General features: G+C 45.9%; 1 protein-coding gene and 1 pseudogene across 11 annotated transcripts; one reads left to right on the top strand and one right to left on the bottom strand.

Annotated features, from left to right (window-relative positions):
- Positions 1–7,694: 7,694 nt before the first annotated feature.
- On the top strand, positions 7,695–65,905 carry LOC146200245 (translation initiation factor eIF2B subunit epsilon-like; annotated as a pseudogene). Its single transcript, XR_014704670.1, has 15 exons — positions 7,695–8,009; positions 12,342–12,466; positions 16,871–17,056; positions 18,305–18,479; positions 25,406–25,560; positions 33,179–33,264; positions 37,649–37,730; positions 43,989–44,124; positions 49,017–49,162; positions 50,818–50,914; positions 52,252–52,462; positions 53,557–53,647; positions 57,627–57,855; positions 62,550–62,705; positions 65,221–65,905. The product of XR_014704670.1 is annotated as a translation initiation factor eIF2B subunit epsilon-like (transcript).
- A 6,564-nt stretch (positions 65,906–72,469) lies between these two features.
- Positions 72,470–99,753, bottom strand: LOC146200244 (uncharacterized). Of its 10 annotated transcripts, none has more exons than XM_084595447.1 (3): positions 99,331–99,753; positions 81,228–81,304; positions 72,470–74,341 (listed from the first exon to the last, which is right to left on the bottom strand). In XM_084595447.1, the coding sequence occupies exons 1-3, from the start codon at positions 99,545–99,547 to the stop codon at positions 73,889–73,891; spliced, it is 747 nt and encodes a 248-aa protein (XP_084451573.1). In that variant the 5' UTR covers positions 99,548–99,753; the 3' UTR covers positions 72,470–73,888. The 10 variants fall into 10 exon arrangements, with proteins under 10 accessions (XP_084451573.1, XP_084451568.1, XP_084451569.1 ...); XM_084595442.1 differs by lacking the exon at positions 99,331–99,753 and adding an exon at positions 81,532–82,353; XM_084595443.1 differs by lacking the exon at positions 99,331–99,753 and adding an exon at positions 81,538–82,352.
- Between the last annotated feature and the right edge of the window lie 27,797 nt (positions 99,754–127,550).

Below are 127,550 nucleotides of genomic sequence, written 5' to 3'. Positions count from 1 at the left end.
CCCCAGATTCTTGGGAGGCAATAAAACACGTAATTGATGCTGTCAGAGCAGCCGAATGCTCAGGACAACCAATCTGTGGTAGTACACCGCCAATTGGCAGTAAAATCTCTACCACAACTTTTGCATACAAGCGCGTCCGACTGAATGCATGAATAAGTACTTTCTTCTGGGCGAGTTGGTTCATATTAGCGAAAGGTAAAAGACTGTCTTGCAAAAGGTAAAAGACTGCGCTCTGTCTTGTTGTCACGTCTCTTTCTTCATCTACTTTTTGCGCAAGTCTTTTACCTACCACCTGAATGGATGAGTAGTTTGTTTTCAAGGGTCTTCCCCATAAAGCTTGTAAAGCAATTCCGATGGATATGAAAGGCCTTAAAATCCCACTCCTTATTGGATGCCTCGGCATCCGAGGCAGGCGACCAAACCAACGAAACGAAATGCAGCCGCGGAGCAACTGACAACTACTACGACGCGGCCGAAACCCGACTACAGAAACCCGACGCATGGCAGAAGTAGGGTGGCTAGCAGAAGCTTACCGCGCCGCTAACAGCAGCGCCACATAGCCTCCTGAGGCGATCTGCTCAATCAAAAGGCGCGATACGGGGGAATGTAGAGTGAGCGCCGATTCTGTGTGTACGCAACTTTTGCTTTCGTTCTTTTCTTCCAGTGGTTAGGTAGGACGAGTCTGCCGAGTCTGCTTCTTCGCAGCGGGCTGCAGAGATTTTGCAATCACGCGCACCCACACACACGCAGTTTTGTAGTGACGGGAAAGAAATATCTCAGGGCGCGTAAACGTTGACGTTTGGAATTAAGCTGTGAAATTTCACAGGATGCTACTTAGCTTATGGACAGATAATTTTCCGTCACTATAATGTTTCACATGACGGGCTTAACTTAAGGTACAAAAGCGGCCTATTGAGCCCTGTGCTTTAACGCGCTGCGAACAGAAGCAGTCAGATCTTTAGTGCTCCCTCTGCTGCCTCTCAAGCCAAAGTAGTACAACCTCACTGCTAGACAAAAAAAGGGAAGAAAGCGTCCATAGAGCTCTGTATTTTACCGAGGGCAGCTCCAAGCCGTCATGGTTTGAGACCGCGCTGTCTACTTTGGATAGCCTGCCCGCCCCTCCATTCATCCTTTCCGCACTGATAAAAGAAAAAAAAAAGAAGAAGAAAGTGTACGTGCAGCTTTGCGCTTCGGTCACAGGACGGGACGCTTCCCCTCCTCCAGCTCGAAGCCGCGCTCCGACAAGCCTATGCAACAAAACTAGCCCACAACAATTGGCAACGCTACTGCGAATCGCTCAAGGGTACATTCGGTGCCTGCAAAATATGGACCATCCTAAGGAACCTAATCGACCCCGTCAAATCCAAATCAGAAGCAAACAGAACGCTTAAACGCATCGCCCACAACTATCCAGGGGACGATGAAGTATTACTCAAAACCCTAATAGACAAATGCGTGGAAACAAGTGGAAATGCTACCCCCCCCCCCCCTCTCCTCTTTTTTTATTGCAAACTCTCAAAATGACAAAAAAAAAAATAAATGTGAGAGAAAGCCCGCACCGAACCAGAGGTTATCGCAGGCAATAAAAATAATTGAAAATAAAAGAAAATGGGAAACTCCCAAGAGAAAATTTAAAGAAAGACAATCAGAAGAAAAAGAAAACTATGGCACAAATGTCGGGCGGCAAAAGTGGTTTTTAGGGCAGAAATACCCCGCTACAAAATGGCTCATTATAGAGACGAAAAAAAACAACACACAAGGCTGGATCCAGCGTGTCGAGAACCTTGCGTTGTGCTCGCAAGTGGCCACGATGAAGGAAGGGGCGGGGAACTGTGGGAAGAGAAGTCAAGAAAAGAAAACGAAGGGAATATAAAAGGGAGAGAAGGGAGAGGGGGCAGTTCATTGAGGGGAGGGGGGGGTAGAGAATGCAGGTCCCAAGAACAAAAAAAAAGTGGGAGAGAGAAAAAAGAACAAGGAGGAGAAACAGGTAGGAACAAGGAAACTGATGCGCAACTATAGTGTGAAAAAAAAACACGAAAGCAGTTCAGCTAGCAGTCATACTAAACAAATGTATTTACTAATAGAGATCAAAATAAACGAGGGCACTCAGGGCAATAAAACAGGAAAGCCATGTGTGCACATGGCAGGGGCAGGGCCGCATCCTGCCAAAATCGGCACCTTGCACTCTACCATATACTGACCGAGCCAACCCTGCATTGGATGCTCCCATAACGGAATCCCAAATCTATGCAGCAGCACGCGCATGCATTAAGAACACCGCTGCCGGCGCTGACAAAATCAACAACGCCATGATTCGAAACCTAGGCAAAGAGCAAATCAAAGAACTCATTCAATATATTAACGATTCCCTATGTCTACTTAGGACAGGTAGTAACCGCAGATCCGTGCCATGAAAAGGAAATAACAAGAATTATAAGATTGGGATGGAGTGCATTTGGCAAGCACTCGCAGAATATGACTAGCAGCTTACCGGTATCGCTCAAGAGGAAAGTATACAACAGTTGCATCTTACCTGTACTCACCTATGGGGCTGAAACGTGGAGGCTAACCAAGAGAGTTCTACTTAAGTTGAGGACAACCTAGAGGGCTATGGAACGAAAAATGGTAGGGGTAACATTAAAAGATAGAAAGCGTACAGAGTGGGTCAGAGAAATAACTCAAGTTACTGGCCTTCTAGTAGAAATTAAGAAGAAGAAATGGACATGGGCAGGACATGTAGTGCGAAGAGAGGATAACCGATGGTCGCTGAGGGTAACAATTTGGATTCCAAGGGAAGGAAAGCATAGCAGGGGGCGGCAGAAAGTTAAGTGGGCGGATGAGATTAAGAAGCTCGCAGGGGTCAAGTGGATGCAGCTAGCACAGAACCGGGTTAAGTGGAAAAATATGGGAGAGGCCTTCGCCCTGCAGTGGGTATAATCAGGATGATGATGATGATGATGATGATGATGATGATGACTGGAAAACACCATGCCACAGAAGTGGAAGCACGCAGAGATCATTGTCATACCAAGCGGGGGAAGCAGCCAATGATCGAAGCACGGCGACCCATCTCTCTAATTTCGTGCCTGGCAAAACTCTACGAACGAGTGGTCGAGACTAGACTCCAAAACTACCCAGAAGACAACGACCTCTTCCACCCATTTATGATTGGTTTCAGAACAGTATTGTCTACACAGGATATGCCTTCCTTCCCCTAAAGGTAGAAGTCCTTACCAACATACCAAGAGGCGGGGAGCACCTTATCATGGCACTAGACCTCAAAGACGCCTTCGACAACGTATCGCATCAAGCAATACTAGAAGGGCTATGCAACATCAGCTGCGGACAACGCACCTACGAATATGTCCAGACGTTCTTGTTCAACCGCACTGCCACCATAGGAAAGGTGGAGACAAGATGTGACCACCAGGCCATGCCAAACAAAGGCACGCCCCTAGGCTCGATCATCTCATCTCTACTCTGTCGCCATTACAAGAGCCACCCTAACATTCTTCACCCTATATGCCGACGACATCACGATTTAGACAAAAAGAGGCTCCCATAGCGGACCAATAAGAACAAATTCTCTTCAACAAGCCACGAACCTGCGTGGAAGACACCGCCAGACAATGCTGCTTATGTGCGCACCGGAAAAATCCGAAGTGATCCGCATCAAAGGGTACAACTACCCCGCTCAAGACCCAATTCAACTTCAAGGAGAACTAATCCGAGAAGTCCCACTGATAAGAATCCTAGAAATCTGGATCCAATCCGACCGCAAGGCAACCCACATCATCAAACTCCTGAACGCAACCACCACCCAAGTATCGCGCATGATACGCCGCGTGTAGCGAGAACGGAATGAGAGAAGAGCATACTGTGCGGCTCGTCCAAGCACTGGTCATCGCCAGAGTCGCATATGGTCTCCCTTAGTTACCACTCCTCAAAGTAGAACGCAGCAGAATAGTTGCTATCATATCAGCCATCAAAAATGGCCTCGGCCTCCCATCATACACCGCCAACAAGCTCGAAGCACTGGGAGTCCACAACACTTTTGAAGAAATTCAAGAGGCCATTCTCATATCCCAAGAGAGTGTCTGCTCAAAACAGAAGCGGGCAGGCAAATCCTACAACGAATCGGCTATCCAGCCGACTTGCAGATCATCCAATCCACAACCAACATCCCACCGGAAAGCAGAGTACGTAGCTCCCATACCCAAGAACTGCACGTACGATACTGGATCAGCAGAAATGGCTTCGATAGCCCTGTCAATATACAGCACAGAAACGCTACCGGCCGATCCCTTCCCGTCGTGACCGACTCACAGGCGGCTTGTCGGCTCCTCCTTGCAGGTAGAATTCATAAAAGATAGCTGCATTCATAAAAGAAAGGCGACCCCACGGGAAACACACATATCAAGCATGAAATAACGTGGACCCCTGCACAATCAGGATTGGAAATAATTGTCGCGTATGGCTTAGCTCGAGGATACACAAACCGAGGGGGCCAATTGACACAATAACACCAACGCATCTTGCGACAGTTGCTACCACCACCCCACAAGCAACTAACAGCACAGGAGGCTAGAGACTGGAGTTAACTCCAGACCAACACTATCCTAACCTCCATAAATACATTATATTCCCACATAGATAACGCCCCACCTGCCGATGGTGCGACGGCCAGCCCACAACTCACCATGTAACATGGGGATGCACCGGGCCTAAACAACCTCATTTACAAATACAGAAAACGAAAGAGCAGTAGGAGGCCTCTCTGTCTAGCTCCGACCTGCAAGACCAACATGGTTCACCAGGCCCGAGCGGCGCGGCGATGGCCACAGGAGCTCTGAAATGAGAGCCCCAACTACGACTAACGACTACACATCTGGCATTTTGTTACTGCTACTACCGGCGGCCAAGCGTCTAATTTCATCCTTCCCACGCACTGGACTTCAGAGCATAGGTCGGCGGACTCACTCATGAGTCGACTCACTCGGGCTCACTCAGACTCACACTCAGATCATGATCTGAGTCGTGAGTGAGCGGACTCACACTCAAATCATGATCTAAGTCGTGAGTGAGTCCGGGCTCATACTCAGATCGTAATCTCAGCCGTGAGTCCGGACTCACACTCAGATCGTGATCTGAACCGTGAGTCCGGACTCACACTCAAATTATAATCTGAGTTTTATTTAGTCGGGACTCAGATTCAGATCATGATCTGAGTCGTGAGTCCGGACTCACATTTAGATCATGATCTGAGTTGTGAGTGAGTCCGGATCGCATTCAGATTATGATCTGAGTACTGCCAAGTCCGACCTAAAAAGTTCCTATGAAATCAAATCAATTCTTGCTCAGAGGTTGGAGAATCATGATCTGAAGTGATCGAGTGACTAATGGGCACAAGTCGTTAATTATATTATAGCAGGCTCAAATTGCCTGGTGTACTGATAATGAATAAGCTTTTTGATGAGCTGATGATGTAGAGATATTTCGTTGTTTTTTGTTACGCAATTATTTTGACTGATGCGATTAATGCAGGTTGATCGAACATTAATTTGTTCACATTGGCGTGTTGTATTGTGGTGGCTATATAGTTCTTTTTTGCTGTTTATTTACTTCGGAATATCGCAAATGATTTCACGGGTTAGCTGCTCATTGGTGCACAACGATGCGAACGAACCAGGCTAGCCGGCCGTGCATAGCTAATGATATCAGGCTAAGTTCGAAGAGACCATTGTGTAACCACATTTTTAATGCTCTTTCTTACTGCGAAAGAAGTCGCAGGCTCACCACCACAGACCAAAAATCTTGTCCGATATTTCTTTTTGTGTGCCATTGCTCTAACTGAATAGGTTGTTTGAGGAGGTCACAAATACGTGGCTACGTACGTGGGTAATTTCAACGCATTCCGGTATAGCTGAAGTTTTGCTTCGGTCGATTTGGTTCAAAACCTGTCCAACATAATTCGCCTACGGCGACCACATTGGTGACCTCCAGGGTCGCCTTATATTTTGCCCACCCGGCCACCGCCGAAATTTGACCTCGACTGATTTGGGCAAAAATCTGTCCAATTTAATATGACTGTGGTGAACAAGATGGTGACCTCCAAATTTGACTGGGCCCGCTCTCAAATATGGCCCCCTCTCCCCAGTACATTGACCTGAGCCGATTTCGGACCAAAATGAACGGACAACATAATTCGATTACGGCGAACACGATGGTGACCTCCAAATTTTGGTTTGTGTCATGCACGGTTTGCCAACCCTCGAAATTTGATTTTGGCCAATTTAGATCAAAAGCGATCAATTCCTAATTGCATTGATCATCCTCGCAGTTACCTGTAAAGTTGAACATGACCATTTCCATAATTTGGCTCAGGCTGCCTTCGAAGTTTCACCTTTAAAATTGTTATCCAACCAGTATTGTCTGTGCCCGACAAGACGGCAACCACCAAATCGGCCATCAAAAATTTGGCCCGTGCTACAGCTAAAACGACCAAGCTTTCGTACTATAATCAGCCTAAAAGAGATAATCCCTACCATATTTTTGCCTTTTCCTCTAACCTTTCAACTCATCCATTACTGAAGAAAACAGCCTAATCATGTGTTGTTACAATTCTTTTTTCTATTTATTTCCCGCGTTTTTCTCTGTGCTGCCTTCCGCCTACCTATACAAGCTTTAGGACCGTCACATCGTCGAGAGTGGAGATGTCGCAAATGGAAATGAGTGAGTCTGTGATGAGTGGATCCCGATGAGTCAAAATGAGTGAGCTCAAATGCGTCGTGAGTTGAAATGAGTGAGTCCAGATAGTCTGGAGTTCAGATGAGTTGTGAGTCGAAGTGAGTGAGCGCAGATGAGTCGTGAGTCAAAATGAGTGAGTCGAGATAAGTAAGTTCAGATGAGTCGTGAGTTCAAATGTGTGAGTCCATGATGAGTCTGAGTTCAGATGAGTCGAAGTGAATGAGTGAGTGCCGATGAGTCGCGAGTCAAAAATGAGTGAATCGAGATGAGTGAGTGAGCCCAGATTAATTATGAGATCTCAGTGAGCCCGAGTGAATCGTCATCATATGCGTGAGTTTGAGTTCATGAGTTTGAGTGAGTCCGGGCCTTGTGAATCTGAGAGTGAGCCCGCAGTCCCAAACTCCTTTGCTCAAATAAAGTTTTATCCATCCATCCCGCAGATGGACCAAATGTTTCTTGCAACCACCTCCTTCCAGTAGAATGTAAGAAAAAAAAATCAGGAACCGCAGGGGGGATCCGATTGGCGAGGCTCGGGAAGATCAATGAATTCAAATGAGTTGCTGCAACAATAATTGAAACAAACTGGAAATCACTGTACCATAGTGTATATATCTCTTTTATTTTTACCTACCCTTTTCTTTCTCCCTATCACTCACCTCATTGATTTCCTCTACCTTCTCCTCGCTATCCCTTTATTTCCGCCGCCCCAGTTCAGGGGCTTCAGATATAAGATAGCAGATACCGGGGCTGGCAAACATCTTTTCTTTCCTTTTGTACATACAATAAATAACCACTACAACAACAAAAACACTGGAGATCACTCTTTCGTTCATATAAAAACTTAAATATTGTAACATGAATATCAGCTGACCTCACTATCAGTTTACAGGTTTACACATATATCACAGATGATATTCAAAACGAGGCCTGACACACTCATCCGCAAGCAGAGGGGAGAACTTTAGTTTTATTTTTTGTTTACTTGCTGACTGCATTAAAGTTTGCGCGTCGCTAAAAATGCACGAAAGTTGACTGCACGTCTGCGCTATCTGCACTGTCTGCACTCTCTACCGAAACAGGAACACGTTGCTCCCTGCTCACATCCGCATCGATTGCCATTGACACCAAATAGCAAAATGGTGGCTTCCACAGGCAAGAAACTTGGCAAAAGTGATTTAAAACAGGAAGAAATACTTCAGGCAGTGGTAGCCGCCGACAATTTCAATGACAGGTTCGCTCCTATCACCAAGGGCCACCCATGGGTAAAGTGTAATTCCTGCATCCACTGATTATCCGCCTACACCTTACTGAGTTGTGGCGTCTTTCACCACTCGCACTGTTTCGTCCTGCCTCAACAAAGGCACTGGAGATTGAGCGAACCGAATTGATTAATTTGGGTAGTAATGACATGGCAACGTCCCGGTTCTAAAACGTTACGGCTTTTCCTCTATCCCAAATCGTGAGAAGTTTGTCGCTAAGTCACGGTATGCTTGCCGCGATCCGGCACGGCCAAATGTTGTCGTATGAGCACGATCTTGGCGAAGCCCGAAGCGCAAAAAAGAAATAAAAGGGAAAAAAAGGGGGAGGAGGGGGGGCGGGGGGGGGGGGGGGGGGGGCAGTAGGACAAAGTGCTTTATCCTGTGCCTCACTCATGTCCCTGTCCTGTTTGCACTTCAGGCTTCGAAAACTGTATCAACTAGCAAAAGAAGCAGCCGCGCTGAATACGTTCATTTCAGCTGCTTTGCTGTTCATTTCATTCATTTATCCCTTAAAAGCCCGATGGCATTACTTAAGGAGGCATGCATTCAAGTTGGGATAGCGGTAGAACAAAGGAAAGAAACAACACCGTATACAGGCAACTAAAAGTAAAGAAATAGAAACAAACATTTAAGTTCAAGAAACAGTATAGGTGACATTGCAGCATAGAAGTAAAGTTATCAAAATTCAAAGTCAAGTAACGCGCAGCGCCTAGAAACCGGTTAGTGAAACTATGAAAAGTGGCTAGCTAGTTTGCCACGGAAATCTTGACGATCAGAGCAGGTGATTATATTATCGGGTAGGTTATTCCAAAGGGGGGGAGTTAACTGTTTATGGCGAAGGTTCGGGCGCTAATGCGTGTGATGAGATGGCTGTCGTTTCTGTGGTTTCAGCGGGATGAAATTTTCGGGTCTCTTAAAAAAGGAATGTCTCAAACGATAAATGAAGGAATGCTAAAGGCATGAACGTGAGATTAGGTGGTGGTTTAAAGTAAAGCTAGTATTTCTTAAGTACTGAGAGGGGACAAAATGGCCTGCTCGGTTTTGAATTGCTTCTAGGTCAGAGGTGAGGTATGCTTGCAAAGGATGCCACAAAGGTGACGCGTATTACCACTTCAGACAAACGAACATTGTGTAGGCCAGTTTTTTTACTTCTAGTGATGAATATTTTAGATTGTGTCGGAGGTAACCAAGTGTGCGGGATCCCTTGGAGCAAATGGTTTGGATGTGTGTAGTCCATGATAATGATGACTTAATATGCACTCCTGAGTATTTGTAAGATTGTGTTGTGCTAACGGCAACAGTCTTGATGTAGGGAATGTTGTCGATTAGCATGCATTTGCGAGGATGCCTCAACATTTACCTAGGTTAAGGGGCATGTACTATTGATCGCACCACAATGCAATAGAGTTTAAGTTCCTTTGAAAGGCGACAGAATTGGTAAAACTCAGGAGGGGGCTGTAAAAGGTGCATTCATCTGGAGATAATCGTATTGTAGAGTTGATGTTGTTAGATAGGTCATTGATGTAGATGAGAAATAATAGGGGTGGTAAGCATACTCCTTGTGGAACACCAGAGGTTACATCACTAAGAGGTGAGCGGCAGTTATTGATGTGGGTAAACTGCTTGCGCTGTTTAAAGAAGTGATAAAGCCAGGTGAGCAAGTGTGGAATTTCAGGAGATGAGAGTTTTAGGAGAAGATTATGGGAAACACGGTCGAATGCTTTAGCAAAGTCTAAAAAGATAGCTTCAGTGTCAGCAAGATCATCCAAATGCTGTAAATTATCATGAGTGGGTTGTACAAACTGGGTCTTGCATGATAGTTGCTTCAGGAAGTGTTGGCTTGGATGGAAATAATGTATTTTAGGGGAGCCATTAGATTAGAGAGAAACGTATCACAGTTTGAAAAAACATACCTGTCACCTGTACTATCTCTGGAACTTAAATGCTTGTTTCTATTTCTTTGCTTTTGGTTGTTTGTTTACGGCATTGTTTTAGTTCTTTCCTTTGTTCTGCCACTACCCCAACTTGTACGCATGCCCCCACACCTCCATCCTGTAATGCTTTCAGGTCTCTAAGGGGGAAATAGATGAACTACAAAACAGCCTGTCACAAGCTGCCTCACCTATTATACAGCGGAAGATGCGGGAGCTTATGGCTGGAATATAGAGCGAAATTCACGGGACTCCGTCGCTCCTCTGGACAAGATTCGACAAGCCGATGGGGCAGCGACCGCCTGTCCTTGACGCGGCTGCTGCATAGTCGGCCGAGGGTATAAAATAACCGACAGCAGCACGCCCTCACCAGTGCGTTTGGGAAGATTCAAACTTCCGACCACTCCGCGGTGCTCCGAAAGCGTATTGTGTTCTTCGGGCCCGCGATCGACGCATCGTCCTCTGCACCTGTACGGCCGCCGCTACCGAGCAACACAGCCTTCGACGCCTCAGCAAACAAGAAAGACGTGAGAATTTCATTCGCCACGGACTGTTGTTCAATCGAACATTATTTTCGCTTTGTTAACTTTTGACCTGACTTAGTAGTATTTTTCGCTGTGTTCTTATGTAACTTTTGCTCATACTTATAATATCTGAAATACCTGCTTTATTATCTTTATAGTCTTCATATTTTTATCACAGTGTTTTGTTCATTGTCGGGTTATTTTTTTTTTCTCTTATCATTTATTTCTTCGTCTTTATCAATATCTTGTCGTGGCGTTGTATTCTCTTTCATTGTACTTTATTATTATCAGTGTAATTTTGGTCTGCTATTTATAAACCTTCAATTGTTTGTAAAAGAAAGTGACCTATTTGTACTTATTCCTCAATCGCACACCGACACACGTGCTTCACGGGTTGACCGGCCTAACTTTTAAATGTGTTCACAACCCTCATAGAGGAACGACGGGTAATCGTGAAGGGGATCCCGCACCTCTTTTGACCGTAAAGGCGGGGGTTTGTGACACAGCCTAAGTGAACGTGTTCAGCACGCTCATCTGCAACCATATGGCCCAGCCGGTTCACGGCAAGCACATCGCTTGGCAACAACTTCTCACAATTTGCGCCAAAGGAAGAGTCAAAATGTTATAGAGCCGAGACGCTCGCATGAGATTACTACTCAAATTAAAGTCGCGATGTGCTTGCTGCAAACAAACAGGGCCATATCTTTTTGGATTAGCGTGCTGAACACGTTCGTTTCGGCTGCTTTGCAGTTCCAACAAACCGAACTTAACATTGTGAGCTCCAATTCAGTGCTGCCATGCTGTGCACTTGTCTCCGACTCACTGCAGCATACTTCGCAGCCTGCACTGTTCTCTGCAAAGATCCTTTTTAATGCGAAAGCATTACTTCACTATGTTCACAGATTTCTGTCCACAGACCGCGTTCGCAGGCCGCGTTTGCATACCGCATCATTAAAATCGTGTCCGCAGCAGTTGTGAGTAATTGAGAAGCAGTAGAGGTCAATGAGTGGTCTCAATCGATAGAGCGTGATGTAATGTTGTTGCCGAAAAAATAATTAGGCCAATAAGTTAATTAGGTAATTAATTCCAGGCAAAAATATAAAAGTTGTCTGCAGCAATTGTGAGTAATTGAGAAGTGGTAGAGGTTAATTAGTGGTGTCAATCGATAGAGGGTGGCATAATGTGTCCAATAATAATTAGGTCAATAAGTTAATTAGGTAATTAAATACAGGCAAAAAACTCAAATTGATGTCCGCAGCAGTTGTAATTGAGAAGTGGTAGAGGTTAATGAGTGGTGTCAATCAATAGAAGGTGACGTAATGTGTTCGAAAAAATAATTAGGCCAATTGTAAAGAAGACAGTATAATTAGGTAATTAATTAGAGGCAAAAAATGCAAAAGTAAAGGTGAAAATGGTCTCATTAGCCAATGGCTTGGCAATATATTTGAATGTTTCAAATACTAAAATAGTTAATTAAATCAGTCAATTAAGGTGACATCAAGGATGTGACGTCACGCAACCTGAAGTCGAGCCAGAAAAGGGCATAGGATGGGATTGGCGCACAATTTGAAAGTACCAAAGACTAAAATTGGTAAACAAGAAGTGAATTAGTGTGACGTAGAGGATGTGACGCCACGCAACCGGAATTAAAGCTGAAAAAGGGCATAGGAAGGGATTGATGTGCAATTTGAAAGTATGAAAGACTAAAATGGGTAAACAAAAAGTGAATTAAGCAACTAGAAGCAACCAGAAGCAACCAACAGCAGGATCCATGCTTTCACATTACTCCAATGCAGATTTTGCAGTGTTCTTTTTTTTTTTTTCAGTTCCTGGTGTCACTCATGATTTCGAGTCTTTTTATTTTTTATCTATATCACCAGGTCCTCATGCCGCTGGTCAACCGTCCACTCATCGACTACACGCTGCAGTACCTCTGCAATGAGGGCGTACAAGAGACATTCATTTTTTGTGGCTCACACACAGACAAGATCAGAGACTACATCAAGTAGGTGCTTCAGTTGTATGTGGGAAACTTCTTTCATACGCGCTAAAGGCTCACTCAAGATGGATAAAAATTATGCTTGATCATCACATCTTGCTGAAAGATATCATTCCCAGCATGGGTTGCCCAGTTGGTGCATAAGTTCAGATCAATGTCGAATACTGGCAATGTTGCAAAGTTGAGACATTGTACCAAATGTATCACTCAAGTTTCATAGTAGTTTTATGTTTGCAGTCATTTCGTATTTTCTTGCATCAAGTACACATGCTACAGTTGGCAAAAACAATGATGCAAAACCTCTGAGGATTACAGCACAGATGAGCTATTGAGTTCCACAGCATCCGTCATTGCAAAGTTAGTATTATTTGGTTACATCACAGTGTTGTCTGTTTCTATGTTAGCCAGTTCAGTCTTGCATGAAAAATTAGTTCTAAATAGGATACAGTTGCACGCTAGAAAACACACACAAGTGCTCACAACTGATTTAGTCTTCTAAGAAGCGTTCATTAGGTGACTTATTGCTAAGACTGCACATGTCATTAAGGTCAAGTAACATTGCTGTAGGCAAACTGATAAATAATTTCCCTTTCTTTTGTGAAGTTGCCCTGACTGAACTTGAAAGTGACGGTTAATTTCAGGCATATAAAACAAAGGTGGCAACTGCACACAGAAGGGCAGGCCACAGCTTATGAACTTTCTGTGTTGATGCATTGGCTGCAACATAATTTAGCCTTTCATGCCAACCAGTAATACCTAAAAAGCTGCTTGAGAATGTGGACTAGTGTGTAATGTTGCTGCGACCATTACGTCGCTCGGCTAGCCCAATAACTTGCCGTAAAATGAAAACTAAATATGGAGTATCACTTATTACTACTTCCCCATAAAGTAAACGGTTGCCTCGACCTAAATAATTTCTCTGCCTTACATATTAATGTCCGGTCTCTGCGTGACAAGTTTGATGACTTCTCATATTTTGTTGACAGTCTGCAGAACAATTTTGATGCAATTCTGCTAACTGTAACGTGGGCCGTATGTGATGCTGACCTCTGCCCGGCTATGATCCTTGTTTCCTGAATCGCCCCTCTCGTGGAAGGGGTGTTGGCATTTACGTAAAGAACAGTGGCCTTCATAGCGAAGTATTACCTGAGTTCTCTATAATGACTCCTGACTGTGAAATGCTTGCGCTGAAGACTGCGGACAAAATGGTTTCTGTCGTTTACAGGCCGCCGTCAGGTGACCCAGATAAGTTCTTAACACATCTCGACAAATTTCTCGATTTTGCCGCTGAAGTCCAATACTCTACTATTATTGGTGGTGAACTCAACATTAATACACTTGAACCTTCTAGTTTAAATCGCCATTTGAATCACACAATTGCTTCCAATTGTTTTACAAATCTTATCACTACACCCACAAGGATATAACACCGAGGTCACTCAGTACAATTGACCATTTTATAGTAGACATTGTCTCCCCCGTCATTTCTGCTGGTACTATTGCTTGTGACCTTAGTGACCACTGTGCCATTTTCGTATCCGTGTCACATGGCTGCTCACCAAGTTACGCACAACCAAATAGTTTTGCTTATCAATGTGTAACTGATGTGACACTTGCCCGATTTTGCGAATCTGTACGCGTTGCAGACTGGAACTGTGTTTTTGCCTGTTCTTCTGTTGATGCATTTTATGAGCTCTTTTTAAGTACTTTGAAAGACATTTACAATAAGTGTTTTCCCTGGGAAAACAAAGAAATCAAACACGAAACTCCGTATACCTTGGGTGACTCCAACACACGTCAAAATGATGACTCATAAGTCTAGGCTCTTCAAACGCTTTATGTCCACTCGGAACCCTGATCACCTTACAGCTTTCAAAAAATACCACAACAAGTTATCTAACAAACTGCGAAGATCTAAATCTGCCTATCAATCGCGTATCCTCACTAGCAGGGAAGGTCCGAAAGCATTTTGGAAACTTTTAAATGAATCGTTTCTAAACAAGAATAAAAATACGCACTTAGGTCAGCCTGTGATCGATGGCTTGCCATATTCCCGCTCTTTGCTGGCAGAAAAATTCAATGACTTCTTCACAAGCTTTAGACCGAGTGGTTTCGCGGTCGAAGCACTTCGGTTTCTCCAAAATACAGGTTTAGAGACTTTTGCTTTTCATTTAACGACCAGCGAGGAAGTTTTTAGCGTTATAATGAACCTAAAAGCTACAAGATGCACCGATTTCGATGGCTTCCAAATTAAACCAGTTAAATTTGTTGCGGATCTCTTTGCACCGTGCTTAAGCTACATCTAACTTGTCGCTCACATCAGGAATATTTCCTGCACGAATGAAATATGCAAACGTAACTGTTATTTTCAAAGGAGGTAATAGAAACAAGATGACAAACTATAGGCCAATTTCTATTCTCCCTGTTTTTTCAAAGGCTCTTGAAAAAGTAATGCTCAAGAGAATCGATGGGTTCTTTTCTAAACGTGCCTTAATAAATGCCAGTCAGTTTGGATTTCGAAAGGATAAGTCCACGGAATCTGCTTTACTCTTGCAAAAGGAAATTATTTTAAATAATATCGAAGCTAAAAGTTCGACCCTTGGTATTTTCATCGACTTTACAAAAGCTTTCGACCTTCTTAATCATGAAATACTACTCTGTAAACTTGAAAGCTATGGTGTCCGTGGTCTTCCCCTCCAACTCTTTCGTTCTTATTTAAACAGGCGCCAGCAGGTCGTTTCGGTCGATAATCACAAGTCTAGCTCCCTTTTCATTGAATGTGGTGTCCCGCAAGGTAGCCTTCTTGGGTCGCTCCTCTTTAATGTCTATGCTAACGACCTTCCGAGCATAGCCTATCATACAAGTTGTATTCAGTACGCTGACGACACAAGTTTTTTTCTTATGGGATCTTCTGCCGATGAACTAATCAATAGTGCAAATTTGGTTCTTTGTGCTTTCCACAAATGGTCCACAGCTAATGGTTTGGTAGTTAACTCTAACAAGACCAAAGCAGTCTTTTTCGTCCCCTTAGCCTGGATATTACAGTAAACAATACTCTGCATCTAGAAAATAACATTTTTGAAATTGTAGACAAGTTCAAATCACTCGGTGTTGTATTTGACTCTCGCATGAGGTGGTCTGACCATATAATATATATTGAAAGCAAGCTCAGTAGATCTGTTGGTTTCCTGTCGAGACTGCGGAGCGAATTTTCCCCAAAGCATAAGCTCCTTATTTATCACGCTATAATTCAATCACACATAAACTACTGTCATCTCGTTTGGGGTACAATCCAAAACAAATCTAAACATCATACTCGGCCTCCAAAAGAAGGCAATTAGAGTGATCGCTGGTGCATGCTACACTGCCCACACAGAAGCATTATCTCGTTTGGGGTACAATCCAAAACAAATCTAAACATCATACTCGGCCTCCAAAAGAAGGCAATTAGAGTGATCGCTGGTGCATGCTACACTGCCCACACAGAAGCATTATTTCCGAAATATAGGATTCATCGTGTGCATACCATGTTTGAGTACCGTCTACTTCACTGTCTTAAATTGTCACCTCAATCCTTAACTGACTTCTTAAAGAATATATCTGGACTGAAGCCTTACGAAAAACCCTTTCACACCAGAAGTAAGCAAATATGGGACGTTCCTCGAACGAGGACGTTATACGATAACCAGAGCCTTCGTTTTACTTTACCATGCATATTAAATCATTATAGAATACACAACCCAAACATCTTCACCGCCTCAATTAAGGACTTTAAGCTATATTTTATCAATTCCGCACTGTCTCTCTGTACTTTCCGTTCCTTGCCTTAAACATTATTACTAGAACAGTCACTTCGTTTTGATTACGTTTTGCCATATTTTGTGCATACTGTTGCATTATTGTGGGCCGTTAATTTACTGTGCTGGTTTTTAACTTGCTGTTTCATTTGTATATATGTGCTCTTTCTGTACTTCATAATTTTCATGTTATATATGTATATCTTCACCTTAATGTCAGACGTCCTGTTGCTCTGCCATTACTGGGCCTCGGGCATCTCTCAAGCTATCGTTGTAGCTTTTCGCCCGAGGCCCATTTCCTGTATATTACTGGAAATAAATTTTTTTGAATTCAATTCAATAACTTCTTCAGGAAAGCCTGCCAGCCAGCATGACAAGCAATAGCCTTGTGATGCGGCTCTGTTGTTTCCCACACTGGTCAGAGGCCACCAACAGTGAGGATAGTAGTGTCTAATCTTGAAAAATTTAAAACACAAGGAATGCTGCAGAGGTTGAGACCATAATGAACAGCAACTGCTGTTGCAATGCGTGAAATTGGTGCCTACATGTTGTAGGGACCGCGTAACTCATTCTTGCGTTTCCACTCCTACTTTTCCTTGCTTCTCCCTAACAGGGAGTCTAAGTGGTCTGACTCCAAAAGCAAGATGAGCGTGATTGTGATCTTCTCAGAGGACGACCTGTCAGTGGGCGACATGATCCGTGACCTGGATGCCAAGGCCCTCATCCGGTCGGACTTTGCGCTTCTTGACGGGGCCACTGTGGCCAACATGCCGCTGCGGCCCATCATCGACGAACACAGGTGCTTGGCGAGTGCTTGACCGTGCTCCTGTAAGGATCAGCCATTGCTCATGAGGTAGCAGTAATGGCTTGTTCCCACACTGACGTAGGGGCTTGCTGGCATATTGAGGCTTGCAGCTAACATTGGGAGGGCATGTTGACAAAACATAAACGAAAAAGAAATTTTTGTGCCCGCAAGTGTGGGATAGAGTGCTGCAGGAATGGCTACACATTTCCTGTCATGACCCATTGTGGCATCACTCCTCAGTCCAAATATCCACAAGTCTCTTTGCCCTGCCAAAATATCCCCACAGTCTGACACTCCTCTGTCCAAACATCCGTATGTTTCAGGCTCATTTTGCAAGCAACATTTTGTTTGGGCAGCTGATGAGTGGAACGGCTTTCACTTACAGCAGATTGCTACAGCACTGTTTACCTCAACATACATGGAGACACGAGTTGCTGGGCTCACTTGGTGCTTCACACTCGTATACGTGGCTCAGGTTGAGTCACAACTATACTGCAGCATACTGCAATGAGCCACCACTTTTATGGTGCTGTTCTGAAGAGACAGTTTTGTTGAGGACAAGACAGCAACAGTTGTGGTGATCTAACAGCTGCAATGTGCCATCCAAAGCAGTGAGTTCGTTTTGTTATTGTTATTGTCAAAGCTCTTCAATAGTTCAGTAATTTATATATACATATGTAAATGTCGTATAGCTGATTTGGCTCAATTGAAGAAATAAAACATTGCCAACACTGCACAAAGATGAACACTTTCCTTGGCCTGCCTTCAATTTCCTGTTTCTCTGCTGCTGTTTATATTTGCTTAACCTGTCTCTGTATGCCAGCTGACACAGGTGTGCACAAATTTAGAGCAGTGCAATGCTTCCCTGGGTTAAAAATCAAATAAATTACTTTGTACTGCTGTAAGAAGATCAAGTATTGACGAACATAACGGTGTTTCCTTACTCTATACCTGATTAGAGGGCCCTGTGACCCTACCTATCTAATGAAGTAACATTCTGCGTGGCCATCTGATGAACACAGGAATTTTCGTTTGTTACAAGAAGCTGCGGTATTGAAGCTATTGACCTTACAGAGTGTCTCCCCATACACAGCTGCTGCTGCTGCGGCTGTAAAATGACGGCATGCATTGACTGAAATTCGTTACAGATTTGACCGTCTTTTCTGAGCACCCTAGTTGGAACATGTTTGGAAGCCAGGTTTTTCTTGACTAGTAAAGTGTGCTTTGTTGTGGTCTCCGCAGGAAGACGGTGGCGAGGGACAAAGGTGCTCTGATGACACTGGTGTATCGGCGGCTGCCCCCGTGGCACCGTCGCCGCTGCCGCGAGGATGACAGTGTGGTCGCCGTCAACCCAGAGACGGGGAAGCTACTGCACCACATCAAGAGCAGCACCACTAGCAAGTGTGACTTCCCTCTGGTCAGTGTTGCACTACAGGACTGTCACAGGGCTAGACTAGTGTTGCATTGCATGTGCGCATGTGATGGGGCGACACTGCATACACAGTGAACAGCAAACAGACTAGATGAGCCATATAGACGTGTGGATACAAGAGAAATGGACAATGGTTCCAGTATGGCAAGATGGATTCTAAAGAGGTGTGCGAAAAGCCACTGGAACGCCAATTACTGACTGAAAAGGCATGCAGCACTGCCCAGCTAGTGGGCTGATATGCGGCCTTTAGCCGCTGTTGCCACAGGCTCCAGTTCTGGAGCCTATTCGAATAAAACGTGCAAGTCCAAGAGTGTCCACATAAACGAGCACCGAACACCATACACTTACATGAATGTTTGTGAGCAGCACCCCAGGTTTCCAGATTTCCAAGTTGAGATGAAATCTGCTGTATTTGGGAGGGAAATTAAGGCCACTGGGCATGAGTGCACAAAATGATTGTTTTTGATGTGAAAAACAACGGGGATGGGGACGCTAGGAATTATTTTGCAGTGAGCACATCTTTGCTTCGTGTTTGGTGATGTAAACATGAACAATATCAATGGAAGGAATGAAGTCTTGGGCCTAACATCTGCGTTATTCGGAATTACGTAGCCATATGCGATTTTCCTTCCATACTGATTTTATTTTTATCCGGTTACAGATAAAGTAAAAATGAATATTGAAATTAACTTTTAAATGCGGTAAAATCTAACCTCAGCGTTCAAAGAACCAGGAAAAAATAAAATGTTCAAATTATTTGAATAGTCAAAAAAAAAATATTGCCGCAATCTGCTCACGGTAACTCTATCTAATGATTGCCTGGAATACGGTCGTCTATGCGTTTGAGATGGAAACTAAGTGACGGTGACAGTTTTTTTGCGGTCTAGGCACGTGGTTTACATTTTCACACACTGTCAGGAATGTCCAAGATTTGTTCCAAAATCTTAAATGCCTCAGTGGCCCATTTCACAGCACAACGCAGTGACAATGACGTTCTTCCACAATTGACCTCATTGCGTTATTAGCATGCCTCACCACAGATACTTCAAGGCAAAGCTCCCTCAGAACAAGATGGGTCAGCACGCTCAAAGAGCAGAAGCAAGTGAATGCAAGAGAGAGAAATATGTGGAGACATTAGAACACCCTGATGCCATCCCAGTATAAAAAGCCGGTGATGCTCAAAACAGCATTGAAGTGGCGGAACTGCTCAATTCGTCTGTCTGGGGCAGAGGCAGTATGGCATGAATTTAAAAGAAGCAAAACAGAAACTGCTGCCAGGCTCTGTTTTGGCATCACTCCAGCCATAGCGCACACGTCTGAGGTGTACAAGCACAGGTAAGCTCTAGGGCGGTGTAGTTCATACAGGTTAACTGATGTCAGCTCACTTATGGCTGAATTAATGACCGTCTGATGCCATATAGACTTAATGAGCGTCTGAAAGCACCACACTTTTAGTCAGTTATCTCAGCGTCCTAATTAACAAGTTTTTTACCTGAAATACTGAGTACTTCACGTAACTGAACAAAATTAGTTTGATCCTTGTGAAGGAATTCCAAACTTTGTGCATGGGCAAACAGGAAGAGGCAAACAGGACTGACAGAGATTCTTCGTGGTAATGTCAAGTTAGCGTCCATAGTATTCAGTACGCTACAGTAGGAGGTAAACTGTTTTGCGACTTATCTCGGCAATGCCTTGGTCTTCCATTACGAGCATTAAAATAATTCAGCAAATAATAATACCTGTGCAAAAAAATTTTGTTACCTGCATTCTCTACCAGTTAGGTATATCAAAATAAAAGTGCCGTCTAGACGTTAAAATACTTAAAGTATGCCTGTAAGTGTAATCTTTGAGTGTAGGGAACCTCTGAGGCTATTCCCACCGAAATCCATGATGGCCGAAAAACACTGGGTCATTTGGCATGGAATGACCCGATTAAACTTGTACCTTTGCGCCTTTGAAATTCGCAGTCACTCAAAATGTGAATTGCTGTGTTACTGAGCTAAGGAGGTATGCGGCTGTGAAAGCTTTGGTGAGGCTCTAGGCATAAGTTCTAAACTACAGCGCAACTCCTATGATTAGGTTTTAATTTGTTGTATTTTTTCAATATTGAATGCTGAAAAGTTTTGCAAATACAGTCGAACCGGGATATATCGAACTCGAAGGGGATCGCGAAATAGTTCGATATATCGATAATTCGATATACAGAAATCGGCTTGGGACGGCACTTACGATGCGAAAAAATGATACCATATTTGCCGCGTAATCAACTCACCAACTCACTCGCATAATGAACCCACCCTCCGCTTTTGCACTCGAGAATTTTGAAAAAAAAAAAAAAAAGCGTTAAGGCCAGCTCGCTCACATGCAAGGATCTCAGCGATGAGCAGGAGTGACAGAGCAAAACATTTCCAACTTGTTGGAACTGCATCCCTGGCAGCTCAAAACGAGGTTTCTGTGTCGTCGAATCCCCAACGTTTTCGCTTGCTTGTTGTACTCAGTTTCGGTCGTCTCATCCACAGCTCATTTCTTGGCAGCGTGCCAAGATGCTGCGCAGCGTGTTTATCTTTTGATAGCTCCTGCAGCGGCGGGGATCGAACTTGGCAGACTGCCCATGATGGCTTGATTGCACAAGCCTGGTTCGGTTTATCACGCCACGCCTGGGGCAGGCGTAGACCACTGCAACAAAATCAATGGAAAGCGTGATACAATTACTGCAAATGCTGTTTTAAGCGAAAAATACTAAAAGCCAGTGTCATGATCGCAGCTGACCGCATGCTTTCGTTGATTCATACATGCAAGAATAAACGACTCTCGCAAAAGCAAAAAAAAAAAGCAGCTTCGTAACGCCATATCTTACGCTACGCCGCGCGTACAACGCAACTATAAAATAGACGACTCTCGCAAAAGAGAAAAAAAAAAAAAAAAGATCTGCCGTTTCTTAACTGACGCCGCCGCGCGCAGAGGGTTCGCAACACACGCTGGAGAAAGCGTCCGACGTTCTGTTTGAAAACGGGCCGAGCTGGCTTGGCGCATGCTACTGCGAACGAAGGCCGGGAAAGAGGAAGGAGAGAGATAGGTAGGCAAAAGAATGGGTACACCTTTGCGCTTCGCTCTATCGCGTTTTTCCCCTCTCGTTTCCACCGGTTCTCTCTGGTTCATTCACGCACATCTTGCAAACGTCACGTGCTGGCGCGCGGGAAACGATAACAACCGCAAATACGCGCGCCTTTGGGGAATGGGCGCGGCGCTGCCCTAGCCGGATTGTCCTCCCTCATTCCTTCCGCGTGTGACTTGAAAATGTCACGCGGCAAACGGCCGAGGGTGATGCGATCGTCCTTGGGAAAGGCACACTTTCCAGTGCGTGGTGCGGAGTTCGATATATCGAACTACCGGTGAAATTGAGTTCGATATATGACGCGGCTTTCCTATACTTTTACATGGGATTTTCAAAGGGATATTCCGTGAGTTCGATATAGCCAAAATTCGATATATCCGGGTTCGATATATCCGGGTTTGACTGTAAACATTTTCTGCTCAATTTGACCTGCAGTGAATTTTGGCTGTTCGATGTCATCCAGCTTAAAAAGGTCAAACACCCTCTGGCTGCACTGCTCTCCTGACCTCACAGTGAAATGCTGTGGTGTGTCTGATCGACACTCATTAACCTAACATGCTTGATATTGCGCTTGTAATAACGGAAAGCACATGCACTTGTACAGTCGAACTGAGATAATTCGGATTTTGGTTATATTGAACTGAAGGAATATCCCCTTGAAAATCCCATGTAAAAGTATAGGAAAGCTTCGTCATATATCGAACTCCAATTTCACCGTTTATTCAATATATCGAACTCCGCACCATGCACTGCAAGGTGCGCCTTCCTCAAAGACGATCGCATCACCCTCAGCCGTTAGCCGCATGACATTTTCAAGCTATATACAAAAAGAACGAGAGAGACAAGCTCGGCGACGACTGCTCTAGAGCCGCACCGCGCCCTTTCTCCAAAGGCGCGCGCATCTGCAGTGATCGATTGCCGCACGCCAGCACATAACATTTGCAAGCCATGTGCATGAAGGAATGAGAAGGAACCGGATTGACAATGGCCGGTACGGAGCAGACTTATCCAATGCAGCCATGGTGTTCGGGAAAGCAGGAACGATAGAGCGAAGCGTAAGAGTGTGCCCATTTTTCTGCCGAGCTTTCTCTCTCCCCATCTCTCTCTTTCCCTGTCTTCATTAGCAATAGCACGCACCATGCATGCGCCGACAAGCCAGCTCAGAACGTTGGATGCTTCCTCCAATGTGTTTTGTGAACCCTCTGTGCATGGCAGGTGGCGACGTGCAATGTGCATCTTGTGCGTCTTGTGTCGTCGTGCTGAAAGTGCGGCGTACCGTAAGCTATGGCAGGTGTGGAGTTTAAGAAGTGGCAGATGTTTCTCTTTTTTTTTCTCTTGTGGGAGTCATTCATCCTTGTCGTCGTGCTGAACATGCGGCGTAGCAAAAGCTATGGCGGCTACGGACGTTAGGAAGCAGCAGAATTTTTTTTTTTGGCAAGAGTCGTCCATCCTTGCATCTATGAGTCAACGAAAGCACGCGGTCAGCTGGGATCATTGCACCAGCTTTTAGCATTGCTCGCTTCAAACAGTATCTGCAACTATCATGCTTTCCAATGATTTTGTGGCAGTGGACTCCGCCGGCCCTAAGCGTGGCATGATAAATCGAACCAGGCTTGTGCAGTTAAGCCATCACGGGCACTCTGTTAAGTTTGCTTCCTGCCACCGCAGGATCTAACATTAAAAGTATAGTCAAAAGATAAACACGCCGTGACATTATTGCTGCGCAGCATCTTGGCGCGCTGCCAATAAATGAGCTGTGCATGCGACGGCCGAAACGGAGGGACGCGCCACCGACTAGCGCTTTTTTTTTTTTTTTTCATTTTTTCAAAAATTCTCGGCGGCAGAAGGCAGGGTGGGTATACAATTGGGTTGATTATGTGACAAACGGTATCATTTTGCGCAATCACAAGTGGTGTCTCAAGCCGATTTTTGTATATCAAATTATAGATATATCAAACTATTTCGCGATCCCCTTCGAGTTCGATATATTCCGGTTTGACAGTATTGCTGGGCCTGACATCTGTTGTTCAGTCCCACCCAAAGAGGAATTGAAGACTGCTATGGCACAGCTTCTTGGTACTTGCAGCTTGTGTGCGAACACATCGGCAGAGGAAGTGAACAGGAGTCAGTCTTCTCGCGGTTGGTTGACAGCAGTCGCTGAGTAGTTAGCCTCTTGGCTACTGGACTGGTGTACTTGGACTTGAATCCAGTTGCAGCAGCTTCTGATAGAGGTGAAACGCATAAGGTAGCCCCGTTAGCCCGAATGGCTTTCGGACATTAAGCTCCCCGCATATGTACCTACCTGTTGTTGCTGTTTTCGGTCACACTTGCACATTGAAAACCAAGTTTTAGGCGCCATCGTTGCAGTCAGAGTTGAATAGTCTGAGTTGTTTGTGTGCAGAAGCACGCGCTAGTTTGGTGCTTTACATTTTTTGTGCCATCTAATTTGACCCTCAGTAATAGTATTCAAAAGGTTCAGTTTCCAACTGCTAGTGGATGAGTATTACTTCATCGTTTAGCTGTTGGAAATCTAACTTCCTATGAGTCCATGCGATGGGAAAAGTCAGTCACACAGCAAAAGCTGTGGAGCCAGTCTACATCGCTGCATGCAGTGATGTCCTGTGGGCTGCCTTCGCCTACAGGCGTGTGCTTGCTAGTTTTGTGCGAAATTGCACATCAGATGCCATCAAATGTCAGTTTCGACTAACTGTTTAAAGCAGCATGAAGATTGGTATGGTGTGCGGAATCTCAACTAGTTGCTGAAGACTAAAGCCTCAGAACAGCCAAGCATTGTTGACATGCTGAGAGGGAAAAATTTCTTAAGATGGCGCCGAGATTTCTCTGCTGGTTTTTGTTGAAATTAAGCTGAATTTATGGGCCAACCGCGAAGCCTGCAGTGTGGTGAAGCCAACACTTAAAGGCTCAGTGGGCTACTGCTCGTTAGGTGTGTACCGCTTCTGAGATGGCATCTTACGTCTTGCGCTTTGGCTAGGTGTCTAGGCAAAGCCTTTTAATTCTTGAACTTTGAAAAGTAGGGAAGCTGATATCAGTGCCTTATGACAGCAATGAGTATGGTCCCTTGTTATGAAAACATTAGGTCAAGTTTTTGGGTTATATTTTTCAGCAGACGTAATTACCTAATCCTGTGAATAATTTTCATGAGGTCCTGTAGACGTCGAGTGCTTGTGCAGGTGTCCAGTGGGCCTTGGAAGTGTAATGGTTGGTTGGTTTGTAGGGTTTAACGTCTCAAAGCGACTCAGGCTATGAGAGACTGCATAGTGGAGGACTCCGGAAATTTTCACCACCTGGGGTTCTACACTGACATCACACAGCACATAGACGCCACTCCTTTTCGCCGCCATCGAAACACTGCCGCCGAGGCCGGGATTCGATCTCGCTTCCAAGGGCACAGTGGTCGAGCGCCTTAGCCACTGCGCCACCCCTGCGGGGCAGAAGTGTAATAGAAAATGATGATAGTGGTGAGTTTGTGCGCAATGGATCTCCCTGTTTTTATGGTCATGTTTTTGTGAGAGTGTTCTTTCATTTAAGCATTTAGCATTCACATTCAGAATATCAGAAAATATTCTGTATTATATTTTGCAGCCAAATCTTATCATTCTCTCTTGGTTTGCAACAAAAAAATTGCTTTCTTCACAATCTTGGCTCATTGCATAGCCAGATCTGCAATGGGTCATCAGATACAAGTTAGCATTCTTTTTTCTGCGGTGTTTGGAAAAGTAAAGCTTCACTTCTCTGCTTCATTGGTCTCTTATTCTTGTCACGCATTATTTTGCAGAGCATCTTCCAAGGGCAGTCACGCGTGTTCCTCCACCATGACCTTCAAGACTGCCATATTGCCGTCTCCTCGCCACATGTGCCACCCATCTTTGCCGGCAACTTCGACTACCAGACGCGCCTGACTTTGTGCGGGGCATCTTGGAACATCAAGAGGTGAGTGACAGGGTCATAACGGTGTTTCTTATGTCTGTGTTTTAAATGCTATGATTAATGATTAGATCCGAGTGAGTTAATGTAGGCTGGCCATGCTGAAGAAACCCCAGAGCACCACTTGTTGCCAGTCGTGGCAGACACCAAGAGCAGAGGATTCAGAACTGCTGTTCTTGACCCTTTCCAATTTTCGTGGAATTCTCCATTCCAATTGCGTTTGTATGCTCTCCTTTGTAAGTGACGACTTGCTTTCCAAAGTGGAGTACAGTTGAACCCCGCACACGTAACAATAAAGACTATAAGTATGAATTGCTCGATGGAACAAATTATTTTGGAGGCCCTGGCCATCTTTTGTAAGGTTCGATGCCTTTGACTTCTCTCTGCAACGGAACACTGTCAGACTTCACTCCCACAATAATGAAGTCTTTTGAAGTAACAGCCCACAAGTTTCCTTCATGCATACGCCGTAAAATTAAAGTCTCTAGAAAACAGTTCACGCCGTGAACATTTCAGACACTTCCACACTGCCACAAGCACATTTATGGATGTAGTAATTTTGTTTACGTGTTAATGATGACGATAATGGTCTTGGACGACGGGTCATGTGAAAACGATACCCTGCTTACTCACATAATGCTTCCAGTTGTCTTGAATGAACAGCTGACATCAGTTTGGGATAGAATTCATCAAACCTAAGTAAGAAATGCTTTTTACAGATTTTTTTTGTGACAGTCAAAATGTCGCATACAGTAAAAGCTGGTTAATTAAAACTTCACGGGAACGGGAAAAAGATTGAATTATTTAAAATTCGAATTATCGAATGGCCTCGAAAATGTTTTCAAGAACCGCTTGCATTAGGGAAAATTTATTTGGTGAAAATCTGGGCAATGGTCGCCTGCCTTTTAGATGAGAGCAGTGCAACAGTGACTGTTTTTTGCCTTTCTGTCAATGCTTTATTGTGCGCCCACTGTTGAAAATGTCAAAGCAGGACTGCTTGAATACGGTAAAGGCTTCACGGAATCCTTCACTGTGCGACGCAGCACCACCAGCATCCCTCACAAGCAGCCTTTGTCGCATGTGAGGCTCCACTGCGTGACGTGCTGAATGGCACTTGATAAGCGCACATTTTTGGAACATTGTAAGAACCGCACGAATAAAAGGGGGGTAAACGCTCAGTACTGCTAATGATCATCCAAAATGTCACGCAACTGCGATTGGTTCGCTGGCTGATGCATGTGTGACCCATAGCCACCGTCGCCACAGGATGGTGCAAGCAGCGCTAAGCTCATAAAAGCAAAACTGAAACTGAGTAGTCAGCCTATTACTGAAAATGACGCCGTTTGTATTTCATCACGCTTGCCAAGTCGCACTGTCTTCCCTGCAGTGTGCAGTTCCGGTTTAAGGAATGCTGTTTTGATGATCGCCTGCAATGCCTATCATACCTGAACGCGGCTTGACCGGCGCGAGACCCATAGCGCCCGTCCAACTCTGTAGCCATACATGAACATTGGCTGGGACCGTGTCGAGATGAAGGTGTGGTGAGGGGTGAGGCTTCAAAAAATAATAAGAACACGAGAGCCTCAGCCTGTGCCTAGACTGTGCTGACATTACAACTTTTCCATATTGTGAAAGAAGGCCAAGTCGAGATGGCAAAGTAGTGGTGGCAAGGCAAGGTATGGCGTGTCAGTGTTTAATCCGATCGTGAACCCAGGCGCGTGCCGGAGCCGGCACCGTGGGACGATGACGACGATGGTATGTACAAAAGAAAGAAGAAGATCATAGTATGTACAAATGAAATAAGATCCGTGGAGGGCTCACACAATCTCCCCAAGGGGTCGGAAGCGGCCAGCCTGGCCGATCCTAACTAACCGATGCACCGCGGCGCACAAAAGTGGCTTCAAGCAAGAGACATGAACAATTCCAGTTCCACGGTGGCGTCGATCGGCTAGGAGACCAACAGGTGTGACTTGGTAGTTCACTGGAAAAATTTGGTTGATGACCTTGTAGGGACCAAGATAGCGGCGCTGAAATTTATCACTAAGGCCAGGGATGCGCAGTAGTGTATAAAGCAGTACTTCGTCACCAGGATGAAAAGAAACCACACGATGCGTGGAATCCTAGCGACTCGTGCGGTCTTCCTGGCACGCTTCTGTGTTGAGGCGGGCAAGATGACGGCATCTGGTCACACGGGATAAGAACTGGGCTGGTACTGATGAGGAGTAGTAGGGCGTAGAAAAGAAGGAAGTGTTGAGAATTGTAGTGGGAGGATTGGCCAAAAACGAGGAAAAATGGAGAGTAACCACTAGTTCGCTGTACTGCTGTATTATAGGCAAATGTGGCGAGTGTAGAATAGTGTCCCAATTTCGATGATCCGGTGTGATGTGCATGGATATCATATCCGATAGGGTGCGATGGAATCGCTCAGTCAGACCGTTAGTCGGGATGGTAGCTTGAGGTTGTCTTATGGAGGGTGGAGGACGCATGGAGAACTTCGGCAACGACTGTCGATAAGAAGACCGTCCCGCGGTTACTTAGGAGCACCCAAGGAGCGCCATGACGCAATACAATTGATCGCAAAAAGAAATTAGCTGCCTCTTGAGTGAAACCAGTTGGTACAGGGGCTGTCTCAGCGTAGCGTGTAAGTGGTCGACAGCTGTTATAATCTAATGGTTACCCCCATCGAAGAAGGGTAGGGGGTCATATAAGTCAATGCCGACTACGTCAAATGGCGTGGCGGGACTGGGAACAGGTTTTAGAAGGCCAGCGGGCGAAGACGTCGGCCACTTGAGATGTTGGCACAGATGGCAGGAAGCGACGTATTTAGCTACGGTGGAAGAGAGGCAAGGCCAAAAAATTGTCTTTTCATGCAGTCGTATGTTTTGTCAAAGCCAAGGTGACCTGCAGTAGCGTCATCGTGGAAAGCCGCCAGTATACATGGGCGAAGCACACGTGGCACGACTGGGAGCCAGCGAGTTCTATCAGAGCAATACATGTAGCGGCGTAAGATGCCATCTTCGAGCTTGAAATTGCGAAGCTGTCGGCGAAGCCTAACATTGGGCGGGTTCGCTGCCTAAGGCTAGATAAGGTTCGCCGCAGATAAGGCGGTCGATGATGGGCCGGCAGTAGGTATCAGCTAATTTCTGTGAGCGGAGAGCATGTTTGTTCTCAGAGTCGTCAAAAGAAGCTGTTGTGATATGCATCGGGGGAAGAGATGGTCGGCTGTGGTCAGAGGTGGAAATGCATTGCGAAGAAGAACAGCAGGCTGATTCCGAAAGTGGACGGTGTCTTGGTGTTGGCGACCCGATTAATGAGTGACGTCGAAATAGTATTCTTGCAGGCGCAGAATCCAATGGCCAAGTCGGCCTGTCAAATTCTTCAGTGAAGACAACCAGCAAAGAGCATGGTGATCAGTTACAACTGTGAAGTGCCGACCGTATAGGTAAGGGCGAAACTTTTGAACAGCCCAGACGACGGCAAGACATTCCTGCTCGGTAATAGTGTAGTTTTTCTCAGCTGTAGTCATGGCCAGACTGGCGAAGGCAATCACTTTCTCACGTGAAGTTGCATCGTGCTGCAGAAGGACAGTGCCAAGACTGTGACCACTGGCATCAGTGTGCAAGATGGTGGGAGCACTGTCGCTGAAGTGGCCAAGAACGGGATCTGATGTGAGGGCGTGCTTTAGGTCGTTAAAAGCAGTGTTGCACTGTTCAGTCCACATGAAAGAACTGTGCACTTTAAGTAGTTCATGAAAATGCAGCATTAGCTGCAAAATGCCTCATAAAACGCCGAAAATAGGACGCCAGGCCGAGGAAACTGCGAAAATCTGCAGTCCGTTGCGGACTAGGAAAGTTGAAGATCGCGATGACTTTTTCAGGGTCTGGACGAATGCCGTCATGGCTAACCAGATGTCCCAATATTTTAATTTCCTTCTGTGCAATGTGGCACTTCTTGGTGTTGAGCTGAAGGCCCGCTAAAGCAAGACACGTGAAGACTTCATTCAGGCACATGAAATGGTCGTTAAAATGAACGAATAGATAACAATGTCGTCCAAGTAACATAAACAGGTTCTCCATTTTAGGCCACGAAGTACAGTATCGATCATTCTTTCAAATGTCACTGGTGCGTTACAAAGGCCGAAGGGTGTAATATTAAACTCGTAAAGTTCGTCGAGAGTTGCGAAAGCGTTTTTTTTTTTTCTTTTTTTTTTTTTTTTTGTCATTCTCGTGCATAGGTATTTGCCAATGACCTGAGCGGAGGTCCAAGGTCTAGAAATATTCAGCGCCTTGGAGAAAGTCAAGGCCGTCATCAATTCGCTGCATCGGGTAAACATCTTTGCGGGCAATTTTGTTGAGTGCACGATAATCTACACAAAATCGTACCGCTCCGTCTTTTTGTTTAACTAATACTATGGGAGGACCATGGGCTTTGATGGACGAATAATATCGCGACAGAGCATGTCATTGACATTTTCTTCAATTGCTTTTCATTCCAACAGAGAAACCGATAAGGTCGTCGGCGTACGATCGGGTTACCTTCAGTAATGATGCAGTGGTGTGCAACACTACCGCAGTCTGCAGTCGCGAGGACTGCAGCTGGTCGATGCGTTGGCAGGTCGTATTAATGGAATCAACAGTTGAAGGAATCTGGGCAACTAGGGTGTTATAAGCCACAGAATTAATTCCTTTGAAGACGTAGTGTACACGTTCAGGTTCCGGCATGGTGGGACTGATACGCCAGCAGAGTGCAAGTACGGCCTCTATGTAAGACGCATATGACTCATCGGGACCTTGAAGGCGGGAAGCGAGCTTGTTCTTGGCGATCTCAGTCCGAACAGCCAGGTCGGCGAAGTACTTTCGGAACTGCTGTTTGAAGGTGGGCCAGTTATCGGTGTGGGGCTCGCGGTTGATAAACCATTTCCTGGCGACCTCAATAAGGTAGAAAGAAATGTTGAGGAATTTTAAAGCATCATCACACCGGTTGTAGGCACTGCAGCATTCATAAGTGTCGAGCCAGTCATCCACGTCTTCGTCGCGACGACCAGTGAACAGCGGTGGGACGCATTGTCGTGTGGGCATAGTCGGAGGCTGCGGTGTAGCCGAGGTGGAGGGTCTGACCGGGTCGGGACTGCTCTCGGTTGACATGTTGATGGTGGCTGTTGCCAAACGGCGACCGGAACATAGCTGCAGCAAGAGGCAGGGCACCAGGCAGCAAGGGGATCGAATTTCACCTCCACCACTTATGAAAGAAGGCCAGGTCGAGACGGCAAAGTAGTGACGGCAAAGCGAGGTATGCCGTGTCAGCGTTTAATCCGATCGTGAACCCAGGCGCGGGTTCACGATGACAATGGTATGTACAAAAGAAAGAAGAAGATCATGGTACGTACAAATAAAAGAAGATCCGTGGAGGGCTCACAATATTTCCAAACTAACAAGCATTTAGTTCCATGCCTTGAAGATCATGCAGAACAGGCTGCCACCGCCATGGCTGCCATATCATACCCTCCTGCGCCACCAGCCGCCATGCCGGTCTGGCTTTACCCATTCTTCCATGGTTTTACCTAGTTTTATCTCCTCTCCTCATTCTGGAGTTGCTGAGCCTTGTGACTATGTCACCCTTTCACAGGGGCATTCCTTTGGCCATGTGCCGGGTGCCGAGCCGCCTAGACGTGGTGACGCATAGTTTAAATTATCCTTGGTGGAACATACTCATATCCGAATTAACGGACTTTTTTATACATATACAGTTCAGCCCAATTGTAACGAAGTCGGCAGGAATCATAGATGACTTCGCTATGTCTGCTATTTCGCTATAAGTATCTTGACTCTGAAAGGAAGACGAAAAACAAATGGTCGTCGGTCTAAATTTCCGACCCTTGATTTTTAGGACTTGCTTGATTATTTGGACTTATTTGCGGCACCGCGACATCCTCCACAAAACTAACGTTTATGAACACCTGAAAGATATGATCCAAAATCGTGAGTGCCTCCGCGGCCCTTATCGCAGTGCGACAAAAGTAGCAGCAGTGCCTCTTCACAGACGGCCCCACCACGCTTTAAGGATGCTTCACCTCGAGGACTGTGAGGACTGCGCGGTGAAGCGACCTCAAAACATGATTCAGCAAATTCGTCATGGCAGGTTTGCTTCAACGTCTGTACTTCGTCTAAGTCCGCGCAATCGCTCGCCGCGTGTCGACAGCAACACAGCCATCGAACGCCAGTTGCTGCCGGAGGTCTGTGTAAACACTGCTTGGCAAGTCAGTCTATCAAAACTGCTGACCCTCTTGCTCCGCTATATGCAAATTGGAATTAAGATTATGTAAAGTGATTTTATTTATAAAATTTGATTTTTCTGACATTTTCATGTTCCCTAGCGGGTCTGAAAGATCGGTCGTCTAAATTGTGTTCCCGGAAAACGTTTTTTGAGCACCGACTCCAGGGTAGTGGCCTCCGCGTCGTCCAAATCCAAAGCCACATATTGCTCTGAACTCGCAAGGAACATCCAGAGAGCGCCAGTTGTTGCAGCGGCCGCCAGCTTGCGAATCTAGCCATAGCCGAGAAGTCAAAGATCGACAGGAACAGCGAACAAAGCTATGCAGTGAAGCTACCTTTCGTTTTGCAGGAGTGCGGACATCCGTCAGCCAAATTTCGCTGTTATTTCCTTACAGAAGTTTGTCTGAAAGCTGTAAAAATATTCCAGTTGATAGATTATTTTTCGTTTGCTACAAAATTTCTTCGCTATGTCTGTTGAGATTTATTTGCTACATTAAAACTATACCCAAATTGTATTGAAAATGCAAAAATGGGAGATGGGAATTGAAGTCTCTTCATTATAACTGCTATTTCGCTATATATGGCTTCGCTATAACAAGGCTGGACTGTAATTTCTAAGGAGCTTGGCTGGGCTAAGTAGCGCAGTTTCAGTTGTCTAAAGATTCGATTAACTGAGGTTCGAATTAACCAGCCTTCACTGTCCGTCCATCATCAGCAAGAGCACACTGCATGATCACTTTCTAGTCGTGTTCACTTCAAAAGTCTTTGCTGTTGTTTTAGTTATTTAGTTGACTTAGCTCTCGCGAAAACGAAAAAAACTGTCATTCCTGGTGATTTCGGTGCTGTACGGTTCAACTGCCTGTGTTCTTTGTGCTGTCTGTAACTACCTCTTTGCTTCATATGTAATGTGTGTTTTGCCACTGCATTTTCTTGGAAAGAGTTCAGAGTTGGCCAAAGGGGCCTCCCTTGCTCAGCTAGTGCTATTGTTAATGGTGTTTACAGTTAGCATACTTATGCATGTTATGCAAGCATTGTGTATATATAAAATATATACCACCCTATTGCGGAAAGCCAGTTGAAGGTAACAAGGTAAAACTTTTAGGCGATAGTGACTAGGTTTTACGCTTAGTCAAGGATACTAATCGCGTAACGTCTGCAGAGAATAGAGTGGCTGAACTTTGCTCACAAGCTACTTTTCTTGAAGAAAAAAAAATCATGGACTACACCCACATCATTTGGGTTTATGTTTACTGAAGTTTTACTACTGAAGTCTTGCTGAAGTCATTGGGTTTATATGTCATGGCTTCTCATCGGGTTTCTTTTTCCTTTCCTCCCACCCTATGCTTATCCAGATTATGGGCAACTCAATTTACACACACATCAGCAACAGCCACTACGCAGCTTCAGCGTGCAATCTGGTCATATATGATGCTATCAGGTGAGAAGCTCCCATAGGCCCGCCGTGCATGCTGCCGCATGTTTTTCAAAATGGCGAAAATTTGTGCATTTTATTTAAGGCAAGGTTTCTGCTGAACAGTCCCAATAACTGTGCATAATTCCAGGGTGTAGCTTTTGTCATCAATCATTTATGAACAAAATCGCCAAAGAAACTTCAGGAAGAAATGTGTCATAAACTTCATCTGTAGAATAGCGTGCAGATATATTTTGTCAAGAGTTGAGCATTTATTCAGGCTCGGTCATCCAGGAAGCTGTTGAACAAGGCCTGAAAGAATGCTATTGCAGTATTGGCTAGCTACTCTGTTTTGGTGGGCCTTCAGTGTGGTTACATAAAAAGCCTATAATCTCAACTCGTGAATGTTTTATTTCCTTTAGGGCACTGCAAATGTGTCTCCTGTGCGTTTGACAGCGAAAGCCATTTTTGCAGTTCAGAGGCTTACATTATAAGCTCATTCATTTTTTTCAAAGCAGAATATAGCATAGAACTTGCAGTCACAGAATACCACACACCATTATAGGCTGGCTGTTCTTGGTGGAGCTTTTATAGCCCTTTCTTTCCCTTTCTTTCCATTTTGATGTTCGTTATTATTTGGAATCTACTTCATACAAGAGACTAAAAAAATAGTGCTTCTGACTATGAAGCATCTGCTGTTGGGCTTTGAAAATTAAAATTTTTTAAGAACAGTTTAAAATACCTGGCTAATGAACTTGCTTGTCTCAAAAATAGTCATCACTTGTGGTGTGGAGAGCAGCCTGATAAACACCTGAACAGACTCACAGCTTCACAGGTGCATTTGCGGTAAAAGTTGCATGTCCTGCGGTTATGAAAGGCAATCTGATGGTGTGTGCCCGTTGTGTTTTGGTATTTGTGCGGTATGGCCCTCTGCTGAGGGGAATTCTTTTGAAACAGATGAGTGAGGTTTGACTGTACTTTATTTTGCCAAATGTCATAAAGGTGAAGTGCACACTTCAGAATACACGGCCCACGAGACAATCCAAAGAAAGACATCAAGCTGACATCATCTATGAAAGAACGAGTGCCTACAGAAAATCATATAAATGACACCCATCCAACCCTCCACACAAGAAATTATCTGAATGATTTAGCTCTGGCTCACTATTTAAGGGGAGACGCGGGTTTTGAAAGTCGAAAAATCGCGAAAAAGTCGGCTTTTCAAAAAGTACATGTCTCGGCTGTATATGTTATAAACTACCTTTCCTATAATTATAAACGCCTAATTCATCGTGGAACTGCTTTAAATTGAATATACAACTGGGCGCGGCAGCCTTAGAGTCGCGAGCGAACGGCAAAAGTACCTAAACTTCGTTCGCGCGCCATTTTTCTGCCGCTGAACCGAGCGCCGCCATCTTGGTCTTGTTTTGTTTGTGAATGCTTGCCCTTTTCCATATTGCCTTCGCCGGCGGCATCCGCGGCGTAGCAGAAGCATGGCTCACTTGTGATTGGGGGCCTCACAGGGATTGTTGAGCTTCCCGCGTCTCGAATTCGGGCTGTAATTGGACAAAGCGCGCCCTCCGTGAGAACGCGGGGGATCGTGACTGCTATTGGCTGCTGCGCGCGCTGACGTGGCGGCCCCTCCCCGGCGCGTCGTCTGCTCCGGCTGCCTACTGAGCTGGTGTTCTTTGTGCACTCGCTGAATCGCTTCATGCTTCACCATTTTGAGATCGCCATGATCATCGCTCGTTACGAATTCTGGTGGCGTGTTTTGAACGGTTATGTGCACTTTGTGGATTATTGCACGGTCGGCCACGATGCACGCTAAGAAGTTCAAAACACTGCATACGTCGTCGTTCTGCGAATGCCGTCTGAATCGCGAAGTTAGTGAAAAGCGTTGCCAACGGGCGCAGAGACGCTTCTATTAGTGCTGCGTCTGCTACATCACTACTAGATCGACTGCGCTACCACTTCCAACTGCGTATCTTTCGCGTCAACGTAAGGAGCCGCCGTTTGAAGCGTGCCTGCTGTACTGACCATATCAACCTCGGCGATCTCAGCCTCCCGTATCTCGTCTGTCATCGCAAGCGATAACGCGTTGTCAGAGTCGTCCGCTGTTCGAATGAAAATGCACTTTCCGAGGGAATCGGGGAGGTGGAGGCACAACGTGCTGCAGTGAAAAACAAACTTTAGACTTGAAAATGCTGTTTTAAACTTCAAGGGTCATTTTCTCAGAATGAATTTTTTGCATGGTATGGTTGCTTGTTCCCGCAGTATTTCTGGAACCGCTAATCGGATTCTCACCTGGTTTTTTTTATTGTGTGCCTGAATAAATTTCCGAGGGCAAGACAAGCTCATTTTTTCAAATTATTGAGTCTGGAATTTATAATAAACAATCAAAATTAGGCTAATGCAAATCCAATTAGTGGCACTAACCTCAATGCACTGCTAAAATTTTTCGACAGGGAAATTAAAAAAAAAGGGCTCTGTCTTGCCCTGTGGTACCTATTCAGGAACCTTCATAATGAATTTCATAGTGCCAACACATTTTGCAAGTTCACCAGGCTTGGAACAAGGAACCCATGTGAACCATTCTGATATACTTCTCTAACTTGAGTACCAATGTGCGCAGCTCCATGAAACTTTGCAGTTATTCAAATGGCTGTGCCATGAGTCTACCCTGAAAATTTCATTCAATTATCTCAAGAAACAACAAAGTTGGTATTCAAAGGTAGCCTCCCCCCTTAACACAAGTGGTGGCATCTGACTCACCTATGGTGCAATTCTTGCCGATCACCGAGTTTGCCGCGATGGTGTTGTCCCCAATTTTGGTGCCAGACCCGACAAACGTACTGGGCTCCAGGATGCTGCTCCTGTGAATGAAGGTTTCAGGGGCTTTAGTGTCAACCTCCTCATGATCATATAAAAATCACTCAAATTATGAGCTGAAAGGCTGCAGTACATGCACGGCAGGTACAGCAAGAATGATCTTGCGCTGTTGCCATTCACTGTACAGTCTAACCAATATATTGTCTCTGGGCACCAAGAATGGCTCAGAGTCTCAAGCATAGCTAACACGTTCGCCACGGGTGCACGATCATCAAGTAAAACTTTCTATCTTCAGTGCTCGTCGGTTGCCTCTTTGACCTGCCCAGTATGTCCTGTCATTTGTCACGTTAACAATATTGCATGCAAGAGACATGGTTAAAAGAGACACTCTGTTACTAAGGCCAACTTTTGCAGGTCCCTAGAGTAAATTCTTCACTATTTATAAGAGACACAATTAACTCAGGTACACTCATGCAACGCAGCTGACTCATACCAACTTGTATGTGTGGTAGTTTAGATTCCCTTAACTAAATTCTGTTCCATATCAGTGTCCTGTTTTGTTGCAATATGTCAGGAACGAAGAAGGAGTGCCTCCTCTTGACTGGGAAGTCAAAATGTCTCTGTTGTTTCAGTCACACTGGAATGTGATGACAGTGGCTGAACCAATGTAAACATTTTGACTTCCAGTCAAGAGGAGGCACTCCTTCTTCATTCCTGACATATTGCAACAAAACAGGACACTGATATGAAACAGAATTTAGTTAAGGGAATCTAAACTACCGCATATACGAGTTGGTAAGAATTTCTGGTAATAAGAAATCTTTTTGGGGTCCCTTGATTGTCTCTTGTAATGAAGTTTTACATAGCAGCAAAGGCCTCATTTATGTATTTTGTTTGCATATTTCTTTGTGCTAAAGGCGCTGTTCACCAAAAAATCCTGTGCCAATATTGTGAGCGGGATGGCTCAGGCAGGTGGTAGCTAGCAGCTGACATGGTGTCATGCGGCCACATGGCGTGGTCGATTTGGCAGGGACCGCCAACTTGGGCTAGGCCACTGAAATTGGAATCTAGCCTTCCAGGGCACTTGGATGCCGAGTTGGCCACGCATTCACATTCGCACGACTTCGTGAAGTGGGACCTTGTATCTAAGTCAGGTGGTTATGATGCGGTAGCTTATATCTGAGCGCTAAAGTGCATATGTAAGACAACAGAGCCACAAAATAAGGGAACAGTGACTAGGTAGTGAGTGGCAAAGTGTGCGGGCAATGACCTGCCACGGAGGTCACGTCACGTAACTCTTGCCCCCTTCCCCTCCTTCACTTTTATGATTATCTTCTTTTTCTTCGTTTATTCCAATTGGACCTGCCTTTAAAGAGCTGTTAAAGTTTTTGGATTATATGAGATTAAAGCAATCAAACCTGCGAAATTTGGTAGGAGAGCATGCAGCTCCTTTTTGTGCGACTACTACATATCAAATGGCGAAGTCATTGTTGAATAGCACAGTGGCTTCTCTGCAGTGAACAGCTGCAGGTAGGAGGCCAATGTTGATGTTGTTTACAGTGGCGGTGTGTTTACAATGCAGAGACAAGAGTCTGGAGACCAACGGCACCGAAGGCAAAGCCTGTGAAGAGCTGCCTGGCTGCGTCCGACATGCATGCTACGATGTGGGTGAAGGCAGTAGAAATCTGAAATCTGCATGACCTCTCCTACCTATCCCCCTTCCTACAAAAAAATAAAAAATAAATAAATAACAGGCTGGGATTGTGCCCTATCCATGAGAAAGTAACGTGTCACCAAGTGTGTCCAGTGTAGAAACCAGCTGCTCAACGCCAGCGATGGCAGCCACGAACCTTCAGCGGACTCATGGAACTTGCCCAATGCATGGATTAACTGGTAGGACATAGAATATGAATAAGAGTGCAGAGAGCTGAGAAGACAACTACAGTGGAAACCCGTTCATATGTTTTTCACCAGACCAAGGAAAAAACACATAAAAACCAGGAAAATGCAGCAGCGAGGAACGTAACAGCAGGGTTCTACTGTAGACCTATACAGGAAGTGCAGCCATGGCATCATGCCTGCTGCAATGGCAGCGCAATGCAACAAGCACTCACTAGGACATTAATTTAGAAAAAACTGCCACAATGTGGTGACCATGCATGAGTTGTGAAAACAAGGATTGCTCAAAAATTGATATACAGTCGAACCCGGATATATTGAGCCCACATAATTCGAATTTTGGTTATATCAGACTCACGGAATATCCCCTTGACAATCCCATGTAAAAGTATAGAAAAGCTGCGTCGTATATCGAACTCAATTTCATTGGTCGTTCGAACTCCGCACCACGCATCGGCGGTGCACCTTCCCCAAAGACTATCACATCACCCTCGGCCGTTTGGCGTGTGACATTTTCAAGCCACGCACGGAAGGAATGAAAGGGCACAGTTCAGTAACGGGCGGTCTAGGGCAGCGCCGCGCCTTTTCCCCAAAGGCGCGCGCCAGCACGTGACATTTGCAAGCCATGTGCGTGAAGGAACGAGAGGGAACCAATGCAGCCGTGGTGTTCGGAAGAGGCGAAAAACGCGACAGAACGAAGTGTAAGGGTGTGCCCACTCTTCTGCCGAGCTTTATCTCTCCCCTTCCTCTCTTTCCCGGTCTTCGTTCGCAGCAGCACGCACTACGCATGCATGGACAAGCTAGCTTGGCCCGTGGCAGGAGACACTTTCTCCAGTGTGTGTTGCGAACACTCGCGCGGCGGCTGATGTGCAATGCGCCTCTCGTGTCGTCATGCTGAATGTGCATAAGCTAAGAAGCGGCAGTTCTCTCTTTTTCTTTTTTTTTTCCCGGGAGTCGTTTATCCTTGCTGTCGTGCTGAATGTGCAGTGTAGCGTACGCTATGACGGCTGCGGATGTTAAGCAGCAGCAATCTTTTTTTTTCTTTTGCGAGAGTCGTCCTTACTAGTCATGCTGAACGTGCGGCGCAGCATAAGCCATGGCGGCTGTGGACGTTGAGAAGTTGTTCATTCTTACAACAGTTGCAACAGTTGTTTATTCTTACACCTATGAATCAACGAAAGCATGCGGTCAGCTCCCATCATGACACCGGCTTTTAGAATTGTTCGCTTCAAACAGCATTTGCAGCTATCACGCTTTCCAATGACTTTGTGGCAGTGGGCGCGGTGTGATAAATCGAACCAGGCTTGTGCAATCAAGCCACCACAGGCACTCTGACGAATGACAAGTTCACTCCCTGCCACTGCAGGACCTATCAAAAGTATAGACCGTTTTACCAAAAGCAAGCAGGAGAGGAGGAAAATACTCTCTAACCAGATTCATTGCGCCGGCCCATTGTTGCCAGTACCGAGTGGCCTGTGCATTCGCACACTTCATGCATAGCAGAGCGGCCTTTCACCTTGGTATATTATCGTTTGAGAGACCAAAGTACCTTTAGTAGCGCGCCCTTTTTAGTGGTAATGTCATTGGGAAAGCAACGCATATTCATGGACTGCACAAACAAAGAAATCTCGAGATGATTGCCGAGAGCGTATGCGGGAAACATGCAACGACAGTCCGAGTGTGACTGTGATATGTTTCTTCTTTACCAATTTCCAGTCCATCCTGATTAATTTCGCCTATGAACGTTTTGTGTAAACCAGACAGACTTAGTACCAATGACAGACTCACGAATATGATGCCCATTTTGCTTCCTCCGCTGTAATAAACACTGACGTAGTGTTGAGCAAAACATCGAAAAACGTGCTCTCTCAGGCAAGAAATTTGCAGCACATACAGCAGTGCTTGCGAAAGCTGCGCTGCCTGCTAGTGCGCCAGACGGCGGCACACTCGCCGAGCGCTTCTCCCTAGTCGTCACTAGGCCTAAATTGTTTCGCATCGAAGGCATATCCGATGGCGCTTTGTAACTGGTCAGCGCTAGAGTAAGTGGTCTCTTGTGGGACTGCCTTACTGCCGATCCCATTCTATCGGTAAAAGAAAGATGTAAATTTCGGTGACGCCTTAGCATCGGAGTCAGCGTGCATAGATGAGCCGCGTACCGCTCCAGCGGCATGAAGTTGGCTGTGTTGAGAAACTTGTTTCTATTTCAGTTGTCAGTTATGGGTCCAAGATCCGCAAAAAATATATATATTTTTTTTTGCTGTCGGCTTATTGCTTAAATGAAGAACAGATTTTAGCACTCTCTTCTGGCGCTTGTGGAAGAGACCCACCGTATCGTTGGCACGGAGGGCTTGCGGAAGGCACGACTCGCCCGGTGGGAGTGTTTATTACAGCGGAGGAAGCAAAATGGGCATCATATTCGTGAGTCTGTCATTGGTACTAAGTCTGTCTGGTTTACACAAAACGTTCATAGGCGAAATTAATCAGGATGGACTGGAAATTGGTAAAGAAGAAACATATCACAGTCACACTCGGACTGTCGTTGCATGTTTCCCGCATACGCTCTCGGCAATCATCTCGAGATTTCTTTGTTTGTGCAGTCCATGAATATGCGTTGCTTTCCCAATGACATTACCACTAAAAAGGGCGCTACTAAAGGTACTTTGGTCTCTCAAACGATAATATACCAAGGTGAAAGGCCGCTCTGCTATGCATGAAGTGTGCGAATGCACAGGCCACTCGGTACTGGCAACAATGGGCCGGCGCAATGAATCTGGTTAGAGAGTATTTTCCTCCTCTCCTGCTTGCTTTTGGTAAAACGGTCTATACTTTTGATAGGTCCTGCGGTGGCAGGGAGTGAACTTGTCATTCGTCAAAGTGCCTGTGGTGGCTTGATTGCACAAGCCTGGTTCGATTTATCACACCGCGCCCACTGCCACAAAGTCATTGGAAAGCGTGATAGCTGCAAATGCTGTTTGAAGCGAACAATTCTAAAAGCCGGTGTCATGATGGGAGCTGACCGCATGCTTTCGTTGATTCATAGGTGTAAGAATAAACAACTGTTGCAACTGTTGTAAGAATGAACAACTTCTCAACGTCCACAGCCGCATGGCTTATGCTGCGCCGCACGTTCAGCATGACTAGTAAGGACGACTCTCGCAAAAGAAAAAAAAAGATTGCTGCTGCTTAACATCCGCAGCCGTCATAGCGTACGCTACACTGCACATTCAGCACGACAGCAAGGATAAACGACTCCCGGGAAAAAAAAAAGAAAAAGAGAGAACTGCCGCTTCTTAGCTTATGCACATTCAGCATGACGACACGAGAGGCGCATTGCACATCAGCCGCCGCGCGAGTGTTCGCAACACACACTGGAGAAAGTGTCTCCTGCCACGGGCCAAGCTAGCTTGTCCATGCATGCGTAGTGCGTGCTGCTGCGAACGAAGACCGGGAAAGAGAGGAAGGGGAGAGATAAAGCTCGGCAGAAGAGTGGGCACACCCTTACACTTCGTTCTGTCGCGTTTTTCGCCTCTTCCGAACACCACGGCTGCATTGGTTCCCTCTCGTTCCTTCACGCACAAGGCTTGCAAATGTCACGTGCTGGCGCGCGCCTTTGGGGAAAAGGCGCGGCGCTGCCCTAGACCGCCCGTTACTGAACTGTGCCCTTTCATTCCTTCCGTGCGTGGCTTGAAAATGTCACACGCCAAACGGCCGAGGGTGATGTGATAGTCTTTGGGGAAGGTGCACCGCCGATGCGTGGTGCGGAGTTCGAACGACCAATGAAATTGAGTTCGATATACGACGCAGCTTTTCTATACTTTTACATGGGATTGTCAAGGGGATATTCCGTGAGTCTGATATAACCAAAATTCGAATTATGTGGGCTCAATATATCCGGGTTCGACTGTATATCAATTTTTGAGCAATCCTTGTTTTCACAACTCATGCATGGTCACCACATTGTGGCAGTTTTTTCTAAATTAATGTCCTAGTGAGTGCTTGTTGCATTGCGCTGCCATTGCAGCAGGCATGATGCCATGGCTGCACTTCCTGTATAGGTCTACAGTAGAACCCTGCTGTTACGTTCCTCGCTGCTGCATTTTCCTGGTTTTTATGTGTTTTTTCCTTGGTCTGGTGAAAAACATATGAACGGGTTTCCACTGTAGTTGTCTTCTCAGCTCTCTGCACTCTTATTCATATTCTATGTCCTACCAGTTAATCCATGCATTGGGCAAGTTCCATGAGTCCGCTGAAGGTTCGTGGCTGCCATCGCTGGCGTTGAGCAGCTGGTTTCTACACTGGACACACTTGGTGACACGTTACTTTCTCATGGATAGGGCACAATCCCAGCCTGTTATTTATTTATTTTTTATTTTTTTGTAGGAAGGGGGATAGGTAGGAGAGGTCATGCAGATTTCAGATTTCTACTGCCTTCACCCACATCGTAGCATGCATGTCGGACGCAGCCAGGCAGCTCTTCACAGGCTTTGCCTTCGGTGCCGTTGGTCTCCAGACTCTTGTCTCTGCATTGTAAACACACCGCCACTGTAAACAACATCAACATTGGCCTCCTACCTGCAGCTGTTCACTGCAGAGAAGCCACTGTGCTATTCAACAATGACTTCGCCATTTGATATGTAGTAGTCGCACAAAAAGGAGCTGCATGCTCTCCTACCAAATTTCGCAGGTTTGATTGCTTTAATCTCATATAATCCAAAAACTTTAACAGCTCTTTAAAGGCAGGTCCAATTGGAATAAACGAAGAAAAAGAAGATAATCATAAAAGTGAAGGAGGGGAAGGGGGCAAGAGTTACGTGACGTGACCTCCGTGGCAGGTCATTGCCCGCACACTTTGCCACTCACTACCTAGTCACTGTTCCCTTATTTTGTGGCTCTGTTGTCTTACATATGCACTTTAGCGCTCAGATATAAGCTACCGCATCATAACCACCTGACTTAGATACAAGGTCCCACTTCACGAAGTCGTGCGAATGTGAATGCGTGGCCAACTCGGCATCCAAGTGCCCTGGAAGGCTAGATTCCAATTTCAGTGGCCTAGCCCAAGTTGGCGGTCCCTGCCAAATCGACCACGCCATGTGGCCGCATGACACCATGTCAGCTGCTAGCTACCACCTGCCTGAGCCATCCCGCTCACAATATTGGCACAGGATTTTTTGGTGAACAGCGCCTTTAGCACAAAGAAATATGCAAACAAAATACATAAATGAGGCCTTTGCTGCTATGTAAAACTTCATTACAAGAGACAATCAAGGGACCCCAAAAAGATTTCTTATTACCAGAAATTCTTACCAACTCGTATATGCGGTAGTTTAGATTCCCTTAACTAAATTCTGTTTCATATCAGTGTCCTGTTTTGTTGCAATATGTCAGGAATGAAGAAGGAGTGCCTCCTCTTGACTGGAAGTCAAAATGTTTACATTGGTTCAGCCACTGTCATCACATTCCAGTGTGACTGAAACAACAGAGACATTTTGACTTCCCAGTCAAGAGGAGGCACTCCTTCTTCGTTCCTGACATATTGCAACAAAACAGGACACTGATATGGAACAGAATTTAGTTAAGGGAATCTAAACTACCACACATACAAGTTGGTATGAGTCAGCTGCGTTGCATGAGTGTACCTGAGTTAATTGTGTCTCTTATAAATAGTGAAGAATTTACTCTAGGGACCTGCAAAAGTTGGCCTTAGTAACAGAGTGTCTCTTTTAACCATGTCTCTTGCATGCAATATTGTTAACGTGACAAATGACAGGACATACTGGGCAGGTCAAAGAGGCAACCGACGAGCACTGAAGATAGAAAGTTTTACTTGATGATCGTGCACCCGTGGCGAACGTGTTAGCTATGCTTGAGACTCTGAGCCATTCTTGGTGCCCAGAGACAATATATTGGTTAGACTGTACAGTGAATGGCAACAGCGCAAGATCATTCTTGCTGTACCTGCCGTGCATGTACTGCAGCCTTTCAGCTCATAATTTGAGTGATTTTTATATGATCATGAGGAGGTTGACACTAAAGCCCCTGAAACCTTCATTCACAGGAGCAGCATCCTGGAGCCCAGTACGTTTGTCGGGTCTGGCACCAAAATTGGGGACAACACCATCGCGGCAAACTCGGTGATCGGCAAGAATTGCACCATAGGTGAGTCAGATGCCACCACTTGTGTTAAGGGGGGAGGCTACCTTTGAATACCAACTTTGTTGTTTCTTGAGATAATTGAATGAAATTTTCAGGGTAGACTCATGGCACAGCCATTTGAATAACTGCAAAGTTTCATGGAGCTGCGCACATTGGTACTCAAGTTAGAGAAGTATATCAGAATGGTTCACATGGGTTCCTTGTTCCAAGCCTGGTGAACTTGCAAAATGTGTTGGCACTATGAAATTCATTATGAAGGTTCCTGAATAGGTACCACAGGGCAAGACAGAGCCCTTTTTTTTTAATTTCCCTGTCGAAAAATTTTAGCAGTGCATTGAGGTTAGTGCCACTAATTGGATTTGCATTAGCCTAATTTTGATTGTTTATTATAAATTCCAGACTCAATAATTTGAAAAAATGAGCTTGTCTTGCCCTCGGAAATTTATTCAGGCACACAATAAAAAAAACCTGGTGAGAATCCGATTAGCGGTTCCAGAAATACTGCGGGAACAAGCAACCATACCATGCAAAAAATTCATTCTGAGAAAATGACCCTTGAAGTTTAAAACAGCATTTTCAAGTCTAAAGTTTGTTTTTCACTGCAGCACGTTGTGCCTCCACCTCCCCGATTCCCTCGGAAAGTGCATTTTCATTCGAACAGCGGACGACTCTGACAACGCGTTATCGCTTGCGATGACAGACGAGATACGGGAGGCTGAGATCGCCGAGGTTGATATGGTCAGTACAGCAGGCACGCTTCAAACGGCGGCTCCTTACGTTGACGCGAAAGATACGCAGTTGGAAGTGGTAGCGCAGTCGATCTAGTAGTGATGTAGCAGACGCAGCACTAATAGAAGCGTCTCTGCGCCCGTTGGCAACGCTTTTCACTAACTTCGCGATTCGGACGGCATTCGCAGAACGACGACGTATGCAGTGTTTTGAACTTCTTAGCGTGCATCGTGGCCGACCGTGCAATAATCCACAAAGTGCACATAACCGTTCAAAACACGCCACCAGAATTCGTAACGAGCGATGATCATGGCGATCTCAAAATGGTGAAGCATGAAGCGATTCAGCGAGTGCACAAAGAACACCAGCTCAGTAGGCAGCCGGAGCAGACGACGCGCCGGGGAGGGGCCGCCACGTCAGCGCGCGCAGCAGCCAATAGCAGTCACGATCCCCCGCGTTCTCACGGAGGGCGCGCTTTGTCCAATTACAGCCCGAATTCGAGACGCGGGAAGCTCAACAATCCCTGTGAGGCCCCCAATCACAAGTGAGCCATGCTTCTGCTACGCCGCGGATGCCGCCGGCGAAGGCAATATGGAAAAGGGCAAGCATTCACAAACAAAACAAGACCAAGATGGCGGCGCTCGGTTCAGCGGCAGAAAAATGGCGCGCGAACGAAGTTTAGGTACTTTTGCCGTTCGCTCGCGACTCTAAGGCTGCCGCGCCCAGTTGTATATTCAATTTAAAGCAGTTCCACGATGAATTAGGCGTTTATAATTATAGGAAAGGTAGTTTATAACATATACAGCCGAGACATGTACTTTTTGAAAAGCCGACTTTTTCGCGATTTTTCGACTTTCAAAACCCGCGTCTCCCCTTAAATAGTGAGCCAGAGCTAAATCATTCAGATAATTTCTTGTGTGGAGGGTTGGATGGGTGTCATTTATATGATTTTCTGTAGGCACTCGTTCTTTCATAGATGATGTCAGCTTGATGTCTTTCTTTGGATTGTCTCGTGGGCCGTGTATTCTGAAGTGTGCACTTCACCTTTATGACATTTGGCAAAATAAAGTACAGTCAAACCTCACTCATCTGTTTCAAAAGAATTCAGGGAGAAAAACATATGACCTGAAGGGCTAATTTTGAAAAATGTAGCTGTTAAATGCGTTGTTAAGGAATTTTTTGGTAATTCAGTTTCCTAAAAATGCGGACCGGGATTGTTTGGCGCAAGGTCCGAGAAGCTGCTATTATAGATTTTATGGAATTTTCGTTGCTCCTTGTTCAGAAGAACCCCCTCGCTCATATATTTCTTCTTGCGCTCTTGGTCGCTAAATGTGTTATGTGACCAGAATTTAAATGTCACTCTCTGGGACATTTTTATTGCTCGCAGTTTGTGAACATGTGAAGCAGGAACTCATATGAACCTGGAAGGTACCAACAAGGTTCTGCTGAAGTTACATGTGAAGACCTGGTCGCTGTCTTAAATTAATGGATGATTAAATCCAGTTGAGGCAGCAATGTAGTGTAGGACCATTTTTCTTGTGGAATCTTGAATTTCCTACCCTGTTCTGCTGCAAATCCCTTGCGAGTACAGTCAGATCTCGATATAACGAATCCCATAGGACCGCAAAAAATCATTCGTTATTTTGAAATATCGTTGTAATGAAAAATCTGCGATTATAAGCCAGTGGTCAAACCTACGTATGCAAATGACGTACCTTGGCAGTGGGCACGTGTGTAGACAAGCAAAACCTCAAATGAAAATGTTGCACTAACTCCAAAGCTGATTTATTTGAAGAAATCAATTGTTTTCTTCTCCCGCGTAAGACCGTGCACTACATTACACCACTAGAGCACATACACCTTCCACTTTGCGGAACATATTGTTGCATGCGTGATTGCACCGAGCGATGAAAGTATGGACTTTGTCCATGTGCAAAAAATAACTAATAAAAACATAAGAGTTCGATATGACCTTATCTTCAATGCTCCCTGAGTTTTTAAAATCTTGTCTCGGTCTTTCAAAATGATTGCGGCAGTCAATGGAGCAATGCTGCCTTTGTAGAGGCCAAATCACTTTTTCCCTGCGTCGATTTCTTGCAGTGAAAGTGGCTGCGTTCATGTCTTCTTGGCATTTCGCTGGCTAATATCATCGCTCTCGCACAAACATCGCAATAAGTTAATCCGCCGCATAAAAAAAAAAAATCTTCCAGCACGCTCGAACACACAAACTACCATCGTGTACGACACACAAGAAAAAAGCGCAGGCGGCTAGGCCTGCTAACTACTGCGTAATAAACCATAGCTTCGTGGTGGCGCTAGGAGCTGGTACTAGATGTGCTGATGGTGATAGCTACAGCCCACGGACCATGCACACAGAAACGGCGGTTTCTGTTTCACGCAAGAGTTGCAAGCTACAGCGCTGTTAATTTTCACTGAATTCATAATACTGATGTTCCAAAATTATAGAAGAAGAAATAAAATATGTTTGTAATCTTGAAATTCGTAATTCTGAAATATTTTTACATTGAAAACATAGCAAATCTGATTATTAAAAAATTTGTTAATGTGGTGTTCATGGTAACAAGATTTCACTGTACATTCCACCAGTACAGGTCATCAGCAAATTTCATCTTCCTGATACTGCTGGCGCAATTCTTTGGTTTGAACTACATCAATCATCTTTCTGGCGAAATATAATGCTAATGCTGCTTGCCTTCTGCTCCAATATGCTGTGTGCCATAGTTAGCGCATAAAATATGTTTTTAATGCGAAAACATATGTCCTATCCGGAAAAATCTGGCGGTAACGTTTGTGCTCATGAGATTGTCATAAAAATCCCAGCAATGGCAAGAAAAATGGCGATGTCATCGAACACACACGGTATGACGCACACAGCTGGTCAAGCATCCACAGCGCATCACTAGATGCGTCCAGACATATCCATGACTGAGACCACCACCTCTTCAGGCAATCCTATACATGTTTTTCGTCTACATATTCCTTTCCAGCCTTACTTTTTGTAAGGTGGAAAAAAAAAAGCTTTACTGTTTTGTCCTGGTTAAAAAGCTGTTGAAGAAAATTAGATGATCTTTTAGATGTTTCTTAAAAGGAGGACGGCAAAAGCCTACCCTTCCTCTCCTATTTCCCTCACGTCGTTTGCCTCTTATCGGTGTTCGTTGCAGTACTACATATAGCTATAATTGGTTACAGTAAAGGAAAGGCACAATATCTGTCACACTTTCTCCGACAAGTGCATTTGGATGGTACGCCATCGCTCCTGTCGCGTGGCGTTCCTTGGCGCACATTCAAGTGTGGGATTGCAGATGCCAGGAGCGCTAGACGAGAATACATCTCGCAGAATCTTGCAAAATATGACAGATCTCGCACACAAATTTCGCGCACGGGATTTCGTTCCATGAGCCTAGACAGGCTTTCGCCTTGAAATAATGAAGACAACCACAGGAAAACAGTGTCCAGCATACTGGACTCTGGGATTGATTTATTGCATTGAGAGCAGCACATATTCTCTTTTTGTTAAAACAGTGAACTTTTAGGTCAAGTCAGAAGTTTAGTGAACTCACATGAGTTTTTTTGTGTAAATTGGCGATGCAGCCTCTTTGCTGCCTCATCATCAAGAAAAATGTTCCCAAAAGAGCAACTATTTTGTTTGAAGTGTTGCTCATTCCTTGAGGAAGACACGAAAATGGTTCTAGTTTTGACGGATGCACCACTTTTTTTCTTATGTGCAGTACACCGGTCACCGATTCAAAATAGAATATACTCCCCACTGGCCGACCTCCTGTGGTGCCAGTCTACCCGCCTTTCACATCAAAATTGTGACACAACCATTTGTCGTACAGCGTTCCGCATGGTGTCATACAGTTTCTCATTGCGACGTGCGACGTGTGATTCAAGTTGGAGGCTAGCTAGCAACAGCGATTCAAACCAACGACATGTAATACTATGCTGGAAACATCACTCGGAACATTTCATCCGTGGGACTATAACACTTTCGTGTTCATGCACGTAAGCGGTGTTTCGTTGGCCAAATTTTTTCTTTCACTCGGAGTGAAGTTTGCTCTAACATGCAATCTCGTTTCTTGTTTGTTGTCGTTGTTGACCCCTTGTTCCGTAACGGTGTGTGTGTTACGTTGTGTGGCAACCAGGGCAGAATGTGGAGCTCCGCAATGCCTACCTGTGGGACAACGTAGTCGTTGAAGATGGCTGCCGCCTGCAGCAGTGCTTGTTGGCCACGGGAGTATTGGTGAAGAGGAATGTCACCATTTCACCTGGATGCGTGCTGTCATTTGGGGTGGGTTCCATTGCATCCCGCATGCGCGCCTGGGAAACTTCTCTCGCTTCGCAGCCGTGTGCATTGCTGAAACCAACACTACTCTAATTTAACGAGTGATTATTTTGTTTATAGCTTACTGGTAATAGTGCAAGGCACTTTGTGGCTTCAAGCACAAAGCAGGTTAAGCCTGTCGATACCGGCAGGTGACACTTTGCAGCAAGAAACATGTCGCTTTCCATTTTTTTACATATAGAACCATTCCAATCTTGTTTGAATTTGGTATGCACTATATCCAGGCTCGACTAAGCATGAAAACTAAGCAAGGGACAACAAATTTCAGTGCGTGGTGTTCATATTCTCAAAGCCAGCTTTAAAACGAACTCCGTACTCTTTGAAGTGTAGCTGTCATTAAAGAAAACTGAAATTTGTGTGTCGGCTCTTCACTGTTAGGCGAGTGCTGTATGCTGTTGTTCGAAGTTTTCTTCGCTTTTTGCATTGACGTTGTGACTCTTCTGCATGCACGGTTTCATCATCACAAAATTGGATGAAGCTTCCTGAGACTGTGGTTCCTATTTACTCACAGCACACCCAGAATTACTTACAGCCACCACGCACCAACCAGAAAAATGTGTATCAGAATTTATCCATATTTATAAGAAAATAAACAACCATGACACCGATGTGTCAGCGTTGCTGTTTGAGTGCTTTTTGTTAATAGGGCAGCGAGTTATTGAAAGAGTCCCCACAGCATACAGTTAAACCTGGCTATAGTAAAATTGTAAAATGTCCGGGATTTTTTATTAGATCCAGGTTTTCCATATAAGCAGTTTTCGCATGAAGACTCGAACGAAATGAAAGTGCGGAAGGGAAACCAGATTAAAAATTTTAATGCAAGGAAATTCACCTTAAAAGTGTTTACAGTAAATCATGATTACTCAAAGTCATAGAAGTGGTGAAACATCTTGAGATCACGCTGAGAGCGTGGCGTGACTGTGTCAGCAGCCTCCCCTCTGCCACGGATTGTATGACGCGTCTACAAGAGGGACAGGGAAGGGGGGGGGGGGGCTAAGGTTACAGAGCGTGTGCTGAGCAAGACAGCGCATGCACGCACTTTCCTCTCACCCTCTCCCGTTGTCCTCAGGAAACCTACTCTCTTCACCTCGCATGGTTATCACTCTCCGCTCCTCTCCCTACCGATGCACGAGAGCTATCAGTGCCAGCATTTTAACACCAACTGCAGGGCTGTGATGAGTGCACACAGCTTGCCTTGTGTGTGTGTGTGTTTTTTTTGTTTTGTTTTTTTAACGCTTTTGTAGTGCCACATTCTGAAAGCGAAAACTGGGGAGACTGCTATATTTCATGCTTTATGATCACAAAACTTGTGGAGCGCTATGAAATTTTCAATAATTCATCTCTAGCTAAAAGCCAGTCTGCACCACGAGTTTGTTTATAGTATCGAGGTCAACCGCTGTGACTTGTTCATTACGTGGAGTTTTCACATACATACACGCATTTCGATGGGGGAGATTTTGGAGAATTGAAGAATTTCATAAATATTGAAAAATTTACTACATTGAGGTGCTTTACATGGAGGTTTAAGTATATATCTCTTCTGTTTGTCCTAGACACTGTCTGCGTCTGTAAGCTTATCTCCTCCACTGTGTGCTCTGCAGGTAGTTGTGGGGCCTGACATCCACCTCAAGAAAGGCACCTTGCTACAGTCAACGCCCGACACGGATGGCTTTGAAGATGAGCCTGCAAATGTTGAAGGTAAGTCTGCATTGTTGAAAGCATGGGAAACACTGTGTGCACTGCTGTTTTTCATTAGATGAGTTGTGCATCATCTCTCCATATCTACTGGCCATGAGGTTGGCATTTAGGGAAAGGGCATGTGCAGCCGGTGCTTTTTCGACCCACTTTCCAACCACGTGCCATGTCTGCTAAACTGTAGCCCAGCTTCGCCTTCCACAGTTCTGTCACTGCTGGACTTCAGTCAAGTTCATTGTCGCTCACAGCAGGCACCATTTGGCTTCGCAGTCACTCAATATGATTTGCTGCAAAGTCTGTTTGGTAGTGGGCAAATTCAAAACACCAGACTGCATTCGCATTACCTATGTGGATGGCAATGTCTCATATTATTTGTCTTTTTTTTTGGCATGTACATTTCTTTCTACTTTGAAAAAGTTCATCACAGGTAAGGTGTGTTCACATAACGAAGAACCGAATCGCGAAGCGTTTGGTCATGTGACCTTTGATCTGCAGTCCGCCCATCTGCAGAGAGCATTCACATGGCAGGGGATAATAGCAGATGACAGGGCGGATGTACTCGTGCTCCCAGAGCACTGTGCGAGTGGAGAGCCTCGTGCGGGCGTGCCGTTGTCCGGAGTAGCCTGCGTTGTTTACGCTGGGTGGATGTGCCGCGGCCTGTGGCGGGCCTGCAGCTATGCTGCTGCACCATTTTAGTGCAGTCACCACAGTATTGCTATGCTGACTGTCCCGCTCGATGTGATATAGCATGCAGGCAGTTCTCTGCAGTGCATGCGATTGTGCTTACTCTATGAGAGCTGCATAAACATGCTGCTTTCAACCCTTGGAAGAAGACTACTCGGACTGCTGCCGCTATGCCTCTGGTACATGTCAAATGCTGAAGCCTTTACAGCGTAACTGTAAGCACACTAAACGCTAGAGGAAAGTGACAAATACATTGAAGCGATTGCCCTGTGCAGCCACCAAGCTCACGCATTTGGTGTTGCACAGTTGCAAGCTGAGAGTGCTTCGCGATTTGATCCGTCGTGTGAACCCGCTTCCAAAAATCAGAGGCATTCTGAAATGGAGAAAAAAAAGTCAGTTGAAGAAAAAAAGTTGAAGCAAGGAGGGGGGGGGGGAGGAAAGGGGGGGGGGGGGGACTGTTAAATGTACATATGCCTTCTAAGGGCAGCATAGGCGCTAAAGCATTTTGTGCAATGAGCACAAAAAGCAATAAAAGCATAAATTTTGTGTCTAAGTTACACTTTCAATGTGTGAATAAATGAGCACTTTCACCCTCAGTGGATGTGGTCATGATGCTGTTGGTGCTTGTGATGATGATGGCAACGAAGTCTGTGCAGAGTGCGACCCAGCCCTGGTGGGCAAGGAAGGACGCGGCTTCCTATGTCGCCTGGACCAGGACGAGGAAGATGAGGACAATGAAGAGGTCATGATTGAGGACGTCTGGGGACGTCTGTCCTCGTCCTCCGCCTTCGGAGGACGAGGACAGTGCACCGGAAGAGGAGGACGTCTCCACTGATGGCACAACATCGCCTGTTGATGACACAAAACGTCAGTATCTTCCTACTGCTTTTAATTTATTGAACGCGGAAGGGCAGTGAAGGTTGCTGTGGAGGTTGCATCGATGCACGAGGCACGGATACAAAGAATTCATGGTGATACTGAACTCCTCTGACAACAGATTTCACCATCCCCTATAAGTTTGATATATTTAGGGCCAACTGTAATTTTTTTTTTTTTTTCCAAGTTAGCTGATACAGTGGATAATGGCTGTACAATCTAGATGAGACGTGGAAGGGAGAACAGAAATGGACTACAATGAAACTTGTGACATAATTGGCTTGCTGGTTTATTTCTTTGCTATATCCAATTTGTGGGGAGTTATATTCCTTCTTCAAGTGGGAAAATAGGAATGAATGAGTCTGCAGCTGCTAATCGCCAGTCGTTTGGCTATTAAATTGAAATTTCCGTCCATTCTGCACTGAAATTCCACCCAGAGATGTTTTGCACAAGGATAGGCCAGTTTTTAATCGCATTCTTCGATCACGTGAATACCCACTGCTTTTCCAGTGAATCTTTCCGCTAGGCTGTACACAATTTTTTTTCCGAAGATGGGACTACAGCTGCTTGCTTGAGAAGTGGTTTTTATGTAGAAGAGTATTGCACTGAGATTTCGCGTGACACTGAACTCACCGTGCGCTGTCACCTCTGCATGAAGTTTGAGATGCAGGCGTTTTGCGTAGGTCTTGGCAAACACTGCACTGATGCTCGTCTCCGTTATTGAAGCACAGTTCGTGCAAAATGAGGCCCGCCAGTATGCGTCCGCCTACTCTGCAGCATTTTCCTACACTCACATATACTCATTTATTGTACTTTACAGTCTGGCCTCTAAAGAAGAACGGGGCAAAAGCACATGGTAACTGGTAATGCATCGCAAAAAATACACCAGCACGAAAAGTAAGAATCAGATTACAGGGGAAAGAAAAGACATTGAAAGATGTGTGTGCACAGTGAAAAATTCTAAAGGCAAATATGAGTGATGCATTTGCAATCTGGGCCATTCTGTTCCTGAATGGATCATCATCTTAAGTAAAAGGATAATGATGCTGCAAGGTGAATGTGGGCTTTCATGGTTTGCCATGGAGTGTTCTACAATGAGGTGGTGGAGAGCCTGCAGCGCGGAGTTGAGGAGAATGTCAAGTGTGACAACCTCATCCTTGAAATCAACTCTTCGAGGCAAGTAGACTCACACATACTCATTTATTTATGTATTATTCATTCATACAAGCAGCAAGCCGTAATTGTGGCTCAAACAGGAGGAGTTTTGTAATTGACCCTGCAATGGGCAACTTTTAAAAGAAATTCTTGCTAGAATGATCTTATAGTACTCATGCTGCCATCTTCCGGGTGAACAAAGTGCGTCATCTTCAATAGCTACACAAAAATATTTTGTGATCAGATCATTGCAGAGGCAAGCACACCATACCGACTATGTGTGTGTAACAAACTTGTAAAATGTCCGCAATTTTTCGTTACATCCAAGTTTTCGTTATATGCAGTTTTCGCGTGAAGACCCAAATACCGAGTGCATAACTGAAACCAGATTAAGAATTCATTGTAAGGAAAACCACCTTGGAAGTGTTCGTAGTAAGTCATAATTATTTGAACTTATAGAAGCGGTGAAAAGTTTCGCGATGCGCTAAGAGCGCGTGGGCGCATGGTGAGACTGCGGTGGCAGCCTCTACCTTCGCTGCGGTTCGCTTGACGCGTCTATGAGGAAGTGGGGAAAGGGGTGGTGGAGGAATCAGTCTGGGGGAGAGCACACGTGTTCACGCCGTCGCCTAGCGAGGAGGTGCTTGCGCCTTCAAGCATGTTCCATCTCGTCTACCACCGTTGCCCTAAGAAACCGGTCAGCGTGCTTCGCTGCTCCCACTGCTGACGCCCGAGAGCCCAACTGTGTGGCAGCAATGGACGCACATTGCTCTTTTTTTCTTTTTCTGTCTTTTTCCTTTGTTGTTATTTTTCGCTGCTTCTGAGCATGAACCAGAGCTCTTAGATAAGAGTCTCTTATCTAAGAATGTTGGCGTGAACTACCATAGTGCCACATTCCAAAAGCGAAAGCAGCGGAGACTGCTGCGATAGCTCGTTGCTATCGTAGACGTTCCTCTCATGTCAGTTCGTGTTTTACCATCCGGAAACTTGCGGGCTTCTGCCAAATTTCTAGTAATTCAGCCCTAGCTAGGAGACAGTCGGCGCCACAAGTTTGTTATATCAAGGTCAACCACCGCAACATATTCGTTACATGGAGTTTTGAAATAGATGCTCTTCAATGGGGGCAGCGTTGGGGAATCGAAAAACTTCGTAATATAAAGGAATTCACTACATAGAGGTTCGTTACATCGAGATTTAACTGTAGTTGATGTACAGTTGCCTGCCAAGTTAACGCTCAGTAAGATTGCATAAGTTGATGATGTAGTACATGAGCATGAAAAACATTACCAAGATCGGCCACAACACCAGACAAATTTGTGCCAGCTGAAGTCCAAAAAAAATTTAAACTGTAAATGATGCCTGCAGTGTGTTCAGCATTTTAAAAGAAGCCATAAAAATCCGCGTATAATACGATCCCACATAAATATGAAATGTAATTCTGGGGTAGCATAAACAGAAAAAAAAAAGAAAGAAAAAGTTTTCATCTGCATATAGTATGAGCGAGGAAAAATCGGTAAAATATTTTTGCACTACGGTTCATGGTTACCCGGCGAAGCATACGTGCTCTGCGCTTTTGTGTCCAATGCCAACCCGCACCGAGTACAGTCGAACCCGGTTATATCGAATTTTGGTTATATCGAACTCACGGAATATCCCCTTGAAAATCCCATGTAAAAGTATAGGAAATCCGCGTCATATATCGAACTCAATTTCACCGGTCGTTCGATATATCGAACTCCGCACCACGCACTGGAAAGTGTGCCTTCCCCAAAGACGATCGCATTACGCTTGGCCGTTTGCCACGTGACGTTTTCAAGCCACGCACGGAAGGAATGAGAGGGGACAGTTCTGGACAACGCTGCGCCCATTCCCCAAAGGCGCTCGCATCTGCAGTTATTGTTTCCCGCACGCCAACACATGACGTTTGCAAGCCATGTGCGTGGGTGTGCCCATTCTTTTGCCGAGCTATCTCTCTCCTTCAGCACGCGCTACGCATGCGCCAAGCCAGCTCAGCCCGTTTTCAGACAGATGTCGGACGCTTTCTCCAGCGTGTGTTGCGAACCCTCTGCGCGCGACGGCTGACATGGCTATGGCGCCTGTGGACATTAAGCGCAGCTCTCTCTGTTTTTCTTTTTTTTTTTCTTTTTTGCGAGAGTCATCCTTTCTTATCGTTGTGCTGTACGCGCGACGTAGCGTAAGATATGTTGGCTGCGGACGTTAAGAAGCGGCAGGTTATTTTTTTTTTTTTTTTTTGGCGGGAGCCGTTTATTTTTGCATGTATGAATCAACGGAAGCACGCGGTCTGCTGCTGCGGTCATGACGCCCGCCCCAAGCGCGACGTGATAAATCGAACCAGGCTTGTGCAATCAAGCCGTCACGGGCACTCTGCCAAGTCGCTCCCCGCCACCGGAGGAGCTATAAAAAGATAAACGCTCCCTGCCGTTATCGCTGCGCAGCGTCTTGGCACGCTGACAAGAAATGAGCTGTGGATGCGAGGACCGAAACGGGAGTGACGCGCGCCATCCACATGCAAGCGAAAACGCTCGCGATTTCTGCCGCAGCGACACTGAAACCTTTTATTGAGCTGTCGCGGTGGCTCGAGCGGCAAGGGGGACGCAGTTCCAACAAGTTTGAAATTTTTCGCTCTGTCGCTGCCGCTTGTCGCTGAGATCGCTCAATCGCTTGCATGTGAGTGAGCTGATCTTAACGCATTTTTTTTTTTATTTCAAATTCTCGGGTGAAAAAGTGGAGGGTGGGTTCATTATGCGAGTGGATTGATTACACGACACATGCGGTATCGTTTTTTGGCATCGTAAGTGCCGTCACAAGCCGATTTTTGTATATCGAATTATCGATATATCGAACTATTTCGCAATCCCCTTCGAGTTCGATATATCCGGGTTCGACTGTATCATGAATATATTGCCACGCACCTTCATGCACCACTCGCCCGGTGCTGGTTCACTTCCCTTCTCGCGCCAACACGCTACACCAGAGAATTTCATGCTCCGTGAGAAGATCAGCTCATATTTTCCCCGGCAATCACGGAAGTCACATGGTCCTCAGTTTGTTCTAAAACCATTCGGCCGCTTGCAACTCGGACACGGGACGGCACGAGCTGCCGGCTAGCATGCGCTGCACTCATGCCTCCTTGCATCTAGCACCGTGCGCAGGCACGTGGAATCTGTACTTCGTAAGTGCTCAGGGTTTCCGTGATCATCATCGTCCAATGTATCTTTTGCTGAGAGTCTCTTGCTAAAGACGTCTTTGCCATACCTCTAAACGCGTTCGGTATCCCACATTTTTCGAATGCGCGACCGACGCGCTCCTTGGGAATGCTGGTCAAGCGTCCACGATTCGGCTGTTGAGCGTGGCCGGAGAGGCCCGTGAGAGACCCGCACAACATGCGGAGTGATCCTTTCGCTATCCCTGCATCGTGCAAGGTGCGATCGACCTCCTTCCAGTCGCATGTGTATCATGGGCGCCGTGGTCGCAAGGATCGCGAGGTCAGCTTGGTGAAACCGAAACCATCGAAACAGTCAGCCGATGCAACCGCTAGAAGCGCCTCCTCTTGGAAGCCTGATGGTGGTAGTGCTCATTGATAACAAGATCGGAACTGCACATTTAGGCTGAAATTTGTTTGGATTCACATATAATATGAGGCTGAAGTCTGACATGATAAAATCAGGAAAAAAAATCTTGTATTATATGCGGGTTTTTGCGTGGTTTCTGGAACTGGAATGGTCTTCCTGTAATATCAGTTTGGACTCGAGTATAATGGCCACAAAGTGTCGGTGTTTCTAGGCAGTGTTTGGCCCGTAGAAACTGGCAGCCCACCAGCAATCTTCAGACGTGGAACTTTAGCTCAGGGAAACTGCGTGTGCTAACGAGAGGCTCAAAGATTGTAGTGCTTGTCGCTGGAAGCTGTCACAGCATTTTGCATTCCTTCAGCTCGAGTGGCGCTAGAGTGAAGGGAAGAGTTTGATGAGAAGTGGCTCTGCAGGTACGCGTACAACATTGCCATGCGTGGGGTGATAGCGGTGGTCACTCGGGTGGTGCTCGAGATGCCGCTGCTGCTGAGCTCTAGTGGAGGTGGCGAGGCTGCGGTGCAGCAGCCCAGCGCGGCGGAATACGGCACCAAACTGCGCAAGTGCCTGGCCCAGTTTCGCGCCCTGCTTCACAACTACATTCGAGACAGTGAATCCATGGCGGACTGCCTCTTGGGCATTGAGGTGAGGTCTCTGTTTTTCTCTTCACACATCGCAGTTTGTGCACTCTCGAGAAAAGCATGGCAGCACACCTACACTGCATGGGCATCTCCATTTCTTTAGACTCAAGCGGAATGCCTAGCCAGTATAGACCTTTGCAACAAGGGCCTCCTGGGCGTCACCATATTGCTCGCTGGGCTGTTGTCTGCGTCTGACGTCAACACGGTGGAGGCTGCAATGGAACCGGTTTGCAACAGTCCAGAAAGGAGGCGTTTTGACAACCTCCTCACCCGATGCAAAGGTCTATAGATTTGATACAGAGCAAATAATAATGCGTACAGGTAAAACTTCATTTAACGAAGTTGAGAGGAGCCATGAATTACTTCATTCAATTCAATGAGGCATTCCTCGGTCACTTAATTCGATATGGTCAATTACATAGTGTAGCGGTATGCAGCATCATATTGGCAAAGTGTAATTGCACCCAAAAAGAAATACCAGGTCGCGGAAGCAACCGGCACCACTTGAGTGTACAAAATGAATCAACAAAAATTGCTACCTCAACAACAGCAGCGCCAGGGGACTGTATATACAAATTTATTTCCGAGCAAATAAGTCATCATCGTCATCGTTGCTCGCGTGCACTTTGCAAGCAGCGACCGCATGGATTCTTCTTAAATTTTAAAGTGCGTCCAGCACACCTTTTGTTTCCTCGTTAGTTCCGGCAAACTGCCTCAGCAAATGGTATCCACCACTTCACTGCCATCTGGTGAATTCAGTTCAGTATTACAGATGTCGTTTTGTGCGGCGCAATGGGACGAAGGCACACCGCAGGTTGCCGTTGGCTCGCAGTCAATAAATTTTCAATCCTGGGATAAATCAACAAAATCGACCAAGTAACATTTTTTCACCTTCATTATTAAAAACAATTTAAAAAATAAAGGTTCGTTATATCGGGGCAGATCACGAAATTGGTTTCGTTATCTCAAGTTAGTCAAAGCATTGGACTGTATGGTCATCTTAGGGGGAATCGGGATATCTTTATTAAATCAGAGTTCCATTAAATCGTGTTTTGGCTGTACTTTAATTTCTTAACGATAGTTTACACCCAGTATACAAACTGGAGCAGTCAGTGCTAGGTGGAAATTATGTACATTACTTGTGCAAGGGAAGGGTGCATACAGCTTGTGAATATGCGTTATTGTCACTCCTGTTGTTTTCTTTCATTTGCAAACATGGGTGGTTGTTGCTGCATTTGTTGTGTTTCAGTCTCCAGTGTCTGTCATGGTTACTGTCATCTGTGCTGCTGGAGCAGGAAGGGCCGCTAATTAACTAAAGGTTTTTTTTATTCATAGCCTTTTCACTGCCTCCATATGAGGGCAAACCAAATCGCAGTGTTTGGTTGTCACGCTAGCATGACTACTCACACCAGGTGTGTAATAGTGAAAATATAGGTACCACTTAGAGGCACGTTGCTGATCGAGTTGCACTAGTGATGTAGTGATTGATAAGAGTTAGTGCTACTAACCGCATCTATAACGAGCAGTCATACAATGACAACAAGCACATCACATAATCGTAAAATATATATATATATATATATATATATATATGTATATGTATATGTATATGTGTTCTGTCGGAGTAGAAATACTTGTGTGCGTGGTTGTTCACGCAGCATAAAATGCTAACTATTAAACGTAACACAGTCTGTGGAGCCAGGAAGTGAGCAGCATGGGTCAAGAAACAGGCACGATATAAAGCCATGTTAATTAATATAATGTGATGACATTAAAAGCTCTATCCTCAAGAAAGGGAATTAGCCGGCTGAAGTGCTCTTGGCTATGGGCCACCGACATGGACATCCACCAAGTATCGGCATAGCAGCAAAAATATGTAGAGAAATTGAGATAGTACATACCCAAGGAGCCAGCAGCCACCGACACCTTATGCAAGCAATCGAGATTGTACTTTTATTTTTTTGTGTGTTAAAGAGCAGGAAATAGTCACATAATCATGAAGGTAACTGATTAAAATGTAGAAGAACAAACAACCACGCGCAGCCAACAGGTTAATATCCCACTAGCGGTATGTAGTTGTTTTTTCTTCTACTTTCTAATCAGTTATCTCCATGATTACATTACTGTTTCTTACCGTTTCGCATTGATCAACACTGAAAACAAACAAAAAACAAAAAAGACTTCCCTATGCCTCTTTGGTGTCGGTGGCTTTTGACTTCCTTCATGAACATAGGCGTAGTATGATAAAACCAGGTACAGCAAAGAAATCGCATTGCCACATGCGGTTTGCCGACTGAGATCAGACCAAGTGACCTGCTCTTTTTAGAACTCAGTAGCGTGTCTCACGTGCTCGGCTTGTCTCAACGTATTATTGTACTGACCAAGTATGGCAGTATTTCGAGAGGAGCTCGTTACATAGGAGAGCAGTTGGCACAGGAAGCCATATGTCACAAATTTCGAGACCCATGTGACCAGGATTACTCCTCTTCCTTGGTTCACACATCATAGCATTGTTTGGCGTTCATAAACTGAAAGTGAAGTCATTCTGTGCAAATAATGCAATAATAAATTATCTGCCATGCATATATGAGTACCCTAGTGCACGTATCACGCGTCTGAAATGATCACACAACATTTGAAAAAAAGAAGTTTGGCATCTCCACCCGTTTAATTAACCTGCAGCCGTGCACAATTTATTAGCTGCAAAAGTAGCTGTTTCCTTGACATATGGAATTCGTGAGAATGTCATGTATGTCAAAGACTCCACATACCGTCGATGGCAAAGTTTTTTTTTTGTTTGTTTTTTTTTTTTATTGCTCTAATTTGGTGCAGCGATGTATAGCAGCTCCCTGCAACTTGGAAGTTGCTTAAGCAGAGAAATGTTTCGAGATACCAGAGTTCCCAAGGGGAGCAGAGCGATAAAATTTGCCTTTCCCTGGAGGTATATTTTGCCGAGCAAACATTTTTACACAAACCAGCCACTTAGTTATTATTAAAAATTCTCACGACTTGGGAGTAGCAGCCAAGAACACAGTCAAAGAGGAGCACCCCTGCTTCTGTTATAGCATTGATAGAGAGTCCATGGCTGTTGCTCTCCAATGAGGAATCCTTGTGACTTACGTTGCGCCTGCTTTGAGTTTTGCAAGGTGTCCACCATAAGTGGTGCCAAGGGCTGTGGAGTGCTATGGTCACTGATTTGCGGCATAGCTCGGGGGTCACAAACCATTGGCTCGTGTTTTATGGCTTATTTAAATTTTTCTATCTTCTTGATCGTTAGAGTAAAGGGGAACCTGAAGTTAGTTTGGGCAATCAAAAAGAAATAAAAATACCGTTGCCCAGCCCACACCACCTAAAACAGTGTGCTTAAACAAACATAAAGTATAAGATTGGCAAAAGAATGTTTTCATTGCAGAAAGAAAAGAGGGGGGGGGGGACGTCTGCGTCAAAGCTATTAAGAGCTGAGGTGGGGCCCGCCATACTCCCCAGTGGTAGATTGGAAGTCTTTACAAAGCACTCGCAATTAACTTTTGCAGCTAGCTGGAGTGGTCTTGCATTAAGTAATGCACGAGTAATCGTTCCTTGCCATCTCCAGGATGCAGTAGTGGTTTGCGAGCAATAGTGCGCTGCTTTTGAGGAGTTTTAGCGAATCTTTGCGAGCTAAGTAAATGTATGTTAAGTTAGAGTTTCTAATAAAAAAATAAAATACCGTCTTACCTTTTCATCTATTATACATTCCAACAGAGCATTGTTTAAGAGGGGACTTTCGGCAAAATGTTTTTATTTCTTCTATTTGCACAAAACATTTTGCCCTCACTGGCAATATTATTATGATTAATAATATTATGATGAATGCTTTTGCAAAATTTCTTAGTTACATTTTAAGATTTATTCCTTGATTCTTGTGAAGAGCGTGCAGCGTTTATAGGATGTGTGCGGACGGCTGGGTCACTGTCCATTGTGCTTCCACTGTCATGCTGCAGGCCAAGACATCCTTGCGTTAATTTTCCTGTGAGACGCAGATTTTCAGTTCTAAATTTTGCAACGCAACCATACCTAGACCTAAACTGAGGAGAATATTCCGTATAAAACATTTGAAAGTAGAAAATGTGAAAAACATGGATTGTCTTAACCTGCAGAATGGTTCCAGGGGTGCATGTAATGGTGGAGAAATCTGCTTCACAATTTAATCGCTTAGTTAGAAGAGCGGAGCGTGCGAAAATGTCCATTGTTTCAGCATTTTCTTTGACATGACACATGAAGCCAATGCCAGTCACAAACACAAAAAGGCTACTTCCAAGTGTATTTCAGCAACCAATTTTTGGCCCAACAAAGCAAAATGTTTATTGTTTCAGCATTTCCCTTAACACACAAAGGCAATGCCGGTCAAATATATATATATATATATATATATATATATATATATATATATATATATTATATATACACATTTAAGGCCACTTGCAGTATACTTCAACCATTAATGTTCGGGACATAGCACATTACGAGGTTGCAACCGACTGTCTGCTACAGCTGTGCCTCTCGTACTGGAAGTCAACTGCACCGCGGAATTACAGACGGTGCTGAAGCAGTTGGCAAGGCACCGTTTGGTCGCCATTTCAATTCGTGCGTTGAAATGATTGGCACCTGCTACGCGACAAGTCCTTTTCGTTTCCTCATCTGCTGCGCATCTGCTTGCAGGAGTTCGTGGCCGTGCGTGAGCAGTACTCTGCAGCTGTTGGGCCCATTCTCAACTGGATGTACGACCAAGAGCTGCTGTCCAAAGAGGCCATCACCGGATGGTTTCGGGAGCATGACCCCAGCACACCCGGACCAGCTGGGCTCGCTCGGAAGGCGGTGGGCACTCCTTTCTGCCACACTTGTTGGCTTGTGACGAACTCTTGTATGGCACATTTTACGTTAGTGAAAGAAGCCTCTAACCGAATGCAACTCTGTTTGGAGGGAAGCTGATGACCAGTGGAACTGTTGGTCCTTTTGTTTTGCCAAGTGATTTTTACGGCTACGTTAATATTGGTGTCCCAAGCTTTCCTTCCTTCGTGTATTCCTTGTTCCTTGGCAGTTTTTTTTTTTTTTTTTAAATGAAAAATATTGTAGAATGTTAGTGATACAAGCCTCACCAGAGTCGCAAAAACAAAAGTCCATACGCAGAAGCGTGAGAGAGGTATTCGAACAGAAATGTTTACGGTTGAGGAGATTTATGTACGGTCGCATAGCCGCAGCTCGCCACTCGCGGCGTATGCAGTGCAGCAAAAGATGATCGCAACATCAGCAATGTCTTACTGCTCCCTACAGCCCAATGAGCGGTTGCGACTGTGGCGACATAGTAAGGACCACTAAGTGCTCACGGTGCATACAGAGTCAACTATGTGCAGGCAGCGCGTAGCGTCCAAGATGGCTGTCACTGTTGGCACATTCATATCATCCATAGTGTGGCGCGACAGTGTTCGGAACATTCGAAATTCTACACATTGTACACAATGCACTCTGGCCCGGGAATTTCATGAATTGGTATCGTCCCAAAATTCCTACAAAATGGATTCGTATCACAGAGATTGTACTTTATCAGTTACAAGATCTACGGTGGGATCTGAATACATCTCTGTTTGTTCCAAGTTATGTATATTAATAAAGTGTGCCAAGCTTTTACTTATTGTTACCATTACAGTAATGACTCATTAATTTGACCCATATTAATTCGGAAATTTTAATAACTGACTGCTAGCATGGCTCTGGTGAACTCCTGTCTATGTCACTGGATGCTTGTTAGTTTCATTGTTGCGGAGTCTTCGTGTGAGCTCTCACAATGAACCCACATTTTTTTTTTCCCCAAGAAAGATAGCTTAGGGGAAGGTTTATAATTATAATGTGGCGAATAAGGTTGACAGTTTCTATGCAAAAGTCGAAAGTTTATATATATATCTGTCCATCATCTTCCGTCTATCCATAAATCACCCTTTAACAAAAGTGCGTGCAGTCAGTAGCAATCATGACGCCAGTCTTCAGCTTCATCTGCTTCAAATAGCGAAGGCCCTTAGACTCTTGGTGAAAATCTGGCATTGGCGAGATTTGCAAGACACCGCATTGGGTTCTGATGTTGACATAATTTCCTCGTCAGGCTAGTTACGCCTAGTCCCTATAAAAAGCCCCAGGGGCCACATGCAAGTCAGTTCAGCCGATGTCACCGACAACAAAGCCACAGAAAAGAAAGTAGAAAATTCAATTGTAACAAGCACTCAAATGCACAAAATAGCACAAGATAGAGGTAGAAAAGAAGAGCTGAAAGAAAAGGAGGAAAGTCCTTCGCCATTAAGCCCTACTAAGTACAGTCCTGTTACTTTTTTTGCTGTCATCATGTATATGTTTCATGAAGCCTGCTCCAATCCTGGCATGCTTGCGAGATCATAATGAACATCGAGCTTGTGCAACTGGACATGCAGCAGTTCAGGCGGTATGCCAAGAGCAAGCCACCACCAGCATTCCTGTCAAAGACACACAGCCTCACCCCCACCGCAAGAGCTGTCAAAAGATATACACACTATGATGTTATCCATCTTGGAGCGCTGCCAAGGAACGTGCTGCGGACAGTGAAGATCAGACGAGACTGTGGAACACGCTAATGACAAAGGTTTTTTTTTTTTTAATTCTTAATGACAAAAATGAGCCGTGGCTTTATTTGAAAGTGGATTCATTACACGAGTAAATATGGTATTTCTTTGAAGGCTCCTCATTGTTCCAGCAAGCAGCATTCTCCTAGTTTGCTGCAACTCCGCACTCATCATGTGCTGTTCGTAGTTTGTGTAGTGAGGCTTCCTTACTGTTACACCGCCATTTCTGAAGGAGATCCTCCCCCTCTTTACCGCGTTGTGGCATGAAAGAGGCTGCTATAGCTTGTAACACTTTGGAATACCTCTGGCTTTGACATTCCCGACCTCTGCAAAATGGTAAAGCATTTAACATCAGTACAAAAATCCTTGGTATCACACCGTTATGTAGTTAGGTTAAACAAGTTAACATCTCGAAAATAAGGTATATAAGCAAGTCTCGAAAATAAATAAGTTATCATCTCGAAAAGAGTAGATTGGTGCCAGGCTCTTTGCCGAATAAATTTACTATGTGGTGCCAACGAGTCTTTGAAGCTTCTTTTGGAAGACAGTTTGATAATTCAACCTTCAGGTACTCCTTTTTTGTCATGTTTCTTCAAGCCCTTGTAACAGTTTTCTGTTAGTTGCACTGCCTCGTGAGGAGAAGTTATAACAAAGTGCTGTTATTCTGCATTCAACCACATTGGCATTTTGTGTCAGTGTGCCTTTTTTATTTTATTTTTTTTTTAACCCCTTTCTGTTATGCGCAGGCAGCCAAGTTTGTGCAGTGGCTTGAAGAGGCTGAAGAATAGAGTGAAGATGAAGACAGCGACTAACAAGGAAAATCAATTAATTCAACCACTCACCGCAGTTGCGAGACTGGTGATATATTTGGAATCCACTCGTGTCCGCAGAAATCGTCAGCGCAGGTTTGCCAGTCACACTTCTTAAGCTTTAAAAAAAAAGAACAATAACAGAGGGCCTCTGAGGCAACCAGTTATTCCTTCAGAGAAAAATTATGCAGCTCGTTCTGGCTCGTCCTTGCCAAGCCGTCCCCAAACCGTTTTGGACGACTATAGCTCGTCCTCGCAGAATAGGTTCTTCCCTTCAGCGTTTCGGACGAGCAGCGCTTGTTTGTGGCTTAGATGGCATTTTGCTCGACAGATGGCAGCACTGACCTGATAATTTGGTTTTTTTTCTACCACATAAACGTCTTTTCCGTATGGAAACATGGGTTTTAAAAATGGCATCCGGCGGAGGCGACGCGTGCATTGCTGGCCCGTCTTCTCGGAAACGACGCTTTTCTTCGTCGTCATCTTCTTCGAACGATGGTGATTCAAACACTGAAGTGTACATTGTTTCAGGGAGCGAGGACGGCAGTGATGACTTTGTGCTGAGCAGTTCTTCCGTATTGAGAAATAATAAAAGTTCAATATGCTAATTTGACTTCGTGTTTGCTTGAAAAATTTTTTAAAGATCGAATGCATGCTTTTTATTGCAATAATAACCGAAATCAAGAATAAAAAAAATAAGCAGTTTTCTTAAAAAATTCGTTGATATAATAAAACGGTGAAGGGGTTAAGCTCTCCTACAATTTAATACATGGGTATTTTCGGGGTGTTGATTACATCAAGCCAGATGATCTGTTTCTTTATTGCGATGCGTTTCAGGAGTGATAGATTGAAAGGTAATAAAGCTGACCTGACTAGATGAACTAATTAACCACTGTTTCACTATCCTAGCCACCAGCTGAGTGCCCAGTGCAGCTGTGGGGTCTTTAGGAATTTAGCTCGGCCTGCTTTTATTAAGGTGAAAGCCTTTAATACCTCATCGTTGTCGACAGACGGTTGTGTCACGCTTTCGAGAGCGAGACTTAAAAATAAATTAATAAAGCTTGTATCCACCGGGAATCGAACCTCCATCTCTTGGATCCCCAGCCCAGCACTTTACCAACTGCGCCACGCCCCATATCCTAAAACACTCTTCATAATTTTGCTTGTCTACCATGAGGATGATAGCGGGACTCCGCGAGTGACAGATACTGCGCCTTTCCTTTCCTGTAAACGAATTATAAAACGCCGGTGAACTCTGATGCGTTCCAGACCCAGATGTCTAGAAGGCGTTAGTACAGCAGGCATCAGCGCTGTTTGAAATTGATTTACAGGATAGAAAAGGCGCAGTATCTTGTCACAATTCTCCACGAACATGTACCATGCTGTAAAGGAAAGGAGGAAGGTGGGAGTAATAGAAGAGAGGGACATAGAGGTGCCTTAGTGGAGGGCTACAATCCACCGCACCATAGTGGCCTTCGCCTCATCATACTTTAGTGGTCTAAATTGCCCTCTAGAATTTTTAAAGTACTTTCGCGTTATAACGGTCATGCTAACAAACAACCGTCTGTCGGTTTGTGCAAGGTGCCAATTAAAGAGAGAAGGCAAGACGGAACGAATGCATCCTCGACTTTTTTGCCCTAGCTTTCAATTAAGGGGGCTCTCTCCAAAGGCCTAGTTGCAAGTCTCAAATGCTACCATAATGTCATCATGCTCATCCATGCATCATGAGCCTGATCAGGTGCATCACAGATAACATTCTTCAGTTTGAAGTAATGCCGGTAGCATGTCTCTCAAAGTCTAACACAAGGAATAAGGTTAAAATTGAGGAGTGCGTCTGCCAGCGCTAATGATATGTGCAGTCATGAGCGAAAGTGGTATACAACACTTAACCGGTGGCGGGCCTCGGCAAAACTGAAACTAATTGCCATCTAGCAGCAGCGACAGGGACAGCGACGATTCATCTCGATAAAATGGGACACCGCCATAATTGTCTCGATACCAGAAAGCGTCTGCGAAGTGGCGTTAAAATGCAGTTTTCCCAAGGTCCGCCGCTGGCTGAGTGTTGCATACCACTTTTGCTCACGACTCTACATGGTTCTATGGTACTTCTTGATGTGTTGGAAGAGTCCGAACAACACTTAGATGCAATCAGTGATGAGACTTCTTAAGGAAAATGTGATAGTGATGAGCACACACCGTACAGATGTCCCCTTGTGGATATCCTGAGCGGAGAGAAAGAAGGTACATCTCTTCTCTGTCAATTCTGCATAAATGATGAGGGAGCGTTTCTTGGTCTGTGTTAACTTTCGGCACCCACTTGGACCAAGAGAGAACCAACAAATGAAACAATATGCATCCATCTCGCCAAAATCCAGCTTCTCTGGTATGACTCTCCTCGCCAAAGAAATGCGCAACTGAGCAAAAGACCACAGGTCTGATACTAGCGCCACGGTGGAAGAATATAATTAGGTGCAGAGGTGTGGAGACCTGGCAGCGTAACCCATGCTTCTTTTGAATGCGGACAGATGGCGCTATACAACAGGGTCCACATTCAGAGTTTGCGTCGTTAGCGATAGTTTTGCTATCTCCCCGACATCGATTGATCTCACTGGTGGAAACGCCGGAACCAAAAATGGTAGCGACATCCAGTTCTGGCGTTTTCACCACTCAGATGACTCGAGGTGGGGAGATTGTGTCACTTTCGCTAACGACGCAAACTCTGAACACAGAATTCTCATGAACCTACCTTGCTGCAGTGACCGTACTAGAGGTTTTGAGAAACCACTGAACAGGGTGGCATGCGAGTTTTTGTATGTGCGGCAAGGCATAGAAGAAGTGAAATTGCTGTCAACATTGAGTCATTTTAGGCTCCTTCGTATTTCATTTGCTGGGACTCCATGAATGGGCTGCACAGCAGTGAGAACGCAGCTTGTGAACGCAATATGTTCAGGGAAATTCGTTCCCGTGCACACTACTACCGAATGCGGTTAACTATAGCACCACTTAGCTAAATGGTCGATCTCAGTTCAAACATTAAGTGGTCTAATGTGCCAACACTGTTTAGATGAAGCCCACCATGTAGAGAAAGTGATGAACTTCGGTCATCTGGGGTTCCTTAATAGGCATAAAAATCTCGAGGGCGTTTTCGTGTTTTACCGCATCAGGAATATTGCCTTCGCAGCTAGGTAGCAGAATGCCTCGGCCGCCATATGCCTGTGTAAATTTGGCATTCTGCCAGACAAGCTCATTTTTTATGCGGATACCAATGATGATGAGTGGTTGACCATCTCAAGGAAAGGGCAAAATGCACGTGAAGGGAAAATATGCAGCATGACGCTAGGCATTATGGATGTCTGAAAAGAGTAGAATTTAGCCTGTTAAGGTAATTATGCTGCCCTCAATGATGATCATAAAATTCTCCGCCGTGCATTCGAAAGTAGTACAAATTAAGTAGCCTTAAAACGTTGCCGATATATCTTCTATCGGGCGCGAGCGCCACCACTGGAGCGAACGGTGCTAGTGTGGACCTAGGGGAGTAAGTGGGATCACGTGACTTCTCTTACTGCTGCTGAAGCAGACGCTCGATTAGATTTGTACATTTTAAAGGCTAATAGTTGCGTTTATGTAGTTTTGGTTGATAAAGAGTGCCAGCCTTAGTTTTTTTATCTTGCATCGTTACTGAGGCTGCTGAAGTTTAAGTTGTTGCGACAGGCCATTACTACTCTGTACCCGGAGGTAAGCGAGGAAACCCGGCGCAAGCTCCCATTGCTATCCAAAACATAAGCTCAAAGAATCTTCCTTGATCAAGATTTGAATGGGCAATGAAGCGAATGATCATTCTCATAATGTGTGCAGTAGACATTTCAGCGAGCAATATTTTTGTCCATGGAGGTGATGCTAAACAGTTCGGTGAGCGGCAGAAGAAACGGCGCATACGTTTTAATTTGCGCTTGTCACTTGTGAAGCTAACAATATTATTACTGAAAGGATGGGAAAGATGGTGGCTTCTTCATGAAGCAGCACGCTCCCAAAGAAAGGGAGGATCATGCGAAAGCCAGAAGGTCTCATATTATTCTAAATGAACGCGTTGGCATGGAAGTTTCACTGAACTGAACTGGAAGATTGCCTCGGGCAGCGGTATAAATGGTGGGCCGTCTCGGGCAGCGTCTCCAATACTGTAGTAATTTCAAATGACAGAGTCCGTTAATAAGCGAATGATAGAGCATTGCATACATGTTGTGATGTGGTCATCGAGATATGCGTAGAAAAACAAAAAAAAGAAACCTACTGTGCGCGGGGATATCTGCTCTAACCAAGAGTGCCAATGATGATATTCACCGCGCAAGAATTCGCTGCGTAGAATGCACGTCTTCACACTTGTTAAAAATTAATCCATGTCATCCTCACAGTCAAATTTGTCTGGTTCAAGGGAGCAGGCGAACAGTGCCGCTTCCGCCGGCGCTATGCGAAGGTGCTCAGCTTTCGTCAGACTCTTGACTGTCCTCTGCTCTTGCCGAGGAATCCTATTACCTGTTCAGTGACCGTTTAAGTCTGACTGGTTGTGTAGCAGATTCAGTTTTGTTTTTTTTTCATAACAGCGCAATGCTGCAGCTGGTGCGCGTCGTCGTATGTAAAGCTCACCAACTTCGATAACTCTGATTCGGTAAGTGCTTTCTTGCCGAATGAGTGGGTCCAATACCACAAAATAAACATGTACAGGCCCAGACCAAGGTGTATAATAAATAAAATGAATGTAATGTTAACGCGCAACTGAATTGCCTAGGAGAGCATCCTACAGCAGCCATTCAATGCGCGTTATCCCACTTAGTTTGTCACACGGCCGCTTCTGAGGGGCGGCGCCACGGTATGTCCTCGCACCTAATACCTCCATGTTTTGTGGCACCGGAACGCACATCTGGTGCAAACTCCCAAGCATGAAGTGCACAACAGCAAAATGGCTACATGCTCTTCCCTGATGGGAAGAAACGGGTTTTATATTCTGAAGTTAATGGAGGTTTCAAGAATTGTCATAAAAAAAACAGGCAAAGGTATGCGCATAAATAGCAAGCTCCTCTAAAGTCGCAAAGTATGCTCTCGCGTATACATATGCTTGTTTGGGCTTTTCTCATAGTTTTTAAATCAAAAGAGCGACGGGCAATAGCTCAGCAATCAGCAACACAATGCTAATCCTTCCCCCCTTCGCTGCACACATAATACGGCAAAAGGACCTTTGGACATGTGCCTTTTTATATGTGGGAGTGCTTGTTGCTAAAACAAGCCAACTCTCATAACGTAAAAATAATATGTTTCTGTTTGTAAGCTCAAAATTATACAGCATGAGCCCATCTATTTCAGCCTCCTCGATAATGTCTAGACAAAGCCCAAAACAAGTCCGACGATCACAAAGGTCACATATTATAGAGAAGGCTTCTCAAAGGAGAAAGGGAATATGGGAATAAAATATTTTTGATGAAGAAAAAAAAAGATCACAGTGACCACCGTCCACACCGTACATGCAAGAGTGTAGCCGATACCGCGAATAGCAGACGACATGAGGATGATATCTCGTGATGTCAGCGGCCAATGGTTGTCAGACCAGAAAGCGGATTTCAATATTAATAATAAAAATTCGTCTTAAAAATATCTAATGCACCGAATGAGCTCAAATTTCGGGGGTTTATAATTTAACGTGTGTGGAGCGAAATTCAATAATCAGTTTATGGCCAATTGTTAGCAGTCATGGCCCAATCGCATGTCCCAATCAATTAAGACACGGTATACCTTGCTTGCAAGCTGCGGCAGTACACCTCACAGCAAGAGACCCCTGCAGCTCCAATGGAGTGGAGCGTAACACATGAAAGCTTTGTAAAGAGAGCAAAAAAAGTGCACAAGCTTTGCCGTCATGGCCACAAATTGTACAGCAGTCTGCTTGTACATATGCTAGCTTATGGCTGATGGCAGTACAGATAATCCTGGTGGTGCATAACCTCCAGAGAATGTTTAATATATATAGTGATCAATGTATTGGGATGCACAATAACAGTAACAACCAACAAACTTTTAGCGAGTGAATGAGGCATGCTAAACTTGAGCGCATACAGACGACACTCGCAGAAACGGTCACATTTACAATGCTCTCTCCTCCCATTTTCAAGAACAGAACACTGAACACGGTATAATAATGCAATAATGCCCATAGATTATGCTGACCATTTTATGACTTCATTCGTACTTAAAAAAAACTAAAGCTGATTCAAGCTTAACTACACCGCATTTTAAGCACGCCACCATAGACGCGGTACTTGCCGATGGACCCAGAAGGGCAGAAGTCTGAGTATCCAGCATGCTTTGCGCTTTCGCTCATCTCGTGGGGTCTATGACCTTAGTCTCGTTTTTTTTTTTTTTCCTTTCGATCCCAACCTTGTGTTCCTTCCTCTGCAGCAGCTTCCTTACAGGTGCACTAATGTGAAAATCTGAACCGAAGTGTGGTGTGTCATCTATATAAGCATTGCAGCTCTGCCGTTTTTTTTTTTTTATGGTGTCGTGAAGAACCTCCCGCCAGCATGTAGTGCACTAAACACCTCAATCAGCTTTGTAATACTGAACTATATTCTTTGAACCGACAAGCAATACTGCATGCTGATTCGTCACACGCATATCAATGAATGAGAGGTCACTATATGTTCTCCCATCTGCGCTAAATGAAAATATGCACCTCTGAAACATTGGAGTATTGTATTGCTGACAGCACACGTATCGGTACACCAAAGGCAGAGGGGACCAGATGGACTTACACAAAATTTAAGCCTGCTTCACGTGCGAGCAAAAACGCTAACGATTTCTGCCGCGGTGACGCAAAAACCAGTTTTCAGCTGTCGTTGCCACTTTTGCTGCTGTGTTCCATGTGAACCAGCCTTTACACTGCATCTTGTCTTTGTATTATACACACTTATCAAAAGGTATGTAAGATACAGTAAACAGACGTCAGCTGCTGATACAATGCAGTGCAGCGTGAACATCACTGGCACAGTCTTTTCATGTCAAACTTTGGTGGTGGTTCAGCGTTCCTTGCACATTGCTGTGGTATAATTCATCTGCACATCTTTCATTTTATAATTTTCTGGACACAAGCAGGAATGAAAATCGAATAGCATCATTTATAAAAAAGTTCAAAAGTAACAACACATTTCACAGGGTCATAGAATTAATATTTAATGGTCATTGTTATGCTGAAAGTGCAGTGGCAATCTTTTAGGCATCAGATATATCTGTTTGAAAGGGAATTACATAAAGTTTATAAAATATCAAGACTATAAAGAACATGAGTGCAGTATCTTTAGCAAAGATTTGCTAACAAACGCTGTTAAGTTGTAAGTTTTGAGGCATCATATCAATTATAAGGCATTTTCAACCTTTTTTCAACCTTGTTTGACCCAGCTTGCGTTAGTAGTACACACAACTTCATGTGCAAAAAGAACCCTAGGTCCAAAAGTTCCACATAATCCTTCATTCTGCTACTGCAGTCCGGACACAGATTCATCACACACACATATATAGATATATAAATATATATGTATCATATATATCACATATATATATCATATATGCTTCATCGCAAACCCTAGCTCGATATGTGCACCTTCACATTTCCAAATGCATACCGGGACACACCCTTCAAATTTTACATGATGCATGAGCACTGCCACATTTTTCGTTATTCATGACCACGACGGCAGCCAACTGGAACAACAGCCTCCATCACCTCACAACCATCTCCTTTCATTTTAAATTCTGTGAATGTGCTAACTACTGAACTTAGGCTTCACTTTCCATATCACCACACCCTCTATGTAATGTCAATTGTCAGGATCATCAAGGTATGAAATGAAATAATATAGCACACGTTTGTACATTTTTGGAGTAGAAAAGGACAGGCAGTCCTGTACCGTCTTGCATTTCGCATCTGCACCTGCTTCGATATGTTGCTGCAGTGAATCCACCCCTTTAGAACCCCATCTTTCCAAGCATCTTCCAAGGTTCTTTTTGCCCAGATATGATGCAGTTTAATTTATCCAAGTGTGGCCAGGTGGGTGTTCGTTTTCTTTTTTTACCTGGCCAACAACATCAGTGTGTTGGGGACCCCATCACCAGCATTGAGCACCGAAGCGGTGGCCTTGTGGTAGAGCATCCGCCTCGCATTCGGGAGGTACCAGGTTCGATCCCTGGTGCCGCCGGTTACCCACCGGTTTTTCAATAGGTACAAGCTTTCCTCCGGCCTGGTGCTCGGCTCTTCTGGGATGAAATGCTTGGGATAACGCATGGTTAAGATGTGGTCCCTTAACCAATATTGTGCTTCTTGATCGTGTCAATGTCCAGTTGTGGTTTGCAACCTCTTAGCAGTCACAAATATATGCACTTGCTGAGAAATTAGCAACAGCTTGCCATAGGTTGGTGGAGGAATATACACATGCAGTCCTTGTCAAAAGTTATACAGCCCAGGAGACCTGCTTCTAAGCCACATGGTGGTGCTCCATTAACATTTATTAGAGTTGTTCTTGTTAGAGTGGCATAGAAAATTATCTTACCTTCAGGAGGTTTGAAACACTCATAATGGATTACGAGACACACGGTGCGGCCAAGGAACAGACCCCCTGAGCTCTAAACCTTTGACACAGACTGTGCTACATTGTGCACTGTGGAAGCAAGGAACAGCACTGGATACGGTCGTATTTCCTCTCGCAGGCAACTGCGATCTTAAGGAGCTGAAGGGCCTGCGTTGGGCTAGACACAGCAAAGAAGATCGACGTTCAAGTGACATTTCCATCAGCACATATCTCGTCAAGGGGCGTCCACTCCCCAGCAACTTGGTTCGTCTCTGACACCAGTCTTTGGGTGCTGAGAACTTGCCCAAGCTGTATACTTGTTGGCTCGCTGCAGTTATCTCCACACTTCCACAGGCCTGGGCTGTGGCTTTCTTCTTCCACAATGGCTGGTTGAACCAGGTTCTGATGTAGCCATAACGGCGTGCGGTGGTGACAACGGCCAGCAACGTCGACAGCTAAGAATCAGAAAAAGAAATTGCAACGGTGCTTTACTGCAAGTGAATACTAAATGCTATAACTAGAAATGCAGTAAAACACTGTAGCAAAGCAACACTGAGCAAACTTTTTCGAACCATATAGGGAAAGAATTAGAATCCTTCCTGCATTGGCGGTCGGTATTATGAACTGCATGGCAACGTGCAATAACCGCGATACTCTGCTTGCGCAGACATTTTTGCTTAACATGTTTTGTGTAACCTTGCGATGGAATATCGAAAAAAATGAATTATGAACAGCAAAGCAAAATCAAAGCACAGCTACACATCAAGTTAATGCAGTGAGAACTAGTTCACCTCTAACGCAGGCTTGGCAGGAAGACAACACAGGTTGCAGAACAACAGCAATTGCAGCAAGCGCACTAGATATTTCCAAGTCTTTTTTTTTTTTTTCTCCTAGTACAGTGTTCCAGAAGGCTTCTAGAACATTTCACTGCCAGCTTAAAAGATCATTTTTCCTCAAAATTTATGCATACACATATCTTCTGCACGTTCACAATCATCGAGGTGCGCTGCAGCGCCCTTATTCTCAATGGTCAGCTTATATTTCTGTCATTTTCTCAAACTGACAAGGCATTTGCTCTTCACAGCGTATGACAATAGCCACCACAAATATACTTTCACCTGGTATGCAATGCACTTAACAGATATTGCTTTTGGAGGCATTTTGAACCTTGCCAACTTAATGCGTTGCTGCCACTAGCATTTGACAGTGTTATTTTCAAGCAGTTGAAAGTACAGCTTGGCATTAGCACTTTTAACCTCTAGTGTTTAGAATGTTTATGCCACGATGTTTTTTTCTACATAAACAAAATGCCGTCATTTGAAGGATGTCCATGCCTTTTTTTTTTTTCTTTCTGCTTTGGGTGCAAATTAAGTCCCTGCCTCAGCTAGAGAATGTTACATGAGTTGTAAGTTGTTAATCATGTGTAGGTGCAAACTCGAGGTCAGGGTACGTATCGTACTTGCGAATGATTTATTAGAAGAGAGAGAGAAAAATAAACTCTGCTTAACAATAAAAACACTGGTAATAACAGATAACAATACAGGCCCATAAAACGATAATGCTAAAATCTCCAGAGACAGTCTTATGTTTTTCTGTGAGAGCATGAGAGACAGCATTTTTTGTCAAAAAGGGAAACTTCGCATATGCAACACTGATTTGTGACATATAGCCAACAGTAACTGATACCAAGTGAGATCAGAGATTTTCGGTGTGTGCAGTGATCGACATGAAATAATATTAATAAAAAAAATCAATTAGCAACCAGAAGGAGAAACAACCACGTGTTACCAGTGAGACCCAGACCCATGACCTCCAAATTTTGCATCCGGTTTTCTGCTGACTGAGCTACGGCAATGGCTGTTCACTACTTTCCTAAGTATTTATGTGGGCTATAGCCTAACCTCGAGAGTGTTTAGCAGCACCAGCAGCGTGGAGCATCCTGTATTACCGTGAGTGTCACATAGAATGTGGATCAAAGGGGAGGGTGGGAGCTGTGTATAACCATTCTCACTACCTACGCTATCAAGGCTAACAGATCAGAGGTCCTTGTTAGGCTAATCAGCAATGATGAATGAGAAAGCAAATGATATTAGGAAACTCCATATTCCCACTGACAGCACAGAGCTGTATTCTTGAAGAAAAAAACATTGAAATACATGAAGTTGCTGATCTAGAAAATGAGGATGTTATGCAGAAGGTCCAAGATCTGGCTCAAAAACTACATCTCCCTGTGCCTGAAAAAACAAATAGAAGCTGCGCACAGACTGAAAGCGCGAGATGGGAAGACTGCACCAATCTTGGTTAGGTTTACGCACAGAATGACCAGAGACAGATGGATAGAAAAGTGCAAACAGTTGAACTTAGAAGAAATTCTCGTACATAAAAATTTGACACCGCGAGCGAGAAACCTTCTCTGGATGATAAAGATTGCAGCAAAATCGAAAGATTTCAAGTTTGTTTAGACAAGGAACAGAAATATCTTGGTCAGGAAGACTGCCAGGGCCTCCATGATTCAAGTGAAGGACGCGGCAGACCACGATAAGGTGCATTAAAATGTCGAAGAGCTTCTGTTAATTCCACGACTGGGGAGTATATGTGCACGACGCCTTAAATAATAACTACAAGCATTCCATTGAAATTGACCGACATACAAATTAATATAAGAAGTGTTAAAAAACACTGGGATCAACTGAAGTATTATTTAGCCAGTGCAACCATTTGTCTGGACATAACAGTTGCATGTGAAACAAATTTGCAAAGTGCAGAGTGCTGCATTTACAACCTAGACGGTTATAAACAATACAAGTTTTGAAGGGTTGAACGCAAGGGAGGAGAAATTTTAGTTTTTGTGAGGACAGAACACTGCTCAGAAGTGTTCATAGTACATCCAAAACCACTGAATCTGTTATATAACTTACCACTCGTAATGAAAACTCTATGCCATCTGTGGAATTTACAGGCCTCCAAGTACCGATGTGGAGCAGTTTTTGATAGAGCTAAACACTGCTTTCACAGATGTGCACTATAAATCTAATTCTCAATGGAGACGTTAATATTGATGTACAGAACTCTGTTAAGCCCCATGTACAAGGTTACTTGAATCTTTTATCAGAATATGAACCAATTAATATAATTGAAGATTACACGAGGGCGGAGTGACACGAAGATCAGTTTACACACAGCTACATAGACCATACTGTGACACCAACTGTAAAACGAACTGTGGCTGGTGTGATGAGACAGGAAGCAGCTGATCCTTATTTTGTCTGTGCAGCTTATTTAAAAGAGCAAGTGGTCCCAAGCTAAAATGAACAGCATAAAACGACGGAGATAAACACTGCATTAGCCGACAAACTGATAAAGCAGTTCAATCAGAACTCTCTGACGCAACACAATCATGTCAAAATATATGAAAAGCTTGTAAAACATATTAGCTGGCATATACTCTAAAGCATGTAAGGAGAAGGTGATCAAACAAAAGAATGCAAAATGTATGTGCATAAACAAGGAAATAATGGAGATTTGCAATGAAAATGATCCCATTTGGAAGCGGTGCAGGAAAAACCCAGAAAACTTAGTTCTAAAGGCAGAGTACAAGAGAATTTGCAATTTAGTAACAGCAAAACAGAGGTTGGCTAAAGAATGTTTCTTTTTCAAAAGGTTCAACGACAGTTCAAAGAACGTGAGAGCAATATGGGAGCTCCTTGGGGAGCTTATGTCCAGGAAAAAGAAGCATAGCACTGATGATACCATTCAGGAAAGCTAAGAGTGATTTCAGAGCCTTAGCATGTGAATTAATGATCACTTCATAAATTCCAATGATGAACTTAGGGAAGTACTGTAAAATTTCAAAACAAGGTTGATGTGGGCACATTTCTGAACTCAGCATATTTACCAACAATGACAGTCCTCTGTATCCTAAACAAAATGCAAATTGGTAAACCACCATGTATTGAGAGTATAAGAGGAACAGATCTAATTTGAAACATTGAACTGAAACATGTTATCCTAGCAATTATTAAAGGATCACTAATGACTGGTGTTACACCCACTGCGCTTAAAAAGTCTGTGATATGATTTTTGTGCAAGAAAGGGAGAAAGTCTGATTTACAGAATTATAGGCCAATAGCAAAACTGCCTGCTTTAGTGCATATTATGGAGAAATATTTAGCAAAAATAATGACTAGCTTTTCAGAGAAAAGCTTTGTTTTCATTTACTCAATATGGGTGCAGGACAGGGCACCATAACGCTGCTTGAAAACTTTTCAGACCTTGTGCACTCAAAAAGTGATGACAATGAAATCGTACTGTGCTTGTTTTTGGATTTGACAAAAGCATATGATACTATTAACAGAGATCTGCTATTGTTTAAGCTAGTAAATATGGGATTTCGGGGGCCATTTGTGTCGGTAGTGAAAAATTACTTTGTGACTTGCAAACAAACAGTGAGAACTAGTGAAAGTTATAGCGACCTGAAGGAAAGCAAATATGGAGTTCTCCAAGGTTCTTCGCTGGGCCCTTTATTATTCATTTTACATGTGAATGACCTCGAACTCCTGATTTTGCACTCGATACGCTATCAATTTGCAGATGACACAGCGCTGGTCTTGCCTCAACCAAACCTTCTCGTGGCATGCAGTTATTTGCAGTCCGATGCTCACAAAATCGTGAGCTGGTTTGAAAAAAAACTTCATATTTGTCAACGAGTCAAATACTAAGCTTTTGTGCTCCCACAATCCCCACAGGAAACTAGATATGCTAAGACCAATAATCCTGCACACGGAAGCATGCACAAACTGCACGTGCATCCCTATCCAATACATACAGTATCTGTGCAAAGTATTTGGGCATCGAATTTGACGATGCACTCTGCTGGAATAAGCATGTGGAGGCTGTGTCAGAAGCTAAGAGCCAAGCTGTATCATATCAGAAGCTTCACAACCCTTGAGATGAGAAAAATAGTGTTTAAAATCAATTGGTGAAAATATTTTACGTTATCAAATCAAATAAACAGGATCGTAAATAAATACGCGAAAAACATGGCATATGGTGTTGCAACGGGTGCCATGAGTGGAAATGATATAGCCAAGCTGATAGATGTTTTACCTTTAGAGGAGTTATGTGACTATGTAATATATACAAACCGATATTTCATCCGTGAATTTAATATCGTAAAACCAAAAAGTAAATCCAACCTGCGGAAAACAGACACATACATATTGCCAAAAATATACACGAAGCATGAAAAGAGGTGCAGAAATTTTTACTTCCCTTTTTATTCAATTTGTTATCTAAGCAAGACTTGTGCTTCAGTTCGGTTCAAGTGCGAAGCAAGCACTAAGAAACATTTGTTTTTTACGTAGTATGTCATCAAAAAGTTGATGCCATTGCTACCTGCTTGTTTTTTCTTTCATTTTGTTTACATGGGTTTTTGTTTTTTGCAAATTTGTCTAATGTCTGGCGGTCCCCCTGACAGCTTTGCTTTAGGACCTCCTTCTGTACCAAATAAATTATACTAATTTGTAAAATAGATTTCTGAAAATAAAAAACCTGAAAACAAAAAAAGCAGAGAAAATTTGAAGCTGTGCCTTAATTTATGTACATAACTGTGCGATTGAATATGAACGCTAAGTTTTTAAGATTGTGTGGAAACTGTAACTATCTTTTTGTTCGTCTGAAGGACCACTTATGTATAATGCTAGCTGCAAGCGCCGCATACAAGCAAAACGTGCTCACGTGGCAAAGGACTGTAATAATAAAAAGTGGTAGACTACAAACAAACATACCGTCTATTAAGCTTAATTATGATGCCTGTTACCTTAATTATTAATGCTACAGAACTAATATGTTACCAACTATATGATTATTATGCACACACTCTGGATACCTTCACTTGCTCACTACACATTCACACATACGTAAAATTTATCACTTTCACTCGTCGTAGTTGAGATCACTCCTAACTCCTTGATAGATATCCTGTTCCCTAACATAACTAAACTGCTTTCTTCACTCTTTCAAAGAACTGTCATCAAACTTGATCACTGTGACCACTTCACCGGTTATCGTATACAGTTATGGAGTGTATACGATAACTGTATACGATAACTGGTATACCTACACTCATTAAGTCATATCCTCTGCCCCTTCACGCATTTTTGGTTCTACATCCTCGACGACGACTTCTTTTTACTGGCCCTTCACCAACTGCAAGAAGCACTGCTTTATGACAGACAAAACGGGTTCTGTAGTATTTCACAAGTTTGAAGTGACTCCATTGTGGAACATCAAATCAATTTCATGCGCTGCAGTTGGTTTGAATGGCACTCATAGCTGGTGTCGTCACCAAACCAGCCGACATATACAGCATCTACGGAAATTTGCTTGTTACATGGATGTTTTGATTGAACTCGCCTACCACCACTAATGGCTCTTTCCCCGTCCAAGGCTGCAGCACTTATTGCTGCTGCTTCACTTGTTCTAGGCACGACATACGCACACAAAGTCCTCACACTGCCTAGTCACAAAGCACAACCTCATCGTACCGGCAGACCTGCTGAACCAAGAAGCCATCACCTGCTTCTATTCCTTGCTTGGCGTAAATGGCTACAACAGCAGCTTTGTTGTCAGGGCACTTCACCCTTCTTAACGACGAACAATAAATCACAGATCACAGCACCCTTCGCCCTGTGGTGAACATTAATCTAAGTTTGGATAATTGCCAGAATCTTAATAAGCGTACATAACTATTCATGTATGCATCATTGCATGTCTCTAGACAATTCTATACAACAAACACCATCATGCATTCACTAAACCCACATCTATTCAGCTTGGAACAACGGCCATTCATGGCATATGGGTAGCATGCCCAATTCACAGGTAAGGGTTTGATTCCCACCCTAAATGAAATTGGCAAATTTTCATTTCAGCTCAATCAATTTCCTTTGGTTACAGGAACTTCCTGCACAATGAGGCACTGATTTGATCATTACCTGGCCTGTTCTTAAATTTTATCTATTTTTTCCCATTCGTCAAAACTTCTCTGCCCATGTCCGTTGACTTTTTTTGCAACACATGATCTTTAACAATATTGCATGCTATATTTATCACAATGCTCCAAAGGTGAAGTTGATGCATGTTGATATAGTAAGCATGCTACGCAGACTGCACAATAAATTATCTCAAAAATGACTGATAACAGTATAAGTACAGATTTCTTTTTCGTCTAAGCATGCTGTGGCATTGTTTGCAAGATGATGAGCATTATTAGGCACTAATTTCATTTCTTGACTCACATGTTTGTGTGCCAAAGGATCTTTTCCTCACTTTCACGGTTACCTGCGCCGACTTGACTGCCACTTGAATGTTGACTTGCGTTGCCTCGTCGTTAGAGCTTTGGCATGGACAGTTCGTGCCTGTAGACAAACACAGGGAAAAAAAGAAAGGCGCCTTAGCTCCTTGAAATCAGGATATCAAAGTGGCCCTGATCATCAAACATGAGTGGCAAATCTCGCTCGAAGCTATCTTTTAAGACCAATCGAAATTCCGCTCTGCCTCAGTTTTGTAAACACTGGGAAAAAAAATAATCTGAGATTCTCCGATAGATTGAGGCAAATAATTAGAGCAAGATACATGTATGCACCATTACAGACAACTTTTTGTTGTGCTCGGCGGCGGCGTTGAGCCTCCGCTTCGGCGGCGCGAACGGCAGGGTCTGCTCTGCGGCGGCGCTTAGCCTCCGCTTCCGCGGCGCGAAAGGCCGGGTCCTCTCGGCGGCGACGCCTAGCTTCTGCATCAGCGGCTCGGCGGCGGCGTTGAGCCTCGGCTTCGGCGGCGCGAACGGCACGGTCTGCTCGGCGGCGGCGCTTAGCCTCCGCTTCGGCGGCGCGAAAGGCAGGGTCCTCTCGGCGGCGACGCCTAGCTTCAGCATCAGCGTCGCTTACTCCTGGCAGCTCTCGGCGACGGCGTTGAGCCTCCGCTTCGGCGGCGCGAACGGCAGGGTCTGCTCGGCGGCGGCGCTTAGCCTCTGCTTCAGCGATGCGCACTCCTGGATTTTCTCGACGGCGGCGACGATAAGCTTCTGCTTCGGCAGCACGCACCTCCGGATTCTGGCGGCGACGGCGTTGGGCCTCTGCTCTGGCAGCTCGTTTGGCAGCAGCGGCAAACGAGTTACTTTCACCGGTTGCCTTACTCATGGCCCAGAAAGGACTGGCACTAAATGCTGACATATTGTGGAATGGTAGCATTGCAGCACCCTTGTCGTTTTAGAGCGCAGCTGTTTGGTGCCCGTTCCTCGTCGTCGTTGCCGGTGGCGTCGTCCCTCGTATAACATAACCAGCTCAAGAAGCCTGGGTCAATGCTACTAGACCCAGTCAGCCAACCCAGCCACCCAGCTTCAGTTTAAAAACTCCGGAGCGCCGCGCGGCGCCGCCGCTGCCTTGCGCGGCGAGTGGCGCTGCAGTCGAACTAAGCTTCACCGCGGCGCCGGCGCGTATGCCGGTGGCTGCAGGCGTTTCAGCCGCGCGACTTGACGCCGTGGAACCCAGCGGCTCCGGAAATAGGATGAATTTACTATTCATATTCCCTTGATTCTTTTTTTTAGAGTGCAGCTCTTTGGCGCATGTTCCTGGGTTTCGCGTCGGCGTCGGCCTCCCAGCGCCGCCCCCTTTTCAGCCCCCCAGCTCAGCCCCATTCTTCCTGCGTGACGCCGTCCGTGCCGACCGCGCGTGTTATCTGATCGCTGTGCGCGCTACCCCATTCCAATGTACCCGTTCGCCGTTGCCCCTCCCCACCTCTTCCTGCGTGGCGGCGAGGGTCTCTCCTGTTGCCGAAACGCAACGTTCCTATGGGCTTCCACGCTGCCTCCTGCAACCTCCCGATAACTTACTCTCTTCATTTCTCCGACCACAAAGCTTCTTTCATGACAGCTAAGAACTGTTAGTGGAGTGTTTTTTGAAGGAATACGTGTGAAAAAATTTTAAAAAGTCTGTAATTGTACATACGTGTCTGCTCGAAATCTTCGCCTCAATCTATCAAAAAGGTGGAACAGCTGATGAACTGTGCTCAAATTTCGCATTAGGAAGTAACGTAATCGTCGGTAATTTTTCATAGTTCGCTAAGTTGAGTAATATATTTAATTCGGCGTGGTGTGCTAAGTTGCCACTGCACCTAATAACGGCAGCGAGAAGGATAGCAAACAAACTAGAGCACTGCACAGGCCTGATTTAACTTCCGACCCAGGCCCATAGTTTGAAGATCGAGCCCAGCCCGGGCTCATTGCTCCAGGGCTAGGGCCCATGCTGACATAAAGCCCGCTCCACCAAGTCTCGCCCTAGCCCAGGCCCGGCATTCAGTCCGAGCGGATTCCTTAAAAAATGTACGTTATGCCGAAACAAGAAATGCTTAACGCTTTTTTATTCCATCATAAATTTAGTCCTCAATTACATGCATCATAAAAGAGCCAATATTCCAAATAACACGTTACGAAACCAAGCGCGTAGAAAAAAAAATTCCAAAACGCTGCAAGAAATATTGCTTTGTTATCGAAAGAGCGCGAGCTCTTATCTGGGCTAGTTGGTTGCTAGATTCGGATATAGAATTGCTATCACACGAGGAACTGCCCACCTATTTTCTGTACGCACCTTCCACGTGCTCTAGCCACTAAGTCCGAAGCGAGATTGTGATCATCATCAACATCATCATCAGCCTGACTATACCCACTGCAGGGTGAAGGCCTCTCCCATATTTCTCCAACTAACCCGGTGATGTGCTAGCTACATCCACTTGACCCCTGCGAACTTCTTATCCTCATCCGCCCACCTAACTTTCTGCCGCCCCCTGCTACGCTTTCCTTCCCTTGGAATCCAGTTTGTTACCCTAAGCGACCATCGGTTATCCTCTCTTCGCACTACATGTCCTACCCATGCCCATTTCTTCTTCTTAATTTCCACTAGAATGTCGGTAACTTGAGTTAATTATTTCTCTGACCCACTCTGGACGCTTCCTATCTCTTAATGTTACCCCTACCATTTTTCGTTCCATAGCCCTCTGAGTTGTCCTCAACCTAAGTAGAACCCTCTTGGTTAGCCTCCACGTTTCAGCCCCATAGGTGAGCACAGGTAGGATTCAACTGTTGTATACTTTCCTCTTGAGCGATACCGGTAAGCTGCTAGTCATAATCTGCGAGTGCTTGCCAAATGCGCTCCATCCCAATGTTATTCTTCTTGTTATTTCCTTTTCATGGTCCGTATCTGCGGTTACTACCTGTCCTAAGTATACATATTCGCCTACTACTTCCAGTACTTCGCTACCTAATGTAAACTGCTATAAATTTATCAATAATATTGTATGTGCTAAGAGCCATAATTCTGTTATCTGAATTGTTGAATTAGCACTTGTAGGTATGCTGTTTGCGAATTTTCCTTTAGCCATGACTGTCGTATTTCATGTGTAATATTTTAGTTTAAATTACTATGGGTTTACTTTTGATGTAGCCAACCCACTCCTCAGTCCTGAATATGACTGATGGTATATTTAAAATAAATGATACTGCTTAAATGTTTCGTAATCACAAGATTTAAGGTTTGAGAGCTATGGATTACAGGAATTTTAAATATATATATATATATATATATATATATATATATATATATATATATATATATATATATATATATATATATATATATATATATATATGGCTTTTTATTAGCAATTAGCTCTTGGGGCATATTATTTGCTCACACAGGCTGCCCCTGGTAGCTATACCTCTAGAGGGGCAGGACAAGAAAAGAACCTACATATTCTTGTGAAGCGTTCCATGCCGCACTCCGCGTCCCTATGGAGACGAAAAGGCTGCCCCCCTGTAACTATGCATCAAGAACTTATGTTAGCAATTGGGCAGGAGAAGAAAAAAACCTACATATATTCTTGTGTCAAGCGTTCAATGCCGCACTCCGCGTACCTATGGAGACGAAAAGCAACACTTGTTTATTGTACATGTACTTGTGTTTGACTACCCGAATATTCATATTGCTGTACGCGCTTATTCAATGCCGTTTATCATAGCGTAGAGATGGGTAGTCTTTTTGTTTTTTTAGGCGGGGGGGGGGGGGGGGGGGGAGACGGCTGCCTGCCGAGCTTATGAGGCTTCAAATGGCCAGTCACTAAGATAACATGGACACAAATTTGAGAATGCTATAAAAGAGTGTCTTCTGCTATAGATCCGACGGAGTACATGTGCTCACCAAAGATGCTAGTTCTATATAACCTCATTAATACTCACTGATTGCTGCAAATTCCCGATTTTGTAGGCGCGTGCTCATATAAACGAGGCTTGTGTGATGCATTGCAGCGGTTCATGAGACCTATACCGTAGTAGAACGCGCTGCAGGGTTTTGTGCTTTTTCGTTTTAACTTGTTCGTTGTTGGGACTTGGTTAGCGACGCCATCGGCTCCTCCGGTGTTGGTGCCGTGCTCGAAGAAGCGAGAGGCTCAGTTGAAGAGGAGAAGAAGAAGAGACTTTATACAAGGGGTTACATGTTCCAGGTTCACAGTGAGAGAGAGCTAGCATAAGATGGAGCTCGGTATATCTAGCGAAAAAGTTCCCCAGGTCCCCACACAGAGTCCCTAGGCACGCACGTCACATGACGTAACGGCGGGAGGGAGTCCAGAGGAACGCCCAGGGTCAAAGGGCAGCTTGGCGCATGTTAAAATTTATGACCGCGGACGGAGCCGGCGGCGCAGCCCTTTCCAATGGTTTCGGATACCGCCTCCGAGAAGCGGCCGCTTCCGCCGCGGTCATAAATTTTAACCCGCGCCAAGCTGCCCTTTGACCCTGGGCGTTCCTCTGGACTCCCTCCCGCAGTTACTTCATGTGACGTGCGTTCCTAGGGACTCTGTGTGGGGACCTTGGGAACTTTTCGCTAGATATACCAAACGAACTCCATCTTATGCGAGCTCTCTCTCACTGTGAACCTGGAACATGTAACCTCTTGTATAAAGTCTCTTCCTCTTCTCCTCTTCAACTGAGCCTCTCGCTTCCAACACCGGAGGAGCCGATGGCGTCGCTAACCAAGTCCCAACAGTGGATGGCAGCTCGGTGGGATGAGCCGGCGTCAGCTATCCTGGTGCGGTGAGTGCCGCGTGTTTGTCTCTAGATTCGCCAGATTGCCTAGCGCAGGGAGGCGTTCGTCGACTTTGGTGCAATTTAATTATTGCAGAAAATTTTGTTGCCACAGGCCAAGAATTGGGTGGTTTGAGCACAAAATTTAGCAGGGAGCAAACGACGCAGAGTGCGAAGTCAGGATGGACAAGCTTAAAGTCCAAGACCTTGACATCTGTCAGGAGTTGGGCGTATCAGTTGGCCCAACAAAGCGCAAAAAGCCAATTCTAGAGCTAATGCGGGCAGAGGAGGTGACTGAGGAAGAAGCCGACGAGGCTTGAAAAACAGTTCTAGAGAGGAAAAAACTAGAAGAGAAGGAGCTGGAGAGAAAAAAGGAAGCAGAACAAAGAGAGCATGGATTACAGCTAAAGAAACTCGAGATAGAGGCACTTCGTATTTCCACGGGGCGCTCTGTTTCTTCAGGTGATCAGTCCAAAATGAAGGACCTTCTGCAGCCGTTTGGGGTGGGCGAGGACATAGCACTTTTTCTCGTTAACTTTGAACGCACATGCGAAAAGGTCGGCTTCGAAAGGGACGAATGGCCATGAAAGCTGTTGACTGTACTTCCATGCGAGGCTTCCGTGGTAGTCGCACGCCTTTAGCAACGACGAGGCTAAAGACCGATAAAGTTAAAGCGGCGCTGTTGCGCAAATGCCATCTGTCGACTGAGGCCTTTCGGCAGCGTTTTAGAAACGCGAGGAAGGGTACAGAATCTCATCAGGAGTTTGCTTATGAGATCAGAGCTAATATGACAAAATGGCTAAAGAGCGCAGGCGAATATGAAAATCACGACAAAGTGGTCGAGTGCATTGGCCTAGAGCAATTCTATCAAGGAATCTCGGAGGAAGTTAGATTCTGGGTGCAGGATAGAATGACGGAACTAAGTTTGGATAAAGCAGCCGAACTGGCTGAAGAATACAACATTCGCCGAAATGTACGCCCGACATTGGCAAAACAGGAAAAAAGCGACAGAACGGACTTTGTTCCTCGCAGGCTCGAAGGAAGGAGATTTCCTCCTCCGAAAAACCTTGAAAAAGCTCCTCCACAGGCACTGGGGAGCGGAACGGAGGGCCAGGCAAAATCGCTGAAACCAGCGGAAAGGTCAAAGTCACCTGGTGACAACGCAAGAGCATTCGAGGCGCGCAGCCCAGTTATATGTTATAACTGCAAGGAACGGGGCCACTTGGCTAGAAGCTGCAAAAAGAAAGTCGCTTTTGCAAGCATTACAGATTCTGCTGAGAATATGAGGCTTTTACAGCCGTACATGCAGGAGCTGCTTGTTAATGGTAAGAAATGCAGAGTGTTGAGAGATTCTGCGGCCACCATGGATGTGGCGCATCCGCGCTGTGTTTCTCCGGAACATTTTACCGGAGAATACGCATGGATCCGGCAGGTAGTAGAAGAGCAGAGTGTCTGCCTGCCACTGGCTAAGGTGGTCATAGAAGGCCCGTTCGGGAAAGTATGCACAGAGGCGGCGATTTCTCCCAACCTACCTGATCATTTCCCCTATCTGTTCTCAAATAAATCTGAGCAGATACTGAAAGAACGGGGTCAGTCGTTCTCTAATAGCATAGCTTGCATGGCGTTAACCCGTTCGAGGGCTCGCGAACTCTCCGGGAAGCTCGGATGCACACCGCCAAACGAAGCGCCAGTAAATGCGACAGCTGAGCCCGACGCTGTTCCGCCGGTTGTTCAGCCCCGCGCTCCAGACGATGAGAGTCAAGGGGAGGGCACTGAAAGCACAGAGGCGCCTGCTGAGGAAAACCCGGGCGCAGGCTCAGTATTGTCACCTGCGTCCGACAGCTGGAAGCAGCTCGCTCTGCTCGACAAGGTAACACTTGCTGCCGAGCAGAAAGGAGATGTTTCATTGAGCGCCCTGCTAGAGAGTGTCAAACAAGGCACCCTGCAGAAAGCACATTTCGTTCTACGAAAAAGATGATCTAATGTACCGCCGATACTCTGACATTAGAGGTAGAGTATACGACCAATTTTTGGTCCCGCGGAAGTATCGCAAGCAGATTCTAGACCTGGCACATAGCAACGCTTGGGCCGGCCACTTGGGCATACGAAAAACTAAAGCAAGGTTAGTACAAGAGTACTACTGGCCCGGGTGCTGGAAAGAGGTAGAGGACTACGTTCGCTCTTGTGACACATGCCAAAGAATTGGGAAGTCCACTGACAAGTGGAAGGCACCGATGAAATTGGTTCCGATAATTACTGAGCCATTCCGGCGGCTAGTTATTGACATCGTTGGACCGCTACCAATGTCGGAATCAGGTTGCCGCTACGTCTTGACCGCGCTGTGCGTATCCACTAAATTTCCAGAAGCGATCCCCTTGAGAGAGCTAACTTCGGCATGCGTCGTGGATGCTTTGCTGGCTATTTTCTCGCGGATCGGATTCCCAGCAGAGATCCAAAGTGACAACAGAAGCGTGTTCACTAGTTGTCTCACGACGACGTTCTTTGAGCGATGTGGAATCAAGGTCGTGCATAGCTCGGTTCACCATCCGCAGTCGAATCTGGTTGAGCGAATGCACTCCGTTTTGAAGCGAATTTTGAGGGCTCTTTGTTTTGAAGAAAAACGTGATTGGGAAACTTGCATTCCTGCGGCAATGTTTGCCCTCAGATCGGCTCCTCACGAGAGCACAAGTTTCAGTCCGGCAGAGCTTGTGTACGGGCGTAACTTGAGGGGTCCGCTACGATTGTTGCGGGAATCGTGGGAGGGTCAAGGCGAGAATCCTGACGTAGTCTCTTACGTGTTGCAATTGCTGGAACGCCTGGGAAAGACCCGAGAGATAGTGGAAAGCAATATGAAAGCGGCGCAGACGCTTGCCAAGGCACGCTATGATAGGACGGCTCGCAGGCGAAATTTCAAAGAGGGCGATGAAGTCATGCTGCTATGCCCTTCGAAAAAGACAAAGCTCGATGTTCAATGGGAAGGGCCAGCCAAAGTGGTGTCCAAGCTTTCCGACACCAATTATGAGGTGAAGCTCGGAAGAAAACACTATAGAGTGTACCACAGTAACCTCATGAAACCTTACATTCAGCGAGAGGCGGTGGTGAATCTGGCACTTAACCTCTCAGAGGAGGAAACCCCTGAGATTCCGCCTGTCATGACGGGAACCACTGCGGCAGACAGTGTCCTGCTGGCCAAAATCGAGGCAGAGCCCGGTTTAAGCGAAAGTCAAAAGAGTGACTTAGAACAAGTAGTCCAGGATTTCTCTCTCGTCTTCTCAGACAGACCACGCAAAACAAACTTGGTAGAACATGATATCGAGTTGACAGATGATAAGCCGATTCGATGCAAGGCGTACCGGGTTTCTCCCAAGCAGAGGGAAATTATGGAGGCTGAAATTCGCCGGATGTGTGAATTAGGGGTGATAATTCCAACCGAAAGCGATTCCACGTCGCCATTGATTTTAGTTGAAGTCTCTGGCAAAGATCCAAGACCTTGCATAGATTACCGCAGTTTAAACTCGGTAATGGTCGATCAGACGTACCCTATACCGGACATCGAAGAAAGGGTTGAGACAGTATCCCAGGCTAAGTATATTTCAACCTTAGACCTTGTTCGCAGCTACTGGCAAGTTCCGCTTACTGAGCGTGCCAGTCGCTACGCGGCTTTTATTTCCCCGTTAGGAACATTCCGACCAGCGATGCTCAGCTTTGGGCTGAAGAATGCCCCTTACTGTTTTTCTCGCCTAATGGACAGGGTTCTACACGGACTGGAGAAGTTCGCTCTTCCTTACCTAGATGATGTAGCGATCTTTTCAAACACGTGGGAGGATCATATAGATCACCCGCGTAAGGTAATGGAGCGGTTAATGGCGGCAGGGCTCATGGTAAGAGCTGAGAAATGTCACTTGGGCTGCGCGGAAGTCACCTACCTGGGGCATAGCGTTGGAAGGGGTAGACGCCGACCATCTGAACTGAAAATAGCTGCCGTGGCAGACTATCGTCGCCCGAAGACTAAGACAGAAATGAGGGCCTTTCTAGGGCGCACTGGTTATTACCAGCATTACGTCAGGCAATATTCCGAGATTGCAAGTCCCTTGACAGATTGCCTGCGAAAAACAGAGCCCGTGATCATCCAGTGGGATGCCAAAAAAAGAGGCCGCGTTCGAAAGTTTGAAAAGAGTGTTGAGTCAAAGACCTGTTCTCACAGCGCCCGATTTTTCGAAGCCTTTTGTCATTCAGTGCGATGCCAGCGACTGAGGTTTGGGAGCCGTGCTTTGTCAGACCGACTCGAATGGGCTAAAGCGACCCATTCTGTACATTAGTCGCAAATTGAGCACTAGAGAAGAAGCGTACAGCACATCAGAATAGGAGTGTGCATGCCTCATTTGGGCTGTACAGAAGCTCGCCTGCTACGTTGCCGAGTCAAAGTTTACTATAGAGACTGACCACTGCCCCTTAACGTGGCTGCAAAGCATATCCTCAAAGAACGGCCGCTTACTTAGGTGGAGTTTAGCTCCTGTTACGACCAAGCATCCGCAATTGCGCGCTCTATTGTTCGCCTGTGGGCATGGATAAGTTTTGTGAATATGTGGTGATGGTCCAATGGCTCTAAGTGAGCCTGTTTCCAGGAATCCTGTTTTGTAAGCCTGTTTTGCTTTGTGGACAACCTGCAAATGCCAAACTGACCCTGTCAAGAGAACGTCTGGAAAAACACAAAGAAACGTCCCCCTGCGGGAAATAGCAGGAAGTGCTTTCTTTCTTTTGTTCACCCTTCCAGTCGAGAAGTGCTATCCTCCAGTGATGAATGCCTCCTATCCAAAGGAGACGACAGAGTGACATGTCCGCTGACGTGCAGGACAAGAAAGGAGCATGACTCATACGGCCATTAAGTGATTTCCCGGGAATGCAGGAAAGATTTGCAATTGTCGAAAAGGGACCATGTTGGGAGCCCTATGCGGCGCCACGTGCACTCGGGTTTCTGAGAAGTAAAACCCCTTGACAGAACCAGCCTGTGGTTTCTTTGCTGAAGAATAGAAATGTACCTCCTCTCCTCGCCGTTCCCAAGCTTTTCCCGCCAACAAGTGATCACGCCCAACGAATGAATGCCGGACCAGTCAGTGCTTCAGACCATCAGTGCAGTGATGTGTTCGATTGGATGCCGATACCTGAGGGGCGTGCCCTGGATTTGGTTGGTCAGCATCTTCAGAGAGGGGCTGGACATAGGGGGTTTTTAAGGACGCTGCAGAGCACGAAATGTCGCTCTGGGCCCTGGGTAAACGGCTCATCCAGTCGCTTCTCGCTATGAACTCTTAACGCTTGCCATTTTGCTGATGTACCCTTCTTTTTCGTGTAAATAATCTTGTAAATAAGTTTCTCAAAGTGCCATTAAACCTGCTTGTACATATTTCACCAACTTCGAAGATTCGATCCTACTTCAACCCCGAGTCTCTGCACGCTACCAAGTGAAGGCCGGGTCGACATAGCCCCAGCGTCACGACAACTGGAGGCAGCGGTGGGATAAAGCCCCGACAACTGGTGACCAGCGTTGGGATCTGAATCTACAAGCACAACGACTGGTGCCCAGCGTTGGGATCTGAATCTACAAGCCACAACATCTGGTGATTGGAGGTGGATCTGAAGCTACAAGCCACAACACCTTGTGATCGGAGGTGGCATCTCAAGCAACAAGCAGGAGCAACAATCGGCCAACAAGAGAGCAGCTCGGAACATCGATCGCATGTGTGGGTGAGTGCTTGGCTTTTCTTCTGATGTGGACCAGGTTCTAGAACAGGGTTAGATTTTAGAACTGGTAAAAAGTGTTGAAACGCCTTTAGGTTTGGTAGTTTGCACTGTTGTTTTGGAAGTAGCCGACACTCGGAGCGATCATGGACCTACAAAAGCTGCAGAAACCGGACCTGTTGCTATTGTGTGAGGAATTGGGAATTGATACAAGTGGTTTGGCACGAAAACCCTTGATTATAAAGGCAATCACTGATCTGGGAACCGATGATGAGGAGCTCAGTGAAGCAAGGAACCTCATCGGGCAAAAAAAGGAACAGCTCAGACAGCAGAAAGAGCGGGAAAAAGAGGAAAGGGAGCGCGAACGTCAGAGGGAAAAAGAGGAAAGGGAGCGTGAACTTGAGAGGGAAAAAGAGGAAAGGGAGCATGAACGTGAGAAGCTTGAAAGAGAAGCAAAAAAGCTGGACCAAGAAATTGAGCTCCGGAAATTAGAACTAGAGTTGAGCAAGAGGTCGGGCGATTGTCCCCAGCTAGCGGTACCTCGTCTCAACAAGGAGGCAGATTTCAAGATGTCAAAGTACATGCAGCCATATGTGATATCAGGGGATATCGGTCTGTATCTGGCTAACTTTGAGCGAACTTGCGAAAAACTGTCCTTCCAGCGAGACACTTGGTCTCAGAGATTATTGACGGTTCTGCCCTGCGAGGCAGCGGAGGTTGTCGCGCGGCTAAGCAAGGAGGACGCGGACAACTACGAGAAGGTCAAAGCTTGCCTTCTGAGAAAGTATAGGCTTAGCGCCGAGGCGTTCAGACAACGTTTTCGGAACGCTACTAAGTCCAGAGACGAGAGTTACCCTGAATTCCTGTACAATTTAAGAGTAAATTTGGGCGAGTGGCTAAAGAGCACAGATTCCTACAGTGATAGGGACGCTGTAGTCGAGCGAATTCTTTTGGAGCAGTTTTATAACTGCCTCCCAGAAAAAGAAAGAAATTGGTTACAGGACCGAGGCGAAATTAAGTCGGCAACTGAAGCTGCCGAACTTATTGAGGAGTATGCTTCGCGCCGACAATTCAGCAACCCAGCAGTGGATAGGCTCCGCAATCCTAAGTTGAGGGTGAATAACCGTCAGAAAAGGCACTTTGCTAGATTTGCAAACGAAGAAAGGAAGGCTTCTTCGGGCAAACGCCCTAGAAAGGACGGCAGTGAAAAAAGTGGGGTAGTGACCAGCGCGCAGAACACAAAGAACAAGCTTGGGGCTAGGAAGCCGCTCACATGCTTTAGGTGTAATGAGCAGGGTCACATTGCCGTGAACTGCCGGAAAGAAAAGATTGCTTTCTCGTATGTCAGTGCCTGCGATGAAAATATGCAGCTTTTGGAACCCTACCTGCATGACCTAGTAGTCAACGGGAAGCCTTGCAAGGTACTGCGCGATTCGGCCGCAACGATGGATGTTGTCCACCCGGCGTATGTGTCGCCTTCCGACTATACAGGACAGTGTGCATGGATCCGCCAGGTAGTGGAGGAACAGAGTGTGTGCTTGCCGATCGCGAACGTGGTCATCGAGGGCCCTTTCGGCGAATTAACAACCGAGGCTGCCGTTTCAGGAAAGCTTCCTAAGTGCTATCCGTATTTGTTCTCCAACAAATCGGACATGCTACTGCGAAAGAGGGGCATCCTTTTCGGAGACAGTGTTGTGCAAGCATTAACACGTTCAAAGGCGCGAGAACTAGCTACACTGCTCATACCAGAAAATTCCACAGCGGAGGAAACTGCAGTTAAAACAGTGGTCTATGTGGAAGATAGCGGGTCAGAAAACTTTGAGAGCGAGGCATCTCAGATAAATCAACTTGAAAGTGAGCTTGATGAGACGCGGAATGAGGACGTTCTTGAGAATAACCTCTTGCCGCCAGTGTCTAGTAATCTCCCGAGACTTTTAAGTGGAACCCGAGAGGACTTAGCTATGGAGCAAGCCGAGGTAAATCTAACGTTAAACCTTCCCGAGGAGATGGGGGACAACTTGATTTGCCTCAGCGGAAAGGGAAGCAACGCTCAGGAGCTTCTCAAAAAGACGGAGCAGAGAGGAGAACTAAAGAAATCCCAGCTGTCCGATCTGGGCGAGATAATAACAGAGTTTGAGGCCTGCTTCGTGGACAGGCCAGGCAGGACTGATTTGACTGAGCACGATATTGAGCTGACTTCAGACGTGCCAGTGCGATCAAGGTGCTACCGATTCTCTCCAAGGCAAAGAGAAATTCTGGATAGGGAAGTAACTCGCATGCTGGAATTGGGAGTGATAAAACCCTCGGAAAGCGATTATGCTTCGCCTATGATCTTAGTAGAAGCTCCAGGTAAAGACCCTAGGCCTGTGGTAGACTACCGAAAGCTAAATTCTCTCACCAGGGATCAAGTGTATCCTATTCCGAATATTGAGGAGAGAGTAGAACAGGTCAGTAGAGCGGCATATGTGACTACGCTGGACCTTACTCGAGGATACTGGCAAGTACCGCTCACTGAACGCGCCAGCAGATACGCGGCTTTCGTCACTCCGACGGGCAGCTACCAGCCAACAATGATGAGTTTCGGGCTCAAAAATGCTCCATTTTGTTTTTCCCGACTCATGGATAGGGTTTTAAAGGGGTGTGAAACATTCGCGGTGCCTTATTTAGATGACATTGCGGTTTTTTCCGACTCATGGGCGGACCATATGGTACATCTAAGAGCTGTACTGAGCCTTTTGCGTCAAGCTGGACTAACCGTAAAGGCCGAGAAATGTTGCCTGGCAAGGGCGACCGTGGACTACTTGGGTCACAATGTAGGTCAAGGTTTCAGGAAACCCAGCGAGATTAAGATTTCTGCGGTAGCAGACTACCCGCGGCCGAGCACGAAGACGGAAATTCGAGCATTCCTGGGTCTGACTGGGTACTACAATCACTACATCCCTAACTATTCAGCTTTGGCTAGCCCTCTGACCGACGCTCTCCGCAAGACAGAACCGACAAATGTAGTCTGGGACGAACAAAAGGAAGCCTCCTTCGTAAACCTGAAGGCTGTGCTGATTAGCCGTCCGGTATTGCGAGCTCCAGACTATGGCCGAGAATTCACGGTCCAGTGTGATGCCAGTGATCGAGGGCTAGGTGCTGTTCTCTGCCAGAGAGATGACGACGGTAATGAGCACCCAGTGCTCTACCTGAGCAGAAAACTGAGTTCTAGAGAGAGGGCTTATTGCGCGTCAGAGAAAGAGTGCGCTTGCATTGTATGGGCCATTCAAAAATTGCAGTGCTATCTTGGAGGGGCCAAATTCACCGTAGAGACGGACCATTGTCCCCTAGCTTGGCTGCAAACTGCGACATCGAAGAACAGTCGCCTTCTTAGGTGGAGCTTGATTTTACAGCAGTACAATTTTGAAATAAGATACAAAAAAGGGAAGTTAAATGGGAATGCGGACGCGCTTAGCCGCTGTTTCTAAGCGGTCCGAGATGTTCCTCACCATGTATCCAAATTGATAATCAGGTTTTTTTTTTTTTCGTGCGCTTGTATATGTGTGACTATGTAAAGCAGCACGTTTGGTTTTCTAGGAATACGTGGGTCCTGAACGTCTTGAGAGTGGGCTTTTCTCGAACAACAATGGCAGTTTTCTTTTAACCTGGTCTCTTCAGACGGGAGCCGAGTGCTTGCTTCGACATGTGGTTGAGTTTCAGACAGCTCGAGCAATTTGGCCTACAACAATCAAGACAACGCGACAAGCAACAGCGAGCTTCAAGCGTTCACGTGCAGACCATTAAGTCGTCTCTTCATGCAGCAGCTGGGACTGCTGCCCTCCGAGACTCTTCTGGCGGGGGAGGAGGCTGTTACGACCAAGCATCCGCAATTGCGCGCTCTATTGTTCGCCTGTGGGCATGGATAAGTTTTGTGAATATGTGGTGATGGTCCAATGGCTCTAAGTGAGCCTGTTTCCAGGAATCCTGTTTTGTAAGCCTGTTTTGCTTTGTGGACAACCTGCAAATGCCAAACTGACCCTGTCAAGAGAACGTCTGGAAAAACACAAAGAAACGTCCCCCTGCGGGAAATAGCAGGAAGTGCTTTCTTTCTTTTGTTCACCCTTCCAGTCGAGAAGTGCTATCCTCCAGTGATGAATGCCTCCTATCCAAAGGAGACGACAGAGTGACATGTCCGCTGACGTGCAGGACAAGAAAGGAGCATGACTCATACGGCCATTAAGTGATTTCCCGGGAATGCAGGAAAGATTTGCAATTGTCGAAAAGGGACCATGTTGGGAGCCCTATGCGGCGCCACGTGCACTCGGGTTTCTGAGAAGTAAAACCCCTTGACAGAACCAGCCTGTGGTTTCTTTGCTGAAGAATAGAAATGTACCTCCTCTCCTCGCCGTTCCCAAGCTTTTCCCGCCAACAAGTGATCACGCCCAACGAATGAATGCCGGACCAGTCAGTGCTTCAGACCATCAGTGCAGTGATGTGTTCGATTGGATGCCGATACCTGAGGGGCGTGCCCTGGATTTGGTTGGTCAGCATCTTCAGAGAGGGGCTGGACATAGGGGGTTTTTAAGGACGCTGCAGAGCACGAAATGTCGCTCTGGGCCCTGGGTAAACGGCTCATCCAGTCGCTTCTCGCTATGAACTCTTAACGCTTGCCATTTTGCTGATGTACCCTTCTTTTTCGTGTAAATAATCTTGTAAATAAGTTTCTCAAAGTGCCATTAAACCTGCTTGTACATATTTCACCAACTTCGAAGATTCAATCCTACTTCAACCCCGAGTCTCTGCACGCTACCAAGTGAAGGCCGGGTCGACATAGCCCCAGCGTCACGACACTCCTCAGTAGCACAACTTCGAAGTGCGATACAAGAAAGGAAAGCTGCATACCAACGCTGACGGTCTCAGTCGAGCATTCTGAAATCAATTCAACCCCTTTCCTACCTTGTTATGCATCTGTGTAACCGAATGCATTGTATTCATAGACATGTATGATCTCAGAATGGTATGTACCGCATGCAGTCGAATAAGCGCGCTTTGAGTTTTAATGCAGTGCCACTATGTTTAATGCGCACTAGGGAATGTGTGCCGGTTGTCAAAAGGTGTGCGAAACCTCGAAGTCACCTTAAATCGAAACAGCTAGATATAGAAGGGAATAATACAACGCTCCTAGTACAATGAGCTGTGCCCTTCGACTGCCTGATATGCTCTTGCATTCTAGACATTCATTTAGTCGAATTGCATAATCAGATGGCGTCGTGGTGTAAAGGCGCCCTTGCGGGAGGTCTTCGGGCACTCTGGTTCGTTTTTTTTTTGTTTTTTTTTATAGCATATTAGCAGAAACGATTGTTTTCTTGAAGATCTGGCGTTTCGAGTGGTTTTCACGGGGTGCTTACTGTGCTGGGTGTGTTTGGCAAAGGCAGTCTTGCTGAGCGCGCCAAGCGTATACACACAAGTTCCAAGCGACGGGTGCCGCTGTGTGCTGAGAGGAGGACACCATGCAGCAGAGAGAACCAGAGATTCGGAGAAAAGCGGAGCCGACCGCTCGTTCGAGCCTTCGAGTCAACGCATCAAGTCAGCCGAGCAGCGCCAAACTGCGTGACCTCCTGATGCAGTGTCTGGCGGCGGGGGTGCAAAGGGCTGCGCCGCCGGCTCCGTCCGCTTCACGGCAAATGGCCCCGGAGTCGCGTCTCGGCCGCGGCGCGAAGTGACGAAAACAGAGCAATTAGAGAGCACAGCGTAAACGCAGTTCTTGTGAGATCGGCGCCAACTGCTCTGTGTGTTTCTTTTTTTGGGCGGAGAAGGCGCAGACAGTCATAAATTCCCGATACACGTCGAAACAAGGACCGAAGAGAATTTGTGGCACAGGAAGTCGTTCACTGTGGCTTCTTGGAAAGGCACTTGGCCAGATGTCCCGTTGAAGTCGCCGTCCGGACGCAACATCGTATGCGCCATTGAAAATGGCGTGCGCGCCCAAAGTAACTTGGGCGAACCTATGCCGCCGATTAAAATCGGTCTACCAATGAGCTTTCCCTCATACGGCATTAACAAATGTACATTTAGTGCTTGAACGGTTTGTGCCGGGATTCTTTCATTTTCGAAAGAAGACTACACAGCTAGCTCTATCCTGGCCTGGGTCAATAACTTCAAGTCCTAGCCCAGCAAAAAAGTCATTTTCAGGCCCGGGCCGAGCCCATGTAGTGTCCTAAATGGAAGCACTTTATTATTCCTGCCTACAAGTTCATTTTTAAAACGTGCGTATGTCCGTGAGTCGTTTTCGTGCTTGAAGGTCCCTCTCCGTACGCACAACCAGTCAATGTAATGGACAACTAAACCGCGCGCTCAAAGACCCGCCTACACTGGCCGTGCCCGTTACATTGCAACAATTCTGAGAAGAAAAAAAAAAGAAACGAACAGTGCGCGGTGTGAAGAACTTAGCGCGACAACTTGAAGAGAAAAAAGACGTACGCAGCGCCTGCGTTTGTCTAGGCTTTCATCCTTTTCCTGACAGCAAAATGCAACACCAACATGCCTAGCAGCAAGTTTAGTGCAATCAATAGCGATATCGTACTCGATACAATACAATAAGCTGTCCAAAGATATATGATGATGCAGTAGCGTAACGTTCGTATTTAATCACCATTCACCAATTACGAAAATTAATACAGAAATGCAGTTATATTAGTCATAAGCTATCTAAAGATATAGGATTTGATGCTGCAGCATGAAGTATATATTTGAATCACGGATAAGTAATTAATGAAAACTAAATAAGTCCTACACTTAATCCAGCGATTAAGCAATCCAACAATATATTAATGATGTAGCGTTCAATAGTCACAATTAACTAATTAAAGGGTAGCAACGGAGAAGCACAATTAGTCCAGTGCGACCATTTCAACATAAGCTATAGGCACAGCCACTGCAGACACATTCTGTACACACATTCCGTACACGGCCGGTAAGAAACAAGTAAAGCTACGCATTAAAATCGCCCATTGATCAATACGCTACACTTTCATTTCAGATTACTTAACAAACAATAACCATCAATACGCTGCACGCTCATTTCATTTCCGATTACTTAACCAACAAGTAGGAATAGTCCCTATTGATTCTGGCACATTGCATGACCAGCAGTTCCTCATGGCGCTATTCTGATACTTCACTACTCCAATTGCCAAGTGTGGCAGGGAAAAAATTGCAAAGCCTGCGCTCTCGAAGCTTTTAGACACATAGACAACTTGTCTCCGTTAAAGCATGCGCACATAGCTAGTTTCTCAAAAGCAGATGTGTGGATTTGATTGTTCGCACAAATCGCCCAAAATATACCAGAAAAGTATAGTCTTCCCTGTTGGTGAAAACCAGACAAACATCCCGCGCGCAGGCTGCTGCAGCGCAAGAATGACTGCTTGCAAGGTTTTACATCAGTTCGTAACCGTTTTGTGACTATGAAGGTTGCAGCTATTGAAAAAAATGTGGGATACATAAGAGCAGTCACTGGCGTAAGTTTATCTCTATGCCACAACCGGTCACACACAGAACACACATAACCGAAATGACTGTTAGTGAAACGTTTGTTAAACTCACGAGTTGCACTCTCAAACTCCTGCACTCTTCTTGCATGTTCTTCACGACGTTCTGTCTCGCGTTGTTCTATCTCGGCATCGGTCAGACATTCTTGAGTGTGCAGTAAAACCATTTCTTCTGCGCGCTGCTCCTTTCGTTTCTCACTTTGCTTCTTCCGGTAAGCAAGCTCCTTTACAAGGCGCTGTTCCCGCTGTTCAGGAGTTTCTTCAGCACGCATTTTCCGTTTGGTAGCATTTCGCCGCTCGAACCGAGTAGTACTCGAAGCTTCATCCTTCACCTCGGCATCAGATGTCGAACGCTGCCGTCTAGCTGCATACTGTGCACGTCGCTTGGCAAGCCGTACTTCTCGTTCTTCTCCCGTTTCCGTGGCTCTTTGTAACTTGCGCTTTGAAGTCTGGCGAGCCGCCCTCTCCCGAGCCGACATCTCGCTGCTCAACTCAACGAGTGCATCGCCTTTTATACAACTGCGTGACGTCAGTATCTCCTAGCGGTAGGAGCGCGAGTTAGGCCGCCGGCGGAGGCTGCGCGTCCGCAAGCGAGCGCACGAGTTGAGCTCCAGCTTTCACAGCTGTTGTGACGTCATATCACGTGGTGCGCCGATGTAGGTCAAGTGGTAGCTACGCGGCCGCGCGCGGCGCAGCAAGGAAGAGCTCGGTTGTGCGGCTAGTATGCTTCGCATAAAAAACGCAATATTGATTATTACTTCGGAAATGCTGCCCTTCGCCCATCGCGCTCCAGCTTTCGCTGCCGCTCCAAGGCGTCAGTCAGGAGCCGGTTTCGACCGCCGTGCCACCTACCCGGGAAATGCGCCGGGCGCCGCCCGCGAACAGGCGCGCGCTCTCCCTCGAGGCCGGTCGTGCCGCGATGTACAGCGGATAGCGGAGGCAGGGAGTTTTCAAACTGAAGCTGGTTTATAAAAATAAAAAAATATATAGTAACGTTGGCCGGGAACTGGCCTCTACTCCCCCCCCCCCTCTCTCTCTCTCTCTCTCTCTCTCTCTCTCTTCCTGCGTGGCGGCGACGTTGTTCCAAGGTAACGGTAGTTCTCTTGTTGCCGAAGCGCCGCCTGGATGGATGGATGAATGGAATATAGGAGCGTCCCCTTTGAAACGCGGTGGTAGCAGTAGCTATCATGCTCATTTTTCTCCCTATATCTTAATTATTGATTTAGAATGGTTACCTAAACCACCATTCTGTTTATTAAATTTTTGTTCCTACAATACTAACATTATGTCACTTCTCTGCTTTTAAGCCACCAATCTTCCAGTCGTTTTTTGCTAGTTTCCACCGCCAGTTTATTCACCCGGCCACTGTTACTGTTATCTCTAAACCCCAGAGCTTCAGGAACAATGATTGCGCCTGCATCAACTTCCGGATGGATGCCATTACATTCGAGTATAATATGGTCAATTGTTTCACTGGAGTTTCCACATACAGCACATGCGTCATCTCCATTGTAAAATTTCTTTTTGTAGCTGCGTGTTCTAAGGCACCCTGATCTAGCTTCAAAAAGTAGGGCACTGCCTCTTGAGTTATCAAAGAAATCTTCCTTTCTGATCTGCATTTTTCACTTTCGGTATAATTCCACACTCTGTTTCTCTTCCATCGAATTTATCCAATTTTTACCTTCTGTGTTTTTCACCTGTTGCTTAATGCTCTTTATTTCTCCGTCCTTGTGACTAGCATACTTACTAGTTAGTTTCCTAGTTCTTTTCCTCCATTGTGAGTCAACGCTTTTTAAGTATAGGTATTTAAATACTTTAGCTGCCCATCTGCTACTGTCCAATTTCCTCATATAATATTTTACTCTGAGCTTGCCGTACTTCGAAAGATGTCCAGCCCATATCTCCCTGTACCGCCTCATTTGTAGTTTTGCCGTGGGCACCTAGTGCTAATCGTCCAACGGATCTCTGATTTATTTCTAATGTCGACTGTACCTCTGATTTTAGGCACAAAATCGCATTTGCGAGAGTAAGTCCAGGCACCATAATTCCTTTCCAAATACCCCTCAAAACCTCATACCTATTGTATCCCCACAATACCTTATGCTTTATTATCCCGGCATTCCTTCGCTCTTTGGCCTTACGTGATTGCTCATGCTTTCCAATGTATGCCAATCCTTCGTTTACCCGTATACCCCCAGATATTTATATTCCGCTACTCTAGGTATTTCATGGCCTAGCATTTTAAGACCCTGATCAGTTGAGCCGTTGAAAATCATCAGACCCGACTTAACTGTGCTGAAACTGAAGCCTAGAGCGTTCCCTTCGTCTCCGCAATACTTAACTAGAGTTTGCAATTCTTCCAGACTCTCAGCTAGCAGCACAATGTCGTCTGCATACATCAAACTGGGGAGGCGCTCCTCTACCGCCTTTCCGCCTAATCTATATGACAGGTTAAAACCTAGGTTACTGTCTTGTATCCTCCGTTCCAGGTTTATCATATAAAAGCATGAACAGCACCGGTGATAGAGGACAGCCTTGTCTTAACCCTTTGCATACTTTGACATCCTCCGTACTTCTTATCCCTTCCCACGTAATTTCTACTTTGTTATATCGGTATATTTCCTGTATGAACTCTATTATCTCATAACCGATACCTTCTTTTAATATGTTCCACAGGAGTTCCCTGCTTACGTTGTCGTACGCCCCGTTTATGTCCAGGAAGGCCAAATACAAAGGTCTATTTTCCACCCTAGATATTTCGATGCATTGGGTAAGCACGAACAGGCTATCATCTAAGCGCCTACCATTTCTAAAGCCGTTCTGAAGTTCTCCTAGTATCTTGTTACTTTCTACCCATGCTTGCACCTTAAATTTCACCGCCTGCATGGCTAACCTGTACATAACAGATGTTATAGTAATCGGCCTGTAGGATTTTAAGTGCATCCTGTCTCTTTCCCTTTATGAATCAAATTCATTTTACTCTGCCGCCAGCTATCCGGAATTTGCTTATTCGTTATGACTATTTCCAGAGCTTTTAACAATGTTTCCTTACATTTTGGACCGAGTTCATTAATCAGCTTGATCAGAATTCCATCTATTCCTGTAGATGTGTTTTTGGGAATATTTTTTTCTGCCTTTTTCCAGTTTAGATTGGCCAGTTCTAAGCTGCTTTGTATTCTGCTACCTTGTGTTGCTTCCTGATTTGCGGAGATTACCCTATCGTCGCTCTTAAATGATTCGGCTATAACTGATGTAATGTAGTTCACTGCGTTGTCTCCCTTTAAATTATTTCCCTCGTTATCTTGAATCTGATCCTGCTTTCTTTGATTCTTCTTCCCTAGCCAGCTATGGCTCCAGAATTTTCTTGCTCCGCCTCTAGAGGCATCGTGTATGTCAGCCATCCAGCGATCGGTGGACTGCCTTATTTTACTTTGGACGAGGGCCTGCACCTGAAGTTTCTTTTGTCGATATGATTCCCATTTTTGGTCGATTTCCTCCTGAGATACCTGTGCTTTCTTTGCCATTCGGTGTTCTCTTGAAGCAGCCCATCGTTGTTCAATAGCTTCCCTGATTTCCTTATTCCACCAGCTCCGTGGCTTCCTCTTTCCATTCCAGCGGTTTGCTACTTTAACCTTCTGAATTTTCCTCCTTATGAGTAGTTCTACCTGTTCATAATCCCAGTCTTCCATGGGGCTTTTCTCTATTGCTTCTTCTATGTCTGCTGCTATCTGCGCTATTTGATCGTCGTTTAATTTTTAATGAGTTTTAAATCGTTTAATGAGCTGGATGCTGCCGGAGACAGCAGCAAATTGGCCCTGAAAAAGCTGTCAAAATGGATATGTCGGCTACAAAATCGGGTGAGGGGGCTCTTGTGGCGGAAGTTTCTAGAGGAAAAAAGTTGTTCTAGCAAGACATTTCCAAACCAGTACAGGCGGAGGCACTAATTGAACATGTTAGTGGGCTACAGTAGTGCCCTAGCTGGTGCAGGCATACTACCAGTTGCTGGTGAGTGCTCGTCGTTCAACGGAAATTTATTTTCCCAGAAGTGTACGCTTGTGGTCAAGGACGGTACGGCCTACCAAGGCTCTGATTTGCATGTTGTGCCATGTTTGGAACCTGAATAAATGACTGTCTGCAGAATGACGTTTATTGTTTTTTTTTTTTTTTTTTTTTTGCACAACGCAAGAGCTCTCTAGAACACTTTGCTATTCAGACAGGATTCTAAGATTCGCGAGTTTCGAAACACCGCAGGCTTCGAACGAATTTCTTTCTGTGCAACATATTTATCCAAGTGTGTGCAGTAGACTCACATAGGTTCGGAAACACGAGATGCACTCTTAACACACGCGAAGTGCGATCTATGCTGTATTTAGCTCATGGCTAATAGCGCGCACCACACCAATATTACAGTGAAATATTCTAATTCACTGTACCAATATCGTCGCTGGCATTACAGCGCCATACAGCAGCGCAGACCATGGAACAATGCATTATCGTTGAAATGTTAAAATTCTTAAGCAAGTAGGCGATCACCAAGCATTAAATATCGAATCAAGCGCACCACGCAGTGCAGATACGATGAGCCGACGCTCGCGGCAGCGCAGCCAGCGGACGGCTCGCTGCGCACACCTGTTACGCGAAGCGCCCCCTGGCCGATGGCGCAGCAGTCATCGCAAAAAGAGCCCATGCTCCGCCCTCGCACGAGACACTGCCCAATATTCTAGAGCACTGTAAGCGGGCAGCGACAGCGGCCGCCACTTGGCCACCATGCTAAAGAGCGGTCACTCGGCACAAACTGGCCCCAGGAATTGACGCGCGACTTTTTGCGCTGCCGCCGAATGATGGATGGCGGCACCAACGTGCGTATTGCGCGGACGCGCGCGCAACGGCGCTCGCTGCAGCGGTAGCCCGCCGGAGCAGACGACAAGTTGTCGAAGGGAGAGGATGGGTGCTCGTGCCTCGCCGCGCTTGTACGGAGCAGACCTCTCGTGGGCTGCTGCGCGGAACGACAGCGGTTTGAAACGACGGCAAGGTGAGCAACGTTTTTTGCTTAACTACGCTGCATTTCAAGCAGTTTATGCTGACCATGCCGGCCGGTGCCAATAAGTTTCGCAGCTCGTGAACAGGCGCGCCGGCCGTTCAGGCGCAGTTGGTTACGCCGTAACTCTGGCAGTTTCCAACCACGCCGAGGTGTAATATGTTGTGTTCCCGGGAAACAGCTTCATTTCGAACAGTTCAGCTCGTCACGCTTGACAAAGTGGCATGTGAAGGCACCAAGGCACGCCATTGCGCCAAAATGGCGTGTTCGCCGGCCGCTGCGGCCATGCTGACGCAGTTTGCCGAACGGCTAGTTTTGCTAAGTGTCGCGTTTAGCAGAGCAACGTTAAAGTGAGAAACGTTTCATTCTTGACTTTCTTGTCAAACTACGCAGTATTTCAGGCAGTTTAGCTCAGTACGGCGGTATGCGCTTCACAAAGTCGCACGTGAAGGGCAGCCAACAGGCATGACAAGGCGCTCGCCAAAATGGCTCGCCGGCAGCGACGACATGTGACATGGCGTGAGGTTTTGCGAACGGCTAGTTTTGTCTTCTGTCGCGTTTTACAGGGCAACCGCAAGGTGAGAAATGTTTCATTCTTGTAAAACTGCGAGGCATTTCGGGCAGTTTAGGTCAGCGTTGGTCCGCGCTTCACAAAGTCGCGTATGAAAGGCAAGCCAACATGGTGTGCTCGCTGGCCGCAGTGAGGCCCAGGCCGCGGGTTTGCGAACGGCTAGTTTTGCGTGGTGTCGCGTTACATTTAACGGGACAACGTTAAAGTGAAAAATGTTTTAATATGCGGCAAGCTTCATTGCTTCAGCTGTTCAGTGCTCTTGAGGAATATTGTTAGTTTAGTGGCTGTTATTTCACGCTCTGTAGAAAAGCATTTTCAGATAGGTTCGGTTAGCCTGCATTTCCTGACCTCTACGTTGCAAGAGTAGCTTTTGTATCAATTTTACGAATGACAGCTTTTCTGTTCTGGACCATTACCCACCCACATGCACAGATGTGTGCACGGAGCAGTGGCCTTACATTTCATTGCAACCTTCTGCATCATGTTCATTGCTTTTCTAGCAGCACTGCATGGGCCCACGGACTGCAGCCGAAGCACGGCAGATGCGACGAGTGAATGGTGGGGCCTTCCCTCAAGCGTCAGTACTCCTCTCTGCCCTGGACAATACAAGTTACCCTTGCTAAGGTAGCCGCGACTGGGACTGTGTAGTTTATGTATAATGCATGTTTTGTTACATATCATTTGCAATAATTCGGAAATCAGTTATGCTATTTTTTGTCTCTACTTAAGTGCTGTTTCTCACCTTGTGTATTTTTATTTTTCTGTATTGTGCACATCACCTAATGTGTGTGAAGTATTGTCAATGCATCCATCTACATCTCTTGTGTTTTATATGCAGCAAAATAAATTCATTTCACAAAGCACTTGGCATCTATTCTGCAATACTGTTTTGCAAAGACTGTGGCGCAGCTGCGTTGATGGCCAGATTAGAGAACTGGGAATCTATTTTTTCCTGTTAAGCATGCTGAAAATAAATAGAAACACTAGCAGACCATTTAAAACCAAAATAATGCGCGAAAAGGGCAGGTAAGGGCGCAGCGCATGGCTAGCATTCAAATCGCGCGCCTTTCAGCAAGACCGGAAGTAGTTGCCGCCGGCCGCTTGGTGCACTACAGTCAAATGGGCCACAGTGTCCGCTCTTTACAAATCTCTTTCTCTATGGCCATGCGCCGTGTGACGAGCCGCAAAGCACGCTGGGTAATTTCGACCTGGGTCTTACTGCGAGATACGCGTCTGCTGTGCTTGAAACTTGGCATTGACAAGTTTAAATTCGACTCTTCATGTGCTTTACAAGCGCGAATGAAGTCGTAGAAAAGGTCATAATGATCTGCACTCATGTTATGACCCTATTTTCCGTTTCATATTTGAAGAAAACGGCTGAAAAATTGTTGCATATGCAACCATTACAACGTGTGCTGTCTGTTCGCGCTGAAGTTTAGCCATAGCCTCCTTTATACTCTGTGTATAAAGGAGGCTATGGTTTAGCATCCATCATTCATTCGGCCAAAGTTCATTTTTTTCATTGATATGCAGTCGCTACATGTCACTAAAATATACTAGAGTAAGCATTTTTTTGCAGGTATTTCGCTAGCAGAAGCCACAAGACTGCCAGCAACCGTAGTTTAGCGATACGTAGGAGCGGACTGTCGCGCAAGTTGTAGCTGCGACGGCAAAGAGCTGAAAGCATGCAAATACCAGGCGGGCATTGTGCACTTTTTTTTACAGCCTTTACAAAGCTTTATCGGTTTATGCTGCACTGCCCGAGAGAGTTAGAGCAGCTAGGGTTTCTTGTCTTAATGTGTCTTAATGCGGTGTAATGCAGATGCCTGCAAGCACGGCCGGCACACCGCGTTTTCGTTAAGCTAAAATTGTGACATGCGATTCTAACAGTGTGTTATGCTATTCCTCCAGAAGATCTAGATCTGCTTACCAATGCTTCGAGACCTTAGAAGAGTGCTCAAATTTCGCTATTTTAAGCTACATACTCTTGACAGCTGGTTTTGCTTACAGATGTGCTATTTTTTGTTTTTTTCTGAAAACTGTACGAGGTAGGATGCCAAAGGACTGTATCATAGTTAACATCATACTGTCTCAATGAAAACATTAGGAGGATTATGAAATAAATAAAAATCTCCCTCAAGCATTTCATTTTTACTCGAGTTGTATTACGAAAATGCAACTGCATAATGTATGAGTTGCATTTCTAGCACTCCTGCATTCATTCTGCATGCATCATACCCCAGCATGTATGTAGCCACGACTATATATGGCCAAAACACCTACTATTATGCTTGTTGAGGACATGGGCCGGCTAGTAACATAGCTATATTCCTGCAGTCAGAGAGACATATATCCACTTGCCGAGGCTGCAGTGCATGCAAGAAAACCCCACTCAAACAAAATTATCTAGGCATAGTGTGCGAGACATTTTACGCTATTCATATAAACTGTGGAAGCTCTCCATGTTTGACATTCCCATGCTTGATTCCCCGCCGGGGTGGTGCAGTGGTAAGACGCCCGACTACTGTCCGGAGTTCCCGGGTTCGAACCTGACCACGGCGGCTGCGTTTTGATGGAGGCGAAACGAAGTGGCGTCCGTACGATCTCTTTATGTCCGTACTCCGTAGCCCTCCACTACGGCTCCCCTTTCTCTCTTTCCACTTTTACTCCCACTCTCATCCCTTCCGGCGCGGTTCAGCTGTCCTTTCCTGTAAAACAATTATTATTATGTCGGTCAAAAAAGCGAAGTGCTATAAAACAAAAGCATGGCATCTCTTGAAACTTCCAGAAACTTCGAACGTGAAACCATTATTTCTTCCAATCAAAGCTGCGAAGAGCTTATAACTATTTTGCTGTTGTGTACTATGTGCTTAGGCTCTGGTTGGACAGAAAAACTAGATTGTGTACATTCAGATGTTTACAGTAGGCACATATAGGCTGCCAAAGCATGCATACTGAAATGTGGGAATGTATAACTTCTGCACCATATGCAATGCGTTCAAGGTAAAGGAGTCAAGTACGAAAAGCCAGGCATAAAGTCAACATTTCTTGTGGTTCTTCATAATGAAAACATCAATTGAAAGCAAGGTATCAACGCTTAGCACAGCTTTGCTATGGGCAGCAAGAGAAACAGTCAGGTACAAGAAAATAGCCAAAGATAAAAGTGACCAGTCTTTAATATACAGCTATGAAAGAGCAAATATTCTTGGAAATGGGAAACCATTATCATACTGCAACTACACCTCATATTACTTTCTCCAGTAGAAGTTTTTGCAGCACGTTTTTCACAGCATGTGATTAATGACCCCCAAGCAAGGCTGGGAATGAGGAATAGTAAATTGTGACAAAGTGCCTAGTACATGCTGTAGGAATGAGCTTCAATAGACCTGAGGGCAAGTAATAGCAAGCTGCAGGAAAATGCATAATACAGAGCACAGAAATCTTGCCTGTTAGGGGGTGCTTGTGCGAGGTCTTGAATACTGGTAACTATTGGTAGGGTTTCGAGAGTCGCTGTAGGAGGAGGATCTATGTAAGGACCGAGGGTATGCGTCACTACATCGCTACAGCTCTGAATTGAGTAAGCAGCCGCTCCGACGTTAGTTCGTGATGCATCTGTGTAGATGATCGTGGAATCTGTTGGGTGAACATGGTTGGAAACGCGAGCGTAACGTCTACCTGTGTTAGTGTCGGGTGCAACGTTTTTTGGAATGGGGATTATTCTGAGGTTATCCGGGAGCGAAGAAGGAAGGGTAATTATAGGGAGGTCTATAGGTTTGAGTGCAACCTGCTGTAGTATCCAATGTCCTTGTTTGTTGCTAGAAAGACGTGCCATTTGCCGGTCGCGATGTTGTTGTATGAGGTTTCCCAAGGGCAAGAACAGCCCCGTAGAGTATAGGCGCTCCGTGGACGTATGTACAGGGACGTTAAGGGCGGCCTTGTACAATATGTGAAGCGCAACCTCAATCTGATGTCTTTGGCGACAAGTTAGTGTAAGGTAAGGAATCGTATATAAAATTTTGCTAAGTGCTAATGCGTGGACAAGCTGCCTGACTTGACCCTCGCGTAGCCCGGCGTGCTTATTGACTATGCGGCGAACTAGATGCGTAAGCTGATTGCAAACTTTAACGGTTGTAGATACATTGGCCTGATTGGTTGACTCATGGATATGAAGTCCGAGGATCCGGCAGGATGATACACGAGGGATGGGGTGACCTGCCATTGTGAGATTGATCAGCTGGTTATGTTGGCGTTGATAGCGAGTTTTTACAATCAGCAGCAATTCGGATTTTTCAGGTGCGTGAGATAGCCCTACTTTATCAAGGTAACTAAAGACTGCACCGATACCTTGCTGTAGGGTCTCCTCTACTGCTCCAGGAGACCCAGAAGTGCACCAAAGAGTAAGGTCGTCTGCATAGAATGTGTGTTTTAGGTTTGGGATAGACGCTAAAATACGAGATAGAGGAGCCATTCCAAGGTTAAAAAGGGTGGGTGACAGAATAGCGCCCTGAGGAGTACCACGTGTGAGGGGGAAAGGATCAGATACCGAATCGGGGAGACGAAACTTGGCCGTACGGTCGCGGAGAAATGCTATGAGGTAGCCATACATCTTTGGACCACAGCCAGTAGAGGCAAAGATGTTTAATAGAGGATCGTGGGCAAGGTTATCAAAAGCTTTTCGCACATCAAGGGCCACTATGGCTTGGATCTGGGAAGTGGGCGGAGGGTCAAATTCGTGCATGAGGAGAAAAAATAGGTCTTGAGTAGACACACCTTTCCGGAAGCCAATTTGTTGAGGGGGAAATAAATATATGGATTCAAGATGAGTCTCGAGCCGATTGAGCACCATCCGCTTCATAGTTTTTCCCAGGCATGATGTTAAAGAAACTGGGCGGAGGTTTCGAAGCGCAGGTTTTTTGCCTGGCTTTGGAAGTAGGGTTATAAGTGATTGTTTCCAAGATGCTGGGAGTGTGCTTTCTTCCCAATGTAAGTTTATAATGCTCAGAAAATGTTCTTAGTCCTTGTCAGAGATTGATTGATTGATTGAAAACATCTTTATTTATTCAGTATTCTCAGAACATGTGGGTGGGCCGCCTAGTCCGGTAGTCCATTGGTTGCTGCTGCTGCGCTGGCCCTCCCCACCAGCCAGTGCTGACGGTCAGGATCATCGCTGAGCAGAATAGCCTCCCACTGCTCCTCCGAGGGGTTGGGAATGGGGTCAACTAACGGATTAAATTGGCATGCCCACACCATATGGTAGAGGTTAGCTACCTCTCCACAGTGTGGGCACTGCGGAGAGTATAGTGTAGGGTACCACAGGTGTAATTTAGCTGGTGTTGGGTATGTGTTGGTTTGTAGTCTCCTAAGGATGTTCTCTTCTAACTTATTGAGGGATTTGTGTGGTGTTGGGTACTCCTTTCTGGCTGTTCTGTATGGCGCGAGATTGTCAGCATACACTGCTAAACCTTTCAGGTCACGGCACCCTTCATGGTCATCAGGGGGAGACGCCCGGTATAGAAGAGCTCGGGCATGCCTGTGAGCGGCTTCGTTTCCTCCTGGTAGTTCCAGGTGACCGGGAAACCAGATGATTGATGCTTGGTTGGGTGGGTGCTTAGTTAGCAATGACAACCCTGACTTATGAATTAATCCGTAATTAAAGTTGCGACAGGCGTTCTGGGAATCAGTGAGCATAACGGCGTTGGGGTTAGATGCTACAGCTAATGCAATAGCTGCCTCCTCTGCGTGAGTTGGGTTAGATGTTTTCACCGAGGCGCAGTTCACCATCGACCCCGCAGGCGTTGAGACTACAATAGTCATGACTCCATTCTGTGGTCCTGCTGCGTCCACGTAAAGGGTGTTAGTCTGCTTGTCCAATTTCTTCTGCAGGGCTTCCCCTCTTGCTATCCTCCTCTCGATGTTATATGCGGGATGAATATTCCGCGGAATGGGGTACACGTTGATGCGTCTTCTCACATCGCGTGGGACCTCTTCCTTTTGGTCAATTGTATAGGGCTGATTAACATGGATCTTCTCGAGCAGTTCTCTGCTGGGTGTTGTAAGTGCGAGCCTATTGAGTTGTAAGAGCCATTGTGCTTCCCACATCTCTTCGAGGGTATTATGTACTCCTAGAGCCATGAGCTTGGCCGTTGGCGTGGAGTTCGGTAGCCCCAGGGCCGTCTTGTAGGCTTTCCTGATGAGTGTCTCCAACTTTTCAATTTCCGACCTGGAGAGGTTAAGGAATGCCGTCCCGTACATTATCCGCGAGATCACGAAAGCTTGCACTAAGCGGATGGTGTTCCTTTCCTTCATGCCATGGTGTTTATTTCGGATACGATGTATCATCCGGAGGATTTGCTCGGTGGATGTTGTAAGCTTCTTCATTGTGGTGGTGTTCTGTCGCCCCTGCGGGATATACTGCCCTAGGATCTTGATCTCCGTGGGTTTCTGTACTGGGTGGATCTCTATATACACCGAGATGTTCTGTGCTAGGGGTGTCCTCGGGTTCTTCAGAATTAGCAACTCGGACTTTTCCGGCGCACACTGGAGGCCTCTCTCCCTGGCGTACCGGGCCACCGTGTCCGCTGCTGCTTGAAGACGCTCCTCGATCTAGGCGTCACTCCCCGAGTTGCACCAGACAGTGATATCATCCGCATACAATGTGTGTTTGATGCCGGGAATTTCGGAAAGAAGGCCTGGTAGATCTTTCATAGCTAAGTTGAACAAGAGGGGTGACAGTACCGCCCCTTGCGGAGTTCCCCTCGGGTCTAGAGTGATGAGATCTGATTTTATTCCACCGAAGTTTATAGTGGCTTGCCTGGCTGATAAGAAGTTTTTGATATAGTTGTAGGTTCTTGCGCCACAGTTGGTATCGGCGAGGCTTTGCAGGATATTTTTATGTAGAACGTTATCGAACGCTCCTTTCAAATCAAGTGCCAGGATGGCCCTTGTCTGTGACTTGGGAGGTGTCTCAAGGAGGTCTTTGTACAAGTACAACAGCGCGTCCTGTGTTGATAGGTGTGGGCGAAAGCCGCATTGAGTGTTAGGTAGGAGGTTGTTATCTCCTAAGTATCTACTCAGTCTCGTGTTGATGGCCTTCTCTATGAGTTTCCCCAAACACGAGGTCAGCGATATCGGTCTTAGATTATCCAGTTTAAGGGGTTTGTTCGGCTTCGGAATGAACCGAACCTCGGCTGTCTTCCAGGATATTGGTAACGTTCCTGTAGCCCAATGCTGCTCGTTGAAGCATTCCACCAGCGAGGTGATGGTGTCATCGCTGAGGTTAAATAAGAGCTTCGCTGTTATCTGATCTGGACCTGGAGCTGCATTTTTTCTTATGGCCGCGATTTCTGCTTTGATTTCTTCTTTCGTGAGTGGGATGTCCAGCTCGGGATTCGGCAGCCCAGAATACTCCGGCTGTTCCACGACTTGGTCCGTGCACAGATACCTGGTCTTGAGCTTTTCCATCAACTCTATGTCCGTACCCGGGGTGGCGTGTACGATCTTCGTGAGCCTGTCTTTAGTGGCCAACTTGCTGCTGCTGGGGTCGATTAGGACACGTAGGAGCTTCCAAGTCTGACACCCCTAGCTTCCCCTGAATACCATCACTGAGCGAATTCCAGTTCTGTCTGGCTAAGGATATGGCATAGGATTCTGCCTTTTTGTTTATCTCCTCTATTTTTTTCTTGAGTTTGCGGTTAAGCCGCTGTCTGCGCCATCTCTTTGTCAATGAGTGCCTCGCTTCCCATAAATGTAGAAGGTGCGGATCGACCGCTGGGCAGTCCTCTGTCGTGCAGACCTCTTTTGTAAAGGCTTTCAAAGTGTGCACCTCATCTTTAACCCATTCCTCTAGGTCGGTAATAGGGTTTGCATGAGATGTCTGGGCCTTTCTCCACCTGTCCCAGTTCGTAACTCTTGCGATACCTATTTTGCGCTTGCACGCATTTGTGCTTATCTCCAGAGAGAGTATGAAGTGATCGCTTCCCAGGTGCTGTTGGGTATTCTTCCAAATGGCGCTTTGTATGTTCTTGGTGAACGTCAGGTCAGGACACGTATCTCTACTGACACTGTTTCCCAGCCTCGTAGGGTAAGTGGGATCGGTGAGGGTCGATAACCCTTCTTGCGTCACTACTTCTTCCAGTTTTCTGCCTTTTGGTGTCGCTGCCGGGTAGCCCCATGAAGGGTGTGGTGCGTTGAAATCGCCCCCAATCACGCAGGGGGAATGGCCCACTAAGGTCAGAAATTTCTTTATGAGGGAACCCAATTTTGCGTGCCTGTCTTTAGGAGGGCTGTATACATTCAATACGTGCGTGCTTGCCGCTCCTCTTTGGAGAGGAAGAATAGTTATATAGCAGTGCGCAATATCCGGCTCGAAAGGATCGTGCAATATGGCAGTGTATAATTTGTGCACTAACGTGGCAGTTTACTGGTCGTGCTGGTAAGTGACATAGTCTTGGAGTTTAATAGGTATTAGGTGGGGTTCTTGAATTAGGATAGCTGCCGGTGGGTCAGACTCCTGAGACATAAGTAGATTTAGAGCAGCCTGCTTTCCCCTGTATCCCCGGCAGTTCCACTGCCAGATCTTTACTCTAGGTTTGGCTGGCATGTTGAATCCGTATCGGATGGCTCGTCCACTTGCATTGTACGAGCGAATTTCGACTTATGTCTTTTATACGCATGTTCCTTCCGAAGTGCAGAAATTGCCGTCTCCGTGTATCGTCGGTTGTTTGCAATCTGGTCTTCACCTGGGACTGACTTCCGCTTTAGCTGTTCTAGCGCCCAGTCGAGATCCCAGAGGGTAAACGGCTGATCGAGTTCTACATTGGAAGCACCAGTGTACGGAGTATAAAGGCTGGGTAGGGGAGGAGGAATGTTGAGATCGCGGAGTTGGGCTGTTAAGGCATCCGCGCTTAGTTGAGATTAGTGCTTCTCGAGAGTGGAAACAGGCGCCGGTTGAGGCCCGAGTAGTTCTCTGAGTAAATGCCAGGTTCTTTTTTGATGACCATGTCCTTAGGCGTAATGGTGAATGACCATGAGATATTCACGAGAGGCTTTCTTATCTTCTCATTCAGCCTCTGAGCGAGAAGAAAAAGTTGGCTGGTCGTGTGAAGCGATAGCTCCGGCAAAGGCGCGGGGAGCACCTCTATATATACTCGTGACTGACGTCAGCAATCATGTGTCTCACCACGTCAGTTCTTCTTTGGGCTTTGACCATGACCTTGAATTTGAATTTGATTTGAATTTGACTTTCACCTTCACCTTTGTCGGGAACGTAGCTACATAAAGTGGCTGCGGCTTAAGTTCCAATTTCGCCCACCTCGAAGATGTTTGAAGGCGATCTGAAACACACGTTGGCCTTGACTTTACTTCGCGTAGTTAAGCTATCGCTTGAATATTTTCATCACTAGGTTCCACCTCCTCTTCTTTACTTTAAGTGTCTGAGTAGGTAGAAGGATATTTTAGAAAGAAACACGAAGAACGCCGCGTGTCGGCAAAATAGCTTCATGGTCTCACAAGGTCAAACCAGGATTTAGTCATTTTTGTGGTGATTTAGCTAATACTCATCGAATGCTTTCACATTTAGATCAGAGTGTAGTAGGTCCGAACGCGAGCTCTCAGGCTCACTATCCGGGGGGCTTTTTTTAATTGGTTCACAGGAAGGGACAGGCGCAGTATCTGTCACACTTATTTCTGTGGACACCTGAACCGCGCCGTAAGGGAAGGGAAGGGAGGAAGGTGGGAGTTAAAGTGGAAAGAGAGGAAGAGGAGCCGTAGTGGAGAGCTACGGCGTAATTTCGACCACCTGGGGATCTTTAACGTGCGCTGAGATCGCACAGCACACGAGCGCCTCCTCGTTTCCCCTCCATCGAGGCGCAGCCGCCGAGGTCGGGTTCGAGCCCGGGTATTCCGGACAGTAGTCGGGCGTCTTACCACTGTACCACCCCGGCGGGGCCTATCCGGGGGTCTAAATCCCTAATCCGTACCGGCGGGAGTTATCCTCGTTTTAACCAAGTTTCAGGTGGTATAAACCAATGCCGTTTTTATTATCGTTACTAATATGAATATCTTTATTATAATGTGTAGTAAATGTTCAAGGCGAAACAAATGAATACTAATATGAGGTGTCATCCAGGTTGCACAACACATGGACCCTGCATTTCGGTAGTCATTGTCACCTTGTCCTCCGTAGATAGTGTACAAATTCTTGTTTTTGTGCTCTCTTGGTGTTAGTATAATATTATTATCGGGACTGACAGTGTGCGTATTGCGTATCACGTGTGCATACATTTATCTTTAGCCACTCTGTTGTACACCTACCAAAAACAGAGTTATATATTGCAGCACAAGCTTTGCAGCAGATTTTGCAGCACATCACTGTTCATATTAACTCAACAAAAATACACGCACTCCAATTGGCTCTGTACGTACTGTACTTGTTCATTGTCTGGACTGCCAGATTGCCAGTGGCTTGACTCAGCTAAGCCAGGGTATACAAAGCGAAAACAGTATTACTTGGGGATGAGACCGAATCGTTTCTCTATTGTTCCTATGTACCCTTTTTGCCGCCTTGCTGCGTCGCTTTGCAACTCTCTTCTCGCTTTTCGGAAGTTTCCATCGCTCGTCTAGCTCTCTCAACTTCATTTTCTCTAAGCGCAGCCTCTTCACGGTGAGCGATATAGGCAGGATGAATAGATTAGTCTTGTAGAAGAGCGAAGCGAGCACTCGCACAGAGCCTGGTTGCCTCATTCATGGCATATCACTACAGACTCGCCGCAATTCTTAGCGTATGCATAAGCCTTCACAAGCGAGCGGTACGTGCTCCACTGCAGCCTTGGGTATTTGAGAACAACATTGCCTACTGCTCCTAAGATACTAATGTACGCATATTTAGTTAGGCCGGCACTTGAATACGCATCTCCAGTCTGTAATCCTCATAAACATTGTGAAATTGACATAATTGAAAGCATTCAAACAAAAACAGTCAGGTTCATGCACCATTGGCACGATCGCATTTCTCACCTCCTAGTGCCGCGTCCACTGTGAACCTAACCCCCTGTCTATGCGCGGTCACATGGATTCATTAAAGTTATTGCATTTAATTGGATTTACAACGTAAACCCTAATAAGCAGCTCACCCCCCATATTCCCAAATCAACCAGGAATCATTATAGCCTTAATTTAAAGCCTTACTTCGCCCGTACTAATGTTTCAAAAACAGCTTTCACCCGGGACGATTGAAAATTGGAACGCAATGCCTACCACAACCCAGTCTCTTCCCCTGTGCTCATTTTAACTCCCATCCCTGCCTAATGATTGTTTTTTTGTGCTTATTGCGAATTAGTTCATTGTCTTTTTCGTTTTTTTTTTATTGTCTGTACGGTATTATATCAATCATGTGTGTAAGCATGTTAATTATGTTCGTTTTGTATCTTGCCCTTTTTGTATGTATTTTCTTAACCCCACCCCCGCAATAGCCCCTGCAAGGGCCGCAATATGTATAAATAAATTACATCTTCCGCTGGGGCGCAGAAGCTGCAGAGCATCGCGCATGCGCAGTGAGGGGCAGCATAGCTAAGTGACAGTGTCACGCGCGGTGCTCCGAAGAGACCGGCGACACGTAGCAGTACGTATGATCTTTGCCAGGTGTGTAGAGAATAAGCAATTGTGTGAAAAACAGCAGCAGAAAAATGCAGCACCGCAAGATCCGCGAACCGGCGAGCAGGCCGCGCGCCGCTATAGGCACCTACTGAAGACCGGCTGAATGTCAAACTCCGGCGTACTCTAAACCGGCCGCAGCTAGCCTAGTGAAGCTTTCGTGTCAGCAATGGGGCGTAAATACATTAAGAACTCTGGTCCGTATAATAACCGTCTATGACCTGAGTTGTCCATGTTAACGGGGGTTGTAATACCGGGGCATGAGTGCATATTATTATTCTTTCAGAGATTGATATCTATTTCTGTCGGTGGACCCATGCCATTCTTATCTCGGGCTTATCGGCTGTGGTGATAGCTACAGGGGTCAATACCCGCTTCTCAAGAGGCATTTGTGGGTTGGAATCCACTCCGCTGCGATTATCAATGCGCAAGCATTGTACAGCTATATGTAAGCGCTTTTCTCATGGACGTGATCTGGTCGGAGCTGTAAAAGAGGAACTAGTTGGTATATCGGAAAAACGAATGTTACCATCAGAAGAGTGTCAATAAATGGTGTGCAAATGACAAAATGGTTGACGTGGGTTATTTAGGTAATTAATTAGAGCAAATTAAGTAGATTTAAGGTAACGCCTGATATATGTCACTCGCGGAATCGTACTGACACATGTCACGGACAGCACAGCAAACCTGTGGCTTACGCGTTTCCCGACATTTAGCAAATTTACAGCTGCTTTCAAATGTTAAACCTCGTCAGGACCGCAGTTGTGTCACACCGACTAAAAACAAAGCAAAATGAAATAAACAAACCTTGAGCGACAAGGATATGAGCTACAAACGGCAAATACTTTGCGTGCCACAATCTTATTCTTACCTTGCAAAGGCAGTTTATGATAATTCAGCGCTGACAAGGCGCTCCATACACATAAACATGAACCAGATTTCGGCTCATGATGCGTTTTAAAAGGAATGGGCGATGACGCGGTTTGTCACTGACTGTGAGCGGAGTGCGCCGTGGTTAACATGCCAGCATCAATGCGCAAAAGCGGTTCGCAACAAAATACGTTATTCGGACGAGGCTAAGTGCAAAGTTATGAACACCGGCACTTGCGGCGGTTTAAAAACTAGGCTTATGTGAAGCATTTTATTTCGAGGCGCTTTCCAGATGAAGGCTGGAAAATCTGCACATGCCACATTTCCCAGCTCAGATCCATTCACCGATTGCAAAGTCAGTGGTAGTAGAACAGTCGGTACATGCTCTCGAACGAGTCCATTGTCTCCTAAAGAGGAAACACGTTTTCAATATGGGATTAACAGTGGAATGACTACGGTATATTTTATTGTCCTAAATGTCCGGATCTCATGTCAATGTACCATTAAACACCAACGACGTGTTCGTGAATCACGCCAGTCACGCATTCTGCCCCAAACCATTCACTCTCAATATCGTAAGGCTTTCGGTCAACATAGCAGGAATACTTTCAATATGCCCACGCGTCATTAACTGCATAACACAACGCAGCAAAAGAAACTATTTTATGTAACGAATGCCTACTGAAAAATCCTGCATTAAATTCATACAGGAAATCGATAAAAGGTTTATTGTACAGGATCTGGGATACAGGATTTTAGGTTATTTAAGGAAATCCCTGTACTGCCCAGGAAAGTCCGGAAAGAGACCGCGCGGAGCTCTGATACCGGAATATCATGTATGGTTGATGGCCCTTGTTTCTGAAAAAAAAAAAAGCGTCGCCAGGCTAAAAAAGCATGCAACAATATAAAATAACATAACTACATTTAAAAAAATAATAATAACGTAATCATCTGACGCTTTAACCACTACTCCACGGTGTTTGAAGGGATTATGATACAGTATATGTAGCTAATTTTTCTCTTTCGTACTTTATGTATTTTTCCGTGGCTGTAAAATTTGTGGCCGTAATTCACCGATCGCCCTTTTACCACGCTGAATAATTTTCCATCATGAGGGTTCACAAATGTCGCGTATCCTAACAATGCGTTCCTTTATTGCAGTGAAACCTCAAGATATCATAATTTATTAGTGCTGATGTGTTTTGGCATCGTCTATGAACGCTTGTAAGTTTTCCTACATGCAGACATATCTGGTGGACTAATACTTGTAATACTGCGTGTTATAGCTTCGCGTGCTACCAGCGAAGCAGCGACGTCAATGAATGCAGTTCCGACTGAGTGATTTCAATATGTAAGCATTCAAGAAAGTTTCGCCCGGTGTACGACTATTTGTGCATCTTCCGATGGCCAGCGATGTTTATTTTAGAGCGCAGCTCTTTAGCGTCCGTTCCTGGGTTTCGCGTCGGCGTCGGCGACGGCCTCGTAACCAGCTCCGCCCCCCTTTCATCCCCCCCCCCCCCCAGCGCTAGCAGCGACTGACTGATACCGCTGGATGCCGCTGACGCCGCTAGAGAGTCAAGATAACGCGACTGCATAGAACACCGTCGCCGCAATGCAGAAAGAGGAGGGGGGGATCCCCCCCCCCCCCTCCTGTTCCTGTGTGGCGGATAGGGTGCTCTTCAGTTGCCGATGCGCCGGTTATTTCACGTAGGCCCCGGCACGTCGACGAATACGTGACCACCTTCCCACGGCTAGACCTGGTTCTTGGCGCTGCGGAAGCGAGGGTATCATATTGATGCGTCGGCATCGGCGGCGTTGTCCCTGAAACCAACTCCGCAGCTGGGGTTGACTCACTATTGGCGTCAGCTGCATCAGTCAGTCGCTGCTATCTCTTCCCTCCTCCCTTTATCGCGTTGTCCGCTTGCTGCGCGTGCTTCTGCCCCCATCGTTTGCCGCTGGGTGTACACGCCGCCTCCCTTCCCCCTCTTCCTGCGAGTCTCCGGTTGTCAAAGCGCCGGCTCGAACTTAATTCCTTTCTTCGCTCCTCCTCCAATGCAACCCCTCCTGTGCGGTGGCAATCAGAGAGCCAGATCGATGGCGGCGGATCTGTATATGTGCACCGCCCGAGCCGAAATTGCCGCTGCCGTTCGACACTGCGAAATTATCTACCAGTTCTTGTTGAGCCATGAGCGAGACGACCGGTGGAAGTCCTCCGGCTGCTGCTGCTGCTGCTGCTGCCGCTGCTGCTGCCGCTGCCGCTGCTGCAGCAGCAGCAGCAGCAGCAGCAGCAGCAGCAGCAGCGGCAGCAGCAGCGGCAGCGGCGGCGGCGGCGGCGGCGGCGGCGGCGGCGGCGGCGGCGGCGGCGGCGGCGGCGGCGGCGGCGGCGGCGGCGGCGGCGGCGGCGGCGGCGGCGGCGGCGGCGGCGGCGGCGGCGGCGGCGGCGGCGGCGGCAGCGGCAGCGGCAGCGGCAGCGGCAGCAGCAGCAGCAGCAGCAGCAGCAGCAGCAGCAGCAGCAGCAGCAGCAGCAGCAGCAGCAGCAGCAGCAGCAGCAGCAGCAGCAGCAGCAGCAGCAGCAGCAGCAGCAGCAGCAGCAGCAGCAGCAGCAGCAGCAGCAGCAGCAGCAGCAGCAGCAGCAGCAGCAGCAGCAGCAGCAGCAAAACGCTAAACGAGCTGCCAGAGCAGAGGCCCAGCGCCGTCGCCGCCAGAATCCAGAGCAGTAAGCGGGGCTGAAGCAGAAGCTCATCGCCGCCGCCGAGAAGGGAGTCTTTGTTAAAGGAATACGTGTGAAAAATAAAAACAAAAATTCTGTGATAGCGCATGCATGTGTTGCTCGATTTCTTTGCCTCAATCTATCGAAAAGGTTAAATAGATTATTTGCTGCGCTCAAATTTCGCATTAGGAAGTAACGTAATCGTCGGTATTTTTTTTTCTCGACCATAGTTTTGTCCTCGCTAGCGAAAAGATACGTTCGTGCTTCCACTTTCGCGAAGGCGGCAGGTCCTCAGTCGCTGATATGAAGATGCGCCGCAAGATCGTACGAGTTGCAGCGACTGTTGTACGCCCAAAATCGACGCGATGAGTCTATATACTTGTAGCGCACACTTCGGTGGCTTCATATTTTCAAGGTATTTGTGGAAGGACGAGTGCTTTTTATATACAGATTAGTTGTATGATATGTTTGGTTTCATGCCTATTTAGTGCGCTGGCGTGCCTGGCATGGTCATTCTGGCTGAGCTTCACAGATCGACCCGGCTTCTGTTCAGAAGCGGAAATACCCTGCCCGGTATCAGTTCCATAAATTATGGCATCGCCCTGTTTTATGTTAATTAATACATACCTAACCGCCGTGGAGCCACGCGGAGCTCTGATTCCGGAAATTCCTGTATGGTCCGTGGCCCTCGTTTGAGAAAAAAAAAAAATCTGGACGCCAGCCTGGAAAAAGCATGCAGATTATAAAATAACAATACTACATTTGAAAAAAAAAAAAAAAAAAAAACATGCGTGTAAGCAAGAACTTTTAAATTCACAAGCTGTAAGTCGAACTTGGGTCATCAGGCTGTCAACATCCGCACACTCTAACCACTACACCACGGCAGGATATGGTCGCGGGGATTGTATTTCTGTTTATACAGTCGACATTGCTCTTTAGTACTTTGTGTATTTTTGTGCGGTGTAGAATTTGTGGTTGTAATTCACCGATCGCCCTTTAAGTACGCTGAATCTTTTTCCTGGCTATCACAAAGGGTTATTCTTGTCCCACAACTCTACAATGCATCGCTTTCTTGCAGGCAAACCTCACAATGTCGCAATTTACTAGTGCTAATGGGTTTTGTCATCGTCTTTGAACGCATGTAGTTTTTTTCTACATACAGAAATACACGGTGCACCAACGGTTATGTTTGTTTTAGCTTCACCTGCTGCCAGCGGAGCAGCGACGTCAATGAATTCGCTTCCGGCCAACCGTTTTGCATACTTAAACACTCGAGGAAGCGACGCCCGATGTCCGGCTAATCTGTGCATATTTCGATGGTCAGCGATGTGTTTCATTTATTATCGAGCGTATTGTTATCCTCGCTAACGAAACGCTACGTTCTTGCTTACATTTTTTCATCTTCGGTCGCAGATATCGAGATGCACCGCAAGATCGTAGAAGAAGTCACTGTTGCAAGTGCAAAAGCAATGCGATGCGCGTATGTACTTGATAGGGCACACATCCACGGCTTCATATCTTCTAGGTATTTGTAAACCAAAGCGTAGTCCACCGATACAGAAACGTTGTAACGTAATATATGTATGGTTGCATGCGTATGTAGCGCGCAGGCATGTTCTGATGTGGTCATTCTTGTTGAGCTTCACAATCCGCCCGAATTGTGTTGAGAAGCGGAAATACTCTGTCCTGTACCAGTTTCATTCATTTGAGTTTGTCCGGCTTCAGTTAAACCGGACGTGACCAGTCCTGTATATGATATCAATACAGGACTGGTCCGCCTTGTTTCATATCCATATCGGACAGATCTTTTAATTTGAGATGGATACTGTAAATGGTCCATTCTGTATTAGCTCCATAGCTGATCGGACCGTCCTGATTGAGATTAATACCGGACATGACCTAACCAGTACAAACCTGTTTAAGCTTCACACAGGGCTGGTCACACCGGAATGCATTTTACACGGAATAATACAGGACTGGTTCAAACCCGTTTAGTGCGATACGGTATGTTTCACCAGGGATGATATAGAAAACATCGACAAAATCGGCCAGTACTAAAATGTGAGACAGAATGGGTGGCTCACATTGAAGGAATAAATAGAAGCATCTAGAGTTGAATAAGAATAAAAAGACACGCTCATAGACGAGCAAGAACAGTGTGCAGATTATCCCAAGGAAACCGCCACCGACTTCCGTATTGAGTACTTGGAGTGCGTTGCGGGAGGCGGGGAGAGCTTGTCCGGTTCATTTGTAATTCGATGCTTGACGGGCTCTTTCGGTAGCGGTAGCAATGTGTGCTGCATGAGGCACGCGGTGTCTGGTGCAGGAATGGTGTCAGATCGGATGCCAGAACTGCGTAACCCTTGCAGCACCCAGTCTTCCTGGTACGGCAAAATCTGGGCGCAGACGGCGAACAGCGACATCCCCATAGCCGCGATGGCCAGTCTCACATCAGTGTGTCGGCCTCCGAGTAGTGCCGTGCTCGTCTGGCCCAGAGTATCACCGACGCGGCTGAATGCGAGGGTCCAAGCCACGCCGCTGCTGCGTGCTGTGACGGGGTACGCGCCGGCCGCTTGTGAGAGGAAGGACGACAAGCAGATGGTTGCCGCCGCGCGCATCAGAACTACGAGACAATTCCACCCAAATGTTTCGTTTTCTTTAAGCGCGATGAAGAGAACTGCCAACAGTGTTCCAAACATGAATCCTGAGGCGACGACGGTCCTTCTGAAGCCGAAGCGATCAAGGCATGGTATAACTAGCAAGAGACCAACAAATGTTACTGCGTAGCCAATGGCCATGACGGTATCGCTCACGGGCACTCCTGAACTGTTAATAACGAATGTGTCATAGGCAAAGCATAATGCTGTGGACATATACGCAAGAAGAACTGTGCGTGCCCTGAGATGCGAGCCGAAGAGCCTGTCACTTCCGGGTGAGTCCCGGTTTTCGGTCTGGGCCTGCAGGTAGTTCTGCATCATGTCGCGGCAATGTTGAAGCGGCACCTTGTTGAGGCTTGCTGCGCGCAAAGCAATGTGCTCGGCTTCTTTTACGTGCCCTGTCGCTGAAAGCCAGGCCGGTGACTCGTCGACGCAGTAGTACATGAGGAGAAGTAGGCAGGTTGAAATCATCAGAATAAGCTGTAGTGCCGCCCAACCGGCTCGATAGAGCTCTGCGAAGAACAGCGTGGTAGGAGTCATCAATACCGAGAACAGCGTGGCCACCGTAACGTACGCAGGAATTCTTGCAGCAGGTGTGACATCGTAAAAGAGAGCTAACATCGGTGGTATTAGAGCGATCGTCGAAGCCGAGACGACGGCGCGAGCGGCGACAAAGAAATGGAAATCATTTGGTACACTGCTCCCAGTGCCTGCTATGAGTACCACAGGTATGGTGATGAAAATGGTCATCTTTCGGCCAACGCGGTCTGCCAGCGTTCCAACTACAGGCAGTGAAGCCAGTGTAGCGGCGGTGCAAACGAGCCTAGCTACTTCGATGAGCCAGCGCCTGTCGCACACGAGGTCCCATTCGCTCACGATGTTTTTGCCAAATTGTTCCATGTCAAACTCCCATGAAGAGCACGGGACCACCCTAGCCGCATCTCCAGCGTCTGGTGGGTCGCGTATCAAGCAATGGCTCAACTGTCCTCGTTCGTCGAGCGGGATAGCCATATTTTTCCACTCTAGGAGGCTGAGGTTCGCGATGGCGTCGGGCCGTCCGCACCAGTGGTCCATGACTCCGGCGGTCAGACTGAAGCTATCGCAGTGCAGGCCGTAGGTACCGAGTGTGATGGTCGTACTGAAGAGAATCAAGTGCTGGAACATACCGCTTCTATAGGGAAGCTGCCTCTCCGTCGTTGGTGGTGATTTCGCAGCTTTAGTGCTATCACTGTTCCTGTGAAAAAGTCGCAAGGGTGGTCGTCCCTGATGAGCAGCCATTGTGAGGGCTTCTTTCTTCTTTGTAAAACCGCGCGCCTATTACTAGGTGTAATGCGGGATTGATGTTGATAGCAGGAGAACAACCACGGTACTATATGTTTTGCAACACTCGAAGACACTCTATCAGAGGAAAACATTGCATGGAAGGACAATTTTTTGAGGGCACGTTTCTATGTAGTGTTAATTTCACGTGCCTGAACTTTGTGCTAGAAACCGCCTCTTTGAACCGGTTCCGGCCAGATTCGACCACGACGGCAAGACTTTTGTCCGATATTTAGTGCATGAGTTTCAGGCTGAACACCTTAGTCCCTTTAGCACTATCCGTACCCTACCTCCCATGCTTAGGCTGCAGCATGCTGTTACGACCGTGCATCATCCGCACTTGCGCGCTCTATTGTTCGCCTGTGGGCATAGGATAAGTGTTGTGGATATGTGCTGTTGGTACAATGGCTCTAAGTGAGCCTGTTTCCAGGAATCTTGTTTTGTAAGCCTGTTTTGCTTTGTGGACACCCTGCAAATGCCAAATTGACCCTGTCAAGAGAACGTCTAGAAAAACACAAAGAAATGTCCCCCTGCGGGAAATAGCCGGAAGTGCTTTCGTTCAATTGTTCACCCTTCCCGTCGAGAAGCGCTATGGTCAAGTAAGGAATGCCTATTGTCCAAAGGAGGCGACAGAGTGACACGTCCGCTGACGTACAGGACAAGAAAGGAGCAAGGTGATTACGGCCATTAGAGGATTTCCTGGGAATGCAGGAAAGATTTGCAATTGTTGGAAAGGGACAATGCTGGGAGCCGTATGCGGCGCGCACGTGCACTTGGGTTTCTGAGAAGTAAATCCACTTGCCGGAACCAGCCTATCGATTCTTGGCTGAAGAATAGAAATGTACCTCCTCGCCGTTCCCAAGCTTTTCCCGCCAACAAGTGACCAGGCTCAACGAAACAATGCCGGGCCAGTCAGTGCTTCAGACCATCAGTGCAGTGATGTGTTCGATTGGATGCTGATATCTGAGGGGCGTGCCCTGGATTTGGTTGGTCAGCATCTTCAGAGAGGGGCTGGACATAGGGGGTTTTAAGGACGCTGCAGAGCACGAAATGTCGCTCTGAGCCCTGGGTAAACGGCTCATCCAAGACGCTTCTCGCTATGAACTCTTTACGCTTGCCATTTTGTTAATATACCCTTCTTTTTCATGTAAATAATCATGTAAATAAGTTTTCTCAAAGTGCCATTAAACCTGCTTGTATATATTTCACCAACTTCGAAGATTCAATCCTTCATGAACTCGGAGTCTCTGCACGCTACCAAGTGAAGGCCGGGTCGACATAGCCCCAGCGTCACGACAACTGGTGACCAGCGTTGGGATCTGAATCTACAAGCCACAACATCTGGTGATTGGAGGTGGATCTGAAGCTACAAGCCACAACATCTTGTGATCGGAGGTGGCATCTCAAGCAACAAGCAGGAGCAACAAGCAGGAGCAACAATCGGCCAACAAGAGAGCAGCTCGGAACATCGATCGCATGTGTGGGTGAGTGCTTGGCTTTTCTTCTGATGTGGACCAGGTTCTAGAACAGGGTTAGCTTTTAGAACTGGTAAAAAGTGTTGAAACGCCTTTAGGTTTGGTAGTTCGCACTGTTGTTTTGGAAGTAGCCGACACTCGGAGCGATCATGGACCTACAAAAGCTGCAGAAACCGGAACTGTTGCAATTGTGTGAGGAATTGGGAATTGATACAAGTGGTTTGGCACGAAAACCCTTGATTATAAAGGCAATCACTGATCTGGGAACCGATGATGAGGAGCTCAGTGAAGCATGGAACCTCATCGGACAAAAAAAGGAGGAACAGCTCCGACAGCAGAAAGAGCGGGAAAAAGAGGAAAAGAGGCGTGAGCGTGAACTTGAGAGGGAAAAAGAGGAAAAGGAGCGTGAACTTGAGAGGGAAAAAGAGGAAAAGAAGCGTGAAATTGAAAGAGAAGCAAAAAGGCTGGAGCTAGAATTTGAGCTTCCGAAATTAGAACTAGAGTTGAGCAAGAGGTCGGGCAATTGTCCCCAGCTAGCGGTACCTCTTCTCAACAAGGAGGCAGATTTCAAGATGTCAAAGTACATGCAGCCATATGTGATATCAGGGGATATCGGTCTGTATCTGGCTAACTTTGAGCGAACTTGCGAAAAACTGTCCTTACAGCGAGACACGTGGTCTCAGAGTTTATTGACGGTTCTGCCCTGCGAGGCAGCGGAGGTTGTCGCGCGGCTAAGCAAAGAGGACGCGGACAACTACGAGAAGGTCAAGGCTTGCCTTCTGAAAAAGTATAGGCTTAGCGCCGAGGCGTTCAGACAACGTTTTCGGAAAGCTACTAAGTCCAGGGACGAGAGTTACCCTGAATTCCTGTACAATTTAAGAGTCAATTTGGGCGAGTGGCTAAAGAGCACTGATTCCTACAGTGATAGGGACGCTGTAGTCGAGCGAATTCTTTTGGAGCAGTTTTATAACTGCCTCCCAGAAACAGAAAGAAATTGGTTACAGGACCGAGCCGACATTAAGTCGGCAACTGAAGCTGCCGAACTCATTGAGGAGTATGCTTCGCGCCGACAATTCAGCAACCCAGCAGTGGATAGGCCCCGCAATCCCAAGTTGAGTGTGAATAACCGTCAGGAAAGGCACTTTGCTAGAGTTGGAAACGAAGAAATGAAGGTTTCTTCAGGCAAACTCCCTTCAAAGGACGGCAGTGAGAAAAGTGGGGAAGTGACCACCGCGCAGAACACTAAGAATAAGCTTGAGGCTAGGAAGCCGCTCACATGCTTTAGGTGTAATGAGCAGGGTCACATTGCCGTCAACTGCCGGAAAGAAAAGATTGCTTTCTCGTATGTCAGTGACTGCGATAAAAATATGCAGCTTTTGGAACCTTACATGCATGACCTAGTAGTCAACGGGAAGCCTTGCAAGGTACTGCGCGATTCGGCCGCAACGATGGATGTTGTCCATCCGGCATATGTGTCGCCTTCCGACTATACAGGTCAGTGTGCATGGATCCGCCAGGTAGTGGAGGAACAGAGTGTGTGTTTGCCAATCGCGAACGTGGTCATCGAGGGCCCTTTCGGCGAGTTAACAACCGAGGCTGCCGTTTCAGGAAAGCTTCCTAAGCGCTATCCGTATTTGTTTTCCAACAAATCGGACATGCTACTGCGAAAGAGGGGCATCCTTTTCGGAGACAGAGTTGTGCAAGCCTTAACACGTTCAAAGGCGCGAGAACTAGCTACACTGCTCATTCCAGAAAAATCCACAGCGGAGGAAACGGCAGTTAAAACAGTGGTCGATGCGGAAAATAGCGGGTCAGAAAACTTTGAGAGCGAGGCATCTCAGATAAGTCAACTTGAAAGTGAGCTTGATGAGACGCGGAATGAGGACGTTCTAGAGAGTAACCTCCTGCCGCCAGTGTCTAGTAATCTCACGAGACTTTTAAGTGGAACCCGAGAGGACTTAGCTATGGAGCAAGCCGTGGTAAAT

The sequence above is a fragment of the Amblyomma maculatum genome, chromosome 2 (assembly GCF_055883805.1).
Source record: "Amblyomma maculatum isolate TAMU_Amacu chromosome 2, ASM5588380v1, whole genome shotgun sequence".
Lineage (NCBI taxonomy): Eukaryota > Metazoa > Arthropoda > Arachnida > Ixodida > Ixodidae > Amblyomma > Amblyomma maculatum.
The sequence above is the reverse complement of the archived record's forward strand: the minus strand, read 5'-3'. Positions and strand labels throughout refer to the sequence as shown.

Excerpts from the sequence above, each read along its gene's own strand:
- LOC146200244 (XM_084595442.1), bottom strand. The coding sequence starts at position 82,135 with ATGCTACCATTCCACAATATGTCAGCATTTAGTGCCAGTCCTTTCTGG. Across the intron at positions 81,305-81,531 it reads ACAAAAAGTTGTCTGTAATG|GCACGAACTGTCCATGCCAA; the intron begins GTGCATACATGT and ends GTTTGTCTACAG. Across the intron at positions 74,342-81,227 it reads TGGCAGTCAAGTCGGCGCAG|CTGTCGACGTTGCTGGCCGT; the intron begins GTAACCGTGAAA and ends TCTGATTCTTAG.